Below are 111,327 nucleotides of genomic sequence, written 5' to 3'. Positions count from 1 at the left end.
GATAAACATATATATATTTCACCTTAAGAAGTTCAACGTTTACAGTTTAATTTTACATCAGCAAGACCAGCATTTTGAATTTCTCCTCACCCTAATGACTGTTTGACTCAACAAATTTTTTTTTTATTTGTTCTTGAGACTTGATTATGATGGTTACCAAACATATTGGACTGCCTTATAATACGTCAAGAAAATCATTTCCAAATTCGTGAGGAGGTTTCAGATTGAACCCTAGTTAGATACTAGTTAACCAAAGGTTATGGGAGAAGGACTATCGAGCCTATCTTCTATTGTACTGTTATTTCTGTCTCATCTCTCCAAACGAAGCACATAATTGTTCATTTTCTTTCTATAAACTGTATAAATAAAATCCCATTGATGCCCATGGTAAAAGTTAGATCAGTAAATAGTTATAAATGACTTGCAATGAAGAATTAATCCCATTAATTAGACTGATGATTTATTACATTGATTATACACATTTTACAAGACTCTGCGAATTCAATAAAGAAAGAAGCTTTTACTTATTATGCAGTAGTATACTGATCTGCTACAATAAAATAAAACATGATCAGGACTTGAAAAAAAAGAAATTGTACACCTGTTCCTTTTGCCCCTTGGATCAAGCATTACATATGCTTCTCAGGCTTCTATAGATCCATCCATAACCTCACTAGTGTTTGTATTTTTACCTTTATACCTATACCACTTGGCAAACACTAGGAAGTATCCAAAGTTGATAACGCCCAAGACAGCAATCATGTAATAAAATAAATCCAATCTACCTTTGTTTAAGTCCTCAGCCAGCCAATTATTGCCATCAGATTTTCTTGTAACACTGTGCACTATTGAAACAAGCAAACTACTTAGATAAAATGAACCTGCCAAGCCAAGATAGAAGAAAGAACCAGCTATGCTTCTCATATTTTCAGGGAATTGCTTGTAGTAGAATTCAGTCTGCCCAACAGAATTAAGAGCTTCAGTTAGTCCTGCAAGTGCCAGCTGAGGGATTAGCCACAAAGCAGACATAGATGATATAGCCCCTCCTTTTTCTGAAAGTCCTAAGGTTGCCCTTGTAAGAGCCCAGTGCCTTCTTCGTTCTTCAACTAAACCAGAAACAATCATGGTAATTATTGAGAAAATGATTCCAATTCCCATTCTTTGGAGGATTGTAATTCCACCGTCTTTACCAGTCATCTTTCGAAGAAATGGAACAATAATTCGATCATAAATAGGAATGAAAATGGTAAGGGTTAGCATGGAAAAGACTATAATTGAAGCTGCAGGAATCTGAAAGCCACCGCTGCCAAGTTTTCTGTCTGCTTGAAGTGCTTGCAGAACAGCATAAGTGTTTTGTTGAACTACTGGAACATAGTAAATGATGCCTGATGCCCACACCGGAATCACTCTCATTACGCATTTTGTTTCTTCCACTTGTTGGATCCCGCAAAGTTTCCATGGGTTGGCAGGAGAACCATCAGAATTGATTTCATCTTCATCAGTTATAATTGCAGCCTTATCGACCCACCTGTTTTATTACAATCATTTGCATATCGTGAGAGGGATGTATCATAACACATAGAAAAAGGAAATGGAAAGATAAGTTTTCTCTTACCTGAATTGATTTGTGTAGGGAAGCTTGGAGTTGATAGAGTCCTTTGGTATATAATTGTAGAGAGAAAGAGCGGGATTTTCAGGATTCTTTAACTTTTGCTTCTTGAGTGCAGCAACTAGTACTTGTACCACACTAACTAGAGCACTCCCCTCAGGTTTCACTATGACATATAGTTTTGTACCAAGGAAGAAAAGTGCACAAGACATGAACATTAAACCTGCAGGAATCGCCAATCCGATGGTCCAGCTCACATTCGATTGCACGTAGACAATAAAGGTTGTAGAAATCATCATGCCAAATGTGTAGGTGCAATAGTACCAATTGAAGAAACTATTGATGCCTCGCTTGCCGGACTCAGTATTTGGATTGAACTGGTCAGCTCCAAAGGCAAGGTTGCATGGACGAATACCTCCAGCTCCAAGAATTAGAAATCCTAAAGCGAGTGATAAGAATCCTATCTGCCCACCCGAGGCTCTAACACATGAGTCAGCCTGACTTGCTGAACATTTTGGAGGGTGCAATGAAGGGACTCCCGCTGTGAGAGTTAATACTACCATTCCCTATACAAAATGGAAAATAAAAAAGAAATTAATATGCTTCCACATTCATGATCATCATATAAACATAAAGTTTAGATATTGATGAAAAGTATACCAAAAGGGAACAGATGGAAGCAATGGCAAGAGTGACATAACGTCCCAAGTAGGTATCAGAGATGAAAGCACCTATCAATGGGACAGCATTTACAGTTCCAGTGAAAACATTGATAACAGTAGTGGCTTTTATGCTCGTCATATTAAACATGGTAGTGAGATACACTATCAGGTTTGAAACAGTCCCCATAGTCCCTAGCTTCTCGAAGGTCTCATTTCCTGCAAGTTATACCATGAGGTTACTTAACAAAACCTGGAAGATGAAACCGAAAATGAAAGAAATAAGATCATTTCGTACGATACATGTATAAATATACATACCAATAATGAATGGCATGGCTTCAACTCCTCTATATTTAGGAGCATCTTCATCATTTGGTGTAATATTCTCCTCAAACCCTTCCTTATTTGATCTAAAACTGGCAGTTTTTGACTCCAACCCGTCCTTATTAGACGACCTAAAGCTAGCAATTCTTTCTTCTATACCCTCCATGGATAACCTAAAACTAGCAGTTTTTTCAACTATACCCTCCATTCTTTTTGCTCTCTCAGACTAAGTAACCCTAGGACTTAGTTGTTGCTGTGGTGTCTGCATTTGCTCTTTCGAAGCCATCTTCTTATATAACCTTAAAAAGGTCAAATGTCCAATAATGCATTTCTTTTTTTTAAGTAAATTTTTTTCCTTCTACTAAATAATTCATGACGGTCCATGTGTATTACTCGTCATGCTCTAAATGCATCCAACAAAGTAGTTATATTTTTTTGTCAAAATGCATATTTTAAGTCCTCAAACCTATAAATTTTGTTTTATTGAGTCCTTTAAATTTTATTTTGTTTCATTAAGTCCTATTTTTATTTTTACTTATATTGAAGACTTAATGGTTCTTAATCAAAATAAAAATAAAAATATCAGTACTCAGTAAAATAAATTTAGTTTTCATAAAATATGTATCCTTAATAAAATTTAAAATAAAAATATAAAGATTCAATAAAAAAAATAAAAAATTTAAGGACTCAGATGATTAGTTTTACCTATTTTTTCATATTATTCGTTAAAGAAATTAAAGAAAATGAGCATATTTAGATGTTTTAGGACAAATGATTGATAACCACTTAAACTTATTTAATCTGGCGATTCCTTTCTGAGTACCAACTAAAAGAACACAAAACAAAAAATACTAAACAAAAACAAAAGTATCACGTGTTTATTTTTGGGAGTATGTGGAAATAAGAAACACAAACCAACAATTGTTTAAGATTTCCCTTTCCTTTTGATTGAGATAGATATTTATTTTTTAACTTATTTTTTAAGTGTTTTTCTGGCAACTGTTAAGAGTTGACAAATACCAGATCACCCAATTTTACAATTTTTTTATTAATATGAATATTTATATAAAATTCTTCTAAAGAAAATATAAAATTGAATAAATATCTAAGAAATGGCTAAAGAGTTGACCAACAAATAAATAAATAAATGTGTACGTGCCTAGGCAAACACACCCAATTATTATATATATAACTTAATAATTACAAATACAAAGTATTACTTTATCATTTTATGCCCAATTGATCAACTATCACATTTTGAAAATGTCGCACAATTATTTCATTATGTACTGACTTAATAAAGTCTAATAAACTGTGATAACAAATAAAAATTAGTGTATATATATACCAGCTAATGCTAAATATAATAAAAGGCCAAAGCAAATATCAAAATGCTAGTCGTTAATTTGGGGGCCTCCAAAATTAGGTGGACTGCTCAAAATGTCGAAGAATACCTTTTTCATATTTTATTATAAGATAATTGATACTTGAGTTTGCTAGGATAATATAAAAGTTCTAATCTAATTTTAATTATTTATAATTATCGTTTTCTATTAATAAAGTTTCAATTGCAATGAAGGTTAAGCATTGATTATCTCAAATAATTGTGTATCATTTAGAATATCAAGAAGCAAAAATAAAAGAAATATATTTAAAAAAAAAAAAAAAAAAAAAGCAACGTGACATAGAAGGATATTGGATAAGCAGGAATGCTCATCCAATTCATAATTTCAAGAAGGAAAAAAGAAAATTGAATAAGAAAAAGAAAAGCATGTTATTTAGTAGCTATTGGATAAGCAGAAGAGACCTCCCCTTTCCCAATGAATGGGAAATTATTTGAGCACTACAAACGAACAAACAACAGTTAATTTCTTTTTATTACAAATACTATTTTTTTCTTATTTACTTGAATGACGATATTACACATGTAACCTGAACAATTAATGTTAGCCATATAACATGTTACCTTAAATCTGGCTCCATGTTACCTTGGCCGATTAAAATGCCTAATTAAGTAGAATTTTTTAATTAATAATTAAATTAACAAAACATGCGTGTTATTATCTCTAATTTATTTTACATTATTTTTAAATAACGATTGTAAACTCACTTCGAATGGCACCAGATTCATTTATTAAGTAATTACTCAATCTGACATTTTAAAAGACACTTTACCTATATTATTATAATTAGATGTGCACCTCCTTACTTACTATAAAATTGATTCAAACAAAGACACCTCTATAAAAATAAAAGATAAATTGCTCGCTCCTTAGAAAAGAAAAATTAAACTATTCACTTCTCCAAATTCTTTGTAAATAAATTCTAAGAGCTCGGTTTCACTATAAAAAATATTTATCTTGATGGCTAGAGGTGTTATTAAAAACAACTCGACTACTATACATTCATTTATTAATTACAACCAAGTTAGAAAGATAATATATAGTTTTTTGACTGATTAGAATTGAATATATGTTATAATCTTGAATTTGTAGAACTGTAGCTGTAGATTATATCATATGTAATTATAATTTTTAATGAAAAAGTTAAATCTTTTTTACATTACTTTAACATGGATATATTGCATATTAATACACTTTAACTAATTCTGCCTGCGCATATTATCCTACGTACTCTATATTTTATGTTAAACTTGCTGCTTCTGATTTTTATTCATGATCCCTTGATATTGATAGCCAACTTTATTACGAATGAATCCTTAATTAGTTTGACTAACAAAAGTTTCAGAGTTTAAAGGCATCTAATCACCCACAAGTCTTTTTCTCCATCCCATAGTAATATAGTGCCCTCAATCATAGCAATTTTACTTCAAATTCTTATATGATGGCTTCTAATATACTTCAATAATATCATATTTTCTAACACAGACATATATGTATGCGAGGTTCCTATATTAGTACAAGTAGAGGAAACTTCCTTCATTTATACTCTTTCTCTTTTTTAAAATACCATCTACTCATTTTAAATTTTATATTTTTTCTCAACCGAACATCTCCGGTGATATTATATATATATATATATATATATAAATTATAAATAATTAAATTTTTATTTTAATTTATATTGAACTGCATAAGTATTCCAACAACACTTTATTTTAACTTCAATCCACACTATATATATATATATATTTCTTTCTTTTTTTTCCTTGGCACAAACAACAGGAACCTTCTTCCTCTCAACATCTGTAATATTTGCTGGCTAATGGTTTTGAGAGAGTGAAAGTGGTGGTCCATTATCAGAGTACAGTCTGTGCACGTTAAGAGTTTGCGATTGTGAAAGGGTTAATTGTTATTTGATTACTTTGGAAAAAAAGCGACCAAAATTATACTAGTTTAGATAAAATGGTTTTATTATTGTCTAAATGTAAGATAGCTAGATCGCATTAAAATTCACAGTAAATTTATGTGGTTGTGGAAGGTTAAATGTTATTTGATTACTTTGGAGAAGCAAAAATGATCACATGCTATTTGCTTGAAAAAAGTGGCCGTTGGTTGTCTCTAGTCTATTGCAATCCGCTGTTAAATGAATAACACATACAAAGTGCTTATTTAAAATCTTATAACTATTTTATATAATGTAACAGTTTATTTGATAATAAGTACAAAATTCTCAAGTGGTCTTAATAGTTTTAAACTAAAATCATTATTAGGGTTGTTCTTATATATATATATATATCGTATAATTTATTAACAATTTATTTTATTTTAATTTTAGTAATTTATTAATATACTTGGATACTACATTAGCTAACTATGTATAATAATTAGTTACCAATTAATAAAACGTGATTTTTAATTATTATAAGTTTCTATATATTTTTATAATTTAATCAGAAATATTTTATTATTATGAGATTTATTTATATAATTTTAAATAATTAAAAGTCATATAAGAGTTTATAATTAATTAATTAATCATATGTAATTAAATAAAAAATTTATGATGATAGATTACTAAAATAATTCTCTAGCAAAATTCCTGATTAAAATATCTATAATTGAAAGATAAATTTTGTGATAATAGAGTACCATTGGGTTACTATCTCAAAACCCCAGTAGTTGTGCTCTGTTGGCAATTGATATGCCCACTTGGGTGAAATAAGCGAACCATATTTGGAAAAAGAAATTAGTCTCAATTTATTTTAAACTGAATAAAAAAAAAAAAAAAAACCCTTTATGTTTGGAACAAATAAACATAAATTTAATTACAACACTAATTTTCAATTTCGAGTCATTGCACTGTTGAACAGTTCTTTTTATATTCAATAATAGGCACGATCGTTTTCAATCAAGTTGAGGGGTGAAATACTATGAGAACAACATGTCAAAGTTGGTTCACTCATTGAATTATTTTTGTACATTCTTTCAGTCCAACAACAAAACTTACCATAGTCATTAGTATTATTATTATTATTGTTATTATTATGTTGTCTGTTACCACAAATTCAAATGACATGGTACAGAGAAACTGGAATCTTGAATCATCTTAGCAATTGAAAATGGAGAAAGAGCCACCATATAGATGACCTCAGATTTGAACTTTCTAAATGGCGTTTATTTTCAGTGCCAACCACTCAACAAGTTTCCATCATTGACTTGCTTTGGATGAGAATTTTATGCACTATATTTTCTTTTAAGATACGATGATGGGAGCCTTGGATATGATGATGATGATGGGAATTGTTTTATCTTTACATATACAGTAAAAATTCTCTATATAATTAATCTTATGATCATCAGCAGAATAGATAGGTTTCCAAATCTTAGTCTCGCTCTATTACTATGAATGGAATGAGAAAATGAAACAGAGTAAACCTCCTGTCAGGTTTTATATTTTCTAAGTACAAAGAGGTCCTGTAATCTTGTGTAAATTTTTTAAGAAAAAGATCGCTTAATTTACAATTTTAAACTTTACTATAAAAATTCTGAGACTAACCCTGTCAACCCTGAACGGGTAGTCAGGGCTGTCATATGCTGAACATGTGTTGTATGGATGATTTGATGTACCAGATTGGCTCATGCTCCCAAGTTGCCTGAAGATGAGCTGCATTGGGTCCATTATATGTCAAAGTTTGACCTTTCTTTTTTAAAAACGAAAAAAAGAAACCACAGGATATTATTATATTATAGTATAAAAATAGCTATTAAAAAAAATATTTTTTAAAACATAGAACATCATTATTAATTTATAACGATAACTTTAACTAATTTCTGAAATTTTAACGAAATAAAAATTTTGAATTTTTTTAATAATTATATAGTACAAACAAACACGAATAAAAATATAAACAACTAACTTAAATTAATTTAAACTAATAAATGTAAAATTATAAATATTACTTTTCTATTTTTCATATTTACGGTTACAATATATTTAAAAAGTAACGGAAGGAAAACTAATATTATATTTTTAATATGTTTCAATTTAAATTTAAAGTGCCAATTTATGACTAATTCATGATATTAACAAATATATTACAAAAATTAGGAATAGTTTACATGAAAGGGAAAACTAAGGACAAAAAGAGCAGAAGGTTAGAGGATACGATACTGAACTTCCATTAGAAGTACAAACTTTTACTATTAAAACGTTGAGAAAGGGAAGATGATGATAAGGCCCCCGACATATATCCAATCAAAGGCCGCCAAATTCAGACTAACTGATGAGAAAAACTAAAACAAAGGAAAGAAAATGGGAGATGGAGCAGTCCATCAGTACCCCTCAAACCTGACTTCAAAATTTGACTTGTTTTGTCCCACTAGGCTCATTTTAGTTGAAGTACTTTATTTAAAATTAGCACAAAAGTCAAAGGTAGCATCTGAATTATTAAGCTACTACTTAAATTATTTTCTTTTAGAAAAAAAAAAAAAGAGTATTTTAAATCAATTCATCAAAACTTCTATTAAAAAAATAAAATAAATATACACTTTTGGTTCACGTTGTTCAATAATATAGTGACTTTACATTGTAAGTCCTTGATTACAAAAAATAAATTATTGCGTTTTTTATTCTTAATATTTAAATTTTAATTACAATTTAATAATCAAAATTTATATCCTCTTTTTGACATTTTAAATTGCAAATAATTTTATTTCAAAAAATTATACAATTTTTATTAGCAATAGTATAATGATAAAATATATTAGTTTTGAAACAATAAATGTCAATATGTATATTATGTTAAATCTCAAAAATATCTTGATAAATAATCCAATAAAATTGCGTTAAGAAATAACGGCTGAAGAAATATGAAAAGAATTAATAATGATATATTATTTTAAAAATTTTGATTCAAAAAATAAAAATATTTTTTTTATTCATAAAAGGTCTAAAATTAAATAATATATAATATTGAGCTGTATATTAGAAAATAATTACTTCTTTATCTTAATTATTACTTTTTCTGTCTCAAAAATATTCTGTTTTCTAGTCCGTTTTAAATCATGGTTCACTTTTTTTATTGTTAGTTTAGTAAATAATTATTAAAAATATATTTTTCATAAATATTGTTATATACAATTAATTTTTATATTTTATACTTTTAAATTATAAATTTTATAAGAATTTTAATAAGATTATTTTAAAGAAATAGTTATAAATATTAATATTAATTAAAAAAGTTTACATTTTAGTATCTACATCTTTCTTTTATTGATTAAAAAGATTCATGTGATAAACGTTTAAAATAAAGAAAATGAATTCAATGAACTAAAATAAATCCACGAACATTAGATTGACCTCTTTAAAAAGCCATCATTGCCGCTTTTTATAAAATGCAAATTATAGAATTAAAAGGCCACTTGGACGGTTCAAAAACAATTCACCATCCCCAATAATTAAATCACTTAGATTACCCATCAAATTGGAGGAGACAATATTTGTTGGCGTATCAGACATAATTTTATGAGTTAAAATATTTTGATGGCGTATAAAAGAAAAAATGTAAGTGCTGATAGGATTAATAAAAAATTATAAATTTTAGTTTTTTTATTTTTTTATTTTTGTGTTTAGCTATTTTTTTATTAAATAAATATTTAAGCCTGCTAAAAATATTTAATATAGTGTTTCAGACCGGTTTTACAGGTTAAATTATTTATTTGACTTATTTTAAATAATATATTAACTTAAATATTCTGTTTTAAAATAATATTATTTTTTTAAAAATTTTATTTACTTTTAAAATATTACAAGAAACTTTTTTTCTCATTTAAAAATTAAAAAAGATTACATTTCATTTATTTATTTATTTTTTGTACATTCACCTCAGTAAATAAAGATAAAATATATTCTTTCTCCTAAAAAAAAAGAGGAAGGTATTAAGTGTTCCAAAAAATAAAAAATAAAGAGCAAATTTATTTTTCTTTGGTGCTAAAAATAAAAAGAATTTAATCCAACATTTTCTTTGTGCTAAAAGAAGATTTAATAGAAAAAAATAGAAAAGAAAAAGATAGAAGAAATAAAAAAAATTGTAAGTAAGGATGAAGAAAGATATTTAGGTTATTCCATGTGTAAAATGAGTTAAATTATTATTTAAACTTATAATATCTATAAGAGACACTATAATATATATATATATATAAATTAACAGGTTCAGACACTTAATTAAATAAAAAAATAATTCAAACACTGAAATAAAATAATTAAAAAGTTAAAACACTAAATTTATAATTATTCTAATTCTAAAACACTATTTTCTATTGATAGAATATAAATAATAATCACTTAGTTTAAACGTTAGATGTGGACTACCCAAAAAGTCGGACCTCTATCTCTTGAGATTTACTTTAGTAAAGGATGGCCCTAAAGTCTCCTTATCAAAGATAATATCTACTAAAAAGCTCTAGTCCAATATTCTAAAAGAATAATATAATAATTTAACTGAAAGCTATAAAAGATATAATTTCTTTATTATTTATTAATTTTAATCGAGAACAGATAATTCTTATATTATGATCTAACTTAGTATTAGAGTTGGATTACCGAACTAACTTCTTTTTTTTATTTAACTCTGGAGATCTTATGAACTAAGAATCTCCAATCCCTCTCAAATCCATTCAAAAATGATCCAATCCATCAATTAAACAATATTATAATCTTGCCTATTAATATTTTTTAATTGCCACGTAATTATTATTATCTCTTTCAATCTTGCAGGTGTGCCATTAACGTTCACTTCCAATAACACCTCACATAATTAATTAGGTGGTGGCTTTGGGTATATTTCTGTGACTGAAAATGATATACAACTCCTCGTACAACCCCGTGAAAAGCTGTTAGTAATTATACTTTAATTATACATAAGTTTTAATTTTTTTATTTAAAAACAAATATAATATATATATATATATATAATATTAACTAATTTTAAATTCATTATACATAATAACTGACAATATAATATATCATACAAATAAAAAAACTTTATTAATATTATATTTTTATCCGCTAACTGAAGCCCATTAGGGTAAAGAAGTCTTATAAATAAAAGAAAAAGATAAAATAAAATTTTACTTCACCAGTAACTTTAAAAAAAGGACTGATATCTTTATATTATTTTTTAATTTTATCTTTTAACTTAAGATAAGAAAATTAAAAAATATAATAATAAATATAATAACTCATTACATGAATAATTATATAATTAGAGGTAATTATTATTTTCTCCTATACTTTTTCATATTATATATACTAATTATCCTTTAATATTTAAAATATATTATTTCATCATTTTATTTTATAATTTTATATTATAAATTCATTTTATCTGAATTTTTGTTAACAATGTTTTATTTTATACTATTTGCCTCTTGATTTTTGATATAATATAAATTGTCCCTTATAGTTTGTTTATTTTATTAAAACTCTTTCATTTAATTTTTGTATAAAAATCAATTTGTGTCTGTATAAAAATAATTAAAATATTATTTTTTGACTTACTCTAATTTCTAACATAATTAGATTCTAGTAAGATTTAAATATTTTAAAAGTACTTATATTCATCAAAATATTGAAAATTCATATAATTTAACTTTCAATTATTAAAATAAAATAGATATTATTCTTATTATTAATTTTGTTACACTATAATTGTAACTTTGATAAGAAGCTTGAAGATCAGGTTATATTATTTTCATCAATTTAGTTATTTGATTGCCTTGGCTTTCAAAATGCAAAGAGATTATATTGTAATAAATAAAAATAGGAACAATTTGTATATTTGACCAAAAAATCAGGAAGCATATAGTATAAAACCTAACTAATAATTGTCTAACTAAGCTATGACGAAATGAGCTTTTAGTATAAAACTACAAAATGAAAAAATAGAAAAATTTAACTTTTAAATATTAAGGAGTAAGTAATGTAATATAGAAAAACATATAGTAATTGCCCATATAATTACTAAGTAAGAAATTTTCTTTTATGGATTAAATCATGTTAGAGATATTTGGTCACTAAGTTTAATATATTGCTGGTTATTATTAGTTGTTAATTAATTACTCATAACTTTGTTCATGCATGTAAGATTAATCGAGAGCCTGGTTGAGAAATTGGGGGTACGTATAATTAATCGAGTCATAACATAATCCGCATTCCTTCTGTCTTTCACCGGATGTATAAATCAATTTTGATGCTTCGTAAATAAAATGTTTGATTTTGTATGGTTTTCTATCAGTATTGGTTTGTTGATGGCACAGAGATTGGGTCTGCATAATTTGCAGATAGTAAAAGTGTTGTTCAGTTATTGACCAGGCGGGATATCTCTGTTAATGCCCATTTCAATTACCGTCATTACAGCTATCATAATCAGACAAATGCTAGTTAGATTTCCTTCAATGTCTATGTTTGTCCAACATATTTAGCGTAGCAGATTGGTTGGCCTCTTATGCCAAGTCCTTGTCAGTAATGGGAGAAAAACAAAGGTTTTTGCTTTTTTCCAAGGAAAGAAAAGGGAGAATTCCGTGAATCAAAGATGTGATCATTAAGAGGGAATTAATAAAAGCATATATTGGAACTCGTCTGACACCCATAGTTTATTTGAGAAACTCCTTGTACTTTGATCAATGTACAATGAGAAAAAGCTATGAATCTATCTAGGCACACTTGTTACAAAAACTGGACCAAGATACATGTTCCTATACATTGATATTGCTTCGTTATTATGCTGCTTAATGCTTAAACTTATAAATAAGTTTATGCTTATTTCTCTCAGAATAAAATGTTTCTCAAGCTTTTTGGCTTCCATCAATAACCTGAATTTCATCTGTGTTGTTACCTTTATATTTATACCACTTGGCCACCACTAGGAAGTACACAAAATTAACAACACCTAAAACAGCAATCATGTAATAAAAGTAATCCAATCTCCCTTTGTTAAGATCCTCAGCTAACCAATCCCTGCCATTTGATCCTGCTGTAACATGGTGCACTATTGAAACAAGTATGCTACTTAGATAAAATGAACCTGCCAATCCAAGATAAAAGAAAGAACCCGCTATGCTTCTCATATTTTCAGGGAATTGCTTGTAGTAGAACTCAGTCTGCCCGACGGAATTAAGCGCCTCTGTTAATCCTGCAAGTGCTAGTTGAAAGATTAACCATAAAGCAGACATTGATGATATGGCTCCTCCTTTAGGTGAAATGCCTATTGCTGGCCTTGTAAGCGCCCAATGCCTTCTTCGCTCTTCAATCAAACCAGAAACAACCATAGTAACAATTGAAAGAACTACTCCAATTCCCATTCTTTGGAGTATTGTAATTCCACCTTCTTTACCCGTGAGTTTTCGAAGAAACGGAACAATAATTCGATCGTAGAAGGGGATAAAAAGAGTAAGAGTTAGCATGGAAAAGACTATTATTGAAGCGGCAGGAATCTCAAAGCCATTTTCGCCAAGTCTTCTATCTGACTGAAGTGCTTGCAAAACAGCGTAAGTGTTTTGTTGAACTACTGGAACATAGTAAAGGATGCCTGATGCCCATATTGGGATCACTCTTAGCACACATTTCGCTTCTTCCACTTGCTGGATGCTGCAAAGTTTCCATGGATTGGCTGCAGAGCCATCAGAGTTAATTTGGTCTTCACTAGTTATAATTGCAGACTTGTCAAGCCACCTGTTTGCGTTATCAAATGGTCTATTATTTGCATTTGATAACCAATGAATATAAAAGTAGGTCTTTATATTGAAAAGACGTTCAAACGATTTGTTTTCATTTAAATGTAAATGTAAATGTAAATGTAAATATAAATGTGCAACAAATGTATGCATGCTTCCTGAATTGTTATCCCATAGAGAAATAGAGAAAAAAAATAGAGAATAATTTTCTCTTACCTGAATTGGTTTGTCTGTTGAAGCTTGGAGTTGATAGAATTCGTGGGCATATAATCAAAAAGAGAATGAGCAGGATCGTCAGGTTTCTTTAACCTTTGCTTCTTAACAGAAGCAACTAATACTTGTATGACACTTACTATAGCACTCCCCTCAGGTTTTACTATGACATAAATTTTTGTACCCAAGAAGAAAAGAAGACAAGACAAGAACATTAAACCTGCAGGAATGGCCAACCCGATAATCCAGCTCACATTTGATTGCACGTAGACAATGAAGGTAGTAGATATCATCATACCAAATGTGTAGGTGCAATAGTACCAATTGAAGAAACTATTGATGCCTCGCTTGCCGGATTCAGTATTTGGATTGAACTGGTCAGCTCCAAAGGCAAGGTTACATGGACGAATACCTCCAGCTCCAAGAACTAGAAATCCTAACCCGACGAATAGAAAACCTAACTGCCCACCTGTTGGTCCAACACATCTTACAATCTCAATTGCTGCACATTTTGGAGGGTGCAGCTTGGGGATTCCAGCTGTAAGAGTTAATACTACCATTCCCTATAAAGAAAACAAGGCAGATTAATATGCTTCTGACATGAAAAATAATACAAGAGTATTTATCTAATATGTTATAGCTTTTGTTTTTTCCTCCTTTGTTTAACTGCTGGAACTTATCTATAATCTCATATTCCTGTTTGTAAAGACTATCGTAGTACTACTTAGCCAAAGCTCATATCGCTATAATATATGCATACACTAAATTGAGATATTGATGAAAGTACCAGAAGAGAACACATGGAAGCAATGGCCAGAGTCTTGTAACGTCCCAAGTAAGAATCAGAGATGAAAGCACCAATTAATGGGACAGCATTTACAGTTCCAGTGAACACATTGATAACAGTAGTTGCTGTTATACTCTTCATGTTAAAAACAGTAGTGAGATACACTATCAGGTTTGAAACAGTACCCATAGTTCCTAGCTTCTCAAAGGTCTCATTTCCTGCAAGTTAACAGCAATATATTCAAGCTACAAAAACAAAAAGGATACATGGGTGTAGGAAATTATTAATAAATATAGATCCCAAATGTGTGTATATACACCTATGATAAATGGCATGGCCTTAACTCCTCTATGTTTTAAGACACCTTCATTAGTTGGTGTAGGTTTATCCTTGCCGGCATCCATAGATGATCCAGAAACAAAGAAGAGCTGTTTTGTGAAGATGGTGTATGTTTCTGGCTCTGCAAAGACTCTTCTATTATATAGACCAAAGGTAAGAAAAAATAAAAGCTGAAATATGACGAAAAGCAAAGATGGACAATGGTTGCTTGTCAATGACAATGCTAGAGAGTGAAATATTGGTCCAGATTTCTGTAAATGACTAAGGAAGGTTATCAAAGGGTGTTTATATATAGAGACAGAAAGTTCATTTTCTTCGCAAACTAATTAAATTCATTACATCAATCCCGTACAATGTTTCACGTTTAAGAATAGGGACAGATCTATACATACATACATATATATATATATATATAGCATAAGGGCAATAGGCATTTGGCCCACTGCCTATGAACTGTAATATTTATTGCTAAGATTTCTTTGCCCACTTAAAGATTTGATATATTCATTTTTCGTCGTTCTTAATAATTTGGACATTATATTTGATTTCGTGTAGCATTTTGAATTGAACTGGAACTTGAGATTTTGGTGTTCAGCATAAAGCAAAACTATGACTTTAGTTTGCTGGTAATTCATGCCGGCTGTTGTTTGTCATTGAATATTTACTTCATTCAATATGGACACAAATATTTATCCATCGAACTCATCAAACAAAATAATAAGTAAATTCATACCTTCAATTTCTACTTCCTTTGATCGTTGATGAGTTCGGCATATTGTATCTATTAGTCAAGAAAAATTGAAAAAACAAACTTTATATTGGACAAATAAAAATATTATAAGGATGCAAATATAGCTCTGAATAAAACTCATTTTTCTCCATTAGTTAAAAGGATTAATATCTACTAAGATATATATAGATGATCACTAGTATAATTTTATTATATAATTATTAAATTTTTTTTTTTGCATTTATCAGTAGTTATATTGCGAGTTTTTTATTCAATTTTGGACCAGCGATATAGAATCCATTATCAACGAAACAATTTTTAAAAAATTTTGTTACGGTGAATTTAAGGCGAAACATTGTATTTTTAGCCTTGATTTTCTTAATAGATAGTGTAGATCAAAATAAACCTAATTCAATTTCTATAATTTCATATCTTCTGAAATCATGCCGTGCAACTCAGCAATCAATGACTCTTTACAAACTTTTTCTATAAGTATTCATCTTACTCCCTAGAACAAAAGTTGATTAGTTCTTTAATTAAAAAGATTAAGCATCATTATCCACTAAGATACTCTTTGAGCTAGATAAATAGATCATCCACTCAAGAGCTGTAGTCAGCATATACAAGTCTCCTCCAATGTGTCAACTCTCTGCATACATGATAAAATGGATAGAAATAGAGGGGAATGTCTTCTGCTTGTGTTTATTTAGGTCCTGGTATTATCTCACTCTGATTCTGTCACAAGCTTAGCCCATTGCAGGCTAAATTAAGCTGTTCCAAACCAATTCTAAGGTGGGATTTCATTTGTTAGAATAGGGTGCGTGACAATCTCATCAAAACAAATTACAAAATCACGTGCTAAAATAATTGGAAAAGGAAAATGTTTATAAGAAGAAAGAAGCAAAAGTAGGATGTAATAAGCATCGAAACCTTTGGGAAGGTGACAGCAAACTGAAATCTTTCAATTATTGGCAAAAATATACATATTTGCAATTTATATTTAAAAGGACACATGATAGAAATAGTCCCTATCTTACACTATCCATTCAACTTAAGCCTAGATGTCAAAGGCAATGGAAGGCTAGTCAGCATTATAGCTACTAAGTTTATGGATTTGATCGAAAACTAACTACCAATAACTGACATTCAATTCTTCATTCTCTTGATAATTAAATCCAAACACATTTTTAATTATCATTAAATAGGAACCATGCATGACTCTGGGATACTCGTTAATATTCCTTGAGGTTTGTGCTCTTCAATGACGTCTTTATAATTACACATCAGCATAACTTGTCCTAAATTATGAAATCATATTAATTGATTTTGCCAAACCGGATATAATTAACCTCAAATGTTAATTATAAAACATTTTAAACTTGAAAAAAGATCTAACATCAAAATAAATTGAGAACCCAATAATCATAGCTTACAAATCAGATAATTTGAATGTTGTAATGGAGCCGTACAATTTTTAAAAAAAAATCTAAAATGGCCTAAATAATCAATATATATAATAATAATTGTAAATTCAATTTACTTCAAAAATTGGAGTTAGCATTTCTTTTAGTTGTACAAAATTGGGCAGTTAAATTGCATTTTTTCCACAAAGTAGCACCTATATATATATATATATATATATATATATATATATATATATATATATATATATAATGAAAGGCAACAGATCCGCAGCTAAATAAAAGAACTCAATTTTCATAAGAGTACAAATTATATGTACGTAAATATTTTGCAATTCGTTAAGCCTTATAAATCGCATTTGTATCCCTCTTTATAATTTACATTCCAAATAACCAAATGGCTGTAACTATTAAATCAGAAACAAATAAACTAATAATTAACATTTTTTTAAAAGAAATTGGGACATATCAAAATGAGATTAAATTTAAAATATTTACCAATTTCTGATATGTACGTACATTTTGGAATAGTATAAAGAATTATACATAAATTATGACTTTGTACATGAATTTAAGAATGTAGATTGATCTCGATTTGTTAGTTTATTAAACGGCAGTTAAATTCGTATCTCACTGCAATATACGACACCGGATGTTTTTTCTTTTTAATAAGAGATGAATAATAAGAGTTAAAAAGTTTCTTTTTAATATAAATATCACATTATTATTCATGACGGTAGAGAATGGTAGGGAGAGACAGTCGAGTGGAGAGTAGAATGATAGATGCAGGTCGAGCTCAATTTTTTATTAAGTGGTAAAGCTTACTTACTATACACCATATTCATTTATATGGGTATTTCTTTATTTCACATTTTAATTTGATTAAAATCTATAAAGTTTATAGAATTTATTTATAAATTTAAAGTTTATGTGCTTTCAGTAAAATAAAAATTAATTTAGAATTTCACATAATTAAATTTGTCGTAAAATTGATTATAGCTAAACTAAATTCTATCAAAATAAACAGTATTTTTAAATAAATTTCATATTAATTTGTCAATATATTTTATAACGTCAAAATATCTTTTTTAACTTTATTATTTCTATTTTATTTTATGTCTCTTGTCTTTTTCTTAAATAGAAATAATTTTTTAATAGATTTCAATTAATATATAACATAAAAAATTTATATATAAAAAATTTAAATAACAATGAATTGGATAATAAGTAGCATATATCTTGATTCGATGTAAGTTTGATTTTATCTTTTTAAATTATATTCATTGATCTCACTTTTGAAGATCAACTAAATTTATTAATTTCTCTAAGTTTCTGTTAAAGATAACAAATATTGTGTTGTTAGACACTCAAAATTATAGCTTATACTTGAAATTTGAATATAAATTTTAAATTGTTTACTTTCCATTATGTTTAAATCATTGATAAATATTAACTTTCTTATCTTTAATATACAACTAAATTTTAGGCAATTTATCAAAATAAAATTACACTGACCTTTAATATACAACTACATTTTAGGTTGTTTATTATAATACTTTATAGGGTTCTAACATGTGTTTTTTTTTTTAATTGCAATTCAATCTGCCGGTGGTTAAAATATATGATCGATTTGCTTGCCTTGAAGACTTACTGAAAAGGATTGATTCTGCAGTGGAGGCGTGTCTGTCTAAGAAATGTGAAAAAACTGGATGAATACTGGACAACTTTGCTCGAAATTTAAAATTTAAAATGGTTGTAATCGTATTTTTTAAGTTTTTATTTAAAAAAATAAATAAATAAATTCATATTCATGTTTAAATACGATCGATTCATATTCATAACAAAGCCGCGGATCTAAGGGGAGAGTTGGCTAACTTCGTCTGCTAACGGGTTTCTCGTTTCCCTGTGTTTATTACAGAATAGCTATAATGAATATTGGAGAGGATTCAATGATTAGGCAGCAGTAGTAATTAAAACTCGTACCGCGGGAGATCGGTACATGAACAGGAAATCATTGGGAATCTACAGTATATGTTTTAGATGACGACGCTCTTAAATGGATAAGATTTAAGACAAACAAATTCACGATAAAAAATATAACAACAATGTCTGACCAAAACTAAAGATAATCTTGCAAACAAACAATATGACCATTTGGCAAAACCAAATCTAAATTCAATCACCGTAGATTAAGTAGAACCAGGTTTTGCAAGAAACACAGACCTTAGAAATTTATTGGTTGCTATAATAAACTATTAATGTTACAAATGCTTAACATTTTAATATATTTCAAAACATGAAAGCATTTCCAACTTTATTGAAATGGAACTGGAATACCTTGCTTCTTGTTCACAATAGCCATTGCCAAATACCTGGTACCCATTCCAATGGGCACCTGTTCTTCGGGACCCTCCCAAAATGGAGCTTCACCTTCACCCACCAGACGCCAGTATCCTGTTCTTAGGAACTCAGCCTGTACCTCTGTACAGTTCTGCAGCAAGGCCTCTACGCGAAAATTTATGCCAAGAGAACCCAGAAACTGGGACTGGGTAATTGGACCATGGACAGAAACATCTTCTGAAATGCAATAGCCAATAAATAAACTCCATTGCTTCTTTCTATTTTTCACTGATCATCTGCATCTGGGTTTCTTTTTTCCTTTTTTTTTTTTTTAATCTTTTCTAAGAAATGAAAATTATGTCCAGAAAAAGGTATTAGGACACAAACCTGAAGCTTCCTCCGCGGAGTGCCTGATAGAAGCAAAATCAACATATGCACTGAGATCAGCCGACCCAGGATTGTCTAGTATGTCGACAAACTTGTGTTTTCTGATTGCCTGCAAAAATGGTTAGCACACGTGTCTATTGAAAGAAGGCTGACACAAGTTCTCCATGCACTTCCAAGTGTCAATTGCAATGAATATAAACCCTAAACTGTAATGTCGTTTAGACTCCAATGTGAAAACAATAAAAACATGGAGGAATGCTAGTGACATAAGCTAAATAGATACCAAATATTGGAAAAGTGTATTGCTAGATAAATAAACATTGCTAAGGACATGGAGAATGAATGTGTGCATAATTAGTCTAAACAATGAAATAACTGTTGCAGCATATTAGCCTCAAGACAACAGACCTGCAGACTGTCTGAGACTACTCCATTTAAACCATAATCAATTATAAGGGCTCCCCCTCCATCAGAACTTATTCTCTTGGCAATTGTACAAGTCAAATCAATTGCTTTTGGGCAGACCTCAATGTGATTAAGCTTCTCTATTTCTTCAGGTGCAGCCCACTTGCACCGCTTCACTAAATAAAGAGTGGCAGGAGTTGGCTGAGGAGATAGAACGAAACGAAACCTAACCAATGTACATGGTAGATATAAAACTACAGTCTAATGAAACTATATTCTGAAAGCCATCATATTTTTCAGATTACACAAATAAACACTTACATAGAATCCTCTGCAACATCAACCATTTTCTCACACCAGCCACGAGAAGCCCTCTGCAGGAATTACCAAATCAGAGTGATGACAGAAAAAAAAATATATATATATATATATATATATATATAACAACATAGGTGATATCTCGGCCAATTGCAAGTGGCTGGACCAAGAAAAGGAGAATTGAACTAACAGTTTGAAGTATGACTCCGCCAGTGACACGAACCAATAATGAAAGCACTAAGTACTATCTCAGTTCAAGAAGGACCAATCAAAAGGAAACACAGCAATTTCTGTTTCTCTGCCGCCATGTTCTCTATTAAAAACAAAATATGGGAACTCTTGGATTCAGTTTAATTTTCTGTGTTGTCATCATATTTCAATTACATTATTGTCATCCTCTCATACAATTACTCTAAGATGACTGGTAATTATACAAACAAAACTGGCTTAATCACGTTTTAATTAATATGAGTATAGGAAAGAAGAGATATTGCATTTCGAATGCTTCGTACAACACAACGGCACACAACATAACTACAGAAGCACAGGCAGATTGAAGAGGCGTAAAACATGCAAGAAAGAAGTACCAAAATATAGTTAAATAACTGCAGATAATAACTAATAGTCCATGCAAGCGCTTTTATATATTTATTAGGACTTGTAAGTTTTTTATATTTCTTATTCATTAGCAATGTAGGATCTTTAACATATTTCAAAGGGAAGGAAGTAGGGGAGTTGTTTAACTAGACTAATTTAAACAAACCTGAAACTGATGAACTGGTAGAGCATCATAAAACTCATGGGCGATGATGATTGTTGGTGCTGCATCAGCAAGCAAACAAATGTGATCAGGCGGAGAAATAAGAATCCTGACAATGTCAGTTGAAATTAAAATTGGCATCTCCTTGTAGTCGAATACTGAAGCTGCAAGCAAGGTTTCACCAAAACAATGTAAAAGTATAACTCCATACATCCTGTGGGAACCTGCTCCAGTGAAGTGTGCCATGATATAGGTGTCCCAGCCAATGTGCTAATAGTCCTTTCTTCACCACTTCCGCAGGAATTATTATCATCCACACATTTAAGATTGTGATGTTGAAGCTTCTGCAATGCAGGACTACACTCTACCATGTGAATATGCAATGATTCAGTGAAGCTCTTAAACTTGGAAGCTCCCTACATGTAAAAGTTACAATTAGCAAAAAAACGAAACAATCCGCGCTTATAGCATAAGAAAGAAAAGGTGAAGGATTGGGACCACTATTTGATATATTTCTCAAGCATAAAGTAGGAAACCTGAAAAAAATCTTATAATTAGAGTTGTAACATCATACACGCAGAAGATCAGCCATAAGAGTTCCTCGCCCTGGACCAAGCTCAACTAAGTTCACCCTTTTTGGCTGTTCCATTTGCTCCCATAAACACAAGGCCCATACACCAACCATCTAAGATTACATTAAATAAATAGGTAAACGTAATAACAACCAAATGATAATAAAAGCATAAATGGATATAATGCTCCTCAGTGCATCGACTACACTTGTTCAATGTCCAAAAAGGACACGTGTAATTTCAAGTTATAACTGCGTGCAGTTACCTCCCCAAACATCTGGCTAACTTCAGGAGATGTTATGAAATCACCTTCAGCCCCAAATACATCTCGATTAATGTAGAATCCAGCTTTTGGATTTGTTAAAACTTCTTCCATATATTCTGCTACTGTAATTGGACCACCTCGGAACTAAAAAGAATTCCATAAATAACGGATGATCACATTCCGGGTCTAAGAAACAAGAAAATGAATGAAATATCTATAAGTACAACAGCCTTCAAAAGAAAAATACAATCTGTTGATCATATTATAAATTGACCATCATTTCTTCCCTGAGCTGCATAATTGAGTCATATAATAAATATTTTAAGTTCCAGGCTGGTACATACCCTCTTAAGAAATATTTGTAATGGCCATCACACAATTCGATCATAGATCATATACGATATGAAATATAAAATTCAGAATGCTGGCATGCCAACAACCAGATTCTGGCGGAGAAATAATCTCTTTTAATAGAAGATTTTAATAATTTTATTATTGTAATGCCGTGAGATAATTATTTTTGATAGTGAAGTAGCTAAATCATTATTATATACTCGAATGACAAACATAAATTCTGGTACAGAGACATTTTAACAAGCATCTTAACTACTTGAATAACTAACGTAAAACTAAAAATAACTAAGATAACTACCTTAATAATTCCTTTGAGATGTTTGAAAAGCTCCGATTCCGAATTGGGTTCATGAGAATGCTCTGGGATTATTAAAAGAACACTATAAATTAGTTTTTCAAAAAGATTGTAACAAATGCACATCAGGAAAGAGAAGGAGAGTGAAGTGGTACGAGGAGGGTTATAAAGGCCGGAGCGATCGACGGAGACTGTGGTCGATGATTGGACATTGTTGTCCTCCAACTGTTCGACGAGATTGCTGTGTGGAATTTCTGATTGTGAAGAAGAAGAATAAGAGAAAATAGAAGAGTTTCTAAGCAAAGGAAAGGAAGGTGAAGGAGAAGTAGAAGGTGGTTTGTTCAACAGTAAACAACGGTAAGCAGAAGAAACTTGCTTCGGCAACACAATTCTCAGCATTTTCTTTTTTCCTTTTCCTTTGGTTTTTCGGTTGTTGCCTTGCCTCTTTTTGTTGATCAGAATTTGGAATATTTACTATGAAGTTGCCGATATTCGGATTACTAAACGCCCCTATTCTTATTGTTTTAATTTAATTTCTTACTTTTTTTATAAACTATTCTTTTCCATATCTACTTTTATGAAAAGCATAATTTATTTGTTTTTATGAAATTGGAATTTAAATATAAAATTAAAATTAAAAAAATATTTTTCCAACAAATAATCTTTTATGCTTTCACTAACTACATTATTTATAATTGCCTTATACATAGATCGGAATGACAATGTGGAGATTATACTACTACAATTTTAATCGTTTAACTAATTATTTGTACATGTATACTAACCATATTATACTAAACCCATTTGTTTTTATCAAATTTTATTTCTTTTAGAATAAATTGAACAAGTAACTATAACAAGATGGATTATAATTTGAATAGATACCACATTGAAAAGTACACAAATAACTCATAATTAATATCTTTGATTGTCAATTAGAAAAAAAAAATCTACAAATTAAACAAACCAGTTAATAGAATGTTTACTCCAATATTATTAAGTCTAGTTTTATATGATAACCAATAATTTTAAATTTAGTAAAATAAAAATTTATTATTAGAGTTGATATTTATATTAATTAATAAAAGACGTTTATTTAGAATATATAATCATTAAACTAACAGGAATAAAAGAAAAAGTGCCTATATTTTCATAGGAATAAAAGAAATGGTTATCAAATTGAACAGAGAAACCAATATAAATTGGTAGACACTGAACATTTATATTTATTTGTCGATGATACTAAATTTACTATTCAAAATGTTTGAAGTCTTATTAACTCTTACCATCTAAATTATTTTTCATTAACATGAAATGGATTACATACTTTAAAATACCCATCTCATTGTAGCATGTAAGGACTAAACCATCACTATTCTTATTATTATTAATATTATTAGTTGTCCTATAAATGTAAGAGATTGAAGTATGTAATTTCGGAATTTAGGGATAAAGGTGTTCATTTAGGAAAACCTCAAGGGCCTCATAATAATTACCTATTTCATAATTTCAAAGCCCAAACATGAACGAAAATCGTAACTCGTAAGACGTTAGGCTACAGCTCATCGTATGCAGGAGCTGTGGGGAGCGACGAGCAATTACAACAATTACTCTCTCTCTCCACTACAATTATTTGTTTTTTTTAGAAATGATAAACCGGTCTAAACTCGAAAATCTAACATATTAATCTAAAACCATGAAAATTTAAATACTTTTTTTTTAAAATAGGAATATTTTGTTAATAAAAAATTAAAAATACATCTTAATATAAAAAATAAAAATAAACATCAAACATCAAGAAATATGTAAAAATTATATCTTAATATTAGTCGTTTGTATAGTTGACTATATTCAACAATTATCTTGAGTTTGTTACAAGTTTATTAAGATAATTTGTCAGGTGTAATTAGTTGATTAATCAGTAGTTATTATAAATATAACGTTATTTTTTGTTAGCAATACACGAGAAATACAACATAAATTTTTTTCTTTCTTTTTTACACTTCATATGATATCAGAGCGGTTACTCTTTGGAATACAGATCCAGACTCTAAAGTTCAAGAAGACTGCTGATCTAAACAAATGGAAGATGAACATGATTCTCATGAAACTCTAATGGCAGAAGCAGTATGTAGAGCTGCTAGTAGTACAACTGTGAAGAAGACAGATATTACTCACGGAAATCCACTTACACTCCACAATTCAGATCATCATGGAATGCAATAGGTAACTAGTCCACTAACTGGAGGAAATTATCTGATATGGAGCAGATCAGTGAGAATAGCACTTGGAGGTAAAGTAAAGCTTAGATTTATGAATGGACGATGTTTAAAGTCAAATAAAGATTATCTAAAATTTAATCAATGGATTTGTGTAGATTGTATGGCAACTTCATGGATTCTGAACTCAATCTCGAAAGATATAGTAGATGCATTTCTTTAAGCTACATCAGCTAGGGAATTGTGAGTTAAAATGGTTATCGTACATCTTGCGAGATTTTCAAGTTCACCTTTCTCTTCTTATCCCTCTCTGGTGTGATAATAAGGTTGTTATTCATATAACTGCTAATCTTATTTTTCACGAGCGTACGAAACACCTCAAGATAGATTGTCACTTGGTTAGGGATCAATTCAAGGCTGGTTTTGTGCTCCCGCAGTATCTTTCATCTAAATGTCAACTAGCTGATCTGTTCACCAAGTCTTTAGGTGGTCCTCAGTTTCATTCTTTAGTTTCCAAGTTGGGCTTACTTGATATGCATCATCTAGCTCCAACTTGAGGGAGGGATGTGAAAATTATAACTTAATATCAGTCGTTTGTATAGTTGATCATAGTCAATAGTTATCTTGAGTTTGTTAGGGTAATTTGCCACGTGTAATTAGTTGATTAATAAGTAGCTACTATAAATGTAATATTATTTTATATTAGCAATACACGAGAAATATAACAGAATTTTTTTTCCCTCTTTTACACTTTACAAAATACAAATAAAGAAATCTATTCATAACAATCATCAATCGTATTGACGGAGTAGTAAATTGTAATTTTACGAGAAAAATGCTTCATTCAGTGGCACTAAGCCCCATATCGATTTTATAGATGTCTTTTGATGAGCCCGATTGTTTAGATTTCAGATTTGATTTTTTTTTCTTATTATTCCCATAGAGGGAGAACTCAACACTCCTGTAATAAACGATCATAAAAATCCTATAGAAGAAGAACTCAAAACCCCTATAATGGCGGACCATAAAACTCTTCAAAAACTACTAATATTTATTTATTAAAACTAATTAATAACAAAAAGAAAAAGGACCACCACCGATCTATAAATGACCGACGGTGGGCTAAAAGATGAAACTTTAATAAAGAACAAGAAAAAAAAAAGAGGGGCGCCTAAAGATTAAGTATAAAATTCTAATTGAAAATTTTAAATATTTGAATTTGCTTTTTATTTCAAATATTTAACACTTTATTAATTGATATTTATAATTATATTTTTTATCAGTAAAAATTAGAAAAAATAAACAAGAAAATTAATACTATGAAAAGAGAAACCTAATATCACTTAAATATTTTCATCTTTTATATTTTAAATATTTTTAAAAATATATTTTTTCTTAAAATGAAAAGCACCAATGCAAATGGTCTTACAAATGCACAACTAACTTACTGACCTACTACAGCTGATTAGAAGTCAACTTTAAGTATGAAATGGGCAAAGACATTGAAGGCAATTCCATTTATTACTTGAATGTATGAAATTGACTACAGCAGTCATTAGAATACAACAGACATTAGCATACAGAAGTTCTTTTCAGATTTCATCATTACCGGCCATAACCTCTGTCGTGTTTGTACTTTTACCTTTGTATCTATACCACTTAGCAAACACCAGGAAGTAGCCTAAATTGAGAACACCTAGAACGGCAATCATGTAATAAAATAAGTCCAATCTTCCTTTGTTGAGATCCTCTGCCAACCAATTCCTACCGTTGCTTCCTGCTGTAACACTGTGCACAACTGAAACAAGCAGAGTACTTAGATAAAATGAACCTGCCAACCCAAGATAAAAGAAAGAACCCGCTATGCTTCTCATATTTTCAGGAAATTGCTTGTAATAGAACTCGGTCTGCCCAACTGAATTAAGAGCCTCAGTTAGTCCTGCAAATGCTAATTGAGGGATTAGCCATAAAGCAGACAAAGATGATATAGCTCCTCCTTTAGGTGAAAGGCCTATCGTCGACCCTCTAAGAGCTAGGTGCCTTCTTCGCTCTTCAATCAGACCAGAAATAATCATGGTAATGATTGAAAAAATGATTCCAATTCCCATTCTTTGGAGAATTGTAATTCCGCCTTCTTTACCCGTGATCTTTCTAAGAAATGGAACTGTAATTCGGTCGTAGATGGGAATGAAAATGGTAAGGGTCAGCATGGAAATGACTATTATTGAGGCTGCAGGCAACTGAAAGCCGCTTTTGCCAAGTTTTCTATCTGATTGAAGTGCCTGCAAAACAGCGTAAGTGTTCTGTTGAACTACTGGAACATAGTAAATGATGCCTGATGCCCATATTGGGAGCACTCTCAACACGCATTTTACTTCTTAAGCTTGTTGCATGCTGCATAGTTTCCATGGATTGGCAGCAGACCCATCAGAATTGATTTGATCTTCACTAGTTACAATTGCGGACTTGTCCACCCACCTGTTTCAAATAAATATCACATGATTGATTAAACTTTTTTCATATTACGGGAGTTTTATGGAAATAGAGTGCAAGGAGAATGGATTTTATCTTACCTAAATTGATTTGTGTAAGGAAGCTTGGAGTTGATAGAACCCTTTGGCGTATAATTATAGAGAGAAACAGCAGGATTTTCAGGATTCTTTAACTTTTGCTTCTTAAGTGCAGCAACTAGTACTTGTATCACACTAACTAGAGCACTTCCTTCAGGTTTCACTATGACATAAATTTTTGTACCCAAGAAGAAAAGTGCACAAGACAAGAACATTTGTGAAATATATTTGTACAATGATGATTTCTTTACAGTATGAATTCTGAGTATTACAAATGAGTATGCTTTGTTATATACATGTTTGAGCTTTGTAACGGTCCTTAAGCTACCAGTTTAGGGAAGAAAGGTCGCTCCCTTTTTCCTTTCTGCCAGGCCTGTGATGAGTTGTCATGCGGTGAGGCTGCGCTAGTCCCTTTACCCTTTGGTTCTTATTTATTTGACTGGGTAACTCTTTCTTCTGTTGGTCTTTAACACTCCCCCTCAAGTTGGGTTCAAAAAGATTGATAGAACCCATCTTGCTAAGAAGATTTTGATGTTGTACTTTGTCAAGCGCTTTTGTAAGTATGTCTGCTAGTTGTTCGTTGCTTCTGACGAATGAGGTTTCAATTTCTCCAGATTGAACCTTTTCTCTTATGAAGTGACAGTCAACCTCTATGTGTTTAGTTCGTTCATGGAAGACTAGATTTGATGCGATGTGTCTAGCTGCTTGATTATCACAGTACATCTTCATAGGTCCTGTGCATTCTATTTTCATGTCGGTTAGAACTTGTTTGATCCAAATGAGCTCACTAGCGGTTGAAGCCATGGCTCGATATTCTGCTTATGCGCTGGATCTTGCGGTCACAGACTGTTTTTTACTTTTCCAAGTTACTAGGTTTCCTCCTACAAAGGTGCAGAATCCTGAAGTTGATTTTCTGTCACAACTTCCTACTCAATCTGCATCAGAGAAACCAACAATACTATTAGTATTATTATTATTTTTCATCCAAATTCCTTGGCCAGGAGTGTCTTTAAGGTATCTGAGGATTCTATCAATAGCATCTAAGTGAGAGGTACGAGGAGCATGCATAAACTGGTTGACTGCGCTTACAGCATAAGTGATATCTGGCTTTGTGACAGTTAAGTAAATCAATTTTCCTACTAGGCGTTGATAGTGACCTATGTTGCTTAGCGGGTTACCATCTTCTAGATTGAGCTTAGTTTTTGTTTCCATGGGGGTATTTATAGGTTTGGCTCCTATTTTTCCAGTTTCCCTTAGTAAGTCAAGGACGTACTTTCTTTGGGACATAAATATGCCTTTATGTGATTTGGCTATTTCTATTCCAAGGAAGTAAGTCAGTTGACCGAGATCTTTAATATCAAATTCCCTTTTTAACTTCAGTTTTACTTCTTCAATCTCTTGGTTGTTGTTGCCTGTTATGATGATGTCATCAACATATACTAGAATAATAATGGTGCTCGTGTGGGTGTGCTTTACAAACATAGAGGAATCAGAAGAGCATTTATGAAAATTAATTTTTAGAAGAAAATGGCTTAGCTTGGCGTACCATGCTCTTGGAGATTGTTTCAATCCGTAGATTGCCTTTTTTAGCTTACATACCGGTGATCGGTAGTCTTATGTGGGAGGAGGAGTCATGTAAACTTCTTCTTCTAGAGAGCCTTGAAGGAAGGCATTTTTTACGTCCATTTGAAATAGGCTCCATCCTGAATTAGTGGCAACAGATAACAAAATACGGACTGTACTCATTTTTGCTACAGGAGCAAAGGTTTCCTGGTAGTCGACCCCATAGGTATGGGTGAATCCTTTTGCTACTAACCTAGCCTTAAATCTCTCTATGGTTCCATCATGCTTATATTTTACTTTATACACCCACTTACATCCTACGGGTTTTTTATTGGGTGGCAAGACAATAAGATCCCAGGTGTCATTTCGTTCTAGGGCCTGAAGTTCTTCCTCCATAGCCTTACACCAATGGGGGTTGGTGTTAGCTTCATAAAAGGAGGTAGGTTCGATATGCTTAGTGATACTTCCTAGATAAGCTTTATACTGATTTGATATGGTCTTATAAGTAACAAAATTTTGGATAGGATAGGATACCTCATGGGACACATAGTCCCTTAACCTGATAGGAGGTCTGATAGTTCGAGTGGATCTGCGTAAGGCAATTTCTTCTTGAGGCTCATTAGCAATATCTCCCCCTGAAGAAATTGCCGGAGAGTTGGAAACAAACTCCTCCTCCGGGTAAGTGTCCTGCGCTGAATTGTCAAAAAAGGAAATATTATATGGAAATAGACCTGTTCATGGGCCTGGGTACCCGCCTGGCCCGCCCAGGCCCGCACTCTTCGGGCCGGGCTTGAATAACAATTTTTATGTATAAGCCCGGCCCGACCCGAACTCATAAAAAGCCCGAACTTTTCGGGCTCGATTTCTATAAAACCCAAGCTGGCCCACCGTACCGATGTTTAGTTTAATTAGGAAAAAAAAAATGTCATACCTAGCATTTTAACTTGTGACCTTCAACTTATAATTAAGTACTATATACCACTTAACTACCTATTATTTTTGTCTATAATTTTATTATTATTAATAATATATTTAAATAAAACTAAACTCAAGCCCGACCAACCCGTCGGTAGGGCCGAGCTTTTTAAAAAAATTTGGGTTCGGGCTTGGGCTGAGAGATATTAAAAAATTCTCGGACTTGGGCGGACTCGTGCTTGTTCAAAATAAAGTCAAGCCCGGTCAGGCCCAGCCCAAGAGCAGGTCTAAATAGAAATAACAAATGATGAGGTGTAGGGGTGCTGACTGGATCATGGGGATAGTAGGGTTCATGTTCAGCAAAGGAAACATCCCGAGAGAAGTAGGTTTTGTGAGTGATGGGGTCATAACACTTATACCCCTTTTTTTCAGATGAGTAACCTAAGAATAGGGTTTTGACGGAGCTTCTATCGAGTTTATGTTGTCTTTTAATATGAACAAAGCTAGTACAATCGAAGATGCGGAGGTGACTAAGATCGATTTTGCGATTTTTGAGGATTTTAAGAGGACTGGGGTTTCTTAACTGGACACTAGGTAGACGATTGATGAGGTATGTGGCGGTTAGGAGGGCATCTGACCAAAAAATATTGGGTACGTTGTGTTGAAAAAGTAAAGTACGTGTGACTTCAAGGAGGTGCCTGTTTTTTCGTTCTGCAACTCCATTTTGTACGGGAGTATTCACACATGTAGTCTGATGGAGAATACCTGTGCTGGTAAAAAATTCAGAAAAGTTTTTGTTAACATATTCTGTGCCATTGTCAGAATGAAAAATTTTAATTTTGGCATTATATTGATTGTGAATAAAATTGAAGAAATTTTGAAAGCAGGTAAAGACTTCATTTTTTCCTTTTAATAAGTAAAGCCAAGTAGTGCGAGAATAATCATCAATAAATGTGACAAAATAGCAAAAATGAGTATAAGAAGTGACAGGGCCCGGGCCCCAAACATCAGAGTGAATTAATTCAAATAAGTTTTCAGAAGTACTGGAAGATAAAGGAAAGGGTAATCGTGTATGTTTGGAAAATTTGCAAATATCACAACATCAGAATTTTAATTTGGAAGGAAAAAGCTTGTTTAAAACTGGATCGGATGGATGGCCGAGCCGCCGATGCATCAGCATCCCTTAATCGACTGGGTTCGTCGATGCAAGACATTGTCTGATGGGGTCTTTAAGGTAGTAGAGTCCATTTTTACAGTATCCCTCACCAATCATCTTCCCTGTGATGCGATCCTGAAACATGACTGAACTCGGTGAAAAGATAACATTACAATTTAAATAACGCGTGATTTTGCCAACAGATAATAAATTTGATTTGAAATCAGGTAGTAATAAAATATCAGGAATAGTTTTATTAAGCAGAGTAGAGGTGCCACTGCCAGAAATCGGAGCCTGGCCACCATTGGCAACAATAACATGCTGAGATTCTATTGGGACAAAAGTGTGAAGCTTTGTAAGGTCCCATGTCATGTGATCGGTAGCTCCTGAATCAATAATCCAATCGTGAGAGTGAAAATGAGTAAAATGACTTTGAGAGTTAGAAATTGAACCTGACCCACGGGATTGCTGTTGATTGACGAGGAATTAGAGCTGAGAAATAAGCTGGGAGAGTTGCAAATTTTCTGCTGAGTCGGGTCGGGTCGGTTGGGAAAACTGGGTGGGATCCGAATTTGACCAACCAGGTGGATCGGGTCGGGCCGGGTCGGATCGAACCGGGTCGGGTTGAGTTAAGGTGGGCTGGGCTGAATTACTCTGGATGGGCCAATTGGCTGGGCTGAAGTCCGTGGGCTCGGGTTGCTTAAGCTTACCCGCTCCAAGCCACAGACCCGACCCGTGCGGCGTGAGCCCACAAATCGCTTTCTCCCTTTCTCTTCCTCCGCCTCGTTCGATCGCACATAACTCCCTCGATCTCTTCGGCCATGAGATGGGCGCAGGTTCGGGTGAAGATGCCAGCATCTGTCGTGGGTGTGACCCTGCCTTCGGCAGTGGTCGCACTTCGCAGGAGCAGCGCCCCCATATGCGCGGCCTATTGGTTCGAGTGTCGAGCAAGAAGGGCCCAATTTTCTGATCCTTTGGTAGAGTTGTTGTTCATAGTAGCGCGTCGGGTCTCTTCCTGCTGGATAAAGGCCATGACCGCGTCGATTTTTGGTAGGTTGTTTGAGAGAAGGATTTGAGATCGCAAACCTTCGTATCTGGAATCTAAACCCCCCAGGTACGTATAAACAAGGTCTTGTTCTTCCCTTCGCTGTAATTCTTCGGGGTTGTTTGTTTGGGGTAAGTAACTCTGCAATTCTTCCCATCTTGTTAAGACTTTTGTTGCATATTCTGATGAATTTTTGGTTCCTTGTGTGATTTGAGAGAGCTCTTGTTTGAGCCTGAAAATATGGATAAAATTATTTTGGTGCCCGTAGAGACCCTTCATCTTTTCCCAAATTGCTTGTGATGAATCCATTAAAATATAGAGTCGGGAAATTTTTGTTTCCATGGTGTTGGTGATCATTGACATGACCAGATGGTCAGTCGTTTGCCACTCCTCCATTTTTTCCGATTCTTCCTCTGTTGGATCCTCTGGATTTACTGGTCTTGGTTTCTTTTTACTTCCAGTGATGAAACCCAATTTCTTTCTGCCGCTGAGACCGATGTAAATAGACTTTGACCACTCAAAATAATTTTGGCTACCTCTTAGCACAATATTGGTGATTTTTGTGGTGTCATTGTGAGCCATTTTGAATATTTGATTCTGTGTTTAAGAGGGGGTAGATAATGACAGGTTAAACCTGCTCTGATACCATGTGAAATATATTTGTACAATGATGATTTCTTTACAGTATGAATTCTGAGTATTACAAATGAGTATGCTTTGTTATATACATGGTTGAGCTTTGTAACGGTCCTTAAGCTACCAGTTTAGCTCCTATGTCTATGTTAACGTTCATTTTTCTGATCTTGGATGGTTGAAGCGACCTTTCTTCCTTAAGGAAGAAAGGTTGCTCCTTTTCCCTTTCCTCGGGCTGTGATGAGTTGCACTGAGAGTCATGCACTCGAGGTCATGCTAGTCCCTTTACCCTTTGGTTCTTGTTTATTTGACTGGGTAACTCTTTCTTCTGTTGGTCTTTAACAACATTAAACCTGCAGGAATGGCTAACCCGATAGTCCAACTAACATTTGTCTGTACATAGACAATGAAGGTTGTAGATATCATCATGCCAAATGTGTAGGTACAGTAGTACCAATTGAAGAAACTATTGATGCCTCTCTTACCAGTTTCAGTATTTGGATTGAACTGATCAGCTCCAAAGGCAAGGTTACAAGGACGAATACCTCCAGCTCCAAGAACAAGAAGTCCTAACTTAAAATTTTATATACATGATGATCAAATAATTTTATTATTTTAATTTTTTTCTCATTAATAAATTATTAATTTAAAAATATATTTCTTCTCTGATCTAAACTCTTTCTTAATCAGTTGTTAATAGTAAGACTTTTTTAAAAACAAACATCAAATTTCATTGAATTCAAAAAAAAAAATTGTATTAAATTTAACATTTAATTTTATAATAAATTTTTTAAAAGTACATGTTGAACCAAAATAAAAATATTAATATTTACTAGATCTATTCATGAATTTGATATTTTTCCAACCCATTTAAATATATTTTTTGAATTTAGATATATATTTTTATCGCAATTCGAAATCGGATAATTTTAATTATTTTTTACAAAATCTTGAAAACATTATTTTTTAAAACACATTATTTTTATCGCAACAGTGATAGTGTTTATTACTATTATGGTGGCAACAAAGGCAATGATGGTGACGATGTTATTGTGGCAGCAACGGTTCCTATGAATTTTTTTTTGAGAAAAGTATCATAATAGTTCATTATTAATTATGTATAATTTTCAAAAAAGAAATCATTAAAAGAATATGTAATTAAAAAAATCTTTTATACTTTCTTAATTATTTTAATATGTTTATTTTCAGTGTGAAGTACACGCACTTTTCTTAGTTTTAATTTGGACTGATTTGGTCCTAAAATAAAAATTATGGATTTATTTATTAGAAAAGTTGAAATTATACTTCTTTAACCCACAGTACAAGTTCGGAGGATATTTAACCATTTGTCCTTTTATTTTCTTATTTTTTAAAATATGCATGTCACAATTATTAAATTTCTATGTAAAATAACCAAAATATGAGAAGAATCTTTACTTTGAAACAAAAATCATGGACCCAAGTGTTACAATTAGCAAGTAATTATTTATCTAAGAGATTGAAAGGTTACCGATTTGTCTGGGAAGAAATTGAAGGATGTAGATAAAAAGGAAGATTGACGGTAGCTAGGTCTCAAATGATTGTATTTTGGCCATTGATTAATGTATGTAGGCCACATGGGATTGATTCTTGATTACGAGAATTGCATTTATTGCAGACAAAAATTATAATTGGACCCTAAAGTTGTACGTTTTTAGATTTAGACCTTTCATGTTTAAATCGGTGTAATTAATCCTCTAACTATTAGCATTGGTATAACGAGGCTCCTTGTTAAACAGTCCTTAGAGTGTGAACTGGTTACTTTTGAATTAAAGTAGTGACAAAAGGGGGAAATAGCTCAGTCGGTTAGAGTGTTAGTCTGTCACGTTAGAAGTCGCAAGTTTGCTCTAGTCTAGATAAATGAACTGAAACACAATGAGACATGATAATGAGGAAAATAGTCTCATTTACACTATTAAATTTATTAATTAGTAATATTTTTTGTACTTATAGATATAGGATTTGGAATTTTAAGTTTAGGGTTAGGGTTGTTGCTTTTAATTAGTTTGGAGAAAAAACACTTTCTCTTTCAAATTGAGAATCTGTCATAAAGAAAAAAAAAAAACAAAGTCAAACTCATAATACATATTTAGGAGGAGGAAGTAGTTTTGAGGATCTTTTAAGCTTTGAAGTATACATGTGGAACTCGATTGAAATTAATTGTGGCGAGAACAAAGAATAATAAGGAGATAAATTTTTTTAAATTGTCTCCGTTAGATTGTAAATGGGTTTGAAGTAAAGAATGATTTGAGTTTTTTCCTTTTATAATTGCATGAGATTTTTTAATTAGGAATTTAGTTTGTCATTAGATTTCATTACATTGAGAACATAACAAAATAAAACAATATATATCATATATAGAATCAGCAATTCACGTGATGATGCATAGAAACTATTGTTCACACAATGATATATAGAAAACTACTATTTATGTGCTAACAATTGTTTAACTAGAGCCTCATCACACCAGCTCTAATAGATGAAAAATCTATTTACATCAATTTAAACATGAGGGTCCTAAATAAAAAAAGTAAAAATTCAGGATCCCAATTGTAGTTTTTGTCTTTATTATATATATATACTCATTGATCATTATGTAATATTAAAATTAATAGGTTTTCGGTTAGAAGGCCTAAGTCATAAATTTGTGTCTTTTTTCTTTTAATGAATGTTAAAAAATAAAATTTAAATACTGAAATAATAAATATAACAAAAAATAAAATAATCTTAATCTTCTATATTACTAATTTTAGAAATCCATTACCAAATGCTTTACATCTAAGCTGGTTTAAACTAGTGTGAGATATTAAAAAAGATAAGTTTAGATTTTTGTTATATTAGTAATTTTTAAAATTTTATAAACATTTTTCATTAAATTTATTCTTAGACCTATATTAATTAATTTATTTTTTAAAGACAACTTATAATACTTAATTTCTTTTTTCCGAAAAAAAAAGAAGCCAATATCACCAACCGCAATTCCAAACAGTCAATTTCAACCATATGTCACAAATCCAACAAAACATATTACGAAATTAGACTATATTTAATTCTCTGGTGACTCTAGCATGCAATGGGGATGTAGCTCAGATGGTAGAGCGCTCGCTTAGCATGCGAGAGGTACGGGGATCGATACCCCGCATCTCCATCTGTTAACATATTTTTGTTTTGTTAATGATTTATGATTTTATATACATCAAATAATTTCTGTACTTTTCTTTTTCTCTCTATATCTGTCTTTGATAAATCTACCGTTCACCACAATACCTTAACTATTACCATCATTAAGTAATTATCACTGTCTGTTTTTTTTTTCTTCAATTTCTATTAGAAATAAAAAAATCTCCAATAATCTGCCACCGATTTCTTTCTCCTCCTTTTTTAAGTCCTAATGTCTAAGCACCAATCATCACTAGAATTGCCATTTTAATACTTGCTCCACTCTTTGTTATTTAATTCTTAATGTAGAAGATGAATATTTAAGGAGTAAATGTAATAATTAAAAAGATCGCATATGAAATGCACACCAACCTTAATCGTGGAAATATATGGACTTAACTGTAGTTTTAGTCAAAGGTCGTGAATCTATTGAGTTGGAAAAGTCACGTTTGCTTTTCTTTCTTTTCCCTCTATTTTCATTTTAATTTTAAACAATTAGTTGCATTTCGAGTTTAGTTTATTTAATATAGTAAATTTGAATGCCATCTTAATATATATATTTTTCGAAATTCTAATTTCCAGCAAATATATACACTGCAAAAGAACAATATGTATATGAATATTTTATATTTTAACATTAAATGATTGAATGTATATAGATCATTTGTCAGTTAGAGGGACAACCACCTAGACTTGACAAAATATTTTTGTTTTTGAGATGCTAAGGACACTAAATTTCTTAGGAATAAATAGTTGTATTCATATAATTGAATAATTTAAGCTTATGGAATTAAAAAATAAAAAAGAACTTAAGCTTATGAGAAATGAGTGAAGACATAGAATTGAATAACTTAAGCTTATGGAATAAAAAAAAAACGAACTTAAGCTTATGAGAAATGAGTTAAAACAATCACATGCCTTTAATTTACTAAGACTGATAGTACATACAAATATATAAACACACCATACCAAGCAACAATTTTATTCCAGTACTCATGTCTTGCCATGAGCACATGATCATCACACACATCTTTCTCTCCTAAAGTTAACTATACATTTTCTAAAGGACTGGCGCCATACTTGTTATTCTTGTCACCCGTCAGTCGTCCACTGGAAGAAAGATGCGAAATCTCTATGCTTTCGACATTGCAACAAACCCTAAAATCACTATTCTGGCCATCGCTGTAACACACGAAATAGACATAGAAGAGAAAGAGACTGCAGATTATTGCAACTCCATACATGAGCGAAACAACAGACATACTCATGAATGTCGAAAACTGGTATCCAAACCCAAATAGAACTGCTGATGTTAAGCTCCATATAGCTACTTTCAAGAATTCTTTCTTGCAATGATATTCGCCATTGCGAGGCAGTTGATTATAAGTGGTTATGCAGAAGTCCAGCACAAAATAACCTAAGTAGACAAAAATGATAAAGACTACCATTTGTGTATCGTTGTTGATATATGCACGGTAAGTTGTAGTTATGCTGTTAAATGTCAGGAAAAAGTAGGCGACGCAATGTGCATAATTGGCATTTTCTAGAAAATTGCCTGAACAGTTGCTCCAATGGCAACTTGGGTTTATTCCGCCAGTGTGTTTTGTGGACATTCTTGCAACCTAGAGCAAGTTTTCTGACTGGTGATGGTGGTGGTGAAACCAAGAGTAGCTGCTGGATTAGTTTGGAAGTATTTCTTACTGTGGATGTCTTAGCCTGCAAATACATGAGGCTTCAACTACGATTTTTATAAGTGGATAGCTTATGACAGTTATATATTCCATCCAGGAAACTACTTGGAATTTCCGAAACATATGTTACAATGTTCCAAAATAATGAAAAGTTAAGAAAAAGACTTCTTGATGGACATGATTTTCCCAATTCCATACATCTTCGTATCACTAACCAAGAAAAGGGGGTTGCATTGATTCCATTTTCTTAAGTTCTTTTTTTCTTTCTACATGCGAATGAATCTGCTTAGGAACTTCCCAGGAAATGGATGTGTAATCTGTTTTCTTTTAGAAAAAGTGGGCAATCAAGAAAGTTTGTGCCATTACCCTTATGTGGACTTTGAAGGACAATAAATATAGCTCTATGTTTCTTGGAAAATTAGATGAAAAATTTCTTAGAAAATCCTTGCTCAGACCATGATTCATGATAGCGAGAATTTCTCTTTTCAATTGGGAAAAGCTATTTCTGTGAACGGCACGGGAAATATAAGGAACTTTTGATTTAATGGATACGCAATGGGCCCGAGTTTTTGAAAGATTTGGTGTCTATGGTCATGAGGTTTGTTCTTTATTCTTAACCTGACCCATGGGCTTTAATGCAAATGCAAAATTTGCGTTAATATATGTTTGGAACTGAATTCTTTTTGTTCTCTCTTTTTGTTTGAGGGAGGAACTGAATAAACAAGCAAGTAAAAAATTACAAAATGAGTTATATTATTTACAAAAAGTATATTATCTCTTTTATTTTTATTTTTTTGCAAAATAAACACAGATACATCGTAAGGATTCGATTGCAAAAGTCTTGAAATTGTAATAACTTTTACTTGGACTAAGATCAACAAGACTTATTCCAAGAATTAGAAGAAAGAAAAATGAGAAACAATTGATATAAGAATTATCTTTAAGAAATTAGGCTTAAAGCTTATGTTTATAAAGGGTTCTGATATCCCTTTTGAAGGCAGTTTTTAGGGGAAAAATGGTCAGAGGCCAGCAGGAAGAAGCTCCCGTCTCCGTCTTTCCTGTCCCTCGTCTTGCAGATGGTGCTTTCTTGCGTTATTTTTAGGGCTTCCTATTCGTTTAGGCACAACATCAACATGCTTTGCGATGGACGCTTCACTTTGCTATTGGGTTAGGCAAATGTTGGTTGCCTGTCATAATCTAATTTTTCTTTTGATAATATATATATATATATATATATATATTACCTCTCCAATGGAAAAAATGGATTGACCAACCCACCTCTATAATATCCTGCATCTAGAAAGGTATTATTTGGTACAGAGAGACTTTCAGGCAGAACTTGGGCTAGACTTTTGTTGGGCAATGGTAAGCTGATTCGCTTCTGGGATGATGTTTGGCCGTGCCACTCTCCTCAGAGATGCATGCCATAATTTATATCAATTCACAAGGTTCTCATAACCTCAAAGTGATAGACTACATTCAATATGAAGGAGAAAAAAGGATTTCTCTCCCTATTTAAAATATGTAAAGTAAAATCTTAATCGATCAGAAAATATTTTAAAAAAAATTTTAATATAATTATATATTTAAAAATTTAAACTCAAAATTGTAATTAAATTTTAAAAAAAAGTATTATCATTTCATTGACTTTAAAGGCTTTACTACTATAGTAATAAAATAAAAAATAATATAAAATTCATATATTAATTAATATTGCCAAATAATTTTATTATTAAGAGATGTATAAATTTTCTTTTTAAATTTATAAATTTAATCATCTATTAATTTAATTTAGTAAAATATAAAGAAGAAATTGTAGCAAAAACGAAAAAAAGATATCTACAAGAATTTCTATTCTAAATCAGATGAAACATAAGTAACACGAAAACATAGAGGTTCAGAACCTTTAAAAAAAAAATTAGGGCTGTTATCAATAAGCAGTAATCAATGCATCGGTGGAATAACAGTACTACCAATCAAACCTTCTTGGATACACGGAACGATCACACGAATCGAATTGCTATATTCGGCGTTTCGGATCTACAAGGCAAGCCAAAAACAAAACCCTAAACCCTTCCATTTTTCACATTCGAAATTTAAGAACAACATTCCACTCCTTTCTTTTCCTAATTCCCATTATAATTAAACATTTCTCTCAATATTCAAAACAACGACATGGCTTACGGTGGTGCAGCCATGACAGCAGCCTCAACGATGAAGCAAGTAAAATTAGAGAGAGAGAGTGAGCTAAGAATCGAAGTAGCCAACGATACGCCGCTTCGCCTGAGACTACTAAACGGCACTGCTGAGATTTTTGGTACAGAGTTACCTCCTGAAATGTGGCTTACTTTTCCTCCTCGTTTAAAATTCGCTGTAATTTTCTTCTCCATTCCCAATTTGCTTTCCTCATTAAAAAAATAAAAATAAACGAATCGATCAACTTGAACATAGCTCAAAGTTAGCATCTTTTATGTGTTTCTTTGGTAGGTGTTTACGTGGTATGGAGCTACAATTGAGATGGATGGTACTACTGAAACTGATTATACTGCAGATGAGGTATTTATTTATTTCTTATTGACTGATTGATTACTGTTTATTATATATTAGTTTTTTTGGATGCATTATTGAAATCGAGTTTGCTAATTGGTTTTTGCAGACTCCTATGGTTAGTTATGTAAATGTCCATGCTGTTTTGGAAGGACGAAGAAATCGCGCTAAAGCCTCCTCCTCTGACTCTTCTCAAGTATGAGTTTATTGACCTACATTGCATTTTAGTGTGTGTTGAATGTGTCTGCTAAAGCTACAAGTATTTTACTTTTGGATTTAGGTTCTCAGGTTTCCTTGTTTCTTCAGTTATAGGCGTGACACTTCTGGATAGTTTTTGGACATATTCTGTGTTTAAGTTTAAAAGTTCAAACGTCTACCTCTATTCTTACAAGCATTTTCTTATTCCTATTTTAATGGATAGCAGTCATTGTCGCGCCCAGATGAGCTGATTTAACATTTTGGCCATTTAAAAATATTTGCTGCTTTAGGTATTGATATATCATCTAATACTGCTAGTGCTAGAGAATTGACTCATTCTAATGTCTGGATCATCAGAATGGTCATAAACAGCAATGGTTTGACATATGCCTATCAAATAGATATACTAGTTCCTACACAACTGCATCTGCGTTCTTTCAGAAGATGTGCAATGGACCCCAATATTTTACTCATTTGATAAAATACTTTATAGCTTAATAGCTGAATGTTCAGCACATCTAGACTCATTTTTTCTGCATTTTCTACTCAAGCTTATTATGTCTGCACATTAATTCATTTCTGAACTCATGAGCTGCTTATGTGCCTTTGTGGTATTTCAGGGTCCTAGGGTGATTGTTGTGGGACCTACAGATTCTGGGAAGAGCACCTTGTCCCGGATGCTTGTCAGTTGGGCAGCTAAACAAGGTTGGAAACCTACATTTTTGGACTTGGATATTGGCCAAGGATCAATAACATGTCCTGGATGCATTGCTGCCACCCCTATTGAGTTGCCCATTGATCCAGTGGAAGGCATTTCGCTTGAAATGCCACTTGTTTACTTCTATGGGCACACAACGCCCAGGTTATTAATTTGCATTCTTAGTTTCTCTTTTTCTTCTGTTATTTCTCATAGTTTATGCAATCCATTATTGGGCAACTTAGCACAATATTATACTCTTTTATTCAGCTAAGATGTCTTGTCACCAAATTCGATAATTTTATTTATTGTTGATCTCTTTTCTCAGCCAAAATGTGGAGTTGTATAAAGCACTTGTAAAGGAGCTTGCTCAAATATTGGAGAGACAGTTTACTGGAAATGCAGAATCTCGCGCTGCAGGCATGGTGATCAACACCATGGGTTGGATTGAAGGTGTGGGTTATGAGGTAACTGTGTTTTGGAGGTCCTATATAATGGATGATGGTGCATCAACATAGGCATATATGTTGTAATTACTTCTGACCTATTGCTTAACAACCTTTCATGTCTTGTGTCTTATTTCAGCTGATTCTCCATGCAATTGATACATTTAGTGCCAACGTTGTCTTGGTTTTAGGCCAGGTATTACTTTTTCAAACATTATTTGAGTGCAAGTCCCTGGCCTACTGTTCTCTTTATTTTCTCTTCATGTTTGTATATTAGCTTGCAAGGTCGTGATTGGTTTTGATTAGCCTATACTTACTGGAGTTAAAATTGAGAAGTTATGCATGTTGTTATTATGTGTCTCATGTATTTAAGAAAATTAGTTGTACTTGAAAGTCTATATGTGATAAAATATATTAGTAAATGCCTTTTCTCTCTTCATTTTGCTTGCACTTTATCTTGTTAGTTAAATCTGCAACAGTTTTCTAATGCTTTCTCAGTTCTCATATGTTGGTTTGGTGAACAACACCTAGTGCATCTTTATAACTTTGTTTGCTTTGAATTTTATATAGACTTTTCACTGGAAGCGCCACTCCCTCAATGAACCATGTTTTCTCTCATAATGGAACTGCTCATTATACTCTGCGCTACCCTTCCAATCTTTGCTTCTATAAGAAATTTGTCTTGCAGGTATTTAAGCAACAGTACTTGGCCTAACCCAGTAAATATCAGAACAGATGAACACCTTAGGACACAAATTGTTACAAACAGAAATGGAGAAATATTGTCAACTCCCAGATTCCAAATGAACAAATTCAAACTTGAAAAAAATCTTTTCTACATTGAAGCTATTCTTATGCTATGTTGCAGAGTAATATGTGATTATTTTTTGCTAGTACTTCTTGATAGCAACTCTCCTTTTTTATTCTCTTTTTTGGTGGGGTGGGCACTGATGGAATGAGCAATGTCTATTATGTGTGGATTGTTATTACTGTACACAATTTTCTACTTCAAGTCTCACTTCTGTTCTCCTATCATATTGAATTTTCTGGAAGTTATATTTTTGAATTCTTGCAGGAAAAGCTCTTTAGCATGCTTAGGGATGTGTTAAGGAGCAAGCCCAATGTAGATGTTGTGAAACTTCAGAAGTCAGGTGGTGTTGTATCCAGGAGCTCAAAAGTCCGCCAAAAGAGTAGGAGTTATAGGATCAGGGTAAATGCAATTTTATACTAAATGGGTTTCACAATTTCTATTGGTTTAACCTTTATTTCTTCGACAACTACATATGGAGAGTTTAAATTTTTATGCATAAATTTCCTATTTAATAGAAAGAGAACTTTATGACTATAAGGGAAGTTTCCTAATTTGGGTAATGACTTAGCTTCATGTAAATTATGTGTTGGCCTATTATGAAAAGTTGAGATCTTTTTATCTTGTTTGGAGGGGAGAGCGGTGGAGTCTTCTATTTGGTATCTGGTCCTAGTTCATAGTCCTATACTTGCTTTTAGAAGTTTCTTCTTTTTGTCCTTTTTCCTTGTAATAACAAGGTTAAAACATGCGGCTTTCTCTCAGGAATATTTCTATGGCATTTCTAATGATCTCTCTCCGCATTCAAATGTTGCAAATTTTAGTGATTTGTCTGTCTATCGGATTGGCGGTGGGCCACAAGCCCCCAGATCAGCTCTGCCAATTGGTGCTGACCCTGTTGCTGATCCTCTTAGAGTTGCAGCAGTGAATATTGATCGAGATTTGCTCCATGTTGTTCTTGCTGTTTCATATGCTCAAGACCCTGACAAAATTGTTTCAAGGTACTTCTTCCACATTTAAACCGTAAATATCATGTGGATTTAACATTATGATTTCAGAATGTATGGTCTCGTGTCAGCCTGTTTTCATGAATTTGTATTGCAACAGGCAACCCAAATAACATATGAACATAAATCTGACTTTTGGACCTTGATTTTTTTTTCTCCTCTTAATACCTCCTGCATACTTGTCCCATCTATTTAATGCTGTGTATGTCACCATGAATTTATAAAATTGCTTAATGACCTCACCAAAATCTCAGGCATGTCACATGTGCACGTCCTTTTGATCATGGAAGTATGTTTGATTTAGGTGAATTGGGCATCTCCAAAAAAAGCACTAAATTTCCACTGTTTGACTAATAAAAACTCCTTATCCGGTTTTTTGGTTCAGTAATGTCGCTGGGTTCATCTATATCACAGACATCGACCTTCAGAGGTTAGGTTTTCTAGTTTTCATACTTTACTAGAGGAATCGTTGTCGGTGCCTGATTTAGCTCAATTCTAACTTCTAACTAAATCAACTTTTGCAGGAGGAAAATAACATATCTTACACCGACAGCAGGGAAGCTCCCAAGTAATAATTTGATCATGGGAACTTTGACATGGCTTGAAACTTGATGCACATTACAGAATTAAGTTTTATATTGCATGACTAGATTTTGTTGCCGGCCCTTGTTCTCCAACTGTATGTTAGTTTTACTAATTTATATATGGATGGCAGTTTTAGATAGTTTACTCATCTTTCATAAACATTTTATCTTTGTATAAAGCACTCTTATCATCTACTAGTGAAAATGTACCGTTGTGGTTCACTGGAGAAAAATTACTCCTTGAAGCTTAAATCAGGATAAATCTGGGGATTACTCTAGAGTAGAGTGGACATGCTTTAAACTTTTTGTTCTTTTTTTTCCTGTTTTAAATATTATTATTTGTTTTTTATACACATTTTTGAAAGGGAAAAGGCTATTGGGGATTGAGCCCCTACTAGCCTAACTCGATGGTAACGTGCTAGAAACCTGAAGACCAATCTTTTTATTCATTGATAAGATTTATAGATGCGGACTAAAACCTTATTTAATAATGGAATTCCGATACCAACAATAGGATTCTTAATTAATAATTTTTCTCAAACAATGCATAGGGTAATGGCTACTTTTTTCTATGAACGTTAATCTACAACTCTATTTTTTAAAGTGAACGTTTTCTTAATGATTGTGTTTCGCATCTAATTTATATATATATATATTATAAAGAGTCATTAAAAATCTTAAAATATATAAAGAGAAAATCTAAAAATACATAATATTAACTAATAAATTAATGGTAAATGTGCAATTATTATAATTATAAATTTGGTATAAAATATTGAGATAACCATTTGCACAATTGGCATAAGAAACATGAATTTCTCTAAAAATACTTAATACAAGTAATTAATTAAGTAAAATAATTTAAGAAATTCTTATGACTACCATTTGTTGTTTATTGAGATAACCAATCAGTGTTCATATGATGTCTGTTGGGATTGGTCATATAAGACTCACAAAATGTGTACATCATTGGTCTAACGTTAGAAGGATATCACACAAATGCACATTTCTATTGAAAGATCAATTAGGGTAAAATATATATATATATATATAGTCTCCTTCATATTGCCCCACTGGTGGACTCAAAAATGTTTTTATATACAAAAATCCGCACAGATAATTTTACCGATCATTTTCTTGTTATTACAAATGCTTCTTTAGTTTTTTTTTTTTAATATTGTATTTTTTATTTTGCGAATATTGTTTAAAAGAAAATCATCCACCTCAAAAAATCAAAAGTAGTATATAAAAAATATCAAGAATATATTTAAATGGTTTTTTTATTTTGGTGCGGAAGTAATGGAGGTGAATTTAAAAGGGGAGCGTGACAAGAAATTAAAGGTGGAAAAATATAAGGAAAAATGAATTGATAAGAACAATAATTGTATGAGAAGACTAGAAAATAAAAAGAAAAGAAAAGAATTGCGGCTAGATAACAGATGATAAGGACACTGAGGAGGGAAATGATGAGAAAGAAGATAAGAAAATAAGGCACACATTAGGAAATGGTTGAGAGGCCAAATAATAGGCAGCAAAAATAGTGGAACTTGGAAAGAAATATTGCCCCACTATTACTTTCTCCCTTGGAATTCTCAACTCTTTTCGATAATGATGTTTAACTCACATTTTCTTTTTTTCTTTTTTTTCTCAACATATAATAACATAAAATAAATATATTTTATTCTATGCCAACCAATGCCCTAACGTTAATTCCTTATAATAAAAATGAAAGAAATTTTAAGCTTTAATTTTTTCATTATTTATTGATATTAGTAAAAGTATTACTAAATTCAGTAGTTTATGTGTTACTATTATAGTGATTATAGAAAAATATTCTTTTCCTTTATTGTGCAATATATAAGGTTATGATGAATAAAAAAAAAACATATTATTTAATTTAATATTTCTGATCCCTTAAAACCATAACAAGAATTTAGAAAAAATATAAATCCAATTATCATAATTTAGTTTTCCTTTTTTCTTAGACTTATTTTTTTCGTCAAGAGAAAATCTTTTGCAGACTTGTTTTCCAGGAAATAAGGTTCTAAACTTATATCACCCTATCTAATTTTAATTCTACTTTTGTACGTGGATAATAAATTTATTTAAAAACTCTGTTACAAGGTCATAAGCTAAAATATATAATCATATATATATAATGATACTAGATAATTTTAAATATTTATCATCTATAATGTTACTAGATAATTTCTGTTTATTATTTATCCTAAAAATAAAGATTGGTCTGCCTGAGTTTCTGGAAAATAATGAGATATTCATGTATTCATATGCTTATAATAGAAAAAATAAATAAAATCACTGCATGAAAGAATTGTGCACCAAATGAAATAATATATTATAAAAGAAGAAGGTGGAAGTGATAAAGAGTGTTAATTAGTTGATGCATTATTTTGGTCAAGTTGGGCAATGTGGCATAAATTGAATGGTACCAACACATTCATTAATAAACATTTAGACAAGTTCTTTATTTTGCTTAATCCATTATTAAAAATAATTATTTTTTAACAAATAATGTTATATGTAATATATTCATCTATGTATTTTTTTTAATCATATGATTTCTCGTCCGGAATATGCCAATGTTACTGTTAAGACCAATCTCTCTGTCTAAGTTGCCCGAACTGCCCTTTTCCCCTGTTTCAAACTGCCCAAACTGCCCATTGTTGAACACTTTCCCTCTTTCTCAAGCACCTCTCTTTCTCTCTCTCTCTCTCTCTCTCTCTCTCAAACCTCCTTTTGACTAAAAACTTCACAACACAACTGGGTATCACTGGTTCTCACTTGTGATCCATTTCTCTGTTTCTGATAGGTTTCGAATGACTTAAAAGTCTTATTCTTTGAAATGGGTTCTCTTTATTTTAATTAGTTTTTAAGCTTACAAGTTTTGTTCTTTTTCTTTTGGTTTTGTTTGGGAAGATGGGTCTGGGTCCTGATTCTTTAAAGGTAAAGAATTTGGAAGATAAATCAAAGAAGAAGAAGAATAAGAAAGATGAGGAGGAGAAGGAGATTGGTTGTTGGCCTAAATTACGGTTGATAGGAGGATGCATGCCTTCAAGATCAAAAGTTGATAACTCTCTTAGTGGCACTACTGCTCAGTATGGTAATAATCTCAATTTTTTTCTCTTTTCTTTTTGATTTTTTGGTGGTCAACTTATGTTTAATTAAGAATAGTATGTTTTAGGTGTGAAGTTAGTTTTGCTACTTTAATGTTATTGTAGTTTGGTTCTACTAAATCAGGTAAAGAGAAGCCATATGTTCTTTGAATTTTAAGGACTGATTATATAGTAACAACTTTTATTCCATCATCTAGGGCCCAATTTCCTTGGAATTTACCATGTTGATGATTTTTAACACTTCTTTTCTCCTTTCACTTGAAAAAAAAAAAAGGAATTCTTGTTGTTGATGTTATTTTATGGTGAAGTAGCAAATTTGATTTCTTAGGATCAAGGATGAGGGAAGCCTTGTCATGCATGTGGTAAGCTGGGATCACCGTAAAACTTAATACTGTTTCTTTGTTTCAGAAGTGAGACCATACAGGGAAAAGTGAGACATAAATGTTCTAAAACTTGTCTCATTTTATATCAAAGAGTTTATTGAAAGCTTTTTCAATATGGTGGAGCCTCAATTAAGATTATGTTGGTTTAAATGGTAATTTGTCGTACTAGAGCATGTATGATTAAACAGCCCCAGATGATCATTTTCTATATCATCTATGGAGTAGCTCCTAGATAGCAACTACCTTGTCTTTTTGTCACTAAACTTGCTTGTATTTAACAAATTGGTAAACTGAAGCAAGAGCTGCATCTGCACAAATGTAAAAATTATAGCAATTTGAATAGCAACATTTATGATTTCCATATTGCTTTGGTCTTCAGTGGAAAGTAAATCTACTGAGGAGAAGAGCAAAGACCAACCAGTTGTTCCAGTAATATCCTCTACAACCACTAGTAATGGAGAAAGTGCCTCATCTACTCCAAAATTCAGCGAAGAACTGAAGCTTGCTTCGCAGCTACGGATATTCACATTCAATGACCTTAAATTGGCAACTAGGAATTTCAGGCCTGAGAGTCTTCTTGGGGAGGGTGGTTTTGGTTGTGTCTTCAAAGGTTGGATAGAGGAGAATGGAACTGCTCCAGTGAAACCTGGCACAGGGCTTACTGTTGCTGTGAAAACACTCAACCACGATGGACTTCAGGGTCATAAGGAGTGGCTTGTGCGGACCCTTTCTTTCTTTTTTCTTTTACCTGTTTCTTCTTCTTTCAATGCTAGGTTATGATTTTTTTTTTCCCTTATTGTTAGGACTTTAATGTTTTTCACAATTTTTCAGGCTGAAGTTAGTTTTCTGGGAAATCTTCTGCATCCCAATTTGGTTAAATTGATTGGTTATTGTATTGAAGATGATCAGAGGTTGCTCGTATATGAGTTTATGCCAAGAGGAAGCTTGGAGAATCACCTTTTCAGAAGTATGTAATTCAACAAATTAACAGACCCAAATTTCTTTTATTTATTTTATACATGTATCTTGATCAGACTTATAATGTGGAAAATTGGTCTTTAATTCGTGGGATGTAATCAATGTGTAATTATGTACTTTTGGGATCCTTCAAGCGACTTGAGTGTTAGGTTGGGGTATTAGGGCGCCATGTTCTTCCATTGGCTTAAGACAGATTCTTTATGTCATATAAGAATGTTCATTTATGAACTGATAAATGGAAAATGTTGTGTCCATGCACTTGCAATTGTTTTGGAAATATTTAGTCATCAGATTTTTATCCCACCCTGTTTGCTTAAGAAAAACTGATATTTATGACATAATAGATATTGTTTTATTGGGACAAGAGGGGATGTCAAATTCATAAAGTTATAAGCTTAGTTTTTCTAAAGGACACTAAGATTGCCGCTCGACATTTGATGTGGTGTTTTGAGGGCGACTCCATGTGTCATCCTTGGGACTTGTAACTTATAGAACTAAAGATATTGGTCTGCATGATATGTCAGCAATCAGCAAAAACTAAAATATTTATATCTGGAATTGATAAGGAGAGAGGTACTTTTGTATCTTTATTCCCCAATACCATATGCTTAACCAAATGCATCTATGAGTTTGGCTGCTGCAGTACTGCTTAGGGGCTTGTTGTATCTTTCCTTTTCTATTTTCTTTTTTCAATAATCAACCAGCAGCCATATGAGTGTAGATTGTTTATTGCATCCTGGGTATAGAGGTCCTTGCAGATCTGGTTTAGCTATCTTAGTTTGTAAATCATTGATTTAATTTTTGGAAAAAGGTTTAACTATTTCTATGAATTTACTATTTGTTTGTCCAGCTGTTGAGATAGCTGTACTTCTCTTTTTCTTTTTCGTATAATTTAGAAGTTGATTGTGCTCATCATAGGGAAATAAAGTGCTTCATTTGATTTGTCCATTTAGGATTTGCCAAAGAGACTTGCATGTTCTTATTCTAATTCTCAATTAGAATAAGAATTAGTGTACCAGAGAGTTTGTTTAAGATTGTCAAGGGACAGTTTATTAGCATGCCTTCTTGTTTTGGCTAAACATTCAGGTTGCTCAAGCATCTCTTTCCTTTGAAATGGTTTCGTAACTTCTTATTCTAGAGTAGATTTTGAAAAGTGAGGAATAATATAGAATAATATAGCTTCATGGAAATTAGTCTTCTTTCTCTACTTTCTCTTTTTCTATTTTTTTTCCTGTGGTGGTGGGGGGAGATATTGGCCACTAATTCCTGTGTCAACATGATCCCTGCATAAGAATTAATTGCAGAGCTGAGAGTGGATTCATTTGCAGCATTTTGCTCCAACTGTAAGTACCATCATGTAATTGGATTGGATACAGTTCTATGTGGCCCCCCTTTAGAGTCTTATCATATATTCATATTTTCTTCCATTTTAGTATTTTACATTCTCTTTACTTTTGGTCTTCTCACACAAACCAGTTTATATATTAAATATATGCATCTCCATGATTGATGTTTAATGTTCTCTGGTAACAACCATTTCATATGCAGAAGGGTCCTTGCCTCTTCCATGGTCTATTAGAATGAAGATTGCACTTGGTGCCGCAAAGGGTCTTGCCTTTCTTCATGAAGAGGCTGAAAGATCAGTGATATATCGTGATTTTAAAACATCAAATATCTTATTAGATGCGGTATGTGGCTGACACATGCATCAGTAATAATTTTTTTTCCCAATATCATGCTCTTTTTTATCTTTTTATTAATATTTTTAATTTCCCTTCGAAATCTGAGAGAATGACATTACCATTATAGGATTACAATGCCAAACTCTCTGATTTTGGACTGGCCAAAGATGGTCCTGAGAGTGGTAAAACTCACGTATCTACTCGAGTAATGGGAACATATGGCTATGCTGCTCCAGAGTATGTGATGACTGGTGCGTGATTTTAATTTCCTTTTCATTATTTTTATGAAGATGCATACTTTGGATGAATTGTTAGAAGTGCTGTTTGATTTCTGAATTCCTGTGCCACCCTGGATGATAAGGGAAACTATCAAATGGTGGTTTAGAAGTGTTAATGATATTATATTGCAGCATATTGTTTGCCACTTGTTCATTAATGGGACCATTAGCATGGTGGGACTCACTATCATCTCTTCTGTTTGTCTTTTCTGACCAAGTGGCAATGACTTCATTATATTCAAAAAAGGCAATAGTTAATGTTTTACAAAATGCTTGCTTCAAAACCATTTGAGCGAGGTATCTGCAAAGCCAGAATGTCAAATAAGTTGGCTTTCAACACAACCATCAACTCTTGTATTTTACAAGTTTGCTCGAATCCTCAAACGTTTAGCTTAGGCGGCCTGTTATGCATCCATGAAGTTGCCCCTTCTTTTGAGGCTGGAGGTGATTATACAAATATTTTATGTGTGTAATAGATGGAATCCTCATACTACCTTGCATTAGTGGTTGATTGGCATATCATTTATTTAAAAGTTGACTGCCATCTTTCCTTGATACTATTTTGTTCTTCTGTTTTTTGTTTTTCAAGTCGGGCTATTGGTCTTAAAGCAAGAATGCTTGTTTATGGAATAAAATTTGTATATCTTATATTGAAGGAGCTAGTTATTCCAGGGAGAAAATCAAATGTACTTAGTTGGATAATTAACATGCCGAAATATGTTGTTTAGTGATCTATTGTGCTACATAAATTTCACTGTTGTTATTGCAACCAGTAACGTTTTGAGTTTCAAATTAAAGTAGCATCTATTTTGATACAAGTACTGTGTTCAGTAGAATTCCTTGATTTAGAAGTTGTGGATGCATTGTTTTTCTCATTATCTGATGTTATGCTGCTCGTTCCATATTGGCTTAGGACATTTGACCTCAAAGAGTGATGTCTATAGTTTTGGAGTAGTTTTGCTTGAAATGTTGACTGGCCGAAGATCCATGGACAAGAACCGGCCAAATGGGGAGCACAACCTTGTAGAATGGGCAAGACCGCATTTTGGAGATAGGAGAAGATTCTACCGGTTATTAGACCCTCGTCTCGAAGGCCACTTTTCAATCAAAGGTGCTCAGAAAGCTATACAGTTGGCTTCCCAGTGTCTTAGCCGGGACCCCAAAGCCAGACCCCGAATGAGTGAAGTTGTTGAAACGCTAAAGCCTTTGCCTAACTTGAAGGATATGGCGAGCTCTTCCTATTATTTCCAAACCATGCAAGCCGATCGTAACAAGTCAAATATGCATACTAAAAATGGCATCAGAACACAGGCAGGATTTGTAACAAGGAATGGGCAGCCATTAAGGAGCTTATCCAGTCTAAGTGATACTCGGGCTTCTCCATACAACCAGCCTTACCAGTCACCAAAACCTAATGGGAAAAAATCATAGCATTGAAATTGTGTGCATGTGTATATCTTCAATTGGCTTATCTTTCTTTGTAGCTTGTTCAGTTACATATTTTAACGGAAAATAGCACTGAGGGTGGTTCCATCATTTTCTCTGGGGAGGATGATTTTTTGTTATTCATCTGGTATGCTCCTTCAGTCAAATGACGGAACAAGGCTCTGCAACTTACATGGTTTAATTGTCATCAGTAATCATCGAAAATCAGAAGGCCCATATGCTTTTTATTCACTGTTTCATTTTACTTTTTATGCATTATCTGTTGAGATATTGAAGTCACATTGGAGACAAAAGATACTGGGAAACATGAATAGGGTTGCATGAGGTAAGGAGGTGACAGCAAATTGTTAAGCTCTGGCAGTAGGTTGAGGGCTTTTGTGGGACTAATTTCCTATAGCTTCTGTATTTGTTTTATAATGTCTTCAAGTAATGCTGCGTTTACCTCATGCTGCCAACTTCATAATAACCTCTCTTCTCTTTCCATTTTCTGTAAGGCCATTGTTGGTTTTATGCAGACGGGTCTCTCCTACTGTGGTATTGATGTAAATATGGAGTATTATCATGAAATATTGATCTGATTACCCTGTGTCTGTTGATCGCCGCATTTCATCAACTGCAGTTGAAGAGTCTCTACATGTTGTGTGCCCCTGCCAAGTGTTTGGAAGGAAAATCACTTTTATTTCTGAAATTAAATATTTGCAAGATAGGATGTTCTGTCAGATAATTGATATCAGATTTCCTTGCGCAGAGAATGTTTTTATTGCTTTATTTTCAAGCAAAGCAGCTTGATTTGTTCTATTCAGAGACAGCCATAACTTCCATGTTCCCTGAAGGGTACTTGGAGGATTTGAGAATTCAACTGAAACCATCACATCATGCTAACAAGGGGACATTTATTTAAGATAGAAGGTTTTATTACTGCATAAAGAAAAGGTAACCAAGCAAAAGGGCCAATAATTAAGAGTCGCTATCTCCCGAATAAGCTTTGAATTCCTATTTCTCTCTGCATGAAGTGATACCAATCCTTGAAGAGTCATATGATAAAATCATAAACAATAGTGGAAATATAAATAAAATCAATAGCCACCACCATATCACCTCAAGCATGCATGTTCCTGAGTTTGTTTGGTGTCAAAGTCAAACTCATACTCATGCAAAGCTCAATAACACCAGCCAGGCAACTGTAACAATCCACCTCCAAGGATCTCTGTTTCTGTTAACCCAAACCAGATATTTGCTTCTGTATTGAACTCAGAATACAGATTTTGCTTTAGTATCTTTGGCAAAATACAGGCTGTATTTTTTATATTCTCAAGCGAAAGAATCCCTACAACGAATTTTTCTTTCTTAATCTATTCTACTCTTGTACGAGTGTTTTGTTTTTTTAATGGTGATGCACTGATTTTGGTGCGTGAGACATTTATTATGTTTGCTTTAGATAATATTCATATTTTCTAGACCTTTTGGAAAAAGAATAAATTTAGTAACATGTTTTGCAAAAACGATTTATTTGTATGCGGTTGTATTTGTACTATTAGTATTATAAAACCTCAAACTTTTGTGAACTAGGAAGGACATAAGGCCCCTGAAAGAACGCACTTCCTTTCTATTTCTCGTTCTTGCCAAAGGAAACCTGTTCCCTTGAAGAGGCCCTATATGTGCATGCTTATGTCCAGTTAGATTGCTGGCTTGAAGAAAGTATGAAATCAATTAATAAAACATTTTTCTTTGATTTTGAATCTCATAATTCAGTGATGCCACTTTGCCCTCTTCACCATTACAACAGCCTCTCTTCTCTTTTTCTTTTTAAGCTTGTTGTCTTGTCTGCCAGTTCCAGTTTGGTATCTCCAGCATCGAGCCAATAGTGTGAAAGTAGAGTATTATGAAACATGGGCCTATTCACAATGTTTACTGAGCTGAGGTGTTAGAATAATAGATGGAAGCCTTTCTGATCGGATGTAGTGGTTTTTTTTTCTTGGAAGAAGCTTAATTTGCATAATGTTCTACTCACAGTTCTTTAGTTCATTGTCTTTTCACTTTTTCTTTTTGATAAAAAGCTCATTTATTATTAATTTTTCAGAATGGAAAAAACATAGATGTGTATTTTTTTTTTGGTGGAACAGATGTGTATTGCGAGACTACCCAAGTGGATAGCTCCCCTGCAACACCCGAAAGAGTAAAAATTCTTTAGTTCATTGTCTTATGGCAGTTGGGTTGTTTCCTTTGAAATTTGGTTCCATTTGTGACTGGGCTAATTTAAAGATTTCTAGTCACTTTCAAGAAGCACTCAGGATCTAACACTCATTGGCTATTGAACCAGCAGACCTTAAGAATTGGATAGTACGACTTTTAACTTTTGACTAATAACAGTACTCTGATCTGCTGCTTAGGCCTTAGTCATACCCAAGTATAATGAGAGTAGAAACTCCTTGTTGAACCTTTTGATGATAACAACACTTGGTAATTTATACAATTTTTTTTGCTTCAAGTGTCTGTGTGTAGCAATCAGTAACTTTAACCATCATATGGAGAGTTCTTGCTTCAAAAAGGTCACTAAGCAAAAGAATCATTTTAAGTTCAGTTTCTGAGAAATAATCTTAGAAGATATTTCTTGTACTCTGTTCTGTGCAAGGTAATCTATCTCTATAAACTCTTTTTTTTCCTTTTCTTTATTTCTGGGTTTCTCATAAGCAAAATTGGAAACCAATACTGGGAATTGGGAACACACAGCAGTAACCAACGGTTAGATAGTTTCATCGTAATTTAGACAGAAATTGGGTGTTCTAACGGTTAGATAGTTTGATCATAATTTAGACAGAAATTAGGTGTTCTTTTCCTTGGTTATATGCTCTGGGCTATTTATTTTCTTTCTGATATCTGAAAAAACAAAATTGCGAGGAAAAATGAAAAAGTAAAGTAACTTTTTTTGGGTCTTGTTGTAGAGATATCAAAATCATGTGATCTATGAAAAATAAAGCAGCTATGCATGTTTAAGTTTTTTATCTAAAGTTTTGAGTTTTAACTAGTACTGAATAATTTCTTCTACTTTGCAGATCTTTTCAGGATTAAGTGTTTTATCTGTAGAAAGTAAACATTTTACTTGATTATGACAAATACAATGATTTTCTTTCCAAGTATTTCCTTGGAAATGTCCCTCAAGTGGTTACCTTTCTTAATCAACAAAATCCATAATCTATACAAGATAATAAGTACCATGTCAGAAATGAATTTGCTTTGCACCAATAATTCTAATTCTTATGCTTGCAGATATCAGAATTTCCAGTTGGCAAGTTTACTAATTCTATTAACAACCATTACTAGTCCATACTAATCTATATGCTTAGCTGGAGTTATTAAACAAAATAAAAAATCACTATCTCCGAGTTATGAAGTAACTAGGAAGATACTATGCAACTTCTTGTTCTTGTTTTTGGTGTTCTAAATTACAATAATTTGACTTTATATGCACTGACGTTTAGAGATAGAATAAGTTTTATTTCTATTCCATTCGATAGACTTGTCTGTAGATGACATGTATTTCTGATTCTGACGACTGTATTGTGTACTCCAAATACAAGCGGCTAAGATCAGCCTATAGCTTGCATTGCTTGTTAATGGTAAAGAAATTATTCAAATGAAATTGGTTTCTCTTGTTACTTGTTGGTACATACATGTAGAAATTTATAAGTATTTCTTCTACTACTCATTGCTTTCTCAGATATTGTAACTCTCCTTCCTTGCCCTTTTACCAACTCTCTCTCTCTCAGCTTGTACCTGTGCGCACGTGTCTGTGAAGGTTGATAGGTTATGTATATTTCCAACAACTGATAATTTGGCTTCTGATTCTTTCTTTCATAGAGCATCAGAATTTTCTGTATACTGCAAGATTATGAAATCTTGATTATGATCTCTATTAATAAGAATGGCAGATAAACTTGTTCCTTGAGCTTCTTTTTGTGATTCTGTGCTGCCTAGCCTATATAGAGGTCATCTAATTTTTCTTATATTTTTTCTTTTTTCAGATATTGTAATTGAAATGGGGAACCTATTCTGCTGCATTACCGTTGACCAATCAACGGTTTCCATCAAGGAAAGGTTTGGAAAATTTGATGAAGTACTTGATCCTGGATGCCACTGCATGCCTTGGATCCTCGGAAGTCAGCTTGCTGGCCATCTCTCTCTTCGATTGCAGCAGTTGGATGTTCGTTGCGAGACCAAGACAAAGGTGATAGTCATTTATTGCGTAGCCTTCTTACTTGCTAGAATTCACACGGGAGGAGAAAAAGCACAATATCTTAGTGCATCTAATAGTTTGAGGTGATAGTTATACTCAGTTCTGTATATATCTTTTGTTCTGCAGGATAATGTATTTGTCAACGTTGTTGCATCAGTTCAATACCGTGCTCTTGCGGATAAAGCAAGCGATGCTTTCTACAAACTTAGCAATACCAGAACTCAAATCCAAGCTTATGTCTTTGATGGTATGATCCATAAATTATGAACCTTTAATAGAGAACATGTATGTTTACTACTGACTGGTGCATGTAGTAAATGAACAACTTGATGCCAAATTGTTCAGTGATCAGGGCAAGTGTTCCAAAGCTAAACTTGGATGATGTTTTCGAGCAGAAGAACGAAATAGCAAAAGCTGTTGAAGAGGAGCTTGAGAAGGTGAGTGTGCAACTGATGAACACTATGATCTTTTGGAGTCCTTAAACAAACTTGATTAATGTTGTCCAATTCAAACAACTGATAGGCTATGTCAGCTTATGGATATGAAATCGTCCAGACTCTCATTGTTGATATAGAACCCGATGAGCATGTGAAAAGAGCCATGAATGAAATAAATGCTGGTGAGATTTGCATAAAATCTCGTTCAGATTCATCTCGTTTAAGCATACCATGTAAAGGAAACTCTTCCTTTCTTATTTCGTCTTCCTGACTAAATTTCATTCACTTGGGTAGCTGCAAGATTGAGGGTAGCAGCTAATGAGAAAGCTGAAGCGGAGAAGATAGTTCAGATTAAGAAAGCGGAGGGTGAGGCTGAAGCCAAATACCTATCAGGAGTGGGTATCGCCAGGCAGCGCCAGGCAATTGTGGATGGTCTAAGAGACAGTGTGCTTGGTTTCTCTGTTAATGTGCCAGGAACCACAGCAAAGGATGTTTTGGACATGGTCCTCATCACTCAGTATTTTGACACCATGAAGGAGATTGGTGCTACCAGTAAATCCTCAGCAGTTTTTATCCCTCATGGACCTGGAGCCGTCAATGACGTTGCCACCCAAATTCGAGATGGGTTGCTTCAGGCAACTTCTAACCGGTAAGCAGTGACCGAGTTAAAGAAAAAGTATCACGTCAACAGAATGTTTGTGTGTATGCTGAAACTCTTTGAAGATCAGTAGTACCGTTGTGCTTGTGTGCATTTCCTTTACCGAAACTCCTATAATTAAATGCCTTCGTCTTGTCTTGCCAGAGAGTCTGATATTGCCATTGCTACCGTTGATGAGAAAATTACGACAGAGTCTGATATTGCCATTGCTACTGTTGATGAGAAAATTACGGCTTTGATATTAATAGACATTCTAACTCTAAAAGATCGAAAAGCGTCATAATTTCTAAAAGAGGCGGTTACAAGATGCTTTTCTCAAAAAGAAGATACGCAACTCTCAAATCCTTGGAGGATAAAAATGGCACTGTTTGACATCAAGATCAGCCCTCCAAATGCAAAACGGCAACAGCCTAAAACATCAAGATACTCTAATTACTAGCCATTGCAACAATTGCCCACTTCCTTCTACTCTTTGGGCAGTCCATCTTAAGAATTCGATCCAGCAATTACCAAACGATCCTTATCAGTGGCAATACAGCAATTAGTCAAAAAATTATTCGAGGAATTACCCAAGAGACGACTCGTGTATTCCGAGTTAAATTCCCAATTGGGAATTGTGAATGGGGACAATGGGCCTAGGCATTCAACAAATGATAAACAATCTCGTAAAACCATCTACCACAAGACATCCAAAACGACGAGTAACAGAAGCCTGTTTGTACCAGAGAATAGGTATAACCATCAAAGAATTTGAACAAAATCATGAACTAAACCCTCTCAAAATACGGGGATTCAACCTCAGTTTAAACTTGGGAGTGACTAGATCCAGAACTCAAACAGCAATAGCACGGGTTTATGACACCTCTAGGTTTTTATTTTTACATCCAAAACCACCAAATAGAAAGAGGTATCACCATGAGAACTCAGACTAAAGTTTTTACACCATTGGAGAAAATAAAAGAAAAATCAGTCGAGACTGCTATACTGCGTTTGTAATGCCCAACCTACTACCTCATTGCAACGGGACAACAAGCTCATGGCTTAAGAGCAAGAGCCAATCCAATCTTGGGATTTGATTCAATAGCCTTGGTATCCACCTCTGCAGAAACAGTGATGAATGACTTAGGTCGCCACTCATGCTGAAACAGAGCACTTGCCTTGCCAAAGTTGTTCACTCGTGTCTTCATTGTGGTCAGTGGATCCAATGCATGCTGGGAACCGAGAGTTATGGTGTTTTCATTGGTGGAGAAGCTATGGCTCACCTCTGCACCAACAGCATGAACAGGGTTCACAATTTGGTAATAGGATGCCTTCAGAGAATCACCCTTGTCATTCCTGTACCAAGGCTATAAATTCATATGATGCACTAAATATACTGAGCATTTACCAACGAATACCAGCTTATACATATAGAGTAATTAAAGTTACTAACATAATCTTCAATCACATATTGTTCCTATTATATTTAATGTTCAATCCAGAATATGCTAAGAATAGAAAGAAACTAATACCTTGTTCTAAGCATCTCAAGCAGACCTCATCAACACAAATAAAAATAAAAATTCCACCACATAAAAAAAAACGATTTTTTAAGATTGTGGGGCAAATCTTTGGAAATATATAGGTATTGATTGATGATCATATGTCTGAATGAATAAAAAATATAACATATACTGCCCACAGTACACAGACACAAAGTGAAAAGAAAGGTCATATTCATAAATGTGCATATATGCATAAATGTCCATAGATGCTTGGATACTGGTTGAGAATCCAGATTTCCCCTACATTCCAACTAAAAGAGTGAAAGCCACTCACAGAGTCAATGAAGCAATCAGGTCTGCATTTGAGTAGCTAAATCCAGCATTGCATTTTGTGAAGTTCCCAGATTTCGTGTCAAATGACAGTTCCGTACCAAGTGAGACAACATTGGTTCCAATCACACCAGAGAAGTTAACAGTAGGATTAGGTGCTAATCCAACACTCGAACTTACAGCAGCATAGTCATGCAGATATTGAATCTCCAGCTGGTGCATAGATCAGGTAATAGTTAAATTTCAGAAATAAGGGAGAAGTTACAAACAACAGATGAAACAGGCCATATCAGATGTTCTTAATGTAACAAAGAAAGCAGAAAAATAGAAGTTTTCCTCGTTAAATTTTGTAGATAAGAAATATATCTGTTAAAAGTATTTAGCCTACCTTGCCAGACCTCTGATCTGGAAGTTTGCAGCTCAAAATAGTCTTCAGGCCAGGAGCAAGTTCATCAACTGTAGTGGTTGTAAAGAGCTGAATAGCAATACAGATTCTAAGTAAGATGATGAAAGTTCAACACAGAAACTTAATAAAATAGCACTAGAGTTTAGAAAAAGAAACGTGATACAATAAATAATCCTCTTAGAGAAGAACAATAATTATAAGACATACAAAACCATATATAGACAAGTTTTCATTGCCTACATATAATTCCAGCACTAAATATAGAAACAGAATAACCAACGGATAAACGATCGAGGATGTCAAACCTCTCCTCCTTAATCCTTAACAATTTCATGCAGGAAAGACAAGGCAGAGCCTTAACTTGGGGTGTATAAAGTTCAAAAGTTTTAATAATTTAATAGAACAAATAAGTCTTACGGCATAATCCTTATAATGAGTTCAGCTGAAAATAAACAATTTGCATTTTTTGGATCGTGGGACAATATTATTTGTGGGTCTATCACACGACATAACTATCATATATAACGTAAAGATTCAATACAGTAACAAACAAACAAGGGTCGAATAATACAGACCGATACTATTGGTGGAGAAATAAAGAAAAGCAAAGCAAGCATATTTACAAAGACAAAAAAAGGAAATTATATAGCTTGCGTTTTGATTGATATTTTATAATACATTACCAGAATGAACCACGCAACTCAAAGGGTTTCTTGGGCATGAAGATTCATTACTTAATCAGATGCATGAATAGATGAAAACTTGATTCTAGAATGAACTAGAAACTCAAACACCAGCGGAAAAAAATAGAAAAGATGCAAATTATAATTATATATATGTTCTGTTAGACTTGGTTAAAGAGTACGTTTCTTCTCCTCTCATACATGTCATTACTTTAATCAACCTGCTAGAACAATAGTAATTCAAACCCTTAAATTCTGTCCAAATATAATTTTATATCATTGTGCAGCAGTGTTTTCGGGACATAACAAAATCAAACAAGAAAAAATCTAGAAAAACGTCTAATTAGACATCTTCAAACACCATCGGAGCAATAGCCAAATAATTTTTTGCATACTTTGCAATTCTACCAATGCAGGCAAACAATAAGCCCCTGTTATGCCAATTGTCAAAAAGACAAAAAAACATGCTGCATATATCTTGGAAGCAATAGCAAGTCAACATAGGCAACATTCGAGAGCCAGCAATCATAACTAAGTATATAAAAACTGACCAAAAAGCCAATACCAATACTAAACTTGACATGGTACCAAATAACTAAAGTCACTAGAAGAACAAAGCATTAATAAAGAGATAATGATGAAATGAGAAAGTCATGAATACGATCATACATTGGAGTCTGTGTCGACTTTGATATCAGTTGTGACATTCTTCTGCTTCAGCTGAGTATTGACATCAGCCAGAAACAGCTCACCTTTCTTTACACCTGTAGAAGTAATGGCCTGCCATAATCCAGATGAAGAAATAAAATTAGCATGAGCTTATGGGGAAAAGAAATTCAATCAACTGGAAAGACATTTAAACTTATTTATGAATCAACTATAAACTGTTAATTTGGTAATATTGAAACTCAATTTCTTAAATTAAAAAAAAAAAAGAAGGACGTATCAGTAAATACTACTGTGGTTAAAAAAAAATTAAAATAGACAATGCAAAGCAAACAACCCTTGATTAGGGTATACAATAATAGTTCAACAAACAACAATTACAAGCTATTTCAAAATAAATTCTATCAAGTACGGTATCTATAAGACCATTACACATAAAAGAAATAAAAGAAATGTAAAGTAAAATAAAATCCAAATGACAATCAGAAGGAAATAATAAGAACTCACAACACCAGTAGGAGAGTATGTAGTGATAGTAAACTTCTGATCAGTCTGATAATCCTTGTATAATAGATCTACAATTTCATTTAAACCCAACGAATTAACAAATAATTAATTACCCATCTAAATAAGTGAAAAATCCACAATGAGAAAAAATATATATAGACGGGAAAAAAAAGAGAGAAATACATAAAGAAATGATGATGGGCACCTCTAGCTTTCTTGCCGATTTCAGTGTAGAGACCAGGACCCTTTCCCATGGTTACCAAAAATTAACAAAAATACAAAAAGAAAAGCCAAATAGAAAGAGAGAGCTGTAATTAATAGTATAGCTTCAAAATGGGATTGAAAATGGGGCTTCTGGGTTCTTTTATACTGATCCAAAAAACCCTAAAATTTTCTTGTCGATGCCATTTGTTTAGATTTATTCAGTAATTAAATAATGAAATCCCAGCCGTTGGATGTAGAGGACAAGAGAGTGTTGACCGTTGATTGAGATATATCTGATATTTCTTGATGATTACGTGATCTTGTTAATAGGAAAATGAAATGGATTTGTTTAGGTTTAACCAGACAGAGGGTTGATTAACATTTACAATTAGTATTCCTTTAATTTATTTATCTTTTCCTATTATTTTGTCTTTATTTATTTATTTATTTTATACGCTTAACGCAAAGAATTGGACGTCACATTTTTGCTTTCATTTTAATTCTATCTTATCACCGTTGGAATTTTGCCAACCTAAAACTGAAAGCTTTAAATTTTTAATAAATAAAATCCAACTCATAGGATTAATATTTTTAGATCAAATAAAATCCTATTTTTTGTTTCAAAAATATACTCATATTTTACATTCATAATAGAAAAAATTATTTATTTATTTTTCTAAATTAATTAAATCTAATAGATTTTAAAATATTAAATTTATAATATATTAATTATTTTCGGTTAGGTTCGATTAAACTCATATTTTATAATCAAAACCAAATTTAACTAAAATTATTTTAATTCTTACGTAGTTAAAAACGGATTAACTAGAAAAATAACTGAATGAAGTAAGTCAATTTAATTTAATTTTACTCAAAATGAATAGTTTTTTTTTCTATATTTTCTTTAAATACTTTCCTCAATCTACAACAAATAAATATCATAAACTATAATTAAATTTCTACCTTTTTCGTTGAAATTGTAATTATTATCGAATAAATATTTTGACTTTTTTAATACAATGTGTACTTTTATTTGAACCTCAATCAATGTTAATGACTAAGAAAGTGTCTAGAAATAAAATAAAAAAAAAAACAAATTCAACAAGGGTATTATAGAAAAAGTGATAAAAATTAAAAAGATTTTTATTTTATTTTATATGGAGATTGAAAGTTAATTATAAATTTTAGACGGAAAGAATAATTAATGAGATAGAAAAAATATATTATTTTAAATAATGACTTTTTCATTAAATTTATGAAACGTATCCTAGTCGAAACTTGAAAGTAGAAAACTCAGAAACTGGAGAATGAAATCAATAAAGACATATAAAAGAACACTTGTGGAACACAAAATTTGTTGAAAGTGATAACCCATGCATGCATCTGTGGAACTAATTCTGATAAAGCTTTTATTGTAAAGGAGGGATGCTTCGCAATTGACGTCCTGCGGTCCACCCTGACAACACCTAATTTTTTAGCTTTATAATATCGCATTTTAATTATGGTTTCTACAATGTAACATATATTGGGAGTGTACTTCTTATTTTATTCTCATAATTGATTAGAGAAACTAAGAGAAATATAATTTAATTTAATATATTTTTTGTATTTATAATAATTATTGTGGCTGTGATTATCGAACATTTATGCCAAATGAATTATTATTATTATTATTCAGTTTTCATTTGTATTATGACACAAGATACGGTTGTTTTTATGCCAAGCTACTGGTGTATATTAGTTCAAAAATCAATAAAATGATACCCAATTCTCACCTGATCTCTTCTCATATTATCATTAGATTTATATTACATTTAACTAATGATAATTTATAATTGAAAAATCACTTGTGCATAACTGACTGTTTCATTCTTTGCATTAGCTTGTTAATTAATTTTTCTCATAAATACATTTTATATTTCTTGAGATACAAAAGGAAAAAAAAAAAAAGTGTCATACGCATTACGTTAACATTTCAGAAAATTGAACAAACTTTCCAAAATAATAGGAAGGAAAAGATGAAAGTTGAACAAACAGAATGAGACTTCTAAATTTTTATCCCTTTTTCTGGAGGTGTATACAAATTTGCTGTTTCTGGAGTTTCTGTTGCATTTCTCTTAGATTTCATAATGCTAATAGGGAGTAGTAGGCCAAAGCTATTGGCAGTGCAATGAGCATGCCAAAAATTACCCTGTGACAACAAAAAGCAAAAAAAAAAAGAAAAAAAAAGGAGCATGTCTTAAAATTTAATTGAGGCATAAATAGGGATTTAATATTGGGATTGGGATGGATACAAGAAGTATTAGTTACCCTGTGCTCAATATGTCTGGATGAATGTTGTATTCTTTAGCAAAGACAAATGGAACAATCCCCTGAGGTAGAGCTGCCTGCAGTGCCGAAACACATTGTTTAACCTTGTATCCTGATGAATAGATGATCAAAGAAAACAAAATCTTTTATTTTATTACCTGCACAATGGCCACTTTGAACACTGTGCCCCTTGCTCTAACCGCAAGGGCAGCAACTGCCATTATAGCAGGGCCTGAAATGAATTTCATTGACATAGATAGCACTGCCATTCGAACGCCACATGCTATTATATTGGGGCGTGATGCCATGAACAGGCCTATTAGAATGTATGAAATTAGAAATGTGACCTCAAAATTTGTAGAATTAATTTATTTTTTCTTTTTTCAAAAGCATGTACTGGTATATGATCATATGTACCTAAGCTGAACATTGCCATACCGAGCCCTCCTGTTGACAATATCCGTATAGATTTATCAACAATGTCTGGCAGTTTTACATCCCACCTGAAAACGGTCCATCCTTGTTCCATCAATCATGTAATATGAACATTCTTCCTTAAATCTGTTCCTATGATGCTTATGCAAAAACATACCTGAAGTGTACGCTTGCCCATATCAGACCCAGCAGAGTTGCATGGAAATTGGGATTTCTCAGCAGCTTCTTCCCCACTGTCAAGAGAATGACCATGGTTTTTGCTCTCCTTGTTGTACTTGTATTTGTTTCATCTTCTTCCTCCTTTGATTGTGCTTCTTGAGGGGCCTCCTGGTCTCCTTAAAATGAGAAAGAAACCATATTCTTTTGAAGTACATTAAAGTCAATAAACAAAATCAAGATGTGTCTTTTACAGTACAGAATTTATAACAATGGACTATTAGAGTGTGGCATAGCTCTCTAAACAAGCAAGCAAATAAGTGTCATCCGTAAACATCAGGAAAACATATTAAGCATTGTTCTACTAGTAATATTAACTATGCAATAGGCTATGGGAATGGATGCACATGTCAATTTTTAAATTAATTTTCATCCTAGGATTGTTTCTGGGAAGGATCTCAAAAGATGTAGTCATGCAGCCGGAATGAAGACAACTAACTGAAAGATGATCAGAAAAGGAAAAAGAAATGGGAAGATAATTAATATGTTGTTGAGGGCCCACTTGAGTTATCTTCTAGTGAGAAAGTTGACTGAGCAGGACTGAAATCGAAACACTGTTCGTGTCTGAGAGTTAAAATTGGAATTTAGGACTTGATAGTCTCCACATGGAATTGGGTATTGCTACCTATAAAATGCAAAATCTGAAAATATTGTATATAGACTACCTGTAGTTTCTGAAGATGGTGCCACTGGAGCTGCATAGGTTGCATTTAGCTCAAACAGGAACAGCAACAAATTATACCAAACTAAGCTTTGTAAGACAACTATCTGTGAAAGTGCCTCTGCTTCAGCCCCATACATAGCCTTCAAAAGTGGGATTCCCAATATCAAAGTGTTAGGCAATGTTGACAGAGAGAGACCAGTGATGATCCAATTCAACCTTCCTCTAGAGCTGATCTTGGTGATTGCTAAGAGTACTAAAGCAGCTAATAGTTTTTGAAGAAAGTCAGCAAATATAAGTTTGAGGTTCATTTTGTAGGGGTTGTTGTTGGAGATAACTTGAAATGATAACAGTGGAATTGAAAATTTAGCAACAAACATGTTTATGCCTGCACACTGATTTGGTGTAAAGAGTCTCCACCATTTCATAGAGATGTAAGCCAATAACATGGAGAAATATAACGGAACTGTTGAAGCCACCACATGGTAGACATCTGCTAAAGAAATCATGGAAAGGAGAAGAACTGGTGAACCAAGGTTGAAGATGTGTACGAGCTTATTTTATTTTTCCTGTGAATCCTTGTTAACAATTCTTTTATATGCCCTCTTTCTTGCTTTAGCATATTATGAAAAGTTGATATAGCAAGCATAACATGGTTTAACAGAAGCTTCACTATAAAAACTTCCCATTTCCCAAACTGACCTTGGGTTGTCTGACTTTGTGTCAGGAAAATAACGTGATTACTGCCTTTCTACGTATATAATTCTAGTGATTTTATTTTTGAAAATCAAAATTATTTTTTTCTAGAAATTCGGTGGGTGAATTAGTGTTAGTATTTCGTCTAATTTTATATTATAAAAAATTAACTTTATAGAATATTAAAAAAAATCAAAATTGAAACCTCTGACCCTTAGCTACTGATCTAGTTAGTCATGTAATATTGTTTATAGCTTTAAAATATAACCTGGAATATAATTATAGTGACATTTTTAGAATAATAATATCTAATGTGGCTTAAAAACTAAAATGAATAAATTAAGGAGGTTATGGGATGCTAAATGTGTTATCTATTGGAATGTCTTATTATAATGAGACCGTTATAATTGGTTTTCATGGATTAGAACAGATACTACTTCAATTTGTATGTATAATGACGTTTTGTATGACATTAATATAAGTAGCAATATTAAAATAAATGATATTTAATGTCACTATAAATGGGTATCAACATTTGTCACTTAAATTGATAGCAACACCCTTGTATAATATATGTTTGGCTTATTTATTTCTACCTGTTGTGATGGTCAAGTATCATTGTAGAAATGTGAGGGCGTTTTTGTCCTCTAAGTTAAAAGATAGATTCCAACTTCCTTCCTGTGATGGCTTTTGGTTCATTGGTTCTTTATGCAAAGGAGAGTTATATAGGCTGACACTAACTATAATTTTTCTCAACTAGCCTTTAACTTTTTAAGAACTCAATCTCAGAGATTAAAAGAAGATTCATTTATTTTATTTTATTTTTTTTCCTTTTTTAGGCTTTTCTTGAAAAAAATAAATCATTTTGTCCATGCAAACATCCATTTCTTTATTACAGTTTAGTTAGAACAACCAGAACTGTTCTTTTCGCCTTTTGGTTGGTAAGTTTGTAACTAGTATTTTCCATCTCAACCATGGAAATAGAAAGTGCATATATGCTACCAGCAATGGTAGTTTTTTCCAGTTTAAGCTTATGATGTAGTTTTCTTTTTTCCCATATTTAGTTTTCCTGAGGCATAGGGGAAGAATAAAGAAGTGAATTGCAAGGGAAGTAATTATACTGCATTGATGACAGTGGTAAGGAAGAATTTTTGCTAAATTAAGGTCAAAAGTATGAGAATAAGTGTAGTGGGGAATTCACTTTAAAAAAAAAAATGTGAAATTTTTGACAAAAAGCCCTATTGTCTCTTTCTTCAACTTGCCTTTGTTACCAGAAAATGCAATATATCTTTGCTGGTGACCTGCCGAGAATTCCTTGCATCCCATATTAGCTTGATTGTAACAGATTTAAGGGTTTCTTGGTGCAAAAATTGTAAGATCATTCTAAGCAACAACTTCCATTAACACATGTATTTAAACCATTGACATAAAGGATCTTATATATGCATCTTTTTCTTTACATACAAGTTGTCTAATGAACACCTTTTCTCTCCTCCTTTTTCTTTTTAATATATATATATATATATATATTCTTTTGTAGGTACTAATCATCTAATAGCCAATTGTTTGAAACCTTCTAAAACTATGGCGAGACATATAATTGTAGGGCACTATAAGTGCAGATGAGATCTTTACAAGATTAGATCTTTTAAGATTGTTTGATAGTGACTATATGATCAGAGCATAAAAGGTAGATAGATGCTGGCATAAAGTGTAATTATAGTTCTAATTTTATGATCAGTTTTTTAGTCTGCATATTAATTAAGGGCAATAGCTAATGCACAAGCTCAAGATCAGAAATTAATCAGAGGTTACTTTCAAGATCGATGAATTTGTCCCCCCATACAGTTCTTTTCAGGTTCCATATGTCGGAACTATGACAACTATGAAAGCATACTCACAAGGACCTAAAGAATATATGTGTCGGAAAGTGAAGAGAATAATAACATGCAGTAGAGGATTTTGCATATATAGATGGAAGCATATTGTTTGCTGTATATGACTTGTATACAACTTACCATGCGGACTATAGGAGAGTACCCTCGTCTAACCCTGACCCAAGTCCGGCACGGACCTCATATCTATACAACTGATCAATGGTTCCACGATTCCAAACTGGAAAAAGAATTAGCCAGGACTGGTTTGCCTCGTCTCGTGCGCATGTGCTATCTGCACACTGAATTTGGTCAGTTGAATTGTAGTATCTAGTTCGCAGAAAAGGCACAGTCCAATTGGGGAAGTCCGTATTTGCTGCAAATCCAGTTCTCAGTAGCTAGATTGAGAATATATGAACATCTCCGTGTTTTTAAAATTAGGGTAAGACTAACTTTAGGAATCTATATCGCAGTGGTTAAGTATTTTACATTTAAATATTATATTACAGATACCCTCTAATTATTTGATATATATATATAGTCTTTTTAAATTTATTCTCAATGAATGAGTTGCAAATATGCATGAATTATAAATCATTTTTCATGGTCCGAGTGTAAAACATTCAATGATTACCGATTTTCTGCTATGTTATTAATTAGTATATAAGTAAAGAAAGTAGGCTAATTATTAAAATACATTTCACCGCCACTCCATTATCGCACAATTGACTTACATATCCTACTTTTTGAATTGGAAATTCTCTGTGATTAATCCATATTTCTATGTACTCTTCTTGCGGCTTTAAAAAAAAAAAAAAAAAAAAACTATTTTTTTTTTTTTTTGTTTTGCCCTTTTTAATAAATCGAACAATTTAACAAAGCAAAATAAACTGAAAGTCCACAAAACATTCTTTTCCCTCCTTGAGAAACGCTAAGTGGGTTTCCCTTTTATAGACTTGATTTATTTGTGCTATTATGGGAATCGGATTCCCAGCTTTCTATATTTTGAATACTTCAAATCATCAAAACTTTCCAATGCTTCTAATTCCCCTCTTATTTTTGAGCCTCTTTGTTGTATAGTATTTTGCAGGCAAAGACTTGTGTTAAAGATAACATTCATCGTCATCATCATCATCAAACTTTTATGTGTTTCTAAGACTTTTGCTAACTCTTAGTTAAAATAAGATTGATAAAAATTTATAATTATGAAAATTATATACTTATTATAATATAGAGTTTACTTTTATTTACAATTGGCTCAAATTGAGAGTAAATTTTTTTATAACTATTATTCCTATATAAATATTTTATTTTATATATATTATATATTTTCTATAAAGCATTTGATTTATAGATAAATTTGGAGGTTTATATCATCAAATCATTAATTTTTAATTTTGACTATTAGATGGGCAAAAACTTGTTAACTTGTAGAAGAAAAAGAAAAAGTAATTACGAAATTTGATGGATTCAGATAATAGACTAACACAATTGGAAGTCGCTCTCTTGGCCTAAAACCAGCAGATATTCAACTCTAAATTTTGCTATCAAATATGGATGCAAATGGCAATGTTACCTAACATGAAGGAAGATGTGTCGATCCATCTAAAACGGAAACTTATATTCAAGCTGTTGCATTATATTTAGAGCTCTATCAAACCGGGGGTTGGAACAGTATACAGACGTACGTAGATAACATGCATTTGCTACAACATACTAATTGTAGGAATTGAATGAATATGATGAGCCATTCTTAGCCCACATACATGTGTCGAAAATAAAGGATAAAATAGACAGCATATGTGGTGGAAATGGGGTGTAATTTGCACCATCAATTACTTTGTATCATTGCAAAAAAACCGTTAACCGAACTGTCAACTGTCAAAAAGAAATATGGTTGTCCACTATCATCGCTTCTAATTATAGTGGCAGTGACATTGTCAGGAAAGTATTTAAACACAATCAACTACTCATTAGCATGGCTTGGTGTTCATCTCTCTACAAAATACTACCTAGGTCCAGTTCATTTTGGTCTAGTTTGGTATGAACCCATTTCCTTAATCTGCACCAAAAAAGAAAAGTGCCCGAGGTTCAACCCTAGACTTTGATCTATTAATATTTAACATTCCATAGGGAACAGAAAGAAAAATAAGTTGGAAAAAAAGAAAAAGAGAAGAAGAGAAATATATAGCACTTGCAGGGAAGATTACAAGTAAAACATGGAGGTGGAAAAGCTAGTGGTGATCTTTGTCTTGGCTTTTGCCTCCATCATTCCAATCTTGAATGCAGATATTGGGTATTATGATGAGGTATGGAAGAAACGAGCTGAGGAAGCTAAGAAGAATATGATGGATGCCTATGTAGCCAACCCTTTAGAAGTCACCACGGAATTCAACAATCAAACAAATGAGTAATTAATCTGACATTCTATATACTCTTCATATGTTTATATTTCCAGTTTTTTATTTTTCTTTTTACCACCACATTCACCATTACATGTTACAACTGAACCAACAAGAGGAAATAGGTTGCTTCTTTCTTTTATGTTTATAACTAGTAACGTCCAAACATGTTTACTTATAGGGTCTGTTCAATATAGTACGAAAGTTAGTTTAAGTTTGGATTGGATTTTTATTACCAAGCTCTTAAAATCCAGATATATTTTTCTATATATATTATATTTTCATAAGCGAATCAGGCTTAGACATTAGGTACGTAATATTGATCATTCGAGTTGAACCGAGCTGGCTGAAGAGGTCTAATAATATCCAAGAATAGCTAAATAAATATTTAAGCTGTAAGATTAACATTTGTTGGTTGTAGGGGCAAGGAAAAGAATGGAACTGTGGGCTCTGGTAAGGGAGAAGTCAATACTACAAGCTCTTTTAGCGAAGCAGAAAACACAAATGATGATAATAATGAGGAAAATGAAGATGATAATGATGAGTGGAATGAGACAAAGGGAAACTTCACTAAGGAGTTTGAAAAGGAAACGAATAGCACAAGGAGAAACCTGAGGCAAGGGAAGAGACTCTACAAAGGTCCATGTCACACAACCAACCCGATTGACCGATGCTGGAGGTGCAGAAAGAACTGGGCTAAAAACAGAAAAAGGCTAGCAAGATGTGCACTTGGCTTCGGTCGGAGAACTACCGGAGGAAAAGCTGGAAAATTCTATGTAGTTACTGATAATACAGATGCCAACGTGGTGGATCCTAAACCAGGAACTTTACGCCATGCTGTGATTCAAAAAGCACCGTTGTGGATTTATTTTGCCCGCGACATGAACATCAAGTTGCAAAAGGAGCTAATTATTAATAATGATAAGACAATTGATGGGCGTGGAGCTAATGTGCATATTGCTTATGGTGCTGGTATTACTATACAGTTTGTCAAAAATGTCATTATTCATGGACTACATATTCATCACATTTCAGCTGCTAGCGGTGGCATGATTAGAGACTCAATTGATCATTTTGGCATCAGGACTAACAGTGATGGTGATGGTATTTCCATCTTTGGTTCAACAAATGTTTGGATTGATCATGTTTCTATGTCTCGCTGCCAAGATGGGCTTATTGATGCTATTCAAGGATCCACTGGTATCACCATTTCAAATTCTCACTTCACCCACCATAATGATGTAAGTTTTCATCAATTAGTCTCACATCGTGAATTAATCACCATAAGAATTTCTTATCCTGTATGAAAATGTTTTCCAGGTGATCTTGTTGGGTGCAAGTGATAGTTTCTCAGGTGATCAATTCATGCAAGTAACAGTTGCATTCAATCATTTCGGTCAAGGACTAGTGCAAAGAATGCCAAGATGCAGGTGGGGTTTCTTTCATGTTGTTAACAATGACTACACCAACTGGTTACTGTACGCCATTGGTGGCAGCATGCATCCTACCATTATTAGTCAGGGCAACAGATTTATTGCCCCAGACAATCAATATCTCAAAGAGGTAAACAAACTTAGCCCATCAGCAATTCCTCTGATCAGATGTATTAGCTGTACATTCTCCATATACTGAAATTGTATTTGTTCGGATTGGATTGGATATAGGTGACGAAAAGAGATTACGCCACAGAAGCTGAATGGAAGAAGTGGACATGGAGATCAGAGGGTGATCTACTGATGAATGGAGCATTTTTTGTTCAATCTGGGGATCCTAAACTGAAGGTGAAACCAAGCAAGAAGTACCTTATCAAAGCTAAGCCTGGAATTTATGCTACTAGGCTGACACGTTTTGCGGGGGCCCTGAACTGCATTCCAGGCAGAAAATGTTAGTTTAGTATGTCTGGAAATATAACTAATGTTTTTATTGAGCCTGAATGAAGAGATAGGCATGTTTAGTATCTGAGAAGCATAAAGGAACGTGCGAATGAGATCAATTTTATTCATGTTATTTTTGTTCGTGTTTCCATTTTTTTTTTTATTATTATTATTTTTTTGTTTCTTTTTTGGGAAAAGGAAATAGGATGGAAGATATAGATATGGGAAAGGGAACAAATTTTGAAATCCTAAAATTTTACTGCTCGTTCTTTTACCTTGATATTTTTTGAAAAATAATTATTTATAATAATTCATACATTAATATGTTTATTTATATTTTTATAGTTATCTTCTTGTTGTTATTTCGCATCATATAAATACACCAATTGTTTTTGTCTTAATTATTATAATACAGAAACATCTAATGTTTTTCCGCCGTTTTATATTCTCGAGCCAATATAAATTTCTCAATAAGTTGAATATCGGATTAACAACATTTTTTTGATTTCAGCCACTTCAATTTTGCTTTAGGCATTTCCTATCTTAAATTACTTAAAAAGCTATGATTTAAGTGTCATCTCTTGGATAGAACTTAAACTATAGTTGCGAGTAGGATCATAATTGCTAACTTGGACGAAAAGAGCATGTGCCCATTATTTATGGAGGTGGACAAAATGGGCATTTGCCCATTGTGCTTTTACTATTTATCAATCCTGCCCAAATAATGAGATGTTTTGTTGGATCGGACTTGTTGAAATATTACATTCTAAACTAATATTCACACTGAAAATTCCTTACTTCATCTTTTGCCTTTAATTTCAGCGTTTGAAACATTTCATTTTCATTTGGTTTATAATTTGTTTATTTTAAGAAATAATCTTGATGGCTAGATTCTAGCAAGCTAGAGAGACTTTTTTTTATAGAAACTATTATACAATTTAGCTTATTCAGCAAATTTAATTAATAAATATATTTATTATTTAATTTATGTTATATTTTCAATAGCGCCCATTTGATTAATAATTCAACATCCAATGAAAAAGAAAAGTTCTTTAAAAAGTTATTCATTTAAATTTTGAATTTATATAAATTATTTACACAAATTTATATTAATTCCTTCAAATTTAATATTTATATGAAACTTAAATTAATAAAAGTTGGAGTTAAACAATTGCTATCAATCCTATGTATAACATTGATATATTATCATGTCATACATGAATAATATATGATATATTACTATGCTTCTCATTATAGAAAAAGAAAATTATCCTACATATATAAAAATTGTATTCTTAGATTTATTTAAAATATCAAATAAAAAACTAAGAGTAATCAAGAAAAAATAAAAGGTTATGCTCTTACCATATTTTTAATTAATTTTGTTTATAGCTTTAAAGTATGTAATTATTTAGTCACTGAAGATATAATATTGACCATAATTATACATGTTATATATATCTCTTAAATTTTTAATATTTTATTTTGCTGTATATAAATATAAAATAAATATATATTAATTTTAGTCACTAATTAATTTATCTAACAAATAATTTAATTATATAATCACTATTTGCTATTATTTGGAGCTAATTAAATCAAAAAGATTAACAAGTTTGAAGATCTTGGTTGAAATAATTTTAATAGCTATTTTTTTCATAAAAAATTATTGAGATAATATTAATAGTTGAGATACTTATTATAGCATTGTTAAGAGACTCCATTTTATCTTCTAAATAAAGAGCACAACCATAATGCATGATTTAACACCAATATGATACTATAGCAAAACTGATATAAAAACATCATAGATAATGTATCACATGTTATTTGTCCATAACATTATAAGACATCAATATTATGTGTAGGATTGATGGCAACGTTTTTACTTTTAATTTTAGTAATTTTCGCTTCATGTAAATATATATAAAAAAAAAAAAAGTATTTAATTTGAAGGAATTAACATAATTTATGTAATACATTTTATGTTTATGAATAACTTCTTAAGAAAGTTTTCTTCTTTAAATTATGTTGAATTTAATTAAATGAATCCTCTTAAAACCATAATATGCATCAAATAAGGTAAGAGAATGAAATATATATATACTTTAACTAAATTAAGTTTAGTGTAATCCTTTACTTTTCTTAATCAAGCATTAAATGCATGCTTCTAAAATTCTAGAAGGCTAGAATCTAGTCATTTAGCATACATTAGATAAAGTGGGTATGTATCCCTTTAGCAACACATCCATAATTATGAACTACTTTTGGCACATTTATCTGGAAATACTTAAAATATTTCACACTAATCTAAAATTTAGATTAAAAAATTCTTCATCTTTCAATTCATTTTATAATTATATCTCGAATTTACAATATAAATTCTTCAAATTTAATATATTTTTCAAATAAAAATATAGTACATTATGTTATTCTATTTTTAAAAACAAAAAGGAAAGAAATGAACTCTTTACTTCTAACTTTTACTCTGGTTCCTGCATCAATAAGGAAGGAGAGTATCAGAGTAATTAAAAAATGGAGTTGGAAGATAAATTATATGATGTTTACATGCACGCCCGTAGGAAATATAGCATTTTGATATTTAATCGAGTAACATTCTCTATTATTCCCCTCCGTCTCCATCTTCAAAACATACATTGAATTGATTGCAACAGTTAATAGTGTCTAGAAATGAAGAAATATTGCCTTTCTATCATTCTAAACAAAAGGAGTTGCAAAACTTCAAAATTGCTAAGGATTTTAGAAACCTAACGTGTTACAAACGCTGGACTTGATTATTTTTCCTTTTACTTTAATCAAAACTCTACTTATAACGAGTAAGTCCATCCTCAGATGGTATAATTCAAAATCATTTTCCTTCTGCCGTGGAAAAAGCAAGGAAAAGCAACTAGATTAGGCTACCACCATAGCTGAAATTTCGCCATACATAGGCATAAACTTAAATGCACTAATAAGTTTGACAATAGAAAGGATGGGAAATTGATTCCCCAAAACCTAAATATTAAGTCACAAGCAAAAATGTCGTATTTACCTATTCACTATCAGACTCATTTCCTGAGTCTATATCCATTGGTTGCGGGTTCTTGTAGCCACTAACTTCCTCTTTATAGCGTTTTTTATCTGCTCGCGCCTTTGCTTCATACGGTTCTTTCTCCTCCGCTGCATACCAATAGCAGGTACATTGAGAAAGACTTATACTTTAGCAGGAACATCACTCTAATAACTCACATTAGGAAACCAAGAAAAAAAAAAAAAAAAAGAACACAAGTGGCCAGAAGAAATATTAACCTGACAGCTTTTTCCACTTGTCCCCGAGTATTTTTCCAACATCCCCAAAAGCAATGCCAGGATTACTTTTCTTAACATTCTGTTACCAACCAATACAATAAGATTAGCAGCATATCCAAATAGTGTTATTAAATCATATATTTAAATTTGATTCCAAAGAAAAAGCACTGAGCCTACCTCCCTCTCCATCTGCGAAAAGAACATGAAACCAGACATCGCCTTCTTTGGTGCATTTGGATCCTTCTTCTTCTTCTGTTTTTTCTTCTTACCATCATCATTTCCATCTTTGGATCTCTTCTTAGGAGCTGCCTTAGAGGATGATGGCTCCTTTGTAGATTCCTTCCTCACATGCTTCTGAAATTGGCCATTCATTTACTAAGGTTACAATAGAATATAACCAAAAATCTTTTTAAATAAACTATCAAGAGAAATTGATATAGAAAAGGCTTGCCTCTGTTCCATCTCCACTTAAACTACCATCAGAATCTTCCTCCCCAGAATCGTCGGTAGGAGAACCTCCATCATCTTTGTCAGCAACAAAATCTGAATCCTGATAATTTTGGAATCATGATATCAGCATAAAAAGACGCATAAATGTCAAACAATTGGTCCGAGTGCTTGTGTGTGTATGCAATTTATGAAAATGAAATGAGTCCCACCAAACTACCAATTCATGAATCTAAGCTTCTGAAAGATAAACCATAAAGTTCAAATACTAACGAAATAATTTCACCTCTTCATCACTCTCATCTCCAGCTTCATTCTTAATGCGCTCGAGATGTGGGTCAACTGCATCATCATCATCATTCTGGAGAACAGCAGCCACTCCATTTGTGGTTTTCATATCACCCAGGTTCATAATTTTCAAGCCCTTCCCACTGTGTAGATAATTAAAAAAATGAAGTCAAGAAATAACATAAGCACAAGCACTGTATCCACAAGAGATAATGCAACAAACCTGATGAAGTCAAAAAGATTGTGGTATTCATTTCTCTGGATATTGCGGAATAGATGCTCTTGCTCCGTTTTGAGTCTTATAAGAAGATCAAAGTAATGCATATTCGAGCTACCTGTTGCATGCCTCTCGAATTCAACATAGTCAATCTAGTACAGGAATCGAGAGAAAAAGGAAATATCAGGCAACAGGTCGAAACCTAAAAACTGTCCATCAGATTCATATTAAAGTACCAAATCAGACACATTCTGCAGCATGCACAATCTTAAAATTCAATGTTATTCTTTTTATACTACCTCCTCATGCAGAATGAGGGTTGGAGGTTTGGGTAAGAAGAAGAAACTTTTCTCAAGTGGATATAAGAGGCCGTCTTCAGCTTTCAACGATGACTTCACAGCATAACCATCTTGACAGCTACGGAATTTTCCTGGCTTAGTTACTTTAGCACCAGACAAGCCACGCAATATTGTTGTGAACACTTCATGGATGAGTCCCTGTTTGATTAAAACAGCAGAGAATTGCAAGTTTGCAAACAAATTCGCAAGTCAATTCTCTTTCCAAAATACAAAAGTACTTGAAAATTGTCTAGACCATAAAAGCGAGAGAGAAATTGTCTAGACGAGAGAGAGAGAGAGAGAGAGAGAGATTCAAGAAAATAAGATCTATGCTATTACTTTATATGATGGTTCTAACTTGTCCTTGTACTTTGTGCTCAAAAGGTCTTCATTCATTGTCAAAGTGCTCTGGACCACAAAGTCGGTATCAAACTACACAAGACAGAATAACAAATAATTAGTGCATGAGTGAAAAAAAGAAAAACATCAATAATAAGTGCATAAAGAACAACAATAGCAAGAAAACTAGAAACGTGACTAAATCCAATACAGCATACAGTACCTGTAAGACAATGTGTGGATACAAAGTTTGCCCCTTACGAATGGGTGGATCAAGAGTTACAATAACAAAGGTATGCGGCTGGTTAGACTGCAAAATAAATGGAATCACATTAAATTTTCTATTACTATCAGGTCCATACCAGACAGAAAAGGCAACAAAGAGAATGCCAATAAGAAAGTTGTAGAAACAAAAAGCAGGCATAAGTGAATTTATCAACAGCAGTTTTCACACACATGCAACCGAACAACTACTGCCCTTAAAGGTGGAGAAGGAAACCTTTGGTAGCAAAAAAAGCCGAACAACACTGCTGTACTGAATTTTGAAATCATTGGCCTGTCCTTGGAGCCGCAAGAATGACAGATGAAGTTCGACACTGTAACGACCCCTACAAAATGATAATACATTTGAAGTCATATACAGGATTTAAAAGTAATGTCAAAGAATCACCGAGTGCAATACAGCAACAGTCAAAGATCATGATTATCTTTGATACAGCCACCAAGATACATATATGGATATGAATGAGTCTCCCGGGATTGCACCTGGGTGTGAGAATTGCAACACCATCAAATGTAACGACAGCTTCTTCACCTCCAGGATTAACATCTGCCATTGACATTATTTTGTCTCGGAAAACCTTGTACAGAGTTAATGATAATATATCAATGGACAGAGAACAGTTATCCTTCGGTATTCATACATTTACTGACAGATTCCTGTTTCAGCAAACAAAAATTAATAACAAGAAGAAAGAAATACTCACCTGGGCAGGAGGGTGATTTTCATCACCAACAAATTGGGTATTGTTACTAGGTATATGAAAACTTATCTCCATCAATGAATCCTTCTGAAAAAACAGCACCATCTTATTTAGGACTGACAATTATTTCCAAAATAAAAAAACAAGAACTGATAAATAATTCCACTTGCCACATAAAGGGTGAAGAAAATATTTGGTAAATGGAAACCTGAATCCATCACCCATGTGCTCAAAATGTTGTGAAACAGGAAAAAGAATAAAAACCATTCAGAATCCTGACGGATGGCAGTTTAACCATACAAACGAACCTCATTAGCTCCAGTTGTATCATCCACATGAAACTCCAAAATGACGTCATTTTTTCCTTGCATTTGTGTTTGTGAGACATCTGCTAAAGATACCTCAAATGCTTGCTTTGAACCAACCAAAAAGGTAAGCATATTTCCTGGAAAAAGTCATAAAAGTTATCAAAAAAAGATTCACATATCAAAGCATGTTACTGTAAAGGAAGAAATTGTAAAGAGGCTAAAAAACTATAAAGAACAAAGATTGTAAGAAAATAAAAGGGCACACAAAAAGCAAACTAGATGAGCCCGAGAAATTAATAGACATAAAGTTACCAACCATTTAAATCAACCTCTCCCCAGTTACGGCCACTGACTGAAAGCTGTTTCTCTTCTAGTGTTATTCCACAATTGCTTTGGAAAAAGCTAGTCAAGTTTGCATGGTCCTACAAGGCCAGAATGAGAAAGAGAATGCAAATTATGAAAGTAGTGAAAGTTCTGGGAAAAAGGAAAAACAAGTTCCATAAATTAACAACTGAAAACTGCATAAGAGAAATATTAGGTCTATCAAACGAAAAATGATAAGTCAATTTACCACTAGTCCTAAGGTGCATGTTCATGTTACAACGAGTTCATAAAGGCATGTAACAGAAAATGTAAAATGGTCAGATTCCTTTAAATAATGCAGAACTATCATAATGGTGAAAATAATGAGTAGAAAAGAGAAAGAGGAGAAAAATGGAGGGTACCTGGTCTCGGAATCCAGTGAATTTGTAGAATAATCCATCTTTGATTCGAACACCAAGTTGGTTTGTCCTCGGAACCTTCATCCATGTCAGTCCTGCAATATCAGCTTTATCGACTTCCACTGCTTTACCACCGCCCTGCTTCTTCCATAGGATCCCCCCAGAATGTAATTTAAGTTGCCCGGGATTCTGCATTTCACGATTTAACCATACAAGCCTAATTTATTAGATTCCGATTTTCCACTTTTAAGGATATCTCACTTCCCAAATTGAAAAGCAAGACAAAGCAAAAATTGACTTAATATTATTCCTAAAATCTGATAAATTAGGTATCAACAAGAAGTCCAGCTGTTCAAGTGGAGCAACTAATCAAGGCGGATGCAGCTATAGATAGCAATATGACTAAAATAACAAAATTACAAAAAAGAGATGAAAAATTCTGCATTTCACTTCTTCAGCGCAATTCACCAAAATCAGTATAATTAAAATAATAAAAACAACATTGTTTACTCAAAAATTAAGTTGCACCACATCCAATAAATTAGGGTTCTCTGCCAAGACATGAAACTTAAGAACAATAATGACAATCATTGATACCTTATCCTACGAATATTGAGTACCTAAACCATGTAAAACCCAAAAACATCCCACCGAAGGAACATAAAATTAGGGCTAGAAAATGAAACTAGGGTTTCAAAAACTGAATCATAATTTACCAATAATAAATCACCACTTCCGCTTCCTAATTTCCAGCAAAGAAACCGATTAAGAAAATAAATAAAGATATTAAGAGAGTATGAAAAGTTTTTTTTTTTTTTTTTTGAGAAATTAGGGTTTCAAACCGCACCCAGAAAAAAATGTGACTCGACTCGAACACCACAAAAACCACAAAAATTATTGTTTTTTCGGCTAATAATACACAGCAATTGACCGCTCAAAGAGAAAGAGAAAGAGAAAGAGAAAGAGAGAGCGAGAGCGAGAAAAAGAGAGAGAAAGAGCTTACAGTGCCGCCACGGCCTCCGAGAGAGATATTGTTGAAGAGGTGACCGTCTGTCATTTGAGCGAGTGAGAAAGAGAGAAGTGAGTGAGGCAGCAAAAGGGTTTATATAATAACTAGGAATGAGCGCAGTGCGCACCGTTTGCCTGTGGCGCGAAAGTACGTGGATCTCTTTAAGGCGGTGCGTTTATATCTAAGAATTTAAGACACTCTCTTTTTTTCCTTTTTGGAATCAATTTGGGCAGAAACGTGAATTAGAGACTAAAATGATTTTTGAATTGAATTAAAAAAAGTAAATGTTTTAAATAAATATCATTTTTTTAAAATAGATTTGAAAATAACTTGTAATAAAAAATCTTAAAGACAAAAGATTGTAAGATTCTTTTGATTTAGTTCTTAAAGTTTAATTTCTAATTAAAAATACTTATGAAATATGGATCTAAAAGCATTCTCAATCCTACTCTCTAAAAGATAAAAATAATTATTTAACTGCAATTGAAATATTTTATATTTTATTATTTTTATTTTTAATTTTAAAAGTATTAATTATTTTCATTTTTCATTTTTTTAGTTTGAGGTTAACAAAAATTAAAAATATCAATTAAAGAGTAAAAATAAAATAATTGAAATATATAAAAAGCATCTGAGAGTTATAAGAATATTGCTTGATCTGCCTGTTTTGGAATTGGAAACCTATCCTCAAAAGCACAGAAAATGACCCATCACACATGCAATGCAATGCATATCCCTTCCTACCCATTTTCAAGGAGCTTCCCCGTCGATCAAAATCCAGAATAAGAGACCTCATCTACCTACCCACCATAGCTTCAGTATGTCAATGTCAATGTCAAGTGTAATCTTTCTTTCCCAGTGAAAACAAAGCCATGAACCACGCAGTTTCGGTCCAAATTTGTCACTGCAAGACATAGCAACCGAAAGAAGAAAAGGAAAAAAGAAGACAATGAAGAGGATCTTGTTAATTTGATAGGATATGTAAAGACTAAATTGATGTAACATCGATGGAATGTGATAACTACCTTCTGTTTGTCTGCTTTTGCTTTGTAAGGAAAATGAAACCAGAGTCTCCTATTCCTTTAAGCAATCATAAAATCAGTTCAATCTTTATTTATTTATTTGTTCTTACTTATTCTGTGGCTTCCGTTCTTGCTTTGCTTCCTTACACTACTACTAGATTACAAAATCCAAAACAAGGAGGAAAAAGAAAAATTTAAAAGACAGGCGGTTCCTCCTAGCTGTACTGCTAATAGTTGTTACAGGAATATTTATAAAAGTTGATTCCATAGGAAACACCGTAAATAGTGTCACAGACTTTTATGGTAACAGACTGAATCAAGCGGTGAATCCAATAGAAGATGCTAACCGATGAATCCAATGAAATTAATGTTTTGAAACTCAAAATTGTAAACTGATGCTGATAGCATATACTAAGATGGTTTGTTGCTCTTCTTATTATAATCAAGTAAAACAAATGATGCTGGGCTATTCTGGAGTATTCTCTTCAAGGATGGACCAAAAGATTTTGAGACTGTTTCAGTGCTCCAACCTTCAAATGTCTTCTTTTTCTTTTTTTTTTTCTTTTTCTCTAATTGGCCAGACAAGTAGTTGGTCAGCAAATGAAAATAATAGTGAACGATTAGCCTGACTTGACTGAATCACACCTTGCCATAGGGAGGTTCAGAAGCAATTTGATCACTGGAATGATTGATGCACAGGCAACATAATTGCATAATGGGGTAGCAATGGCGAAAAACCCCAGTTAAACTTACAGCATACTAGTTGCTACAAGCATCCAGCCAGTGCAGAAGGTGACCAAAGGAAGAAAAAGAAAATATAGTTTTTCTTTTTGGATCTTACAACTGGTAGACAGAATATGGACATCATTTCGTCTTTACACATTCCTTCGAAATTATCGTCCCCAATTTTTTTTTTCTTTTTTTTACTAACAACATTGTATTAACAGCAAAAGGACAAAATCCAATAAGGGCCAATAGAAGCACATTTTGTTATATATATATAAGTGTCGACACAATCTTTTCCAGGACTAAGCAACAATAGAAATACAGGCGATAGAAAGAAGAACCAAAGAGAAACGAAAGCAGGAAAGAAGGGAAAAAAATAATTCAAAGAAAGGGAGCAAAACAAAAATGGAAATGATGATGGTGAAGAATGAAGAGATCTCAGGAAGGCGCCGTGCGAGTGTTACAGAAAGTGAGGCTTACGTAGCTCGTTGTGTCAAAAGACGGCGCAGAGATGCAGCTGTAGTTACAGTTGGTGGTGATGACAGTCAAAGTCATCAGCAGCAGCAGCAGCAGCAGCCAGAGCAACAGGCTCATCAAATTTCTGCTGCTACCACCGTGAAAAGAAGTTCAAGATATCGTGGTGTCAGCAGGTATACAAGAAACTTTAACAGTGCATCGTTTTGTACCTAACCTTTCTTGTAATTGTGTTGCTGACATAGGCCACACTAAAAACAAAAAAAATTGATCAGGCATAGATGGACAGGCAGATTTGAAGCTCACCTTTGGGATAAGCTCTCGTGGAATGTAACACAAAAGAAGAAAGGAAAACAAGGTTGAAAAGGTTATTACAAGTTGTTCACATTTGTGGCACTTCTTCATTTTAGTTTCATTTCCAAATTCTTACACATTTTTAGCTGATATATGTTCTTGTGTCGGGTTATGCTTCGGAATTGATAATGGGGACTCAACAGTTTACCTTGGTAAGTACATTTTTGACAAGTATGCAATTAAACATAGTATTCTTGCAATGGTAGACTTCAATTCTTGAGGAGATATTTACATAATTATTTTGGATTCCTCAGGAGCTTATGATGAAGAAGAATCTGCGGCAAGGGCATATGATTTAGCTGCATTGAAGTATTGGGGAACATCAACTTTCACCAATTTTCCGGTAAAAATCATATAAGTTTGTCTTCTGAACGAACGGTATTAATTAAAAAATCTACATAACCTGACAACCTAGATGTAATTATGCAGATATCGGATTATGAGAAAGAAATTGAGATAATGCAAACTGTAACAAAAGAGGAATATTTGGCCTCGTTAAGAAGGTAAGCTTTCATGCATATATATTATTTTCCACTGATAGTATAGTCAACTTCTGCTTTCTAACAGTTTCTGGGTTATTTCACAGAAAGAGCAGTGGCTTCTCAAGGGGGGTGTCCAAATACAGGGGAGTTGCAAGGTAATTTTCTTCTCCACCCAATAAACTAACTTCTCATATGTTACAAAAGAATTGCAACTTCTGACAATGATATCGGGGAATAATTAATACGCAGGCACCACCATAATGGGAGATGGGAAGCAAGAATAGGGAGAGTTTTTGGAAACAAATACCTTTATCTTGGCACCTATAGTATGTCACACCTTAATTAAGTCTTTCAACTTTTTTGATGATTTTTTTCTTTTTCTCAACCTGATCTAGCTTGGCTGAAATTTAAACACATATATGCCAAAGCAATAAAACAGCAATCTATGGATGAAAAGTAGAAATAACAAGTACTTTGACCTTTCATATCAGGCACACAAGAGGAGGCCGCTCGTGCATATGACATTGCTGCAATTGAATATAGAGGAATCAATGCAGTGACCAACTTTGATTTGAGTACTTACATCAGATGGCTAAAGCCAGAAGTTGCTGCCCAAGTCGCAGCAAATGAACCGCAGACTGTTGCAGAGTCTCGGATGCTGCCATCGATCAATAACCGTATTGCAAGAGAAGAATCTAAACCTTCATTCTTCAGCGCTACTCCTTTCAGTTTAGATTGCTGGAGTTACCCTCGTAAACAAGAAGAGTTCCAAAACAGAACTCCCATTACCCCTTGCAGCAAGACGTCATCACCCACTGCACTTAGTCTCCTCCTTCGGTCCTCGATATTCAGGGAATTAGTTGAGAAGAATTCCAATGTCTCTGAAGATGAAAATGAAGGGGAAGAGACGAAGAACCAATCACAAATAGGCAGTGATGATGAGTTTGGGGGACTGTTTTACGAAAGAATTGGTGACATCCCATTTATTTAAGAAAGAGAATTCGATTTTCGTGTTGTGATCGGATCACAGGTACGTGCACATGTCACAACAAAGTGTAAATCCTCCGTTTTGGCAATTAGATAGGAACTACAAAGCCTAAAAGTGGGCAGTGCTTTCTGTATAAATTTGTGAATTCAGCTTTGTTCTGTTAATATGAACACATTTTTTAAAACAAAATATATATGTTACATTTTACCCTCCCTCTGAATTGTTCACCTTTGTGAAAAAGGTTTTGGCTCACAAAGATATAATTAATAGCTTCCTGCGACTGGTGATGGCAGAATAATCTCCTAACAACATGCTCACTTCATTCAACAGTATGTCAAGGTAGTCTTATCTACTGCTTGAAAGTTGACAGTAAGTTCAGGCACGATTATCCAACAAAGGCAAAAGCTCCTCCATGCTTTGAGCAAAACCAACAAAACCCACCCCTCGCCCTCCATTCAACACCTAGTCCACAGAATCTGCTGCCTCCACAAAAACCTTCAATATACGCCTAAGCGCCACTGGCAGTAAACTAAACATAGTGGCTCCTAAAATATGGCAATTCACTATACACTTCATGAGCCAAATCCTCATTTCATAAGGATAATAATAATAATAATAATAATAATACTTCAAATACTAGAAGCATGAAAGAAAATGTCTTAGTATGCAGGTATGCAAAGATCAGTACCCTACTCGCAGTTCTCTATAGGCGCCCATGGAGTATCAAGGACAAGCAGCAAAAAATTAGAATGTGACATGTATACTTGCAGTCGCATGATCAAAATTCAAAGAAAAAGAAAACAAAGATAGATGACAATGAAACTCAACAGCCCACCTAACTGAAAAGGGCTGCAGAAGGTAAACAAAATGCAGTGCAAATTAGAGAAACATAATAGTGTAGCAAGCCAAGCCTCAAAGAAATGCCATCTAAGCATCACAAACCAACAGTCACAAGGATGATGGTTAAATTAAACTAACATGAGACAAATTGGAATTGGTTTGAACTCTATAATGAAAACCAAGCTTCAAGTACTAAGAATTTCAAAAGAAAATCTTAGAAGAGCAAACTGTCAGGTTCAAAACCCACGAATATTGTCCCTCAAAATGTCAGGCTCAACTGTACGTCCAGGAATTGTACTTATATACAGGGAGCTAAACATTCTTGTGAACCGCAAATCTCCTACAGTTACAGAGATTCGAAGATTTACATGTTTAGTCCAACATTTTCAACCCGAAGGCACATGTCAAATCTCTATGACATATAGGGTTAGCTTCCCAAAACTTCAAAAATATAGATGGTCTCCACTTCCGATAATAAAGGGAATGCCAAATAAATGCAAGCAAAAGAAGTGCATACTGCATATGGCATCCATAAAGAGAGTTGTAAAAATACAGCATAAAAACAGCTGAGTAACAGCGAAATATCATTTCCGACTCCGAGGATTACCTCTCTCACGGGCATAAATGTGTTCTTTTATGTTCGCATGATACAAGCTTCTACTCCAAAGAGCCTGGCTCAATTAAAATGCAACCGTTATCACAAAGCTCCCTAACCACCAAAACATTGTCAACTGATAGGATTACTTTTAAAGTTTCCCCTCCTGTCTTCATCGAATTCTGCAGAACACAACTTTCCTTCATTTTTTTTCAATTCACCTGAATCTCCAGTTCCAAAACTTGCAACCACCCCTTCTGTTGAACAACTGCAAATCATCATTTACTTGTATTTAGTCTTTAATTTCAAATGCCCATCAATAAACATTCAAAACTCACCGCATTCACTCATTCGAAATAAATAACTAGGTCAATAATTGCCTAAACAGCTATTCCGCCTTCACCATCCATTTCTCACAAAATGATGGCCTGATTCTATTACAAAAGCATGATTTCCAAGGCTATCTAGCAAATACATGCTAAAATGAAAGGTGCTGCATTAATTCCATTGCATTGTTATATAGATTATAAGCACTATAATCGCCCATAACAATCTCCTTCTCAGAGGTTATCTCCGATGATATGTTACCAAGGGGGGAAAGATGCAAGCCATATTTCAGCTTTCTGAATACCTACTTGCATCACAGCATGTGTCTATGCTAGACATCCAATCAACACAATATCAAGGTAATTTTATATATTGCTCGATGTCAAGCTCAGGCATCATGATCCAACAAATGTCAAAGAAAAACAAAGGCTCTTCCATGCTTACATAAAACCAAGCCCACCTTTTGTCCTCTATTGAACACCTACTCAACAAATCTAATGCCTTCACAATGACATTTATCAGATGTGATAGGTCAAAAGGAATAAACTAGACATAAAAAATAGCTATGGCAATACATTTCATGAGCCAAATTCTCCTCAAAAAACAAAATGCAAAATAATAGAAGCAAATCACTAAATAATAAGTCAACTTAAAACAAGCAGAAGAAAGTGCAGACCAAAATTAAAGTTTCCCTAGCATCAATTCGTAAAATTACAGCATCAAAATAAACAACTGCTCCCTGGCATCCATCCAGAAATTCATATAATTACAGCATAAAAATGAAACTACTACGTAATATGGAAATATCATGTGTAAAATGTTGAGCAAATTGAACGCTAAGTTCTGACTCTGAAGCTTACCTTTCTCACAGGCTTACATGTGTTGTATTGAATTCAAATGATACAAAATTCTACTCCTCTAGAGAGCATCAAAACTGCTTTCTTTTATTTCTAAACAGTTTGTCTCTTTTGGCAAAAACATAGAATAGTGCAAAAAAGCCTATTGCAGATATTGAAACAGAGCCCCATGGAAAGGGTGGATCCTTGAAACAAAGTAACGATGCCTCCAAATCCTGGGATGCATGATAGACAAGAGAATGGATAGCATACAGATCATGGTCTGAGGATCTCATGTAATACAAAGCCATCTCAAAGTCCAAATGAGACATTGCAGAAACTGCTTTATCCAGCTTGTACTTGAACAGGTTCCATCTCTGTATGAATTCAACATGTTGACTTTGTTTAAGTAGCTTCCTGTCGCCACCATGTGCTGCTATAGATTCAAGAACATCTATAGCACTTGTTATACTGTAATTCAGAGACGTCAAAAGAACATTTCTTCGAGCTGCATCCTTCTGAACAAAAGACAGTGACGAAGTCTCTGAGAAAGGCCCAAAGGGAGTCTGCCCAACACTCCAAGTATAATCTACCAAAGTATTATTATGCCTTGAGCTCCATGACAAATGGGTAGGTGACACTCCCCACATACTCTGTAAAATAGAACCAACAAGCGGTCGCTCAAGCTCCCTAGTATGCGTAAACACATGACGTCCATTACAGCTATAATCGCTCACAGTCTGTGTAGTCTTGGTCCTCACAGCAATGACCATATCTCTAAATGCAACTGATTGATGATACCGATCGAGCAACAACAGTGTATTATAATCCAAATCAAACACATACACAGGAAGGACCCTACCAAAATCCTCCTCAGGAATCCCAGCCATCCTCCTAAACTCCTCAGCAGATTCAGATAAAATCTGATGCAATTTCTTCGAATCAACATACTCACTCACAATCAAAGTATAATTATCAAACAAAAACCTTGAAGTATAGGAATTAATAGACCTTGAAACAGCAAAAGAACAAATTGGACAATCGGCAAAATGAATAGCATAGTTCCTAAAAACCAAAGACTGATCCCCTAACAACAACCCCTCCTCACCAGCCTCATCTCTAAAATTCTTCTCAATAGCTTTCCAATCCAAACCACCAGTATTACTTTCAGACCCATAAACATGAATAAATTCAACAATTAAAGAAGTCTCAAAATGGACAGGTATTCTCAAAGAGGGCACAAGCAGAACCTGATAAGCACTCCAAATCAATGAGCTCAGATCAGCAAGAAGAGCCTTTTGGGACTTGGGCCGACCGTGCATAGCGGCAAGAGGGTGAAACTCACCTCTGGGTAAGACCCCATCACCAGATAAAGCAGGACCATAATCAACAGGACCAGCAGAGAGATCAATCCATAAATATCTCTCTTTACCAGTCCAAATAGTACCCAAACATTTAGTAAAACCAGGAGATGAGTCACCAGGAGTGTAACTATAAGCATAGTTTTTACTTTGAGCGCCTAAAGAAAGCAAGTAAATATAAATCCCAAGAACAGATTTTTCCTTGTCAAAATCTTGTTTTATAATATCATCAATTACATTGTAGGGAATTGAGAGGAGTGGGGACCGCAGGGAAGAAGGGGTTTGGGAGATCGCGGATTGGAGGGATTCGGAGAGGCGTGAGGTGAGAGCGGAGCCTGCGTGGGAGATGTCGAGGTGGGGGGAGTGTTTGATGGAGAGGCGGTGCTGATGGTGGGGCGAATCGGAAGTGATGACGTGGAAGTGGTCGGAGGATTGGGTGGAAGAGAGGAAGGAGGAGAGGAGGGAGGAGGAGTCGGGAGGAAAAGAGGGACCCACGAGGCGGATGTGGAGGGAGAGAGGGAGAGAAAGAGAGAGAAGGGAGGTTATGAGAGAAGGGATATGAGTTGGGTTAGAGTGGTGGGAAAGGGAGTTTTTGAGGGAGGACGGGAGGGTGTTGAATGTGTCATTTGTGGATTTTGGGTCTGTGTGAGATTGTCGTGAGAGGAATGAGTCTAGCCCCGGGATTATTGGGGAGGAGGTTGCTGTGGTGATCAGGAGGATGAGAAAGATGGCGGCGGCGGTGGAGGTGGTGGTGTGGGGCATTTTGGAGAAGTTAGGGTTCAGGCAGTGGTGGTGGAGCTTAGTGGACTAATTTCTGCTTTGATCAAAAGAGTGAAAAAGGAATAGAGTCAACACATAAAGGTAGTTAGTTAACAGTAATACAGCTCCTTGTTTTTGAGCGACTATTTTTCTGTTTTCCGGCCTGTCGCTTCTGTCAAAGCTCTCGCAGTTGAGAAGCCATCACTACTGGCCTGACAACGGGCACTCCCAGTTCCCGTTTTGGCCCATTCCGATTTTAGTTCCCATTCACGATGCTTATGTTACTGTATTCCAATTTAGGTTCAGGATTCAATTTATGCATGATTCTCATTATATATATATTCAAGTTTCAAATAGGAATTAAAACCTGCTACGAAAGAGTAGAAATTTATATTTCTCTTAGAAGAAAATGACAAATTAAGTTATTCTCTATATCTCTTAAATACTAATTCAAAATCTTCTTTTAAAACAATTGAAATAAATTCTTTTTTATTATTTTCTTTATAAGATAAAAATAATATATAATACTATATTTAATATATTTACCTATTTACTATATGAATAAAAAAATTTAATATATATTTTATGTCTAATGTATAAATTAATAATATCAGATATTATTAAAAAATAAAATAGAATTTTAATTTGATGTCTATAAATTAATTCAGTATTTATCATAACAGTTAATAAAAAATTTCTAAATATTTAACATTAATTAATTACAATTATCAGCTATCATTTATCATCAACAAATCAACCAAAAAGAAGCTCATAGTTTGTATTGAATATTCGTACTCAACAAAGTAATTTAATACGGTTCAATTGTTTACATTGACTTTCTCTGTACCTATCTCTAACATTGTATTAACTCAACCAAAAAGAATCACCCCATCACGCACTGGATACATTTATTTCTCACAAAGAAAATATCTCTCCGCTAGAATTTTGGTAGGAGCATATACCGATTGGTTACCTGACTTTCAAGAACATTCATAACGCAATCTGAAAATAGAGTTAACCAATCGTTATCACTATAAGCATTGAAGAAGTCCCTAAAGCGTACAATTCCATGTTCTTCATTACAGGCAGCGGTAACAATTCGAGTCCCATTCATTGCCATGGCTGAACACCCAGAGCTAGTACTCCCATCATCAGAAGGGCATCAGCCTCCCAAGTATTTATGTACAAATCCTCTGGCCCTCCTGTAACTATTTTATATGGATCCATCTGCAACAGTGTCACTGAGCCTGTATGTCCATCCAACTTAGCTATTGGTTCCGGTTTCGGCGTCGCCTGATTTCTCCTTATATCCCAAAGCATAGCTCTGTAACAATGAAACAGTTTAATCAGTAAAATTTTACACTTGTAACATGTATTTAAGTAGAGAAACCAAAGGCAGTTCAGTTAAAGTCTCTAGGCAGAAATAGTTTGTTCCATTGCATATGGTACCTCTGCCTATTCATTTAATTTAAGAGCTAAGTTCTGCATATTAGGTTTAGCAGAAACAGCCCACAATAAGATTATATGGACATTGAATCTTTAGACATTCCATTATATCAAAGTACTTTTTAATGGTTTATGTAGCGTTTAATTTTGAGAAGTCACACGTGTAAGAGAAACTTGCAAAACAAAATGATTCCAGCTTTCTATGAAGCATCTTACTTGCCATCTCCCCCAGTGCAGATCAAGGACTTTGAAGGCAAAAATCCAAATGAATATAACTTTGGTAGATAGATAGCTGCAGTGATAACTTTCTGCATTGTCCTCAAATCAACTGTTACAACTGAGGCACCAGAAGCAACATAAAGTAATGAATGGCATTTTATATCCATAGGTGTACCAGGCAAAGCAGTCATTCCCACACAGCATGGAGAACGAGCAATGGATGATTTAGTTGTATCCAAACCCTAACCTATTAGCAGCGAAAAAAATGCCATCACAATTAAGAAAAGAGAAAACAACATGCCATTATTCCTGTACACTAAAATCACTTTCCTCATAAATTTTATGCATTTTCCTTTACGTTGGGGACCATATTCAATTAAATTGAAAAGTGCCTTATAAACCTCCATCTCAGTGCAGCAATGAAGTTTTATTTCATCAGGTGGACACTGCATTGAGCACCTAGCATAAATGCTAGAGAAATGAAACTTTCCAACACCTAATGTGCTTTACGCCATCAAACAGTACTTCAATAGATCCATAACCAACTATCAATCAAAGTCCTGCTAAAATCACCAAAGAATTTATTTGTAAATAGATGCGAATCCCATACAAAATAATATTTACTTAATTGGTTCTATAACAGAAAATGCACCTTAAATGGAGCTACTGCAAACAGATGTTGACATGAGCAACATCTGAGCCTCATATATCACATTGCTGTAAACGACAACCCGATTTTATTACATTAAGAAAAAAAAATGACATGACAATGTAGCCATCAAAGACAAAATACAAGATAGAAATAATTAAAGCCATATATCACCTTGGAATCTTTTGAGATGGTCACCAAAAAAGAAGTTTTGTGCCTGAAGGAAGAAAGGATGAAACTTTGATTAGGTTATCAGGAAAATCTAAATTGTCAAGGAACTGGCACTCACAAATAACCACATAAACCTAGACAACAAAGAAGCACTTACCCAAGTCAAATCATTTAAAAAAAATACTAAAACGTACCCAACTGCTAGATGAATTACCTATAAGACATTCTTCCCATCATTATACAATAACAGTGAGCTACAGCTAAATTGTACTTGTTTATATCCATGCGTTACCTAAAGTGGCCAACAAGAACATAAAATTACAAAAAGCAGCCTTGCCACTCATACCCTTAGTGCTAGTAAAAGTTAGCAGCTATATGAAGAAGCCAAGACGTACCCTGCAACTGACATCAATTTAATAGGTTTCCCATGCCCATAAAACGTGGCCTTTAAGGTATGCTGACCACGCTTTCCAATTGAATTGAGGGACCAAATCCGAACTGTGCCATCCTCCCCACCACTTGCTAATACTTTAGAACTGCTATCGCCTAACAATTTATCTGACAAGGTTGAAACAGGGCCATTGTGACCTCTAAGGTTGAAACAGGGCCCCTGTGACCTCTAAAACAGTGCTGGCAAGAGACCTACAAGCAAAAGCATACAACATCAGTAAGTTTCAAGGGACTGCATAAGGATACAAACAATAAGGAACGTAAACTAGAAAAAAGGAATAATCTAAGAAACTATTAAAACCTTTTCGATAAACTACAGAGATTACAACAAGACAAAAAATAGCAAGCATAGCTGTCACATTATCACAAAAGACCAGTAGTCGGGCATGCAATACCTTCCACCACAGATGAATGAGTGATCAGAACTTGAGGTCACTAAAACATTTTCCTTCCATTGTGATTGGCTTCAGTAAAGAGAGGTTTCGTAAATGGGAAACAATCTGCAGCTCAGGCATCATTTCTATATGTTAAGCAACTGATTGAGTCAGCAAATTGTAGGTAACTATACCATACAAAGTTAGCAATAAAATGAAACAGAAATATTTAACTCATACAAGTAATTCTTGCATTATGATCAGTTAGTATGGTGGTGGCCTCAGAATCTATTCCATTTAAGAAACTATCAATCTTCACTATCTGTACAGAGGAACCCTAAATCCAATAATAAAAATCAATCAGTTTTTCAACAATATTTTGTTTCCAGTTAAAAATCACAAAATATGAAAAGACTTACCTGAGAAAAGATAATATCATTATTATCCAACATAACATGGTCAAAAGGTTTAGAATCATTCGTATACAAATCGGCACATAAAGGATCAGTACATTTGAATTGATGCAATGAGGCAAGCCTCTCCGAATATGCTTCCCTTAATGACAATAACCCACCAGGAACTTCTAGCGGCCACCGCTCTCTAATACCCAAAAGAACAAATAAAATGAATACAAAATAAATCATTTCATTTAAACAGAGAATAAAAAGGGGAAAAAAGAGAAAGAAAAAAAAAAAAGAGAGGGATAGTAATATCATTATTACCTATAGCAGCGGTGCCAAATGGAATCAGAATAAGCGACGCGCTTGAGGCACTTACAAGTGATAGCTAAGTTGGAGAGGTCCTGTAAGCTTAAGTAATTGGCGCAGTGAGCAAGCGAGTCTTCGTTCAAGTCCGTAAGCTTTGTCGTTGTTGCTGTCATCTTTGTTTCCTAATTCAATTTTTCTCCCACTTAATTAAAGAACCCTAAAACTCCGAAGGAGTATTAACGACCAGCTGTCGCCGTTGATGGCTTTGTTTTTCTCTTTCTGTATTTTTGGTCAAGGATGATGGGTGAAAATGTGATGTTCGTTTTACAAGTTGAGCGCTGGTTTTCATGCTTCCCTCCTGCCTAATCCCACCGCAAATATTTGAAGTGTAAATTGCATTGGCAGAAAGAAGTAATATTTAGGAAATTTATCATAAGGGCAAATATAGTTAGTTAGAGTTCCTATTCAGTTTTATTTGTCTATTGTTTGATTGATTGATAGGTAGTCGAAATTATTATGTAGAAATGAAATGAGGGGTCGAGGGGACAATTAGAGATGGGGTTTTTTGATCCCTAATTCAATTTGACTCTAATCAAAAAGGGTATATAGATTATAAAATTAATAGTGTGACAGATACGTGTAAAATATGTATCAATTTATATGAATATATTTCTATTAAATTTGCTATATTTATGTTTATAAGTAAGATTTTTCTTTTTATTTAATTAGGTTATAGAGCTTTCTTAATTTATTAGAAATATTAATTAATTTGTGATTAATTTATATATTTCTTTTGTGAATTTTTTATTTGTCATATTACTATTAGTCTTATTCTATGTTATAAAAGTCATTAAGTCAAAGTTATAAGGATTTGTATCATCTCATTTGAATTTTATAAAATTTTTAGTTGCTTGGACTTTATGATTTTTTTTTTTTTTTTTTTTGATATTAAGCTTTTAGGTGTATGACTATATTTTTTGTTTTGAAATTTTTGATTATATGAATTATGCACTTTTTTTATATAATAATTGTGAAATATTTAATTATGCAACTTGCGTGTCTGTTTTCTTTATTGGTTTTACTATGTCCATATAAAACACTTAAAGGATGATATATTATATAATTTTTTAAAATTATAAAAATATAATATAAGAGTATCTTTTAAGCATTGGATGTCAAACTCGGCACTAAGAGAGTTATTTCATAAAAAGATTTATATTAAACTATATATTCTTTAAATACTATCACTAAAGTATTAGTTTGGCTTTTTATATCTTTAAAATTTTTATTTTCATTTTTAAAGTATGTATTATAAATTTTTATATATTTTATTAATTTTATGTTTTATCTACAAATTATAAAATGAAAAATTAATTGAAAGTAAATACAACTCTTACTCTTTATATCTAAATAATTTAAAAGTACTTTTTATTATATAAATAAGACATTTTAAAATATAAAATACGATTAAAAAGTACTCTAAATATATATGAAAACCCAATTGGCTGTCCTCCCTCTGAGCAAAAAATTAGTCATGGAATTTAAAATTTAGTTGAGAATGGACCCCATCGTCATTTGTAGCGCAGTGTAACACGTTATTCGCGTGATGAATTTGTTTTTTCCATTTTTATTCCCATCTCCACGTGGATTTCACAGACTAGTCTTGATATTATTTTGAATTTTATAGTTTTATATTTATAATTAACTGATTGTTTATTTCACATAATCGTCAAATTTCATATTATATGAATATATATCGAAAGCTACATCATAAAAGTGCATCTTTTATATATACATATGACATTTAATTCTATTCATTATAATATAGTGTAGTCTTTAATAAAAAAAAATATCACTTAAAATAAAAAGCTAAAATGAGATAATAATTAATGGAAGGGTAGCTTTGTCCGTACAAATTAAACGAATTAATAAAATAATATATGAGAAGATTTACTAATGACAATTCATGCGATGACTTGAATAATTTTCAAATTTTATTAATTTTACATTTAAATTATTGATGCCTTTAACATACGTATAATGAGACGTACATACATATATATATATATATAAAACAAATAAAATAGCATGATATGATACATTTGCTTTATACAGCCGAATAGCCAAATTATAACCCAAAACAAAACGCATGCATGCTTCATCATCTTCTTCTTTTCTCTCTTTTTGCCCTAGTTTTTTAGTAATATTATTTGCCAGTATATATTTCAAGGTTAAAAGGATAGGGAAGGTAGAAAATGTATGAAGTATACAACATGTGCACGCATCATCATCTCAGATTCAATAAGCATGTATTAATTATAATCACATGGTGCAATGCATACATGGCAGCCAACCACTTCCTATCCTACCATCAGTAAGCTCCATGAATTTTCAGACACGAGCCATAGTTAATTAGAGTTGATTCATCAGAACATGCTTTGTCTTGAAAATGGACAAATTTAAAGAATATAATTCCAATTGATTTTTATTATAGTACTGTATAAGAATCACATAATTAATTAATTATGCGTATCCAATTACGTAAAGATAGCACTAAATTTGAAATCCTTGCACACCAATACGGAAAAGCAAATTCACATACTCTAATGGAAGTCATAGCAAAAGAAAGAAACAACGCAACTAATTGAATTAAGATTACCAATTAGCGAACAAAACACTTCAAAAGATTCTTTTGTTTTAGGAAGCAAAAAAGCAAACACCTAGCGAAGGTAGAGATGATACGTGTATGATTAAGAAGGTACAGAGAAGAAGAAGCATGCATGCAATGCAGCACAGGACAGCAGAGAAGGTACGCTGGTACAGTGTTGGGGTTCTCTTGGAAACCCAATACAGAAGAAGAGAATAAAGTCAAGTAACTTACACTTGGAAAAAAAACCTGAAAAACAGCATGCATGTTTTAACATTTTATGAGCTAAACCCTTAGGCATTTGCGATAAGTACAAAATTCTCTATGTACCTACCTGCTCCTTTTTGGCCTTTGCTAATGATCCTTCTCTTTTAACAAAGCTTACGTTACATTTTCATTTCATTAATTTCTGCGTCTTTTCTTCCATACGTATGCAAGTAAGATGCCTAGTGCAGGTGTCCTTACACCTTTTTTGCATGCCAGAGAGAGAGAGAGTTTAAAAAAGAAGAAAGAATATGTAGAAGGAGATGAAGATGAAGAAGAAAAAAGAAAAGAAAATGATGCATTCATGAATCAGACTTTGGTTTTGTCATCTCTCTTCATATGTAATGACTGAAAACTCAACCTGTTTCATGAACGCTACCTGATTAGAGATTACTTTTTTTCTTTTTCATCAAGAGAAAAAGAGAAAGAAACAAAAATGAACTGAACTCTTATAGCTTGATGTTCCCATTTTGCCCATTCATTTGAAGCTTTTCTTTTTCTTTTTATTTTTTTAAAAAAGAAAAATTAATAATGGGAAGCTAGTGGTTTCTTTTTTTTTTTTTTTTATCTTATTCTTTTGCCTTCGTTAATGAAGGGAGCAAGGAAATGAAGAAACGGTGAAACGTAGGAATAGGTACGGCAAAACAATATTTTCTTATAAACATAAGAAACTGAACCGTAGGAAAATGTATAAATGATAAAGTTATAGGGGCAAATATATAACTATTAAAAATATATGGATATTTATAGAAACATTAATTTTACATGAAAGTATTTATAACATCACTATTCAATATGATTTACCATCAAAAAAAATACTAATTCAAGTTCCTTAATAACTAATACAAAAAGAAAAGAAAGTAGTTCAACTCATGGTACTTCTTTTGTTATGGTTTATTTATTTATTTATTTAAGGAATTCTTAATTTAGGAGTTTTACGATCTTCTTCTTCTTTTTGTTTTTGTGAAGAAACGTTTCCAGTTTTAAGAAATACAAAATTGGCCGGAAAATTTTCCAAAAGTTTCTTTCAGACTTCATTTTTAAAATGCTTTCGAAACTCTAAAATGTCCATAGCTGAAAAAGAAGTAATAAAAATAATAATATAATTTCACGTAAAATACTTAATTAATATTCTATGATTATTTATGAACTTTAGGATAGGGTGCGTGACAATCGAACCACGTATCCATGAAACAAAATGACTAAAACCACTTTGCTTTTTATAGTTATAATAAAAAAATTAGCTAACTTTAACATAATTCCACATTTCAAATCTTTTTTTTAAGACAAAAAAACAACCTACTCTCTTTTTTTAATATAAAAATTTTGTTATTACATTGAGTATAATTAATATAATTATGTCATTATTGATAGGAAACTTAACTTTCATGTTCTATCCTTCTCTCTTACTTTTCTTTATTACTTAGTCAAAGTATACCTTTATAAAATGAATTAGTGCATTTTGATTAAATAGAAAATAAATCTAATATTGAAAGCTTAAATTTCTCATCCTTGAGAAAATATGAATGTAATAGGAACATTTGTCGATATATTATATTAAAATAATAAAAAAAAATAATCATATGAAATATTTAATAGTATTAAAAAGTATCACGTCACGTGAAATGTTAGTAACGTCAAAATATATTAGGTTACGTAAAACGTTTAATATAATAGCATAACAAAGCATTAGGTGATTTTTTTATCTTTTTTACTAGTCAAATGATTACCACGTGTCGATGTTATATTTTAAATTTATTCGTACATTTCTTTATTTATATTCAATTTATTGTTGTTATCATTTTACCCTCGATAGCTCTCGAGATGCTAAAATAAGCAAGAAAATAATAATATCATCAATGGCGAGTACTCTTGCGGAAATGGCAAAAGCATCGAGTTCTTCATTTTTCAGTTATTTCGAGAACAACGAGGAGCAAATAGCCGTTCGATTTCGTGAGGTAGGTATCATGTATCACTTAGGAGAAAAACTAGAGAGTTGGTAAATTAGATGTAGATTAAGAGCCAGGGCAGTCTTCTCATAGATGTGTAGTTGGGTGTATTGTTCATATTTATTTGATAATTGATGCTTGTGCTAAATGTTGAATAATACTTTCTTAAAAATTTGGAATAGGAGCAATTTTTCTTTTTCTTTTTATAGAATGGGTGAAAGATCGATCTTTCCCTTAATTGGGGAAACGATCAAATGATCGAGCTTAAGGTACAATGTTATATTGAATCGTATCATTAGCTTAATTATGGGTATTGATGTCTATATTTAGTTAATTCATTTTCTATTAATGAAAGGCAGTTCTCGTTCCCTAAAAGAAGAACAAAAAGAATTCAAACTTTCCTTTTCCAAATTAAAGGAAGGATAACAATTATAGATAATCTATGCTTGAAATTAACACATAATGTTATAGTATTTAACGAATTAAACAAAGGAATAGAATTATTAAGAAAATAAAATAGACTAAAAAAGTAAATCTTTTTGGAGCATATCTGATTATCAATGTTTCTTTTCCAAGTTCGGTATATAATTGTACATAAATTGGCAATTTGAGGATTAGGTATATAGATGAATTGCTGCTTTTATTGTAATTCAAATTCCACCCAATTTATCTCTCATTTCTTTGGCCATCTGATTCTCCCCTAAACTGATTTGTATTTCAGACTGTTATGATTTTGTTTGAATGAGTTCATTTTCTGACCAAAAAATAAAAGAAAAAGAAAAAACTATGTGCTACATTTAACAATATTATTTTCTTTGCACATTCTAATCCTCATAAGTTTTAATTTTCCAAATATTTTGGGTTTTATATATTTATGTATTGATATTGTAAAAATGACAGGAGGAATCGCAAATATTGGCTATGGGGACAAGAAATGAAGGTGGATTCCTTATCTTATAATTTAATATTAATTGTTCCTCTTGAAATAGATTTAAATCTATCAATGTAATGCTATACTACAAACTTTTTTTCAGAGACCATAATGTCTAATGACAAAAACAAAAATCTTTTCTTTTTTTTCCCACTTGAATCAAATCCTACTTTTTTTATTATTATTTCGCTGTTTTAGCCTATTTATGATACTAAAATCAAGTAATTTTAAATATAGATTTAAAGCCTATATATAATATAACTATCTTAACTGACAAAATTAAGTATGACTTGTAAGTCCTTCCATTTTTGTTTTTAAAAATTGGCAAAGATTTGCTTTTGAAAATTATTTTGATTTTATGTTTTCTAGCTTTGCACATTAACTTTTCACTAATTGATAATACATAATTAGTTAAAATTATACTCTTTCATATTAAAATTGAAAAAAGTTACATAGTTTCTGATTGCGTAGGACTACCTTGTAATAATTTGATTGGACCGATTGAATAAATTTATTTAATACAAGAGAAAAGAATAATATTATTGTTTTCAATAAATAAATGAATTAAATCTCACAAATTTCACTTATTAAATCTTATTCTTAGTTATCAAATAGCATAAATATGCTAAAAGATATAATTAGTTAACTTTTCACTAATTGATAATACATAATTAGTTAAAATTATACTCTTGGTTATATTTCATATTAAGAATTGAAAAAAAATTACATAGTTTCTGATTGCCTAGGACTAACTTGTAATAATTTGATTGGACCGATTGAATAAATTTATTTAATAAGAGAGAAAAGAATAATCCTATTGTTTTCAATAAATAAATGAATTAAATCTCACAAATTTCACTTATTAAATAGTTATCATCCAATAACATAAATATGCTAAAAGATATAAACTAATTAGATATAATTTATAATTGTGAATCTGAAGATATATTAGAAATTTAGCTAATTGATATCATTAATAACAAAATTTATTACTTTCAAAATGAATTTATGTTATGATTATTTAATTTACCAATAACAAAATAATAAAAGCATTTTCAAAATAAAATAACTAATGATTAAGTAACACTAAAAAGAAAAGCATAATTATATTTATTATGTGATCAATTTAATTAACATTCAACAATAATAATAAATTTTTAAAAATAGAAAAAAATCAATAACTATAACAACACTAAAAATGTAATAAAAGCAAAGCAATTTATATCATCGTAAATAATTTAAATAATATATTATATATAGAAAATGTTCACCAAAATTCCTGTTTTTAGTTGGATAAACAAAGCAACTAGGGATTTGAATATTCATTAAATCAAAGAATATGCAAGCAGTCAAGAAAATCCCCCTAAATAATTAAAGAGGATTCCAATAATACCTCGAGTAAATCAGATATTTCCATATCAGTGACTTAAAACCCACAATTAAAAAACATAATTAAAGAAGTGTAAAATGAAAAATTGAAAAGGAAAAGAATAAAGGGGCAAAATTAGAAAAACACAAAAGAGATGCAGACTGGATAAAATTCAAGAATTAAAAATTAAAAAGAAAAAACCTGGTATTAGAGAACAGCCCACTGGAAAGCAAAGTAATGGCCCCTGGTTTTCACTTCCTCAAACAAACCAACTGTGTATTTTCCTTTTAGCTATTATAACCCTCTTTCACTAACTTCCAATTTTAATTTCCCATTTATATACCCCATCCATCTCCCATTCCCTTCACCTTCTCCTCCTTCTTCTTGTTCAATAACAACAGAGAGATGCATACTTTAACATCATCTCCTGTATCCTGTTCTTGTACTTGTACTGTTTCATACTAAACACATTAGGATTAAAAAGAAAAACAGTATCATACATCACCAGTTACATATATTTGTTTACTTTTATTTATATAGGACACGCATAGAAAGAGAGACCTATACCTTTCCTTTTCTTGTTTTCCTCTGTTTTTCTTGTTTCCTCTGTTTTAATTTTGCATTTTCTCTTCATTTTAAGCGTTACCCATCTTTCAAAAACTTATATTTCAGTTGAATTTTGACATCTCTGATCGCGAGAAGCCCAATTCTTGCATTTTCCTGGATTCCCATTTCATAATCTTGTGTTCTTGTTTTCTGGGTTTGGTTGGGAATTTTTGAATTGTGACACAAAGGCTGAATGGGGATTGAAACAAGTGTGGCTAAAAGGAAAGGAAAGGAGTTTGGTGAAGTGGAAAAAGAAAAGAATCCAATTCTCAACAATACCAATACCAGAGGTGGAAAAAAGGCCGCGCGGGGACGCCACATCAAGAAGACGGCGGTTGTGTCACCGGTCCAAAAACTTTATGATACCTGCAAGGATGTCTTTAGCATTGGTGGACCAGGAGTTGTTCCTGCTCCAGATAAAATTGAAAAGCTAAGGGCAGTTTTGGGTATGTCTTTGTAATGGTTTCTTTTTTTCTTTTGTTTCTTTCTATTTTTTTCTTTTTTAATGTGACTTTAATGTTCTAAAATGTGGTTTTCTTATAAATGGCTAAAGATTAGAATCTAATAATTTGGCGGCATGGATTATGGTTATAGGATTAAGTTTTTGGGAAATTCTGATTAGGCAAGTTGAAGTTGTTATTATTATAAAAATGAAAATGGTTTCTTTGTTAGTTTATTAGTTGGATATCATGTACGCATGGATCTTACACTACCGTGGTCACATTAACATTTTGTTTTGGAAGCAGTCACATTGACATTGTTGCTCTTTATAGAGTCTTAACAATTTCTTACATCTGAATCTTCCATTGTCAAATTAAAGAGTGTTTACAGGCCAATGGCTTTCTGGAATTTTTCGATCTCTAGCACATTATTTGCAGTTTCGTAGAGTGAGCTGTGAGCTTCTTTTATTTTAGTCACTTATTTTATTTTATTTTATGTCTGGAATGATACATTGGTATCTGTTTTTTTTTTTGGCTTGGTGTGGTACATTTGTGTATTTTATTTTCATGGTTGTTGCCGGAGCTATGTCAAATAAATAAAGGCCACTACTTGGTACCGTATGTTTCTTTTTCTTTTTTCTTTTTCCTTTTTTTTTTTTTCATATATTTATTTTGCTAGCACTGTGCCGAATCTTTTCAACTGTCTTCGATTTTTGCACTTTTTCCTTGCATCAGAGTAATGCTACTGTCACAGTTTTTATTTTTTTTAAATGCGGTCATTTTGTGACAGTTCTAGATTTCATTTCTTCTGTCAGAAATTGCATTTAATTTCAATAACAATTGGCCATTTCTATATGTTAAATCAAATAAATTCATGATTGAATTATTTGGTGTGCTTAAATTTGCTGCCTTTGGAATATGTTTAGGAAAATTAGTACGATATTCATTAGAGTCCAGAATCACAATTGAAAAAGAATGACTGATTCCTTATCCAAGCTGTCACTGATTTTGAATGACTGTTTCCCTTATGTAGACGTTATCACACCAGAGGATGTTGGTCTGCATCCGGAAATGCCATATTTCCGTTTACCTGTGGCTGGGAGAGCCCCTCCAATACGATACCTGCATATTCATGAATGTAACAAGTTCTCGGTATGAAGGGTTTTGAGGTGCTTTAAAACTGAAGTTTTTTTACTTAGGGAGTTAAACTTTTGACTTGGGCTCTGTAAATTTGTAATATTACAGATAGGTATCTTCTGCTTCCCCCCATCAGGTGTCATTCCACTTCATAATCATCCTGGGATGACTGTATTTAGCAAGCTACTGTTTGGAAAGATGCATATCAAATCATATGACTGGGTGGATGAGGACTCTGTCAACGGGTCTGCAGTGGTGAATCCTTCTGAAGGTATGTGTTCCCTTGTTTTGCAACTGATCATTGTGTGCTGAGAAAGCTTTCTAAGCCTGTATGATTCTAAAAAAATATAAGCTACTGGTTCATGTCAATCGTACATATTCCAAAATTTGAAAGCTCGCATGAAAAATGCGAAAGTTTTAGGATAATGTAAAGCAAGCGTATATTTGTAAATTGATCCTCATTAGTAGCTATGAAGTATAAACTTTATGTAACCTTGCATGTGATATGGTATTTGTTGTCTGTGCAAGAACCATACTGAAAACTTCTGGCAGAATCAAGACAATGGAAATTTGATCCTCGGTTTTCTTTTTTCTTAAAAGTGGCTTTTGTTAATGCAGTGAAGCAGCCTAATGTCCAGCAACCCGAAGTGAATCAGCCTGAAGTCCAGCAACCGGAAGAGAAGCAGCCTGAAATCACGCAATTGGAAGAGAAGCAGCCTGAAGTCCCTCAATTGGAAGAGAAGCAGCCTGAAATCCAGTCACCGGAAGAGAAGCAGCTTGAAATCCAGCAATCGGAAGAGAAGCAGCCTGAAGTGAAGCAGACTGAATTCCAGCCACTGCAAGGGAAGCAGCACGACGTCCAACGACCTTCAGTACGACTGGCTAAAGTCAAGATTGACTCTGACTTCACTGCCCCTTGCAACCCTTGCATCCTTTATCCTGTTGATGGAGGCAACATGCATTGCTTTACAGCAGCGACAGCATGTGCAGTGCTAGATGTTCTTGGCCCCCCATATTCAGATCCTGAAGGTCGGCATTGCACATACTATAATGACTTCCCATTTGCCAATTTCTCAGGTATCATGTGACATCTTCATACAGTTCACCGTGCTTTCATATTGTCTATATTAGCGCAGTAGTGTCAATAGTATATGCAAACTCAGTTGTGAAAAAATGGCAACTTTGTTGTGTTTGAAAATTCAGTTGATGGTGTCTCCTTGCCCGAAGAGGAGAGGGAAGGTTATGCATGGCTTCAAGAAAGGACGAAGCAGCCAGACGATTTCAAAATGGTAGGAGAATTGTATAGAGGCCCAAAAATCGTCAAGAAATGAGCGAACCCGTCTATGCTATTATCTTCCCTATGCCTTGTTAAATCATTGGTTGCTGGCGCTTCTGTAGCAGACCACAGTAGAGCTTTTATTTTATTTTTACCATTATCTTCTTGTCACTTTTCTTTTTTTATCTTTTTATCTTGTGGGACGTGAGGCACTTGGTGGCTTCTTTTTTTTTTTCTTTTTTTCCTCAATAGTTTCTGTACATAAAAGGTTAAAAGAGAAAGGACAAAAGTATTGTAGGTGCACCGGAAAGAGGTCGATAGTGGAATGAGAAAATGTTAAAAGTGCACTTTTGTGGGTCACTATCATCTCGTTAATATCTCTTCTCTCTTCATGTTTTTTTTCCTCCCCCTTGTTTCTGTTGATTAAGCTGATTGATGACATGCGAATGTAGATTCGTGCTACACGCTGATGGCCAATGTTTTCATCACCATTTTGATCTGACAGAAGAGAAATATCTTATCCGGAGCCAAATTATTTAGCCTATCATTCTTAAAGCGACCTACGCCTGTACTTCCTAAGGAAAGCTTTTAAGGTACAAGTTGTTTGCTCGGTACTGACAGACAGAGATGCACTACCTAGTATGTTTTACTTTTTTTTTTTTTTGCCCTTTAATGGAAAGGAAAACGATTTGTTACTTTTAAGATAGATGGCTCCGGAGGGCTACCTCAGATCCTGAAACAGTGGTGTCCGTGTCCCTTAATTTGTTGGAATTGTTGTGTAACTGTCATTCTGTCCAATTAATATCTTTAGTTTGATGATGTTGATACATCGGGAGATCAACTTTGATTCCTGAATTTGCCACTTGTCAATTTGAGATTTACTTTCTTTAAAAATATAAGATCATCTTATTATTTTGGTGTGAGGTCATGGTGAAGGTTTTCAAGGGGAATGTGGTTATGACGTGGCCCGCACTCGATTGGGACTGAATCCGTGTGCTGATCTATTTTTTTATTGATAAATATATTTGCATTATGCAGTTCAAAAGAAAGAAAATGGGAACCTTTATTTCCATTATTGTTACCCTTGTATATGAATATTAAGGTGAGCTTTCCCTTTTTTTTTTTGGGGGTTTTTAATATTTGCTAAGAACGATAAAATATGATTTGAAAGTAGTAGATGCGTATGCTTATGTGATCAAGTATGTACTACGTATTCACTTTCTCTTCAGCTAATCGATTTAGTTGAGTTACTTTTACTTTATGCCAATTTAATGTGGAAAAACAAACATTCAGGAAATTTAGATTCAAATCTCAAGTGGGTCAATTAGATCTCAGTAACTAGACACTAATAATGGAGATTTCTCTGTCTTTTCATTGCAATGCATGTTAAACAAGAAGCAGGTGCCGATATTGTATGTCAATGTAGGTTAAGAGTGGTTTTGCAATATAGAAAGTGTCGTGGATTGAGTTCACCCTTTTTAATAGTTGATTTTATGTTCTAAAGTATGTCAATGTTTGTGAATATAGGCCCAGGTTGTTCTTCACTTGGATTTGGAGCTCTCTCTTGGAACATGACGCATTCCAACCAGGAGAAAATGGTGTTCTTTTTGTCAAGAATAAACATCTTGGCTGAACTCGTTATGATAATTATGATTAATTCTCTCTTTTGAAACCGAACGACATCAGACCTCATCATCAATCCCAAAACCACTGCTGAAAAACTAATGTACAACATCTAAAGTAAACATTTCTGATGCTAATTAATCTCCACACATTAGTGTTGTGGCTGGTGAAATGACTTTACTGGTTGGTTGGGACATCTCTAAGCATCTTGAAGAGCATGTTCGTGGTCTTTGCTCTCAAGGATGCGACGATGTGTTTGCTCCTGATGACCATTTGCGTACCAACCAAGGGGAAACTTGGGAAGATACATGCCACTGTATGCGTTGTTTTTATTAATTTCTGGCCACTTAATGTTTCAGGTTTAGATTAGAGAATAGATAATCTTTTATACGATTGTTACCTTTTCTCTTTTAAAAATACTTCTTACTTTTACAATTATACGGTTTTTCTTCTTCTGCTTCTTCTTCTTTCTTTCTTTCTTTCTTTTTTTTTTTTTTTTTTCCATCTATCTTTCTTTATTTATGTTTTGTGATTTTATTTGATGCATTGATTTTTTGGCGATGAGACAGAAACGGCAATCTTTTTCTATTTACTTCTCGTTTTCTTCCGATGATGGGTTACGGTATTTCTTTCTTTAAAAAAAAATAAAAATTCAAACAGTAGAAATGATATGTTATCTTCTTTTAAATTATGCGTGTAAAGGTCCCTTTGGTTCGACCATTTGCATGGAGAAGAATTGCATGCAATCGATGTCCTGGGGCAGGACTTCTGCATATCTCAGCAATCCTCAAGCATGTCTCCTGACGAAAGCGGCCCAGACATTAAAATGTTCAAATTAAGTTCGGGCTTGGGCCGGCTCTAGATTAGGATATTTCACTTGGAACATATATCCAATATTTAAATACCTATATATAAATAATAAGGAAAATTAATCAAAAGCACATGGGAGTTTCACTGTTTTCACAAAAGATTTTGCTGACAAGGTTATAAATTATAATAAAAATAAGCATCTCATTTTTTAAAAATTTCAATTTGTAAGAATTTATATTTTTATTGTTTGAGACATCGATATGACAATCAATAAGGAAATTAAAATTTACTAAATTTTAAATTCATGTTATCAGATATGGACAACATGATAATAATAGTTTATTAGAATAAAAATGGTTAAATCCTAATCAATGCTTAAAACTGTCGAAAAGAAATTAAGTCTCACTATTTGAATGAAACACTAATTACTTATTTCCATATTATGTATGTTTCTTATATTTTGGCCTCCATCTTCTAAGATTATTCCTACATGTTTTAGAATTTTCTTTTTTCATTTTAACCCCTCCTGACTCTTAAAAGAAGATTTTTTGATTCCACTTCTTAACTTTTTTACTAGTTCTCCCATTCAATGCATAAGGTGATGACTAGTTGACTCTAAACTAGTTAGTATGCATGTGCCTCGCATATAACTCCAACTGATTACGATTATATTTAATTCGAGACTATCATTTAACATATATCTTACAAGATCACAGGTTTTATAGAGCTCTTCAAGACAGGAGGATGGTACAGTATCTGTTGACACCATCAAAAGCTGCCTGATGTTCTTCAGACTAATGGAATTCATTTTCTTTCTTTAATTATCATTGGGAAAATGGACTAAATGCTTTGATCCTTCAAACCCTAGTGGCAGCAAATTTTTGGAAGAAAATGATCTGGCCAAGTAACTTTTATGAGCTCTTTTTCTTTTCACTAGCTAGGGGATTCGAATTTAAACATTGCTTTCACCTTATCATTGTCCATTTTTATTCCCCTTTCACGAATCTGCAAACCCAAGGAATGACCTGCCGAAATCACAAAGGAAACTTTAATGGGTTCATCTTGTTCAACACATTCAATAATGCGTATCATTAGCTTCCCATGAATTAAAAATAATATCATCATTGCCCCCTTAATAAAATCATTAATGGGTACTCAAGTAAACTAATATTACTTGCTAATCACTATCTCTTAAACAAGCTCTTATATACTTTTTATTCATTTTTTTCTTACTTCACTCTAACAGCTAATTAGATTCCTTTCAAAAGTCTCGTATTTGAATTTTGTTAATATGGAGGAAAATGCTACATTTATATATATATGGATGCCTGATTTGTAATTGTGGACGAATATAATAACCTGAATATAACTTGTAGCCGACTGCTAAATAATAATACAATTACAAATCTCATATTCAGAGACTTGGAATTCAATGTTGTAATCAATATCATTGACCCATTTAGTCAGAGTAATCACAACTTGCCCCAAAAGTCTTCGATTAGGAACTGGCAAGAGAATAAAAATAATTTCAGAGCCATCACAACCCAAGATGTATTTGGACCACCATATCTCTCTCCTCCTCCAAAAAATACGATAGTTTGGATGTAATTATAAAAATAAAAAAAAAAGAGAGAAATGGTTGAAAGATGCCTTTGCAATTAAGCGTTGGAACATAGGATTGTTGGGATTTAAACAAATAAATGAAAACTTAGGTCAATAACTGTGATTTCAATGGAAGTAAATGATAACATATTGAAGTTGAACTTGTCATATATAATTCTCATTTTCCCCCCTATAGCTTAGTTAAATTAGAGACATGCATTAGTTGCTATTCTATGTTTGTAATGTGTCACTCCATTGACTATGAATCTAACATCTCTAATGCCTTATGTAAGACCTAATTTAATATGCCTCTTAATTTGATTTATAGAACCCTGATGCCTTTTACTATTCAATAGGTGACGATCATGAGGGTGTGTTTACTAATCTTGCAAATCAATAAAATTAAGTATATATATATTTTTTTTTTCCTTTTTATAAAAGAACTTAACAAATTCTCAAATTTTACTGGTCGTGGGCATCATTTTTTTTTAATTTTAATTAGCTCACTAGAAGTGAATGATATCATCTACTATTAATATTCAATTTTATAGATTTTTTTTTAAAATTTTTATGAGCTAAGTAAATCGTACAAAGATTTATACGATAAATTATAAGATTATAAATTATATCTTTTAGTATTTAATAAAAATAATATACATATATATTTTCAAGTTGAGTAAAATAAGATTGTTTGGGTGTTTCACCATAAGTTAAAAATAATTTGGGTGTTTTTTATTTTGAGATAAAGAAATGGTAAAAGTATTGCCAAAAGCGTTCACTTGACTGGGAATTGGCCATCAATGGGGTATTGGGAAGCAAATCCACAATATTTCATTTATCAGGAAGATATAAAAAAGCTCCTGAGAAGTAGAGATGGACATTTTATGACAATAAATTAAACTTAAGATAATATTAACATTTCTATAGCACATAATTTAACAATCACATATATCGGACAAGTAGTTGAAGTTAATTAATACAAACAGTCGTATTATGATTTCAAATGGATGATGTTGGCTGAGCAAGTCGAGACCAATTATTAGAAGTCTTACATTTCGGATCCCTATGTACATTGGGCTCCAACACTTGAGAGAAATGCTGCTAATCAGAAATTGATTGACATCTTGATGAAGCTTTATTTATATATTTAATGACATGGGTTCACACACTAAATATATTAACTATCATTTACACTAATTATCAACATTGCTTAATTAATTCTTACATATATAACTACCAATCAAACAACTCCAGTTGGCTCTTATGCTTTATGGTAACTTTATTTGGGAATAAAAAGAAATAGGTAAATAGAAAAAGAAAAATAAATTCATGTTATTTTCACCTATGTAGAAGGCTATATGTATATGAGATAAAAGAAATATGTTTTAAGTTACTATTTTATCTTTTTTTTTTTTTTTTTGTGTCTAAATATTAACCTAAATCAACTAATGCATTTTTTTTCACTTGAAGAATTCAAAATCTCATTTTTAAAATAAGGAAAACTCAATGTCCACTTCAATGGTCCTTTCTTAATATTTTCCTTGCTTTCAAACAAAGAGTAAGGGGCTTATTAATAGATAGTTATCTTTAGTTGTGTGTATAATTGTTTATTCATTTAAGTCCTTAGTTAAATGAATGGTAGATAATTATACAATATAATTAAGAGTATAACGATTATTGGTGTAATTATTAAACTATTAACCATGTTTGCCTAGTAGTAATATCTATGAAAAAGAAAATAATAATAAATATTTTAGCGATTTATGATTAATGTATTCAATATGAGCTTTCCAAAAAAATTAAAACAAAACTTATTAAAATTGTTGAAATTAGTAAATCAATAAATAAAGAGATTAATTCTTTTTTTCTTTAATCTCCTTAACCCATTTTCACTTTAGAGGAAAGGGATTAACAAAACTGGATGGTAAAAGGATTACTGGATTTTCAAAAGGCCAAAAACCAAAATGGAAATGTCAAATTAACCAAAACAGATTCCAATCTTTCTCTTATCCCATTCAAATTTAATTTGAAAGTAATGTGCACAAATATATATTTATATAGAGTTTGCAGTTGAAGGATGATCGAAATTGAAGGAGATATTTCTATCATGACAACTTGTTCATATTGTACTTGAAGATGTTGTGAACAAATCCTTCTTTGTTTAATCGTGTAAAGTCAAATCACCTAAGTTAAATAACTTAAACCAAACTAATCCCCTCATATTTTAAAATCTTGTTTTCTAATAAATTGCCCCGTCATATGCTAAGAGTCGAGAAATGTAGCAATGCCACATGACAGAAACTAAACGTTGTTCTTAGATAAAATTTATTGTATATCGACATATGATATTATTTATTAAATTTAGTCATGCGTAAATTAAGTCTACCTAAGAGTTTTTTTTTTCTAAATTTTGGTAAAAATTGGAAACTTTGCTTTGTAAAACCATAACTAGTGAATAATGAACCACTTATATATAAACTATTATTTACTAATCGTTGATAGTAGATTAGTGAATTATGCATGCTTGATGAGGTATATGATGGCTAATATTATCTACCTAATACATGTTTTATAATTAATTTATCTTTCTCATAGGATTACTGCGATTTGATTTCCCAATTTTTCAATCCACTTAAACGAACTTCATTAGTTAGATTTAGAATAGAAGATTTCCATAGAGAAAAAAAAAATGATAGTCTCTCATGGTTTGAAATTAGAACCCTAATTATTGAAATGGTGATTTGCATATTAATATTTTTCCCATCATTTTACATTCTTAATTTTTTCCAATTTCATCCTTACCAGCACAATACTGGCCGTTCCTCTTCTCTTTCTAGAATCATTTGATTTTACTCTTAACGGAACTGTACTGAACTAAATCTGCACAAATACAAGGCAATGATCAAGCTTTTGTACTCCAGACTGATGAGGTAAAGACTCTACCAACTCAATTTTCCAGCAACCGCAGGTGATAGAAAAACAAGATTACCGAGTTGGTATGAATAAAAGGTAGATTTACTTCATCCATACTTCGATATTTATTGTTTTAACTCGGACGGTAATTTCTGGATGCATAAGCCCGATATCATAGTATCCTTAAAACTTACCATATAAGAGATGCAATAATTTAGCTTATGACTTTCTTTTTCTGTTGGTTACAGTAGTGGCAGCTAGAGAATCATTCCAGGGTGACACGCCCTATACTAACATCATTTCTTAAACAACCATGGAATCCTGAAGGAGCATGAAGAAAATTGATGGATAGCAATAGGGAGAGACTTCCTGCATAATTGGCCATCCAGTCTGCTGCAAATCACAGAATGCTTTCTTTTTTTGTTTTTTAAAATTTCCTTCTTTTTCAATTTGGCTTAATTAATAAAATTAAAAGCAAAACCTGCAGCTTGCGTTTTTCGATGCGAAACCTGAAGGTGGGTTCTTAGTACTACACTTGTATATGCAAATAATAGTACAAACATGAAGAAAGAAGGTCAATGGCATGAGCAGCAATGTCTTATAACGTGTAAAACAAGCGTATTGACCGGGAACTTGACAATGAAATATATAAACAAAATCCATAAAGGCTCCACCGTTGACACGCTCACCCACCGGCCTCCGGATTTAGGGCGTCACCAGCTGATCATTTGACCATTTAATTAGCAATGTTAAGTCACCTTTGTACGAAGCTTCAAAGACAGTTCTACTATACTTAATTAAATTTTGCATTCACAAACAGTAGCATGAAATAAAATATTTAATAGAGTTTGC

General features: G+C 32.7%; 14 protein-coding genes, 1 non-coding gene and 2 pseudogenes across 25 annotated transcripts; 7 read left to right on the top strand and 10 right to left on the bottom strand.

Moving 5' to 3' along the window:
* Positions 1 to 417: 417 nt before the first annotated feature.
* Positions 418 to 2,892, bottom strand: LOC8276017 (protein NRT1/ PTR FAMILY 2.11). The gene is made up of 4 exons (XM_002517416.4): positions 2,590 to 2,892; positions 2,270 to 2,487; positions 1,616 to 2,175; positions 418 to 1,528 (listed from the first exon to the last, which is right to left on the bottom strand). Exons 1-4 carry the CDS (start codon positions 2,801 to 2,803, stop codon positions 643 to 645), a joined length of 1,878 nt encoding a protein of 625 aa, XP_002517462.3. The 5' UTR covers positions 2,804 to 2,892; the 3' UTR covers positions 418 to 642.
* Positions 2,893 to 12,598: 9,706 nt separating this feature from the next.
* On the bottom strand, positions 12,599 to 15,339 carry LOC8276018 (protein NRT1/ PTR FAMILY 2.11). The gene is made up of 4 exons (XM_048374428.1): positions 15,050 to 15,339; positions 14,731 to 14,948; positions 13,947 to 14,506; positions 12,599 to 13,728 (listed from the first exon to the last, which is right to left on the bottom strand). The coding sequence occupies exons 1-4, from the start codon at positions 15,132 to 15,134 to the stop codon at positions 12,843 to 12,845; spliced, it is 1,749 nt and encodes a 582-aa protein (XP_048230385.1). The 5' UTR covers positions 15,135 to 15,339; the 3' UTR covers positions 12,599 to 12,842.
* Positions 15,340 to 19,367: 4,028 nt separating this feature from the next.
* Positions 19,368 to 23,415, bottom strand: LOC8276019 (protein arginine methyltransferase NDUFAF7 homolog, mitochondrial). 2 transcript variants are annotated; one of them, XM_002517418.4, is made up of 10 exons: positions 23,072 to 23,415; positions 22,920 to 22,981; positions 22,268 to 22,411; positions 22,005 to 22,115; positions 21,642 to 21,846; positions 21,434 to 21,492; positions 20,674 to 20,726; positions 20,356 to 20,578; positions 19,948 to 20,056; positions 19,368 to 19,797 (listed from the first exon to the last, which is right to left on the bottom strand). In XM_002517418.4, exons 1-10 carry the CDS (start codon positions 23,313 to 23,315, stop codon positions 19,535 to 19,537), a joined length of 1,473 nt encoding a protein of 490 aa, XP_002517464.2. In that variant the 5' UTR covers positions 23,316 to 23,415; the 3' UTR covers positions 19,368 to 19,534. The 2 variants fall into 2 exon arrangements, with proteins under 2 accessions (XP_002517464.2, XP_025012802.2); XM_025157034.2 differs by having other exon boundaries at positions 22,268 to 22,453; positions 23,072 to 23,136.
* Positions 23,416 to 26,435: 3,020 nt separating this feature from the next.
* LOC8276020 lies at positions 26,436 to 27,920 on the bottom strand (annotated as a pseudogene).
* An 8,211-nt stretch (positions 27,921 to 36,131) lies between these two features.
* Positions 36,132 to 36,204, top strand: TRNAA-AGC. Its single transcript has one exon. It is a non-coding gene; the product is annotated as a tRNA-Ala (tRNA).
* A 908-nt stretch (positions 36,205 to 37,112) lies between these two features.
* Positions 37,113 to 37,940, bottom strand: LOC112534589. The gene has a single exon (XM_025157037.2). It carries the CDS (start codon positions 37,826 to 37,828, stop codon positions 37,265 to 37,267), a length of 564 nt encoding a protein of 187 aa, XP_025012805.2. The 5' UTR covers positions 37,829 to 37,940; the 3' UTR covers positions 37,113 to 37,264.
* Positions 37,941 to 39,752: 1,812 nt separating this feature from the next.
* LOC8276022 (protein CLP1 homolog) lies at positions 39,753 to 44,491 on the top strand. Its single transcript, XM_048374800.1, has 11 exons — positions 39,753 to 39,953; positions 40,101 to 40,279; positions 40,394 to 40,462; positions 40,563 to 40,649; positions 41,272 to 41,513; positions 41,677 to 41,815; positions 41,934 to 41,990; positions 42,870 to 43,004; positions 43,365 to 43,600; positions 43,992 to 44,036; positions 44,131 to 44,491. Exons 1-11 carry the CDS (start codon positions 39,854 to 39,856, stop codon positions 44,216 to 44,218), a joined length of 1,377 nt encoding a protein of 458 aa, XP_048230757.1. The 5' UTR covers positions 39,753 to 39,853; the 3' UTR covers positions 44,219 to 44,491.
* A 2,315-nt stretch (positions 44,492 to 46,806) lies between these two features.
* Positions 46,807 to 52,322, top strand: LOC8276023 (serine/threonine-protein kinase PBL34). 2 transcript variants are annotated; one of them, XM_002517422.4, is made up of 6 exons: positions 46,807 to 47,311; positions 48,087 to 48,424; positions 48,539 to 48,674; positions 50,234 to 50,373; positions 50,495 to 50,618; positions 51,559 to 52,322. In XM_002517422.4, exons 1-6 carry the CDS (start codon positions 47,128 to 47,130, stop codon positions 52,074 to 52,076), a joined length of 1,440 nt encoding a protein of 479 aa, XP_002517468.1. In that variant the 5' UTR covers positions 46,807 to 47,127; the 3' UTR covers positions 52,077 to 52,322. The 2 variants fall into 2 exon arrangements, with proteins under 2 accessions (XP_002517468.1, XP_015573643.1); XM_015718157.2 differs by having other exon boundaries at positions 46,809 to 47,311; positions 50,237 to 50,373.
* Positions 52,323 to 53,689: 1,367 nt separating this feature from the next.
* LOC8276024 (hypersensitive-induced reaction 1 protein) lies at positions 53,690 to 57,563 on the top strand. 5 transcript variants are annotated; one of them, XM_048374815.1, is made up of 7 exons: positions 55,163 to 55,708; positions 55,810 to 55,895; positions 56,114 to 56,316; positions 56,452 to 56,572; positions 56,671 to 56,762; positions 56,848 to 56,944; positions 57,057 to 57,563. In XM_048374815.1, the coding sequence occupies exons 3-7, from the start codon at positions 56,128 to 56,130 to the stop codon at positions 57,413 to 57,415; spliced, it is 858 nt and encodes a 285-aa protein (XP_048230772.1). In that variant the 5' UTR covers positions 55,163 to 55,708; positions 55,810 to 55,895; positions 56,114 to 56,127; the 3' UTR covers positions 57,416 to 57,563. The 5 variants fall into 5 exon arrangements, with proteins under 5 accessions (XP_048230774.1, XP_048230771.1, XP_048230773.1 ...); XM_048374817.1 differs by lacking the exons at positions 55,163 to 55,708; positions 55,810 to 55,895 and adding an exon at positions 53,690 to 53,789; XM_048374814.1 differs by lacking the exons at positions 55,163 to 55,708; positions 55,810 to 55,895 and adding an exon at positions 54,455 to 54,723.
* Positions 57,564 to 58,183: 620 nt separating this feature from the next.
* LOC8276025 (mitochondrial outer membrane protein porin of 34 kDa) lies at positions 58,184 to 61,910 on the bottom strand. Its single transcript, XM_002517424.4, has 6 exons — positions 61,702 to 61,910; positions 61,497 to 61,564; positions 60,993 to 61,103; positions 59,623 to 59,709; positions 59,239 to 59,447; positions 58,184 to 58,755 (listed from the first exon to the last, which is right to left on the bottom strand). Exons 1-6 carry the CDS (start codon positions 61,748 to 61,750, stop codon positions 58,455 to 58,457), a joined length of 825 nt encoding a protein of 274 aa, XP_002517470.1. The 5' UTR covers positions 61,751 to 61,910; the 3' UTR covers positions 58,184 to 58,454.
* A 1,729-nt stretch (positions 61,911 to 63,639) lies between these two features.
* LOC8276026 (auxin efflux carrier component 8) lies at positions 63,640 to 65,911 on the bottom strand. Its single transcript, XM_002517425.4, has 6 exons — positions 65,327 to 65,911; positions 64,603 to 64,780; positions 64,428 to 64,513; positions 64,169 to 64,326; positions 64,011 to 64,087; positions 63,640 to 63,891 (listed from the first exon to the last, which is right to left on the bottom strand). The coding sequence occupies exons 1-6, from the start codon at positions 65,829 to 65,831 to the stop codon at positions 63,825 to 63,827; spliced, it is 1,071 nt and encodes a 356-aa protein (XP_002517471.2). The 5' UTR covers positions 65,832 to 65,911; the 3' UTR covers positions 63,640 to 63,824.
* A 3,952-nt stretch (positions 65,912 to 69,863) lies between these two features.
* Positions 69,864 to 72,516, top strand: LOC8276027 (pectate lyase). The gene is made up of 4 exons (XM_048373743.1): positions 69,864 to 70,302; positions 70,716 to 71,535; positions 71,615 to 71,857; positions 71,959 to 72,516. Exons 1-4 carry the CDS (start codon positions 70,112 to 70,114, stop codon positions 72,181 to 72,183), a joined length of 1,479 nt encoding a protein of 492 aa, XP_048229700.1. The 5' UTR covers positions 69,864 to 70,111; the 3' UTR covers positions 72,184 to 72,516.
* A 2,034-nt stretch (positions 72,517 to 74,550) lies between these two features.
* On the bottom strand, positions 74,551 to 80,279 carry LOC8276028 (FACT complex subunit SSRP1). 2 transcript variants are annotated; one of them, XM_002517427.4, is made up of 17 exons: positions 80,123 to 80,279; positions 79,123 to 79,308; positions 78,714 to 78,819; positions 78,398 to 78,534; positions 78,093 to 78,176; positions 77,872 to 77,966; positions 77,606 to 77,714; positions 77,330 to 77,416; positions 77,107 to 77,199; positions 76,729 to 76,926; positions 76,436 to 76,581; positions 76,211 to 76,355; positions 75,929 to 76,027; positions 75,655 to 75,831; positions 75,478 to 75,556; positions 75,221 to 75,348; positions 74,551 to 74,663 (listed from the first exon to the last, which is right to left on the bottom strand). In XM_002517427.4, exons 1-16 carry the CDS (start codon positions 80,174 to 80,176, stop codon positions 75,221 to 75,223), a joined length of 1,923 nt encoding a protein of 640 aa, XP_002517473.1. In that variant the 5' UTR covers positions 80,177 to 80,279; the 3' UTR covers positions 74,551 to 74,663. The 2 variants fall into 2 exon arrangements, with proteins under 2 accessions (XP_002517473.1, XP_025012801.1); XM_025157033.2 differs by lacking the exon at positions 74,551 to 74,663 and having other exon boundaries at positions 75,096 to 75,348.
* A 1,900-nt stretch (positions 80,280 to 82,179) lies between these two features.
* On the top strand, positions 82,180 to 84,376 carry LOC8276029 (AP2-like ethylene-responsive transcription factor At1g79700). The gene is made up of 8 exons (XM_015718201.3): positions 82,180 to 82,526; positions 82,626 to 82,708; positions 82,848 to 82,856; positions 82,959 to 83,047; positions 83,134 to 83,207; positions 83,291 to 83,341; positions 83,436 to 83,512; positions 83,678 to 84,376. Exons 1-8 carry the CDS (start codon positions 82,282 to 82,284, stop codon positions 84,175 to 84,177), a joined length of 1,128 nt encoding a protein of 375 aa, XP_015573687.1. The 5' UTR covers positions 82,180 to 82,281; the 3' UTR covers positions 84,178 to 84,376.
* Positions 84,377 to 85,121: 745 nt separating this feature from the next.
* On the bottom strand, positions 85,122 to 89,220 carry LOC8276030. The gene is made up of 2 exons (XM_025157024.2): positions 86,797 to 89,220; positions 85,122 to 85,877 (listed from the first exon to the last, which is right to left on the bottom strand). The coding sequence occupies exon 1, from the start codon at positions 88,893 to 88,895 to the stop codon at positions 86,865 to 86,867; it is 2,031 nt and encodes a 676-aa protein (XP_025012792.2). The 5' UTR covers positions 88,896 to 89,220; the 3' UTR covers positions 85,122 to 85,877; positions 86,797 to 86,864.
* Positions 89,221 to 89,645: 425 nt separating this feature from the next.
* Positions 89,646 to 93,496, bottom strand: LOC8276032 (annotated as a pseudogene).
* A 4,124-nt stretch (positions 93,497 to 97,620) lies between these two features.
* On the top strand, positions 97,621 to 103,887 carry LOC8276034 (plant cysteine oxidase 2). 4 transcript variants are annotated; one of them, XM_015718169.2, is made up of 7 exons: positions 97,621 to 97,777; positions 98,669 to 98,708; positions 100,863 to 101,120; positions 102,148 to 102,266; positions 102,360 to 102,522; positions 102,852 to 103,328; positions 103,455 to 103,887. In XM_015718169.2, exons 3-7 carry the CDS (start codon positions 100,868 to 100,870, stop codon positions 103,580 to 103,582), a joined length of 1,140 nt encoding a protein of 379 aa, XP_015573655.2. In that variant the 5' UTR covers positions 97,621 to 97,777; positions 98,669 to 98,708; positions 100,863 to 100,867; the 3' UTR covers positions 103,583 to 103,887. The 4 variants fall into 4 exon arrangements, with proteins under 4 accessions (XP_015573655.2, XP_015573656.2, XP_015573654.2 ...); XM_015718170.2 differs by having other exon boundaries at positions 97,630 to 97,781; XM_015718168.3 differs by lacking the exons at positions 97,621 to 97,777; positions 98,669 to 98,708 and having other exon boundaries at positions 99,976 to 101,120.
* Positions 103,888 to 111,327: the final 7,440 nt, after the last annotated feature.

Source organism: Ricinus communis, chromosome 5 (assembly GCF_019578655.1).
Source record: "Ricinus communis isolate WT05 ecotype wild-type chromosome 5, ASM1957865v1, whole genome shotgun sequence".
NCBI classification, from domain to species: Eukaryota; Viridiplantae; Streptophyta; class Magnoliopsida; order Malpighiales; family Euphorbiaceae; genus Ricinus; species Ricinus communis.
Note: the sequence above shows the minus strand (reverse complement) of the source record. Positions and strands in the feature narration are given on the sequence as shown.

Coding starts and splice junctions, on each gene's coding strand:
- LOC8276017 (XM_002517416.4), bottom strand. CDS start 2,803: ATGGAGGGTATAGTTGAAAAAACTGCTAGTTTTAGGTTATCCATGGAG. Junction 2,176..2,269: donor CTTCCATCTGTTCCCTTTTG/GTATACTTTTCA, acceptor CATTTTGTATAG/GGAATGGTAGTATTAACTCT. Junction 1,529..1,615: donor CCCTACACAAATCAATTCAG/GTAAGAGAAAAC, acceptor GTAATAAAACAG/GTGGGTCGATAAGGCTGCAA.
- LOC8276018 (XM_048374428.1), bottom strand. CDS start 15,134: ATGGATGCCGGCAAGGATAAACCTACACCAACTAATGAAGGTGTCTTA. Junction 14,949..15,049: donor GGCCATGCCATTTATCATAG/GTGTATATACAC, acceptor GTTAACTTGCAG/GAAATGAGACCTTTGAGAAG. Junction 13,729..13,946: donor CAACAGACAAACCAATTCAG/GTAAGAGAAAAT, acceptor TAACGCAAACAG/GTGGCTTGACAAGTCTGCAA.
- LOC8276019 (XM_002517418.4), bottom strand. CDS start 23,315: ATGCTGAGAATTGTGTTGCCGAAGCAAGTTTCTTCTGCTTACCGTTGT. Junction 22,982..23,071: donor CGGCCTTTATAACCCTCCTC/GTACCACTTCAC, acceptor TAATAATCCCAG/AGCATTCTCATGAACCCAAT. Junction 20,057..20,355: donor TAGTCTCAGACAGTCTGCAG/GTCTGTTGTCTT, acceptor CCATTTTTGCAG/GCAATCAGAAAACACAAGTT.
- LOC112534589 (XM_025157037.2), bottom strand. CDS start 37,828: ATGTCCACAAAACACACTGGCGGAATAAACCCAAGTTGCCATTGGAGC.
- LOC8276022 (XM_048374800.1), top strand. CDS start 39,854: ATGCATCGGTGGAATAACAGTACTACCAATCAAACCTTCTTGGATACA. Junction 41,514..41,676: donor TATGGGCACACAACGCCCAG/GTTATTAATTTG, acceptor CTCTTTTCTCAG/CCAAAATGTGGAGTTGTATA. Junction 43,005..43,364: donor GTAGGAGTTATAGGATCAGG/GTAAATGCAATT, acceptor GCTTTCTCTCAG/GAATATTTCTATGGCATTTC.
- LOC8276023 (XM_002517422.4), top strand. CDS start 47,128: ATGGGTCTGGGTCCTGATTCTTTAAAGGTAAAGAATTTGGAAGATAAA. Junction 48,425..48,538: donor AGGGTCATAAGGAGTGGCTT/GTGCGGACCCTT, acceptor ACAATTTTTCAG/GCTGAAGTTAGTTTTCTGGG. Junction 50,619..51,558: donor TCCAGAGTATGTGATGACTG/GTGCGTGATTTT, acceptor ATATTGGCTTAG/GACATTTGACCTCAAAGAGT.
- LOC8276024 (XM_048374817.1), top strand. CDS start 56,128: ATGGGGAACCTATTCTGCTGCATTACCGTTGACCAATCAACGGTTTCC. Junction 56,317..56,451: donor GTTGCGAGACCAAGACAAAG/GTGATAGTCATT, acceptor TTTGTTCTGCAG/GATAATGTATTTGTCAACGT. Junction 56,573..56,670: donor CCAAGCTTATGTCTTTGATG/GTATGATCCATA, acceptor CAAATTGTTCAG/TGATCAGGGCAAGTGTTCCA.
- LOC8276025 (XM_002517424.4), bottom strand. CDS start 61,750: ATGGGAAAGGGTCCTGGTCTCTACACTGAAATCGGCAAGAAAGCTAGA. Junction 61,565..61,701: donor AATCGGCAAGAAAGCTAGAG/GTGCCCATCATC, acceptor ATGAAATTGTAG/ATCTATTATACAAGGATTAT. Junction 59,710..60,992: donor AAGTCGACACAGACTCCAAT/GTATGATCGTAT, acceptor ATTGCTATTCAG/CTCTTTACAACCACTACAGT.
- LOC8276026 (XM_002517425.4), bottom strand. CDS start 65,831: ATGATTTCTTTAGCAGATGTCTACCATGTGGTGGCTTCAACAGTTCCG. Junction 64,327..64,427: donor TATGGCAATGTTCAGCTTAG/GTACATATGATC, acceptor ACATTCTAATAG/GCCTGTTCATGGCATCACGC. Junction 64,088..64,168: donor TCAAAGTGGCCATTGTGCAG/GTAATAAAATAA, acceptor TCGGCACTGCAG/GCAGCTCTACCTCAGGGGAT.
- LOC8276027 (XM_048373743.1), top strand. CDS start 70,112: ATGGAGGTGGAAAAGCTAGTGGTGATCTTTGTCTTGGCTTTTGCCTCC. Junction 70,303..70,715: donor TTCAACAATCAAACAAATGA/GTAATTAATCTG, acceptor TGTTGGTTGTAG/GGGCAAGGAAAAGAATGGAA. Junction 71,536..71,614: donor ACTTCACCCACCATAATGAT/GTAAGTTTTCAT, acceptor AATGTTTTCCAG/GTGATCTTGTTGGGTGCAAG.
- LOC8276028 (XM_002517427.4), bottom strand. CDS start 80,176: ATGACAGACGGTCACCTCTTCAACAATATCTCTCTCGGAGGCCGTGGC. Junction 78,535..78,713: donor GGGAGAGGTTGATTTAAATG/GTTGGTAACTTT, acceptor GACTTTTTCCAG/GAAATATGCTTACCTTTTTG. Junction 75,349..75,477: donor CAAGTGGAAAAAGCTGTCAG/GTTAATATTTCT, acceptor ATTGGTATGCAG/CGGAGGAGAAAGAACCGTAT.
- LOC8276029 (XM_015718201.3), top strand. CDS start 82,282: ATGGAAATGATGATGGTGAAGAATGAAGAGATCTCAGGAAGGCGCCGT. Junction 83,208..83,290: donor TATTTGGCCTCGTTAAGAAG/GTAAGCTTTCAT, acceptor GTTATTTCACAG/AAAGAGCAGTGGCTTCTCAA. Junction 83,513..83,677: donor CCTTTATCTTGGCACCTATA/GTATGTCACACC, acceptor CTTTCATATCAG/GCACACAAGAGGAGGCCGCT.
- LOC8276030 (XM_025157024.2), bottom strand. CDS start 88,895: ATGCCCCACACCACCACCTCCACCGCCGCCGCCATCTTTCTCATCCTC.
- LOC8276034 (XM_015718169.2), top strand. CDS start 100,868: ATGGGGATTGAAACAAGTGTGGCTAAAAGGAAAGGAAAGGAGTTTGGT. Junction 101,121..102,147: donor AAAGCTAAGGGCAGTTTTGG/GTATGTCTTTGT, acceptor TCCCTTATGTAG/ACGTTATCACACCAGAGGAT. Junction 102,267..102,359: donor ATGAATGTAACAAGTTCTCG/GTATGAAGGGTT, acceptor GTAATATTACAG/ATAGGTATCTTCTGCTTCCC.